The 144,179-nt window shown below is 41.9% G+C and overlaps 2 protein-coding genes across 2 annotated transcripts; both read left to right on the forward strand.

Moving 5' to 3' along the window:
- Positions 1 to 1,176: 1,176 nt before the first annotated feature.
- On the forward strand, positions 1,177 to 48,391 carry EP400 (E1A binding protein p400; the record flags this gene model as incomplete). The annotated part of the gene is made up of 54 exons (XM_082007894.1): positions 1,177 to 2,499; positions 4,693 to 4,803; positions 8,661 to 8,748; positions 9,155 to 9,262; positions 9,969 to 10,348; positions 10,593 to 10,895; positions 11,657 to 11,842; positions 13,263 to 13,403; positions 13,506 to 13,584; positions 13,866 to 13,918; positions 15,028 to 15,085; positions 15,754 to 15,843; positions 17,521 to 17,628; positions 18,381 to 18,574; positions 18,768 to 18,945; positions 19,609 to 19,745; positions 20,129 to 20,298; positions 20,776 to 20,950; positions 21,358 to 21,494; positions 22,128 to 22,314; positions 23,268 to 23,434; positions 24,179 to 24,333; positions 24,855 to 25,091; positions 26,149 to 26,313; positions 27,149 to 27,316; positions 29,343 to 29,434; positions 30,226 to 30,524; positions 31,257 to 31,459; positions 31,559 to 31,728; positions 31,910 to 32,106; positions 32,633 to 32,744; positions 33,456 to 33,599; positions 33,903 to 34,061; positions 34,324 to 34,407; positions 34,999 to 35,130; positions 35,251 to 35,295; positions 35,400 to 35,553; positions 35,980 to 36,221; positions 36,784 to 36,957; positions 37,200 to 37,247; positions 38,258 to 38,394; positions 38,958 to 39,014; positions 39,111 to 39,189; positions 39,779 to 39,979; positions 40,947 to 40,992; positions 41,084 to 41,193; positions 41,822 to 42,026; positions 42,531 to 42,694; positions 43,074 to 43,280; positions 43,587 to 43,782; positions 44,504 to 44,634; positions 45,292 to 45,459; positions 46,195 to 46,272; positions 48,119 to 48,391. 54 exons carry the CDS (start codon positions 1,177 to 1,179, stop codon positions 48,389 to 48,391), a joined length of 9,405 nt encoding a protein of 3,134 aa, XP_081864020.1.
- Positions 48,392 to 50,068: 1,677 nt separating this feature from the next.
- On the forward strand, positions 50,069 to 59,513 carry NOC4L (nucleolar complex associated 4 homolog; the record flags this gene model as incomplete). The annotated part of the gene is made up of 15 exons (XM_082007499.1): positions 50,069 to 50,855; positions 51,051 to 51,174; positions 51,293 to 51,399; positions 51,678 to 51,785; positions 52,328 to 52,477; positions 53,135 to 53,234; positions 53,535 to 53,569; positions 53,673 to 53,723; positions 54,275 to 54,386; positions 54,997 to 55,057; positions 55,596 to 55,706; positions 57,018 to 57,181; positions 57,951 to 58,033; positions 58,970 to 59,083; positions 59,397 to 59,513. Exons 1-15 carry the CDS (start codon positions 50,760 to 50,762, stop codon positions 59,511 to 59,513), a joined length of 1,533 nt encoding a protein of 510 aa, XP_081863625.1. The 5' UTR covers positions 50,069 to 50,759.
- Positions 59,514 to 144,179: the final 84,666 nt, after the last annotated feature.

The raw sequence follows: 144,179 nt of genomic DNA on the forward strand, positions 1-144,179 counted from the left end.
CTTCCGGGGGAGCCGGCGCTTGCCCCGGGGCAAGGAAGGGACTATCTCCGTCCCCAGGGCTTGAGGAGCTTGCTGCAGATGGCCCAGGGCGGCGGGGCGGACAAGCTGTGTTGTGTTTCCCTGCCTGAGCGGCAGACGCCGAGCGGGGCGGTCAGTCAGCCAGCCGCTGCATCGCCTGCCACCGTAGTGCTGCGGTGCTGGTGTGCTGCTGCCTGTTGCCGCTTGTAACCGACTTAAGAGTTGGGAGCAAAACCACCTATTTGTATGTGTGTTGGGCCTGGAATACCAAAACCGAAAGTGTTGTTTTCAAAATATGAGAGTTTGGGGGGGGGGGAAATCGCGTTTCATTTTTCTTCTGCTGCTCTGTGACACCCAGCACTGAATCTACCTGTCAGTGCATGCCAGTGGCATTTTTTTGTGTGTCAATGATTGAAATACCAACCCAGAATGTTTCTGGATTTCTGGAAAGCTTGGCTCAATAAACAGCATTTTAAATGAAATGCAGATTTGAATTAATTTTCATATCTTTAAGGAGTTAGTGTTCTGAAGGAAAGAGAAGGCAGAGTACAGTTTTTCAGAGTAATTTTTTTTCAAACATTGAGGTGATTTGGTAGGGAGATTTTTCATGATGTGCTTTTTCTTCAGTAGCTAGAACAATAAAGTTGAGTAGTCTGGGTCCATTTTTATCGTATCTTAGTTATTGAAGAAACATACTGTACATTTTAAGCAACCGTTGTGTTTTCGAGAAGATTGTATTAAGTGTTGAAAGCACTGGGAATAATGAACACAAGAGTACATACTTTTGATATTGGAGATTGTTGATCCATGAAGTTCCACAGAAAGGGAAAAAGTATTATTTTTTTATTATTTGAAGTCATTCTAACTAGCTAAGAAGAATGTATAATTTGTAAAACTGTTCAATAGCACTTTGGTAGCTAGAGACATGTATGAGGGATTTAAGTGAGCTTTTGTGGTGATGAGGATTTTGGGTAACTTGACTGCTGATGTAAAACATTTTAAGTAATTGCAAAGACAGGATAACCGAGTTCTTACTATAAGGTAGTGTTTCGAATCGTAACTAAGTAGTTTTGGTTACAGAAATATTTTTACCTTCCCTAAATTTCTGTTTTTGTGTATTTCTTTAGTGTGTACTGTAAAAAACCTAGAACAGTGAGAATGCACCACGGTAATGGTCCTCAGAATGCCCAGCGCCAGCTCCAGAGGTCCAGGTCCTTCACGGGCAGTGAGGGGGAAGAGCAACAGGCAAATTTACCCCAGTCCCCTGCAGCTTCTTTTGCACCTTCTGCAAGTCCATCTGCACCCCAGTCCCCCAGTTACCAAATACAACAGTTTATAATGAGTCGAAGTCCAGTAGCTGGGCAGAATGTGAACATCACACTGCAAAACGTTGGACCAGTGGCTTCAGGAAACCAGCAGATAACACTTACCCCATTGCCAATTCCAAACCCAACGTCACCGAGTTTTCAGTTCAGTCCTCAGCAGAGGCGGTTTGAGCATGGATCCCCATCGTATATTCAAGTCACATCACCTCTGCCTCAACAAGTTCAGTCTCAAAGCCCTACACAGCCTAACCCTGTGCCAGTGCAAACGTTACCAAATGTTCGGGCAGGCACTCCAGGCCCTGGCTTGGGTATGTGCAGCCAGAGCCCTACTAGAGGGTTTGTAGATGCTAGTGTGCTTGTGAGACAGATCAGCCTGAGTCCTTCAAACGGTGGACACTTTGTGTACCAAGAAGGACCGGGAATTGCACAAATTGCTCAAGGGGCTGCTGCGCAAGTACAGCTTCCATCTTCCGGGACACCTGCTACGGTAAGGGAACGCAGGCTTTCACAACCTCATTCGCAGTCTGGTGGCACCATTCATCATCTTGGTCCTCAAAGTCCTGTAGCTAGTGGAGCAAATATGCAGTCTTTGACTAGCCCGGGTCATATTACAACAACCAGCTTGCCCCCTCAAATCAGCAATATTATCCAAGGGCAGCTTATGCAACAGCAGCAGCAAGTGCTTCAAGGACAGCAGCTGGGTAGACCCATTGGGTATGACAGGACTTCTGGTGGATTGATAGCAGGAGTTGGAGGACCTAGTGCATTTGGAATGACATCACCACCTCCTCCCACAAGTCCTTCACGGGCCACTGTACCACAGGGGCTGTCGAGTCTTCCTCTTGCTCCTACAGTTAATACTGCAGTGAAAAAACAACCCAAAAAGCTAGAGGAGATTCCTCCTGCCAACCAAGAGACTGCTCAAATGAGAAAACAATGTTTGGATCATCACCACAAGCAGATGGAAATTCTTAAGGAAACTTTTAAGGAGTGTTTGATTGAACTGTTCTTCCTGCAACACCTTCAAGGGAATATGATGGACTTTTTAGCTTTTAAGAAGAAACATTGTGTTCCACTGCAAGCATACCTGAGGCAAAATGACTTGGATCTGGAGGAGGAAGAAGAGGAAGAACAATCTGAGGTCATTAATGATGAGGTAAGGAATCTGTTGATTAATGTTTTGGAATAAAATCAATAGATGAACTTGTGGCACCTGCATTGTGAAGTATTGGAGAATGTGGCAATACTTGAAAAATCTTTTTTGCTTGTTGAAGTATGGCAATTTTTTTTTTTAAATAGTTGGTCTGCGAGAAGGCAGATCTGCTAGATAGTGTGATTCGACAGGTTGAGTTGAGCATGCTGCTAGATGTATGTATTTAAAAGAAAAGAATAGAGGGGTGAAGTCCTAGTTAGTATGTAAGCCAATACACAAATAAAGGTGGCATTGCTGTGGAAGCTGTTTTAAGCTATTGGAATGAGTATGAGTAGAAATCATAGATTAAATTTCACTTACTAGACTTACACAAACAAAAAAAAAAAAGCAAAAAGTCTTATAAGAGATTAACCTTTATTTGACTCATGTGCCTTCTAACCACTCAAGTTCAGTGTTGGTGTAACCAACAAAAAACCCTGAAGTAATCTAATTACTCAGAGAGAGCAGGTGAATCATAATGTGTATGGGTCCATAGTAATGAATCAGGTTACTTAGGCTGTCTCGGAGCTCTGTGGGTGTATTGCTGTCTGATTAAACAAACAGCACTTAGAGACTGGACGTTAACAAGTTAACTTTGTTATTTACACAGAGGTTTAAAATTACTAACTTCAATTCACTGTTTATTAATGGCAAAGGACTTGAAATAAGTTTGCCATAGGCAGATGCTGTGCCACATTTCCTGCATGTTTGTACCCATTCATGTAGCTCTTGACCTGCAGCACCCAGTGGGTGCGGGAGCAGTGCCTGTCTTGCGCAGAGCCTACATGCAAGCCTACGTGGCAAGTGGTTGCAACAGGGTAGATATAACTGATGCCACTGCATCACTTGGCACTCACAAATACCTTTTAAAATTTGTAAAAATATGTGTGGGTATGTAGTTGCCAGCTTGTAAAGAACCAAACCAAACCTGTTACGTAAAGAAACTCATACTGCTTTGAAATGCCTGCTAGAAATTAGTGTCTTCAGTGAAAACTGATGACTGTCCTAGGCATGAATCATTAGTGATCATATCTTCAGTTGGAATTTGTGAGAAATTTTAGCAGTGTAACAGCTGAAGTTTAATTTGTCCATTGTTTTGTGGTTTCCCATTCTTGACTGGGAAAAATGTATTTCTGCTTGTGATAGTTATTGATAATTTTGAAGGAATCATTTCTTTCTATATATATTGCATAAAAGCTAGCCTGTTATTGTAATTTACTGACAATGGGTATTCAGTATTTTTTTTCACCTGGTTTGTATTTTGTCAAATTGTTTAGGTGTTCTTGTTGGGTTGCGTGTTTGTCAGCTGAAATACCAGGTATTTTTAACTACAGTACACACATCCTTAGAGATCTGTAGCGGGTGTAAATTGTATAAGGTCATTGAAGTAAGTGGTGTTACTATAATTCACTTCAGTTGAGGGTCTACCCCTCGGTCTTTCGGGTTTGGAGCTTGCTGTACTTCGCTGTCTTCTTGTGATGGATCGTCTTTTGTTTGTGAAAGCTGCTTGTCTGTTTAACTGCTGGAGAATTTTGCAAAGTGAAACAGCAGAAGTTTTTACGTGTTTTTAAATGGTGAATTCTTTTGAAAGATTAAGACATCTTTTGAGTATTGTCTTGTGTTTTTTTGTCGTCTTCTCTTTTATTTCCCCCTCCCCCCTCTTTATCACTTTCTGCTGAAGCAACGCACTTCATCCCTTGCCTGGAAAGGTTGATCACTTTGGGAATTCAAGGGGAGAATGAATGGTGGCTGTGCTCATTGCTTAAATAAATGTTGGAGCTCTCTTAAGTTCAAACTGTCTGTCATGCTAATTTGTTGTCCATTAGGAGCAGCAATCATTAAATTTAAAACACACTTCTATGTTAACTGGATTTAAGAAAAAGTTTCCAGTGACGAGTCACTATAAATAGTCAAGGCTGTACTCTCTTCTGCTATTAAAAGTGAGACAGAACTCTTCAAAAACAGCCTGTGCTCAAACCAAGCCGAACTGATGGTGGTTTAGTTATAATCCCCTCTTCAGCGAGGTACCATCAGTACAAAGTGAGTGTGTTGAACAGTTTAAAACAACAAAAAAAAAAAAAAAAAAAAAAGAAGAAAAACTTTTAAAAAGAAAATGATTCTCCCTTCTTTTTTTTTTTCCCAAAATATTTCTCTCAGGTAAAGATTGTGACAGGAAAGGATGGGCAGACTGGTACTCCTGTTGCTATAGCAACCCAGCTTCCTCCAAATGTTTCTGCTGCTTTTTCATCCCAGCAGCAACCATTTCAGGTACTTTTCAATGGTTCTAAAATGTAGTTTCATCCCAGATTTTTTTTCTTCATTCAGATTTGATATTTCTTAGATGAATTAGAATTTTCCCAAGAGCCCATCCCTTATCATCTAAACAAAACAAAAAAACCTTTGCAAGCTTCAAATGCATCAGTATTAATGAAGCCTTGAGGAAGTTAATCTTTGTCTCCAGGTTGCTGGCTTATTTCATTAACTTTCAGCTTGAATGTTTTCACTTTGGTTTGTTTGTCTTTTGTTTCCCTAATGCATTTGGTTCATTTGTGCATTCTGCATAGTGATAATATGGATTCTTTTGTCTGTGGCATTGTAATTGTGGATTTCTTCTAAATTTCTTTTCTTTTTTTCCTTATCTGTTAAAGGTTTTGAGTATGGCTACAGAAGGTTTTGGATTTGCCTTCCCTGAAATGTTTTAAACAACAGTAATAACCCTCCGACACAATTTCTTAAAATAACTAACTGCTTTCCATTAGCTCTACCATAAATGTCGGCAAGAAGAAACTGAAGTGCTTATTTTTTATATAAGTCCTTTTTTACATTTTTTTTTTTCTCCCTGAGGAATACTGAAAAAAGTAGAGAAATGCAATAATCAATTAACATTTTCGTGGATCAGTGATGATGAAGCTTTTAAATTTAGGCTAATCTAGGTTTGTGCAGCTACCTTCAAATCTGTGCTATTCAGACATCATTGCTTACACACCCTGAGAAGTCATATACCCTAATTCCTCTGCAACTAAAATATTTACCTTTTAGTTCAATTATATGCACTTAAATAGCAGGTGTTACAGGCTGAATTACTCTGCTCTACCAAGGAAGCTGTAGAGTCTGCATTACCTTCATCTAGGTTTTGGAAAATGGAGAGTTAAGTGAAATATAAGGAGGGTTGTATTCCTGTGTATAACAAATGGGATATTCACTGTGATATTTTACAGATGAGTTACATAGTTAAGGGGCTTGCACTGCGACCTCTTTTTTATGGCTAATACTGGCATGTCTTGGAAGTCTCCTTAGGTAATCAGGCTTCATCTAAGCTGTTCAACATATGTAATATTATATCAGGTTATTTATTATAACAATTAGGGTTAGCATCAAGCTATAGCTATTGCAGTGAAGAAGTAATTTTGAAAGTATTATACCATTTCAGAGCTGTTTCAGAGAAACTGTCAGGTACATGCTAAAAATGTACAAAACTGTGTAATTGTGATAATATCTTTTAGCACAAACTGTTAACAGAAAGTATTATCTCTTTCCATCAGTCTTTCTCTTTGTAACTGTTTATAGAGAAATAACGTGTCCCAATCAGCAGCATAAGTGCAGCACTTGGAATGAGTATTGTGGGCGTGCTGTATAATCATGACCTCTGGAGAGCTACATTATTTTAATTAAAGTTAGGACAGTTTAATCTAATATTAGTGGTATGTGACTGCAATTTATGAAGATATAACTTCTTTGCTTTTTGGAGCATCTGGCCTGAATTAGGTGGTGATAATGCACACAGCTGGGAGGCATACTCAAGAAAATGTCAGTCAAAATCCTAAAGTAGAGCTGCAGCCTGAAACTGTGAGTATGCGATCATCCAGAGTAAGAGTGCAGCTGAAATAAATAACATTTGAAGCACAGTTTGGAGAACATACTTCATTAAACTGATATCCCAGAAAGCATTTGATGCAAACAGGACATAAGCTGGATTTGTTAATTTATTCAGTAGCATTGTACAAAATAAGTTTTTGTGACTTATTTTGAAAATTCTGCAAATGCCTAAGTGTGATGCTCTGCCAGACATTGACTGTTGGGCCTGAAATATGCTGCATATCTGCCTTCTGAGAACACAAACATTTGAAAATCTAAGCCATACTGAGTGTGAGATGGCAGTGAACCATGATCATTAGGGATGAACATGAGTCAGAGATTCTTAAAACCAAAATTCACATCCTAAGGCTATAGTTGTATCACTAGAGTGGCCACAAATGCCTTCACAGCAGCAAAGAGATTAAATGTTATTAATTCATAGCTATTGATGGAATTTGAGTGGCATGAGATATATTCAGCTCAAAAAGGAGTGTTTGAAACCCAGTCATTTTAGGTGACGTTGGCTATGTTTATTAATACTGTTCGATGAAGCATTCATTGAAGATGCAGGGTTGTGACTGCTACAGTTTATTTTGGTATAGACTGGCGTTTACGTCCTTAGGCTTAATTTACACTGGTAGAACTTCTGTGAAAAATCAGAGAAGACCTGTGAATAAACTAGAAGATTCTTTTGGGAAATTGTTGTCTTTGCTACGTTGTCATAATAAATTTTTACATTTGCAAACCCCTACTGTACATTGATATGGCAGAGGCTCTCACCAATAGCAAATTACACTTCGAGAACTTGAATGTTAAATTAGCTCATTTTCTAGGACATAGAGGCATACGTGAAATCCCTTTTTTTATTTTCTGATAGAATCTCTTAAGCCCTTCCTTTGGTCCCTTATTTTTCTCGTAAGTTTCATAGTAGAATATTGGGTGTAGCATGGCTAAATATTGAGGAGAACTTAAAAATGTGACTTGGAAACTCACTGGAAAGAACTGGGCTTGCACAAACACTGGCGGATGTTAGTAAGTACTTGCCAGTAGTGCTGAGGGCCCAAAACCCATGGAAATCATCATATACCCAAACTTGTTTGTTTCAGTAATCCTGTATGTCAGTCTGCCATCTGAGTTTGATGCTGCAAGGATTATCTAGGATATATTCTCTGCCATCATTGCCAATATTAATTGTAGTAATTTTAAAATAAAGTTTTCATGTGCTGTGAAATCCTACTGAAGCTAAACTCCAACTTGCTGAATCAAACCCCTGTGATTTCTTTTCCATCTCAATATGAATAGTACTCTTCCAGGCTTGTTAATTCATAGTTGTGTGATGTTTATCCTGAGACAAAATGTCTAGTAATTTCTGATGAGCTCTGATGTCACGTTAGCCGTATGGTGATATTGTGTTTCTCCTCGTCGATTTTCTTCATGGTACTCGTTTTGCCAGCTGCGCAAACAAATACAAGTCTAGCATCTGGAAAAATGGAATTGGAACTTGTGTCACTTGGCTGAGAGTCTTTTATTCCATCTTCTGAGTCTTAGCAGTTTTTCCTGAAATATTTAAAGGCTAACTCTCATGGAGCTGTGCCTGAGAGTGACAGTGCTGGAGACTCAAGTAAACTTAAACTGTCTTCAGGATGAGAGTTAATTTGTGTGTTACCAGTGTTTCACACAGAATTAAAAGGATTCACTTTCACAAATGTATCGACTGTCATTTCTTACTTTTGTGTTTTGTTAGTTATGATACAGTTTATGCGTAAATTATCTTTTCCTCATCTGATTTCCTTCTAATTAATCCTGTAATGAAGTCACAATGTTTAATTTTTGTCATGTCAGCTTTTTATTGCAGATGTATACTATACGAATATGTCATTTTGACTTCATGGCAGCATTATGCAGATGATGAAGGGTAATATATTAATGGAAATTTCCATTTATTTAAAAAAATATGTATTGGGCAAGTTTATTTTTTACATATCCCATTTTTTTGGGTTTGGTATCGCTTTTTAAAAAATGTAGACAAGTATTATATATATAACAAACTTCAGTTTAGTTACTGTTCTAAAATTTGAACTCAACAAAGTGTATCTGTGCATTATGGACATCTTTATAGCAGATATTTAATGAGTTTTGTTTTCTTCGTTGTACAACTGTTCTGAAGGATTTGTTCTGTGCTGGCCTCTTTAGATCCGTTTGTAAATTACATCTTGGTGTTAGACTACCTACAGATTGAACTTCTGTGATGTGTTTTCTTTTTCCAATAGCAAACGCATACAGGGACTCCAGTAACGGGGACTGTGAACACCATAGAAATTGAAGCTTTTAAGAGACAGCAGGCACTTGCACCAGCAGGTATGTTCTGCAAACAGAATTTTAGGGTTTTTATGTTTTGTTTTTATTTCCAAACAGTTAATGGAGCCCACTGTTCTGTAACTCTTGAAATACAGTTTTGCCTCACCTTGGGAGTTGCCAGATCCTTAGGACTATCTATTGCGAATGGTGCTGTGTGAAGAGTGCACTCCACTCACAATATATAGGACTGGATTTGGCAGGCATGGAGACATTGTTAGGATTGTTCTGGCAAAGAAGATTGGAGATGGCCAATTTGAATTTAAAGGGACTCTGCCCTTGGAGCATGTTCTTCATAAATGCTACACATGTATAGTAGTCGTAGCTTTCTGAGCTGATGTTGGAATCATGTGTAGTAGTTTGCTTTGTAAAATTATACCATGCCATAAATGGAATTTGAATATCACAGATTCGTCTAAGAGACCACGAATTGAAGTGGGCCGTCATGGGATGGTTTTTCAGCACCCGGGTGTGGCTTCAGGAGTTCCTCTTCAACAGCTAATGCCAACGGCACAAGGTACTGTGTCACCACATGCCAGTTGCACATTAATTTAACAAGGAGATGTTAGTGATGGGACTAGAAACTTGGGCTTCCGGCCTTCCAAGATCCTAGTCCCACCACACACTTCTCCATGTAAATTAATACTTGGTATGCAATGCCTGGTTTGTTTAAGGAGCTGAGTGACGGGCTCCAAAGGTGCATGTGGGCATGGAAATACGTCACAGGTGCTGATGCAAAATGGTTAATCTGAGAATTCTGGAACTGAGCCAATGATTTATGAAAAGGAAACCTCCTAATTTGCAACATCATGATAAATTTTTATTCATTAGTCATGCCACGCTTTAGAATATGTGTTAAAGTGAATGCGTTAAGAACTAAGTACTATTTAGGTTTGATGCTGTTATTTTAGGTTAAATTCCATTAGCTCACCAGTCCTTTTTTTTTTTTTTCTTTAAAGTATAAGACATTCGGAGGACATTTAATGACATCTTTTGTAGTTGCTGTGCTCCAAATTTTAGTTGCAGTCCTGTGCATGAAATACTTTGTTGTTTATTGTAATGGTGATTTATTTTGTGATTGTGATGTGGTATTTTCAAGTGATGGTGTCTTGTGGCAAAGTAAGTAACAAATTAGTCTATTTGCAGTTGATTTCCTCTTTATATCAGTAAAGAACATTGGATGTTTTAATTTCATCTGTATTGTGTTTCCTCTTGCTTTGTAGGTGGAATGCCTCCCACTCCTCAAACTGTACAGCTGACTGGACAGAAACAGAGTCAACAACAGTATGACCCGTCTAAAGGCCCTCCTGTGCAGAACGCAGCAAGTCTGCATACACCTCCACCGCAGCTGCCAGGGAGGCTGCAACCTGCGAATGTCCCCATGACGTCTCTCCCAGCTGCACTGCAGCTTTCACAGCAGCAACCACAGATAGTGGAATCTCCAGCTCAGCCTCAGATTCAGGTGAAGATCCAGCCTCAAAGTGTACCCTTGACTTCCACTCCACTTCCAGCACCACTTCAACAGCAGGTGCCACCAGCAATCCATGTGCAAGGACAGACACCAAACCAAGTATCACAGCCACAGGCTACGATACAGCAACAGGTATATAAACTTTATTGGGGTGAAAATATGTTTGTTTCAATGCCCAGTAAAATCTAAGAACATTATCTTCTTGAAAATATATTAAATATGTTAATGGTTTTTAATTCCACTGGACACTTAAATCCTTCTCTTACAAAAATGCAGGTGTCAATTTTTTATTAAAGTCCTTATTTTGTTCTGGTGTAGTGTAGACTAAGACAGTATTGAATCCTAAACTCACCACTAACATGTGTTTCTTGGGCAGACTGTGACTCTAACACGACCATCTGCAGATCCTGCTCAGACTTCTCAGCGTCTTACGGCAAATACAGTACCGCCTACCTCATCTGTTGCGCCAGCAACTATCTCGGGCACAGCGCCGCCTTCTACATATCCAGTACAAACAAACAGGACCTCTCCAGCAACTACTAAGTCCCTGTCTCCTATTGCATCAAAACCCCCAGGCTTAGCAGTAGCAGCAGCACCTAAAACACAAAGTCCAGCTCAGAATGCAGCAGTATTACCACAGGACAGCTCTCAAGACAAGCTTGCTGAGCAAGTAAAGCTGGTAAGGTTTTTTGTTTTTCCCCTAAACTTATAAACAGTTAACACACAAATAACAATTAACACGAGCAATGTGTTTTAGTAATGAAAATAGGCTATTTTTTGGGGAAGTGGGGTGTTCAGTGGTGGGTTGTTTTTTGGTTTTTTTTTTTTTTTCTGCTTTACAGAGTTTTGCTTTTCTGGGCATTCAGAGAAGCTGAAGAAGACTTACTGGTCTTCATGCTGCTGTTGCAGTCTTTCTGTTATATTGATTCTCTCTGCTCCTTCGAGGTGACTGCAACGTTATTTTTGTAGGTAACTGGAGATGTTTTGCTTGTTTAACAGGAACATCATAGAGAACTAATTTTTTTTATAAAATCAAGCAGTATTAATATGGAAGATGTATTTATCTTCTGTGGATAAATACATCTGCAATTTCAGTTTATGAAAAAAGAAAGGAGTATTTGCAGTTTGCATATGTCTTATAACTTGTTTTTTGTGCTGCCCAGTGAACCTTTTTTTTTATCCTGTTATTTAACAAAGTACCTATTGTAATACAGGTTGAAGTACTGTGATTCTCTTTACACTTAAGTTGAATGTAATCCAGTAATTTTTTCATTGATGCAGTGTTCAGACCTGGTTTTTGTAATGCATGTGTCATGCTGTTACACCTTTTTTTGCTGTCAGTTATTTTGATGGAGTGGGAGCAATTATTATGTTTCTATTTGTCAACTGATTTAGGTGCATTCTACAGCTTCATTGTTACTATATGTATTTCTTTTTAAGGAAAATCAAATCCATCAGCGAATAGCAGAACTGAGAAAGGAAGGCTTATGGTCCCTGAGGCGACTGCCTAAACTCCAAGAGGCTCCAAGACCAAGATCTCACTGGGATTATTTGCTGGAAGAAATGCAGTGGATGGCAACTGATTTTGCCCAAGAGAGAAAGTGGAAGATGGCAACTGCTAAGAAGGTACTGGGAAAACATTATTTGACTCAAAACAATTGATCTTGGTATCACTCAGCTTGGTAGCAAAGCTATTTAAATGTTTTTTTTCTATAGATAGAAGTAATGGGAATATAAGGCACCAATTTTTAACTTACATGTTACCAGATTTAGATATTCTTGCATTTGAAACAGGCTACATAGTTGTATTGATTGTGGATACAAATAACAGTTTTGGATTTTATTCTTCTGGAAATCAAATAGCTTGTTTAGGGGACCCAGTCAATATGTTCACTGTGTCATATTTAAAAAGTATGGCTATCATGCCTGTCTCACAAATCAGATACTCCCTCTCAATGAAGAGTAAATATAGAATTTTGTAAATAACGTCCACTGGGTGTGGTTGTCTGTCTAATTCTTCTTTCTTAATCTCAGAAGAAGATGAAGGAGAAACCATGGATTTCTAAGGACAGCAGTGGAAACATGGTAGAGAACTGTTTCCATAAGGGAAGAGAACAGCACAATGGGAGTAATTAAAGAAGTGATGGAATGAAAATTGGGGTGGTGTGAGATGAAATATGCAAAACCTGTTTATTTACAATAAATTTATTTACAATAAGTTTATTTACAATTTCTATGGATTCTAGCAAGGTTGCACCTTCTTTTGATACATTTATGACCAGTTTGGGGTAATGAAGAGAGCAACTGAAAGTCATTAGTTTAAATTGCCATGTTGTTTGCTACTGTATATTCTGAAATGATGGAAACTCAGAACTCTCTTCCTTATAAGCAAAGTATTGAAATAGGTGTATCGTTTTGTAAAATGAAGATCTGCATTTGGAATATGATTTAAATCTGGTTTTGAAGCACTTATTTCATTTGTGGCCAATGGTAGGTTTCTAAGAATAGGAGAAACTTCTTCATCTAAGAAATGATCCTTCCCCTGGCAGTATGCTTCAGACTTCTGGAAATTAATATTTTAGGGACCTCCTGAGCTAAAGGTTGCAATCAAGTCAGTCTTTAACAGCCATTGACTGATCTTTCAAGCATGTATGTACATTCTTTTTGAACTCATTTTACCTTTGGTCTCTGGCATTTTGCTGCGATTTCTATGACTTCATATGTGCTGCCTGAAAAAAAAAAGTTTTCTTTTTTGTGTTTGCTGCTAATTTCAGTAGATTTTTTTCCTAATATTTGTATTGAGAGAGAGTAGTGAATTAGGATTTTCCTACTTGATTGCGTAGTTATATTTCTTATATTACCTTTTTTCCGTCAAGTTTCATGTCTGTTGTTTTACTAGCATGGTAAAAATTAGAAATAGTGGAGGTAAGCGCTACGTGTGGAAAGCTATGGTCAACATCTGGCTGCTGCTAACCTCTATAATCTTAACAAATGCAATGATGTGTATTTTGAGGTAACCTAATCACTATCTTTCATGGTATTTTAGATGGTAAGAACTGTGGCTCGTTATCATGAAGAAAAGAAACTTAATGAAGAACGAGCTAAAAGGGAAGAGCAAAACAAACTAAGGCGAATTGCTGCATCAATTGCTAGAGAAATAGAATACTTCTGGTCTAACATTGAACAGGTAAAATACCAACTTAGTACTTGTGTAAGTAACACTTTTTTTCATCTTCAGTAACTTATATATAAAATTTAAGTGCTTTATTAGAATTGCTTTACATTTCAGGTTGTTGAAATAAAACTGCAAATTGAATTTCAAGAGAAAAGGAAAAAAGCTTTGAATTTAAAGAGAATTTCAAGGAAAGGTAATTGTATTCCATTTCATAAGAAATCCAGTATAAATTCTGATGCTGCTGTTCAAGATAATTTCACTCAGTGGGGTTTAATCTTGTTGGTGATAGAATTGTGAGATGCTAATAATAGGTTGTGAACAGATCTGACCTATGAGTTACGGGTGTTTTTTATGGTTTTGTGTTAGATTTTATTAATATTTCTTGTGTTTTATGTTGAATGCATTTAAAAGGTCACATAAGAAACATAAAATCGCTAAGTGACTAATGCATACATAAGTGTAATAATTTTCCAGGTAAGGATGCAAAACCTGCAGAAGACCTTTTATTGGAAAAAGAATGTGAAAGGGTAAGTCTTTCTGGTTCTTAAAAAAATCCATACGGCTACCTGTGTGAAAAAGTTTTGATAAATGTGAAATGTTTTCCTTAAATACATGGTGATGATAAGCAGATTTCTGTGTAGTTAATGACAATTGAAGATATTGTCATAAGCACAAATACAATTTTGTCTGGTTATGAACCACAACTTTTAATGGGAAAGTGGATAGTAGTTGATAACGTGTTTTAAAGTAAGAATTCATACTTACTCAGTGGCTTTGAATCAATCATTCTAACCTTGCGAGACCAAAAAATGTACAAATTAATTACCGGACTTAGTTTTGGGCAGGAGTTTAATCTGCTGTAACCAAGGGTAAACTCTGAGGCATGAAAGCATGTTTTCAGCTGTTCAGTTGTCATTTATCTGCTAAAAGATGTAGTTATATGTTACAGAGTGGATCAAACTGAATGAGATTTAAATATCTTTTGCCCTAGATGAAATGTATGCTAGGACTCCTTGGCTACATCTGTGCAATTGGAAAAAACTGGGCCAGGGATTGTTCTGAGGCCCTGAGCCATCTGGCATGGCACAGCTGATGCCCACTTGCTGAAATGCTTCCCTTTCACCAAGCAGAACGCCTGCACCTGAATTTCCTGTTAGGAACAAGCTTTAGCATGTGTTTTCAGGCAAACTGTGGCCTCGCACTGTCTGCAAGTGTTAATTTGCACAGGCTAAACCATGCTACAGAGTATGCTGGACAGCTGAGAGTGAACAGTTTTAGGCCTGTGCAATATCCCTTTTATTGACTAGAGAAAATATAGTTCTTGATTTCAGCCTAGGTAAAAGTTTTATGCTTTAATAATGTTTTAAGGGAAAGAGTGTACTATGGCTCTGTGCCACAACCAGACCTGAGTAATTTGAACCACAAATGCTTGAAGTGGCTGATGGCACGCTACCTTCAGTACAGAAGCAGTGTATCTGTTTTTGCATGACCAGGAAAATGCTAATAGGTATTAAGTGTCTATTAGCAAATGCTGATATGATTGCAAGGCACTTGTTCCTTTCTTTAAAAAAACAAACAAAAAGCCTCCCTAACTTTGGTTTCTATGATTTCACATATTTTAATTATTTAATGCTAGGGTGGTTCATCATCTGGAAGGAAAAGAAAAGCAAGCTCATCTTTGACTGATGAGGAAGGTAAGACACTTCTCAAAATTGTGCATTGTCTAGTAGATAAGCTGTATATTAAAACTCTGAAACCATAGGTATTCAGTTTGTTTCTGCATGGATAAAATGGTTTTCACAAACCAAATACCAACCCTCATCCATTTCTTAGAGAGACTAGATAGTCAATTAGATAGTAAATTTTCCTTAGAAGAGCTTCAGTAAAAATTTGAAAATAAAATCTTCCCTGAAAACACACTGCTGTCATTGTTGGTGGATTTTAATTCTTTCTGTCCTCATTCCTTCGTTTCTCAAACCTTACTAGTGGTCTTAAACTTCTTTGAGGATTTCAGACTGAATAACTCATCTGCTTTAGTTCCTTTTTTGTGATGACACCTGTGTCATGTTTCTGACAAAGAAAATCCCCAGTTTAAAGCTACAGAATAACCTATCTGTGGTGACCATTGTCAACCAACACTTCAGAGTTCAAGACTGCCTTTTATCCTGAGGCAGAAGTGCTTCTCTCCTTTTCAATTACCTTCCAAGTTCTATGTATAGTTGCTCTCAGATTTTCGTGTTTTCCATACATGTCTCACTCTTTTTGTATCGAGCTAACTTATAACATTCTATGCTAGTACACTTCAGAGGCATATAATTACAAACTTCCTGAATTATTGTGTTAACATTTGTTTTTGTTTTAGTTGAAGATGAAGAAGAAACAATTGAAGAACAAGAAGCTAAAGAAGGAAACATAAACCATCAAACTGAATTGTCTAATCTAGCCAAAGAAGGTAGGCGTGTAGCTTGATTGCTCTCTGTGGTGGACTCTGAAACAACAGGTGAAAACATGCAGCAGTTATTTTATTTTTAAATAGGATTACAGATGAGAAGTTGAGTGCATTCAGATGTTCAGTCATATGTAATCTGTATTAATTTTTTTCTGTTTGGAAAGTCGTAGTGGTCAGTTTGTGGGATGATGGTGGGCATCTGTGCTTTATAAAGTGGTCCGTATACTTAACTAGTTATCATGCAAGGTAGCTTGACAAAAAGTATTTCTCTGCTGAACTGCATTTTTTTAAAACCTCACACCAAAAGACTTTCAACCTAAGTTCTAGGAATGCATGATAAATACTTAAAACCAGAAGTGTATCAGATTGAACATGACGGTTTTATCAACTGTCTTGCACCAAAAAAAAAAAAAAGGTAGAGCAAGTCGGTTGAGATAAAAACAGTTTAATAGGAGAAAAGGAAGAGAATGATAGTAATGATAAAACATATAAAAACAAGCAATACACAATTGTTCAGCACCTGCTGACCGATACCCAGTTAGTTCCTGAGCCACGGCGCCTCCCCGGCCAACCCCCCCAGTTCATATACTGAGCGTGACATCGTATGGTGTGGAATATCCCTTTGGCCAGTGGGGATCAGCTGTCTTGGCTGTGTCCCCTCCCAGCTTCCCGTGCACCCGCCACCTTCTCACTGGCAGGTCAGCATGAGCAGCTGAACAGTCCTTGACTGCTTAGCAACAACTGAAAACATCAGTAAGTTACCAGTATTTTCTCATCCCACATCCAAACCACAGCACTATACCAGCTATGAGGAAGGAAATTAACTCTATCTCAGCCAAAACAAGGACAGTAACCTCAGAAGTGTTTTGTGACCCACCTGATAAGTCTGAAAGGGCCCTGACATGCTGATCTTGGGGGGTATAAATACTTGAAGATAAGGGGCTTTTAGGGACAATGCTCTAGCTAGCAGGTCTCTCATTAGCAACATAACAATAACTGCTCTGCTGAGCTTGATGTATGCAAAGTATCCCATAGGGATCACTTCACTTACCATGATAAAAACCTTGCTGATTTTTAGAGGCCAAGCTTCCCATTAAACTAAGCTCGCCTGGCCATTAATATGCTGTTTCCAAATCTGTTTGTTTGGTCTGTTTGGCAGCTTAGTGGCTGCAGCCAGCTGGCCAGTTGGAGGGATTATAACTCTTGGCTAGTCAGCCAAGTTCCTAATGAGGATGTTTCCTGATCGATTGGCCACCGCCAGCGTGCACATTCCTGCTTCAACAGATCAGACAAGGGATCATGGAGATACTGTTTAGTGGGTTGAGGTACAGCTCAGTTTTGAAACTTTGAAGTCTTGAATTGTCTTCCAGCCACTCAGCTGGATTTGATGCCCCTACCTCCCCAGCCAGTGGTTTACTGTCAGTTTGTATGGTGGGTTTGTAATATAGTACAAAGCAAGCTGGGTGAGCAAACTGCTTGGTGCAATTCCAAGTGTTCTCCGTAATCGAGGTCATTAAATAAATATTGCCATCATCTACCTAATAATTACCTCTTCAGTTAGCTTCAGAAAAGAGAACTGGCTTTATACAATTGTGAAGAGTGGAAATGAAATTAAAAACAATGGTATTGATTGTTACAAATTTTGATATTTTTAAACTTGCATCCTTTAATGACCCGCAGCTGAATTGCCTCTGGAAGATTTACTAAAGATGTATGAAGGTGCCTTTGCAGAAAATTTTCACTGGCCCCAGCCAAAGCCTGACAGTGAAGAGGATAGCAGTGAGGAAGGTAAATCACTTTTTGTTTAGAAGAAGTTATGCTGACTTACAAGGTGGAATAAATTGATTGGCTCTTCAAGTCTCTGTTAAAAGACATTTTATAGGGGAAAACAAATACTGAGTGAATCACATTTAAAGTGTTTTTTATTTTTAAGTGAAGAAGAATGTTATATACAAGAATGAATGGAAAGTACAGTGGCTTTCTTGCTAAGCATTTGGAATAATCATTAGAAAAAATTAGATTTATTCCTGTTATTACTAAATATTTTTGGATAATGATCTGTGAAGAATTTCTTCCTTTTTTTTCATTTCTCAGTTTATGAAAAGAGGGTAGTGTTTGCCTATCTTAAAGTCGAGATGTGTGAGATTCTCAGGAACAATAGAGGAGCCTCTCTACGCTGAATTAAGCAGCACACTTCATAGCTAGCTATTATTACACAGTTGCCATCTGTTCTGTATTGAAGTGATGATAGAATTACATATTTGAGGATAAGTTTTAGGTCATATGAGAGGACCTTCCTAGAAGTTGTGAAAAGTTAATGGTTATGTTAGCCTAGCTAGCGTGAACATCCAGAATATGTATGTGACCTGGAGCTTCGGCTATTTTCATTTTAGCTTGACTAGCCTGAAAATCATAGAATTGTTTTTAAAAGTTAACCACCTCCTTTTAGACCACTGTCTGAATTCTAGCCATCTCAGTTCCTTTGTGTAACTGATACTTAAGTTTATTTTAAATGCCAAAGTAATTTTTCTCTCTCATAGAAATGGAAGACCATATCTCGGATAGAGAAAGTCCTCAGAAGGAAGTTGTCCTCATAGACTCCCTTCTCAGCATTGACCAGTACAAGGGTATAGACAGGTCAAGTCCTCCAAAGAAGCATATGCGAGACATATCAGAAGTTGCTGCTGCAGCAGAAATGCTGTTACCTAAAGGCAGCTCTAGAATAACAACAGCGGTAAGGCTCCTTATTTTCTGCTACTATGTGTGCTTACTTTTACGTAAAGAATGCTTTTTTCATGGTTTTGCAGATTTAAGCAAGAAATTACAATAAGTACTTTCTAGTTATTGAAGTATAGAATGGTTATGCTTTATGACACGCTCCATGAATTTAACTCAAAAAAAAAAGTATCAAATCATTCACATTACAGGTAAAATACAATACTCCATTGCTACTGTATGGGCCTCTCAGAGAATATCAAAAGATTGGGCTTGATTGGCTAGCAAAGCTGTACAGAAAGAATCTCAATGGCATTCTGGCAGATGAGGCTGGGCTTGGAAAAACAGTGCAAATTATCGCCTTTTTTGCCCACTTGGCTTGTAATGAAGGTAAGTTCATTCGCCTAACAATTTTAGACAGGTACTGGGCCAACATTATCTTTGTGAATTGTAACCTAGGGTCACATTTTTTAATCCTGAACCATATCAGACTTTAGTTAATGTACAGAGTAAGATTATGTCAGAAAAACTCTCTTAGATTGTGTGACATAGGGGTACCTTCTTATCAAGCATACAGTTTGATCAATTGGCTGTTACCTTCTAGGTGATAAAATTCTTCTGAAGCCTAGTTTATTACTATAAAAAAGCCTTAGAAATTGTTTAATGACCAGGTGGCCACAGACAGTTAAATTCAAGGGGTAAATATGAACAGTTTGCAAGCGTGTCTTGTATATCATCTTAGATATTACTAGTGTTGATGTACTGAGGATGGCTGAGGAATATACGTAAGGCAAAACTCATTGTGGAGGTATTATCTCTTATTGAAGCAGTTAATGTAGTTGAGAGAAAAAATAGATATTAGGTACACAAGGGGTACTTGAGGTCTGAAAAATAATAAAGAATAGATTAGTCAGTAAAATACCTCTGTTGTTGGATCTCGCTTTCAATGATGAAGTTAGTGCACTGCACTTAAAAAATCAGGGGACAATATAAGCCACGTGAATTGTCAGGAGTCTCTTTCTCCTGTTAACTGCTGTGTTTCCCCTTCTGTAGGTAATTGGGGCCCTCACCTTGTTGTTGTACGGAGCTGTAACATACTGAAATGGGAGCTGGAATTGAAACGCTGGTGCCCAGGGTTGAAAATACTCCTCTACTTTGGCAGCCAAAGGGAACTTAGGGCAAAAAGACAGGTACTGTATTTTGCAACTCTTGCAGTGTTGTATTTAGTATTTTAGATGGCAAAACTCTTCCTTTAACCTGCATTTATCTATATGTTCATTGCATCCTGATGGGATATGGTAAGTTTGTAAACCAACTTGTAGTGTTAAAAAGAGATTCACACCTAACATTTCTAGATTTTCAAAGGCATTTTTGGAACTCCCTTAGTATTGAGCGATACATGCAATACTTTGTCTGCTTTCTGAACTGACTATAATTCAAAGACCAAGACTGTCTTTTAGAATGCTTTGGATCATACCATCTTTCTGTGCTTAGTGAAGAAATAGCTGGTTGTAGGATACTTGAGAGTTCTGCCTTAACTTTTCTGTTTCATCCTTTCTTTCCTTTTCTGTAGGAATGGACAGAACCCAACAGCTTCAATGTGTGTATCACTTCCTACAAACAGCTGTTCAAAGGCCATCCAGCATTTATGAAAATGCGATGGAAATACTTAATAGTAGATGAGATGCAACAAATAAAGAACATGACTGAGAAACACTGGGAGGCACTTTTCAGTCTCCGCAGGTATGGAGCAGAGAATTGTTTTCCTGCTGGCGGTGGGTTTTTCTCTCTTTATGTGTCACAGTTCTATTCTTAGCAGAAAACTAATAAAACCCCTCTTGATTTGGTCTGCCCAAATTCCTGTGCAACGTGCACCTACAGAAGTGCCTTTAGTTGAAACAATGGGGATTCAGGAGACATGCTCAGGATCTTTTCGTTGCCACTGTCATATCACTATAATTCTTCTTTGCTGATACTCTGCGCTCCCAAACAGATCCCCTTGTATGTTCTGATACTCTGCAATGAGGAAGCTAGTTTGATGGTATATGCAAGATTAAAAAGATAATTTATCCTAGATTTAATTTTACTTGCACTACTTATTTCTTCTGTGTATCTGACAAACCTACAGCTACAGTAAACAGTGTTTGAATATTGGTGTCCTTTTACATAATGATACTAGCTAAATGCTGTATTGGTTAAAAATCTTCTTTTTATTCACAGCCAGCATCGTTTGCTTCTGATAGACACCCCTTTGCATAACACATTGATGGAGTTGTGGACCATGGTGCACTTTCTGATTCCGGGAATTTCCAGACCTTATCTAGATTTTCCAGTAAAAGCAGCTAATGAGGAGAACCAGGATTATTGCCATAAACTGGTCATCAGGTTACACAGAGTATGTTGTCATTTTTTCTCATCTGTCCTATAACAGCAGTTAAGCTGTTGGGGGTGGGAGGGTAGGAAGAAATTAAAAGATGTGGTTCATCTCGAAATTTCTGGCCTTTCTTAACACTTTGTTCAGTTCAGACAGAAAGTCCTGCTGAAAGCAGAGGTTTCTGCTACCAGAATCATATGGAGATTTCTTTTAAAAAATAATACCAGGCTCATATTTTGAAGCATAACATGTAGAAATTAAAGAACAAATGAATACCTGTACAACTGTGGGCATGGTAATATGATTATATATGGCCTATGAGGTTTATCACATCAGATGTATTAGGTGTGAATAGGGTTAGCTTCCTGTTGTAAAACTGCATCTTTGAAGTGAGTAGATTTTTTTCACTCAATTATGAAATGTTTCAGATGATTCAGCCATTTATTTTGCGGAGATCAAAGAGAGATGTTGAAAAGCAGCTAACGAAGAAATACGAACATGTGCTAAAGTGTCGTCTTTCTAATCGACAAAAAGCTATGTATGAAGATGTCATATTGCAACCAGGGTAAGGAGTTAAAACAGTAAATAAAAAATGCTGTCATTTTTGGTGCTTAAGCAAGATGAAGAATGATTGTCACACTTGGAAGTGTTTTAGTGTTTTTCTGAAATTTTCCATTATCACCAGTGAATAGAATGTGATTACATCGTAAACTAAAATTACAGGCAAGTGATGCTATGGGCCTAATGAAAAACATGCATTTACCTTTGGAACCTAAGATTCCGGTTTTAGTGGTCAGGTTTGCTGCTGTTGTGTTTTAAGATTTGCCTCTAATGAGTGGGTTTTTATTTCTTAAAGCCCAAAGTGTCTCTCCTCACACCCACCTATTTACCTGTGGTGTGATATCAAGTGGTTATTGATTGGTGCAGGGATGAAACAGAAATTAAATAGGTAGAGGATAAGAAGCTGGTTAGGTTGTATTTGACTGTAAGGTAGCACTGGTCCTTAAGTTTCATGTTTCCAAATTATATTTGGTACAGTGCTACTTAAAATGCTCTAGAGACACCTGGGTAAAATCTAAGCTTGTTTTAAGACTTTTGCATAACATGCTGCATTGCACATTCTCATGTTGCTGATCTAGGGACACCTGCATAAAAGCTGTTCTTACATAAATGTGTTTCTGTGTAAATTATTTGTCAGAACCCAAGAAGCCCTCAAAAGCGGACACTTCATCAGTGTCCTGCATGTCCTGATGCAGCTGCAACGGATTTGTAATCACCCTGATCTGATAAACCCCCGGCTTTCAAGTACCTCTTACGTATCAGAAACACTGGAATACAGAACCGCGTCTCTGGTACTGAGTGCCCTAGAAAGGGATATTTGGAAGGTAAGTAGAAAAGTAAACTGTTTTTTTCTCTTTTAGTGCCCATGTAGAATTTCAGTACTTAATACTGTTTTCTTACACATCAGAAGTCTACCTGAAGTTATAAATAGAAGGAATTCAGTATTCCATAACTGTGCCTACCAAGTGTGTACTTGCTGCATCTCTTTCTTGTAATACTAGTGTGAGCTTTTGAAGTGGTTTTTAATCAGTGATTTGTCACGAACAACTTGGTCAAAGAGAAATTAGCTTTGCTTTATCCTACTCATGTTTGCAGGAATTTTCCAACACTGAAAACACTCTGGGTAACACAGTGCTTATTACGGCATTCTGTAATTTTCTTTATGCTTTCAGTAGCTAAAGGAGAGCCAGACTTACTCTTTTTCACGTAAGATACCAATTCAATGACTAAATTAGTACACTTCTGTCAATCCATTTGAAGCACCACTATTTGTGTTATCATTAAAGAAGTGATCCCCCTCTTTGAGATAATCAAAGGAAATAATTGCATTAGGGAGAAGTCTGAGTAATGGAACAGATGAGATCTTCTTTTTGGTTGATCTTATTTCTGTCCTTCATATTTTTCTATTCGTACATTATATGCGTGTCATTATAGTTTGGTATTTGCGCTCAATAATTAACAAACACCTTCTAAGAGTCCTGCTTAATTCTTTGGAAATGAACAATTGTTAAATGTGCCTTGCTTTGATTTCCATGACTGGATAATGATTTCAATTATTTTTCTTCCGATGCTGATGCTTAAAATGGTACTGTCAGTTTAAGATATATTTCCAAGGTTTCTAGATAGTTTTGGCTAATAATTAATAATTTAGAAAGTAAACTTAGAGCATTTATTTCAAGTTAAAATGTAAAGTATAGAAAGTGAATTCAGCATAGAACATGGAAAGGACTTAACTGGGTCATCACATAAAATAAACCTTGTTTTACAATATTCCTAGGAATCAGACCTGTCTCTCTTTGATCTCATTGGAATGGAAAACAAAATGACTCATTATGAAGCACAAATGTTGCCAAAACAAAAGGTTACTAGAAAATTGATTGAAGAAATCTACAGCTCCCCTCCACCACCAGCGAGGCCCAACCCAGTGAAGCTCAAACCAAGCAGGTGTGTGCAACTGCCCTCCTTTTAAGCTAGAATTAGAGGAGGAAAGCATACTTCTGTTGCTGTGTTTACTGAGTTCTGTCTGCATCTCTAGTAATGTGATTCACATAAAACCTCAGACTTGACTTTGCATTTTATTATTCTGTTGCTTGCTTGTTTACCATGCAAATACCCTTCAAAATAGGGATTCTATTTTAATAGTTTTTAAGGCATACAATTCAATTTGAAGTTTCTTTATACATTTCCCATAGTTTTTACTTCACCAGCAGATGAATTTTATTCTTGGGGTCCTTCCTTATGGCAAATAAGTGTTTTGCAAAATTAGCATGGAGGCAATTCATCAAGACTAAAGCTGGGCCTACAGTGTTAGTTGTGCTTGCAGTGTTACAAGAGACATATGAAGTTTTATAGCAGTACGAATTTTAAGAGTATTTCTCTTCTAGTGAAGTAGTCATTGCAAAGTAATGTGGAACTGTTTTTCTCGTGCAAAGGAGCTGCTTGATGACCTGCCGGCATGTTGATGTCACTCTGGAAATGATAAGAGAGCCCCATTCTTTTTCCAGATACCAGGCTAGCCTCTTAAGCTGTTTGCTGTAATTCTGATGCATCCTGCATTAAACTGGATGCAGGGCAATGAAAGTTTTCTTCTTTCGTGGACTTCGCAAAATGACTTCATAGAATGTTCACAGTATTTAAAGGACAAACTGTGATAGTCCTACAGAGTTTGACTTTTCATATTCTATTCAGGTTGTTTCAACCCGTTCAGTATGGTCAGAAACCTGAGGGCAGGACTGTGGTTTTCCCAAGCACTCAAGTACAACGCACAGTGACCACAGCGACGGTTACTCAGCAGGGGCAAGTACGAGGAAGATCACCCATAGCTACAGTGTCTTCAAATCAAGGTAAGAAACTTACCGCTAGGTTGGTTACCTGAATCTCTGCCCAGACAGATACAAGTTAGCTTGTTAGTAGAACTCCTTTTCCGTCTAGCTTAATGGTCTAGAATACTAATGGCTTAAAAATACCAACAGACTAATTGGCAGTAAATTTCCCCACTAGTTTCTACAGTATGATCTGCCAGTATAATGCAAACTAAGCTTTGTGTAACCTAACTGTTAGCGTGTGGAGTAAATATGGCACAGTTGGTGTTTAAACCCTGATCACGTGTAATGTTCTGTCAAAGATGGGAGTTTACAGTGCTTTGGTGTATTTATTTAACCTTTAAACAATGCTTTCCAAATACATAATGTTGTAAAAATAGGATGGAGTAGAAGGTGTGGATAGAAATCCCAGTCTGTAAGGACAAGCCATTCCTGTAGCCATTTTAATATCCTGTTGGAAGGTTTCTTTTTAATGCAGGTTGTTTAAAAGAGTGGAGTTAAAACCTCTAACAGCTTGCACAAACAACCCTTATTGATTGCAGCTGCAGCAGCACAGTTTCAGACAACTCAGGCTTCCACCAGTGCTCCAAGACACCAGCCCGCAGCGACCTTCACCACAGCAACTAGCACAGCCAACCCTGTGAAACCGCGGGGCCAGACCTCTGCGCAGGCCTCTCAGCTAGGCCAGGCCCAGCCACAGGCCCCCTCGCACACCGTCCAACAGAGTGTGCTGCCTCAGAGGCTGGTACTGACCTCTCAGGCCCAGGCACGGTTGCCTAGTAAGTGGCCTCCCCTTTCAAGGTTTCTCCCACCTTTGTACTACAATGAGGTTAAGTTACTAGGCACCCTAAAATGTGTACAGAATCGTTGTTTTTTTTTCACTCTTCTGATTAGCCTTGCTCAGTACGTTGTTTATGACCAAGGAAAATCGAAAATTGGATAAGAAACAATAGAATTGCTGTGGACATACATTAGCGGTGTCAACTTAATCTCCTATTTCTGCATGTTTCTTCTGCTGGCAAGACTTCCTTCAGACCAAATGTTTTAGCTCTATCCTAATTATTCCTTTCATATTAAACACTAATCCATCTGCTAAAGGCCTCTCACGGAGAGGAACGTCGCAACTGTTAGGCAGAGAAAAGCAATGAGGCTTTGCTTTAAGGTTGTATGTGCACTGCCTATTAGCATGTGTGTAGAGTACTGAGCACTGATGTATTAATTTTATCTCTGGGGTAATGCACTGCCTTTACAAAAGCTAAATTTTCACGCAAATATTTTCGCAGTATCATAAAACGTAATGCTTAGATGCCTCTAACCTTTCTGCATTTAAATCACAAAAAGCTTGGTCCTTGCCACTTTAAAGCTTTTTGGTTTGTCTTAAGTGCAGATTGCTTAATATAAATCATGTTTCATTGGCAAATTTCAGGCCATTTCAAATGTGTATTTACAGTGCCACATGTGTGAATATTTTTGTCTCTTCCTTAAACCTTCGTGCTCTTGAAAAGGCAGTGAAAATCACTTTAATGTCTATACTCGTTCTGTTACAAAGTGTCACATGAGTTTTCAGGTAGCTCTTACCTTTTTTGCTAATGAAAGTGATAACTTCTAAAACATTGATGTTCTTACCCTTTAAGCAATCAGCTTTTTTGCAGTTTGTCCAACAAATATAGAAAGCAATACCTGCTTAACTTTTATATGACACTTTTGATGCACTAAGTATAATTATGCATGGAAGGCGCTTCAGCACCAGTTTACTAACCAAAACTTAGAACTGTGAATATTGAGCAACCTGAGTCCCACTTTGTTTTTTTTAATGCCTGTTTCCCTCCTTAACAGGTGGTGAAGTAGTAAAAATAGCCCAGCTGGCTTCCATAGCAGGAGCACAAGGCAGAATCACTCAGCCAGAGACCCCTGTAACACTGCAGTTCCAAGGGAACAAGTTCACTTTATCACACAGTCAACTTCGCCAGCTCACTGCAGGGCAACCCTTGCAGTTACAAGGTACTTACTTCAAAACGGGGAGTTTTCTATTATTTAGAATGGTCGTGTTTTGATATGGGCAGCATGTTCCTTGTTGCTATATGTTACGGAGTTTTTTCCATCCCCACTGCTTGTACTGTTCTGCTCTGCCTGTTTTCTGTGTGAGACAGGGATGACAAGGTAGCTGTGTTTTGAAAAATAGACGCCTATGAAATGAGAGACACGGTTACTTTTTTTCTCTGTTGTATTTCAATATTTTATTATTGAATTTGTTTTCACATGTATGCAATACAGCTAAATAAAATGAGGCGTTATTTCAGATAAACTCCCTGATGAACAGAAACAGACAAAACTCGGGACATTCTTGGTTTGTTCTGAAATGGTGTAAATAATACTTTAAGATTGGTGTGTCTCTGAATTTTGACCCAACTATTACGCTGATCTGAATGCTCTACCTACAATATATTTTTCCCTCAAATTTCCCTTGCTGGTGTGTTGTCAAATTCAGGAGAGCCTGGAAATTTTGATTCTCTATGGCAAATGAAATAAATAGAGGGGACGCTAAGTGAGGATTTTTTTGGTTGATTGCATTTCATCCAAATTCCATATAAAATACTTAAGTTTAGAATGATACACCAACGATGTGAAACTCCCCTTTAACTATGAAGACTTAGGTGTTTTCCTCCTATGCGATGTTATGGAACTTGAAATCATATTGGTGTAATGAACTTGTCTGGGAAAATTTAACATAGTTTGAAACAGTAATGGTTAGCTTGTAACAGTAGTATCTTTTGCTAAAGAACACTATTCTTTTCCACTCTATCCAGCCTAATTTTTTTAAAATCCTCCATTGCAGGAAGTGTTCTTCAAATTGTTTCAGCACCTGGTCAGCAGTATTTGAGACCTCAGGGTCCAGTTGTCATGCAGACAGTTTCCCAAGCAGGAACTGTTCAGAATGCTCTGAATGCTTTAGGAAACCAGCATCAAGCAGGTGTCCCCACTTCCACAGCAGTGACACAGCAAGGTAGGTTTCTAGCTTGAAGAAAGGTCTCTATCTGAACATTCAGTTACTAAAATCACATTGATCTGTAACTCCAAATTGTTATAGATCATAATTCTGCAAGCTGAGTTCAGAAGCAGGTAAGCTATGAAGCACGTCCTTCTGATTTGTGTGTACTGGAGTTGTAGATGATTTTTCAGTACAAACTTGGGAGAGCTTGAAACTGTATTAAATATATAGAATTTTTTTACCTGTACTGTCCTATATCAGATTTTTGTGGGAATAAGTGAGTTTGAAATACTTTGTTACTCTTTTCAAAGAAAGGTCAGGGTGATTATTTTTTATACTGACAGAGAATGTCCAGCAGTTCTCTCCTTTTTTCCACATTGATTTTGCTTTTATCTCATTTTCTTTGCTTCTCTATCTAATCAGGCTACTGATTTCCCTTTCTGTCTGCAAATACTGCTTAGGTGTTTGGTGCCTTGCTGCAAATGTGATCAGTTCCTTGCTTAAAAACGCAATCAAGATGTTGATCAAAAAACAATAGAGAAACTGCTGTCTAGGATGCATTTACAGCAAAACAGCAGGTTGTTAAATGATGATAAATGCATTGCTAGGAGTTTGTTCCCTGGAAATGGCCATCTGCTGTAATTTTCTCTGGATATAAACCGTTCCCTCAAAATAGACTGTTTACTGCTCCTTTTTGATGTATTAACATGTCCTTGAAGTTCATATTTTGACTTCCTGAAGAGTAAACATCTCATCATAAAAAGGGGAGAGGAAGCTTCAACAGCCTCCCAGTTGTTGGGAGGCAAAGGATTTCTGTCATAGTTTGGAAGATCTGTGGCTCAAACGCTTCACTCTCCAGCTCTGATTACATTACAGGTACTCCTAATATGGCCACAGTTCAGAATGAGAATTGATACAAGATTTCTACAAAAACTCATATATCTTACTACTATCATGATGGTAAAAAGACAGCTCTGTTAAAAGCAATAACAACTAAAGTATTGTTTCCAATTGATAAAAGAAAACAATATTATTTTTACTGTTCGTCTTTGGAGGAAGATGTAAAGCATATTGACAATGCTTACTTTGGCTTTCTGAATTTTGGATAAAATGCCAAATAAATTCTATTGCTTTGGGTGATTGAAAACTATAATTGCTGGGCTCACGTGTAACTGTGTAGTAAAATTGGATTTATACTGGCTATCTGTATTAGCTTGTTTGTAATAAAAATACGGAAAGGCAAAGCTTAAACCTCTGCATCCTCCCTGGAGTCTGTTATTCTTAATGTAAGGTCTAGTGCCTGCTTGTTAACTTGAATGCAATTCTTCATCAGTGTGTTGACTCACCACTGAATACAGTTTCACATTGACTTGTGGAAGGTCGTGCTGCTTTTCTAGTACAAATAATCAGTGCTGATGAGCAATGCATTCTGGCTGAGATAGAAACCTACATATCCTATCAAGAAAATAATAGCTACAGAGTGTCTGTAGTCTGCAGGTAGATGACGACTATTACTGTAGTTTAGTTTATTTGTGTGTAATGTTCTTGTAGTTTAGTTAGCTATCTGGGAAAACACCTGCTAGCAGTTGAATTCACAAGAATGCTACTGTGAGATTCCATCATAGAGTTTCATCACCTTGTAGATATTCTGAATTCATATGTTTTCTGAAAAATCTTAGATGATTTGTTTAAGATGAATTAGAACAATCTTTTCCTGATTGAGAGTATAACTTCTAAATGTTAGTACATATTGCACTATACATAACATTTTGAATAAACCGCGAATGCAGTGGGTCTTTGTGCAAAGCAAAGTAAAATTCCATTGATCTGTCTTGGATTTTTTTGAAAACAGTTGACGTACATATCTGTCAGATATCTGATGTGTAACAAAGCACAAAATTGCAATACTCAGTGGACAGTTAGACTAAAAATTTGACTGTAATTATGATGTGTTACAGCTATGAAATGTCTACTTACTGAAAATAATAAACGAGACCAATCTTCAGAAGAATAAATATATAAACACAAGGTTTATCCTCAGTTTGTATTCCAGGTAGAACTGCCATTACTAATTTGTCATCTGGTGACATAGGAGCAGTGCTAAAACCAGCACCTACATATGGACAATCGCAGGTACTTAGCTTTTCTTTCCTTATGGAAACACAACTTTTCAGGGATGATACTAAGTCCATGTAATAGTTGTAAGCTATAATTTACAAAGCTGGAATTAATTAGGGACTTTGAGCATTACAGAGTGGGTAAGAAACCCAACTTTTGTCAGTGTATCAGGTTGACAGACATGATACATTTTCATCTATAATCCGTAGTTTAAAATAAATTCTTGTGTATAAAAGCAGCTAACAGCTTTCTTGTGCTGTGATAGCTGACAGGTTCTTATAACTCATGTATCGTAATTGTGTAGTAATGCATGAATAAAGAAATCGTAAGATTTTCTGTGTGTTTTGAACAAAGAGGCAATTGGGCATATTTTTGTAGATTTCTAATCTTAACAAGTTTTTAGAGAAGATGCTCAAGCAACCTATAAAGCCTAGGGAAACATTAAGTATACGTTAAACTGTGAAAGAACCTGTACCTTGTCAATATGAATGTGTTAATTGAAATGTCCCAAATATAAATGATTAATTTTGTTTTATTTCCAAAACTATGAAAATGTACTTTAAAAAAGGGAAGAAGATACTAAACTGAGATAGAATTGATTCTTTAATATGAATTTAATTTAGCTGTAGTCCAATTTTATTCAAAATTTATCCCTTTTGTGATTGGTCTAAGTAGTTGTTATAATCTAGGATGTTGGTGGTATAAAACACACAGTACTCTGTTCCCAATAGCTTCATTCTAAAGAAACAAATTCCTAAGCGATTGTGATGAGCAGTAAATGTTTCCTTCAACTTTTCTTGGCAAAGGAAACATATGAAGAAAAGAACCGGCTTTTGAAGGAGCGCCTGGACAGAATATTTTCTGGCAATGAGCGCCGTTGTTCACGGGCCCCAATGTATGGTAGAGACTTGCTGAGTGTTTGTTCTTTGACTGGTGAAAGCAAGCCCTCTCAGCTGTCTTCCAGTGAAGACAACAGTTGGAGGTGGGCTGGCTTTGTGAATTGTTGCCTTTCTTCAAGTGCCTCTGGAGGCCCAAGTAACCCATTGCAAGAAATGATCCTGACTTTGGTTCAGCAACAAGAATCTCTAAAGGCTGTTGTTAACAGGTAATGTTACTCTACCTTGTAAGCCTTTACCACATTTAGTTATTTCTTAAATACTCTTTTTCAAAAAAGCTTTAAAACCTTGTTTCTGTTCATGGGCTTGTTTGGTTTGGACTGATTTATTTAGCAGTAAATGATGTGCAGTATGAACGTAAAAATGCCAGTCTGTTTCCTTTAGGATCTTTATTTTAAGCATTTTCAGTGCCTCATTCCTAATTTCAAGCCCAAATTTAGCTGAACATACTTCAGCTTACGTCCTTAAACTTGGGATTTACTTCCGAGTAGGTGCCTCTTGGAGCCAACTAACAAGAGTTAAGACTGAGATGTAGGCAGAAGCTAGTTTAGCTAAAGCTGACATTTAGTGGATTATGTGCAGAACAATAGCTGCAGTTTTCTAGAAACATGAAATGCAATTAGAACTCTTCAAACCTTCTTGAATTGCCGTTAGTAAGTTTGGTGTGAGAGATGTTTCGTGTGTTTGAGTGACTGAATACAGTGGTCACAGTGCAAACACCTTAACAGAAGCTATCATCAAAGCAGACAAAACAAAATGAGAAAGGGAGATAGAGAAAATTAAAACTTTGAAGCTATGGAGCACTTACTAAGTCACGTTAACAAAGTGTTAGATAATACTGTAAAATTATATGCTTGACAGGCTGAAAATTATTGCTGTAGATGATAATTTTGTATGTAACTTTTTAAACTGGTATTCCCTTGCTTTGATGCTTTTCACAGGGCTCTCTTCATATTGCCAGCTGCAGTTGCTGCTCCCCCATGTTTGTATGTAGCAAATCCCCCCCCTTCATATAGTCACAGATTGAAACTCCTTAAGCACAGTCTTAAGCAGAAGGCAGCTCCACACTTGCATCAGTTGCAACAGATTACAACTCCTCACTTGCTACAGTTCCCTGACCTCCGGCTGGTGCAGTATGACTCAGGTAACGGAGGACATTTGGTGATAATATTTTGGTAATTTCCTGTTTCATAGGAATGTAATGTCTATATAAAACGTATTGTTTTTCTTGTTTGAAATATAGGAAAATTAGAAGCTCTTGCTGTCTTGCTTCAAAAGTTGAAATCTGAAGGGCGGCGTGTGCTGATTTTGTCACAGATGATTCTCATGTTGGACATACTGGAATTGTTCCTGAATTTCCATTTTCTCACGTTTGTGAGGATTGATGAATATGCTAACCGTGAACAACGGCAGGTAAGTTTGCCCTAAAGGTTGTCCACTGGCACAGCAATATATGATGCTTAGGCTTTTATATGCTACAGCAGAGGAAAGAAATTTGCCTCGTTTCTAATCACTTTGAAACATTTGATTTGTTTTTGGTATTTTATTTTGGTGTATCGTTTATTTATTCCTTGCTTTTATTCCGTTTATGTAGGAGCTGATGAAAATTTTCAACAGAGACAAGCGCATTTTCTGTGCCATCCTTTCCTCACACAGTCGTTCCACTGGAGTCAATCTTGTTGAGGCAGACACTGTTGTGTTCTACGACAATGATCTAAACCCAGTGATGGATGCAAAAGCTCAGGAATGGTGTGACAGAATTGGGAGATGTAAAGATATCCATATATACAGGTGATAGTTACAGATCAACAAACGCTCTTTTACATGCTTTAATGTAAGGTTAATTCAGATAGTGCTGCTCTGTATGATCTGAAATGAAGTGGAAACAGTATCGAAAACTTCATCTCACTGCAGTAAAAAAGATGCCAGGTTATCATATGAAAATGTAGTTGGTCTTAACACCAGATATGATTAATGAATCATATTTGCATGGTTTCTGTCTGTTATTTTACATGGAATTTTTAAAGTGAGGTGTTTTTTGATTATATTTTTAATAAAAAAAATTTAACACTAATTGTTAAAAGAAAGGTTTACAGTGGAGGTGGTAGTATGTGTTTTGTTCTGGGCCTGTACCAGAACTAAAAAAAACAAAAAAAAACCCCAAAAAAACCAAAAAACACCCAACCCACAAAATGCCACAAACCACCACTTTTTAAAAAGTTCAGTGTTATTCTCTAAGGGCAATTTGTCTTTTTGTTTCTGAAAGCTGTTCTGGAAATGGCTTTTCATATTTCTTCTCTTTTTCTGTTTCTTTTAGGCTTGTCAGTGGTAATTCTGTAGAAGAGAAGCTTTTGAAAAATGGCACAAAGGACTTGATCAGAGAAGTAGCTGCTCAGGGAAATGACTATTCAATGGCCTTTTTAACACAGGTAAGTTAGTATCCAAAATACCTTCAAACACCTGTGTTGCAGTGTTTAATAAATTCAAGCATCTGCGTTGGCATGTTTAATAACAGTTTAGTAGAAATCCATTTGGGATAGAATTGATAGGTAAGCATATCAGATTTCATGCTTGCTTGAACTTAGGTGTTAGGGCCCCATTCTCTCAAATACTGTCTGTCTGCTTTTATTCTGTTACTGGCATAGCGATGCACAAGGCATCGCCTGTGTGGCTTAATATATTCTGTTTTCCTGGGCCTTGCTGCAAAATTCTGCAGAGCTTGTAAGGATGAAGGTTTCAACAACTTTGAAAAACATGAAATACAAAGTTTGGGTGTTTAGTGAGATAGGTTCTCAATTGCCGCTCTGGAGATGCGGAAGACAATGACTGCACTGATGAGGCTAGGCCATCCCCTTCTGGCACTCCCAACATGGTGGTGCAGGATGAGGCAGTGTGTATTTCTGACTTTCTTATAAATGAACTGTTAACACTTTATTCTACCCTGTCCTATAGGAGAAGGGTATGGAAGAGAAAATGGAAAATTTTCCAGAAATAATAGAGGTTTATTTTTTCTTTAGTCAGTCCATAGTTTATAAGGTCACTTGAACCTGAGCTAACTCAAAAGTTTTATGAAAAAATAGAATGATCCTGAAAGCTGAATGTACTTATCTTTTTTTTTTTTTTAACTTCTACTTACCAAGCAAACAATTCAGGAATTGTTTGAGGTTCATTCTCCTATGGAGGATTCTGGATTTAGAGTGAAAGCGGAAGAATTTGTAGTACTTTCTCAAGAGCCATCTCCAGCAGAAAATATTTCACCTAAAGTTGCAAGACCATTCATAGAGGTAATTACTAACATATACATTAAAAATGCAGCTGTGCAACATTAGTATTAAACAGGTGCCTTACCTTCTTTGGGTAACTTCTGTCAATCTCTCTTTCTGGTAGTTTTATGTTGTTTTGTCATTTTTCTTCTAACAAAACTTCTAGAAGCCCACAGTTGAGTTGTATGCTTTCTGGGGACTGTTTCTCTTGCCTCAGCAGAGACTTATTCCAGAAATTTGTGTTGGATTTCAGTGAACTTCTTATGGGGTTTCTTTCTATATTTTTGATGTCTTCATTATTTTTAAAATCTGTCTTTCTGAAAGGCCCTCAATAGTATTGAACAAGAGGATGAGGAGCCAAATGATCATATACAAGAAGCAGGACCTAAGTCAAGCATTAAACCTTTAATCTCGGAGCTCTGCGAGACAAAATACAATGAAGAGCCCTCACAGCTGCAGGAATTAGTTGCTGTTGTGGATCAGGTACCATGACTTCCATGAATATTTTGTTAAAAAGTAAAGTTTAGTTCAAATATTTCAATGTCTTTGCATTCTGGCCTTAAATCAACTCTGTTGTGGATTGATATTACCGTTAAATGGATGGGAGATCTGCTACTGACTTAAGGTGTTAAGCCATCAGAGAGGGAGATGAGTTTTAAGGAGAGTTTTGGTACACTCTCCTTCAGTTAACCTTTCTTTAACTATCCTCAATACTAACTTTTTTTTCCTTGATACGTTCTCTCAGCTGACTCCAATTGAGAAGTATGCTTTGAATTATTTAGAGCTCTTCCATGTTTCAGTTGATGAGAACGAGCCACGGTTGAATGAGGTAAAACCACAAATCCTTCTTTTCCATGTTGTTCTGTCACAGTGTGTACAAGCAGGGTTATATTTTCAATGTGAAGTGGAAGTTTCTCCAATGATGTGGAATATATTGCAGGCACTTCTGTGGTGTTGCTATACTTTATGAACACCGGAATGCCTTACAGAGCACTTATTATTTTAGTATTCTCTTGGTTTAAGCAGGTGTCAGTTCTTAATTTCTTTTTTATAAAATGGGAATGACATTCTTCAGCAGAGCTCAGCAAATATTTGTTGTACTCCATTGATAGTAGGGGGAAAAAATTTCATGGATTTCAGTGAGCCTTCTTATTTGTGTAGAGGAGCTGTGTTCTGGTTGTCTTGGCTGTTTAACTAAAATTCTGAGTTTGCTTTATTTTGAGGGTTTAAAGACCCTCAACAGAGACCAAAAAATCTTTTCTAAATGATTGTGAAAGTATCTGTTAAGAAATTGCTATAATATTTTTGTGCTTGAAAATGTCAAAGTTCAGGGGGTTTGTCCATAAAAATACAAATTGATACCTTTTAATCCAGTGTCTGTTACTGCATAAAATTTATAAGGAGTCTGACTTTCATCTAGATGGAATTGAAAACTGCAAAGAAAGTGTGGGAAGTCCAGCATATGAAGAAGTTAAAGGAAAAGGAGCAAAAAATGCTTTGGGAGGATGAAGAGGAACTTCTAACCTACACTCGGGAGGATGCATACAACAAAGTAATTCCTCATTAGTCTTGCTTTTCGTAATAGTGTATTTCTTAACAGTTATTCTGAGAATACCTTTTCCTTCAGGGTTCAGTTGGGTCATTTGAATTGTATTTTCTTTTTGCTGTGTAGGAATATGTCTATGAAGGTCCAGATGGACAAACTGAAATAATGCCAGTAAGTAAAAGTAACAGCAGGCCTAAATAGGCTTTTTATTTTTTGAAACGTAAAGGTCCATGGAGAGTTAATATTGCAGTAACTACAAATTTTGTTCTGTGCAGCTTTGGACTCCTCCCACACCACCTCAGGATGACAATGATATCTACATTGATTCTGTTATGTGCCTGATGTATGATACCACCCCTATTCCAGAGTCAAAGTTGCCTCCAGTGTATGTCAGGAAGGAGCGTAAACGACACAAAACAGATCCGTCTGGTAAGTGTTTGTTCAAAACTGTTCTAAGATATATTGCTGAAATTTTAAAAAACCAGGGGATTTTTCATACCTCCTACATGTCTGGTTCAGTAAAGGTCAAATTTGCAGGTTTGAAGAGGTGAAAATTCTTGTCTCACCATGGTCTTGAAGCAGTATAATCCCTCGAAACCCCAATTCTTGCAGTGTGTCTCTCTATTTAGACATATAGTTGTTTTTTAAAAGGACAGTTTTAGAAAACCTGAATTCTGCTATGTGACTTAGGACAAGGCTGATCTTTATACCAGGCTCTGTTTAGTTACTGACAGTATGCTTTTAAGAGGCAATACGGAATACTCTGTACACATGTAGGAGTATTTTGTGATTATAAGTAGCAGAGGAATCAAAGAACGGTAGTAACTATTTACCAAGAAATTTTTTTTGTCTTAGCTGCAGGTAGGAAGAAAAAGCAACGTCATGGAGAGACAGTTATTCCACCTCGTTCACTTTTTGATCGAGCAACTCCAGGAATGTTGAAGATGCGCCGAGAGGGCAAAGAGCAAAAGAAAAACATCTTGTTGAAACAACAAACGCAGTTTGCAAAGCCTTTGCCGACTCTTGTCAAACCAGCTGCTGAGGCTGGCCAGGATAATCCAGAGTGGTTGATCAGTGAAGACTGGGCACTTCTGCAGGTCAGATGATACATGTGCTTTCTGCTGTTATTATTTATTATATTTTTGCTTCTCATTTCAGAAATGGCTCTTTCTGTCCTTTATCTCTTCAAGGCTATTTCTAGTTCTTAATGGTTAGTTTGGCATTTTGCTGATGTAACTCAGAACAGATTGCCTATAATTTGTGTTTCTCTAAGGATAAATTAAAGGATAAACTACAGAATGCATGATTAAGTCCTATTTTTGTTGTGGAGACCACTCACTATTATGTTCCAGATAAGTTGTGCTGGCTGGACATTTGATAAAGTAGCTAAGGTTCTCCCCACGTTGGAGAAGAGAGCGGTATTTGAACGGCAGCTCTCTGTTCCTTTTATACCAACCTCCAAGTGTTTTCTTGCCCATCAGTCTGCATAATAGCATTTTATGATTATTTATTCTCTGCGAATGTAGGTGAACCCATAGCCTGAGCCGTAAGCTATCTGTATCATTGTAGTAATGGTGTGTGGACACATGTAGATAAGGGTAGGTTTGGAAGATTGGAATGATTTGTCATCTGAAGCTTTTGTACCTTTATCTGTTGTAGGCAGTGAAACAGCTGCTGGAGCTTCCTTTAAATCTTGCCGTTGTATCGCCAGCACACACTCCCAATTGGGACCTTGTTAGTGATGTTGTTAACTCATGCAGCAGAGTCTATCGCTCACCAAAACAATGCCGAAACAGATATGAAAATGTCATTATTCCAAGGGAAGAAGGAAAGGTGAGTTTACATAGAATGATGCGTCTTTTTTTACTTTAAGTTTGTAGAGTTTTTTTTCCTTATCTCCATAAAGACTTGTTTTTTGTTAAATGTTTCAACAGTGTAAATAAATAACTTTTAAAAGATTATAAAATTATCCTCATCAGGATTTCCACTTATTTTATGTGATTTCTTTGAAAAGAAAAAGCACCTGAACAAAATCTTCCACAAAAGATCATCTAACTTTCCTTCTTATTTTACAGCTAATGTACGAAGCTAATCCTAAAAAGAAGACAAAAAGTATTTATAAGGTGTGCATTGGTATTCTTTCAAAATCAAATCTAGACACTGTGGTATTTAGCAGCAATGGAGGTGGGCAGATAATTCATATGAGATCCATGTTGAGTGTTACTTGAGTTCTGAAACATTAAAATTCCAAATTTATTTTTCCTTTCTTTGTTGATACAGTGGATTGACACGAGACTTCAGCTTTTGGATTTGATAGATAAATTTTAAATCATGCAAGAAGTTTGTTATTTCACTTAAACTGTAGTGGGTATTTTTCCACCTAACCACTATGTAACCTATCCTGATTATTATGATGGTACTCAAGAGCTGTAAGAATGTACTTCGTGCTAGGGTCTAAGTGGATTACAAATATGTAGTGAATTTAATGCTTGAAGCACCTTTTAGTAAATGAGGATGATAGTACGCTACAGAAACAAAAATAAATTCCATGATTATAAACAACTTCTTCCAAACCATACAGCAAGTTAGTGACAGAACTGGGTGGAGAATCTAGGACTTCTGACTGTAGACCCATCCTCTGACTAATAAGCAGGTTTGTCCCTGACTGGCAGTTTCTACTTAGGAGAAGCCAAATGTTAGAATGGCATGGTGTGTTGGATGTTAACATAGCTTTGTTGGGAGAGCAGTGCAGTGATGGTTTTATTATATTATGTGTGCGCTATGCGTAACTATAAACTAATGGGCTCTTGGTTTGGGTACTGAATTAAACTTGCAAAATCTAAACTAAAGCAAAGATTCTTTTTCAAATTAGAGTTTGCCATTTTGTATGTCCCCAAGTGCTGATGCCAGTGTGACCGTGAGAACTGCTCCTTATTTTGCTCTTTCTTTATATATTTCCCATAGAGTTTTGTGTAACAGTAAGTTATCAGTGACCCGAGGCAGAAACCAGTCTGTGATAGATATGTTGGAGTACGTTTTAAAATAATCTACAAGCGCACCATGTGTTTATACATAGACGAAACGCCATGTGTGTGTGTTCACAACTAAAAGCTGGTTTGTTTTCATTTTTTAGACTAAAAACAGTCGCCCACTTCGTACCAATCAGATCTATGCTCAAGATGAGGGTGCCACCCACACGCAACTTTATACTAATCATTTTGAGATGATGAAAATGATTGCAGGGAAACGAAGTCCACCTATCAAACCTCTGTAAGTTTAACTGGGATCATTTGATGTCCTGTCACCATAGATGTCCTGGAAACTGTGTTCAGAATTGCTCTTGCAACCCAGAGTTATTTCACACTCTGTTTCAAACTGATATTTTGTTTCTCTGTTCTTGATCTCTTTCCTTGTGTCCTGGCCTTGTGTTACTGGAACACCTTCATATTTCATGAGTCTGGGTTAGCTTTTACTGACTGCATGAATTTACTTTGCATGATGAAGAGCAGAAGAGCACTCAGTTGTTTTGTTTTATTTTAATGTACTTTATAAACTACACTTTCCATTTGCCTGAACTGTAAACATTTTGATGTCTGTGCTGTTTAGTAGTACATTGTTTTCTATGTATATTCCTGCAGTAACTTTCTCTGTATTCACCTAATATTTACTCTAAGTCTTTCTTAAAATGTCTTATCTGTATGCAGGTTCCAGTACTGGTGGGAATATCATGAAAACTTCAGCAAAACTGCAGTGTTATCCACTAAAACATGTGAAATTAAATATTGTTTTAAAGTTTTTTCTGTCTCCAGTAATACAGTTTTGCTCAATTTCAGACTTGGCATGAATCCTTTCCAGAAGAATCCAAAGCATGCATCAGTGCTTGCAGAAAGGTGGGCACTCTTTGTCTTAAAGGAGTTATGGATTGCATAAAAGTCCTTTTTTTCTTTTCCTTTTTAATGATTGTGTGCTCTGTCTTATGTTTCTAGTGGAATCAGCTATGATAAGCCACTTCCTCCCATTCAAGTTGCATCCCTCCGAGCAGAACGTATTGCAAAAGAGAAAAAGGTACAGTCTCCATCTCAGCTATACATTTAATTACTGCAGGAATTAAAAAATTAGACAACAGAGGAAGTATGAGAAAATCTGCCTCCTGGGAGAAGTTTGGCGGTACAGTAGATGTTATGGGCAGCTGCAAATTGTTCATGTACTAGGGTTTAGATATCCAAGGTCTGAAGTGGGACCTTTCCTTGGGCCTGTATGTCACACTCATACTTGTTTAGAAGCATCTTTTGGAAAACATACTAAAAACATGTAAAAAATCTTCTTCTTGACCGTTCTGTAGCCTTCTTTCTTACATTATTCAGAAAGAGATACTTGTCCTTGCTTGTTGATGGTAAATCACTACTTGTGCTATGCTCTAAGTCATACAACTGTGAATATAGCTTGTAGTTTGAAACTGGTTAGGTCATGTAACTTGGAGTTTGAGAGTTACAGTGAAAACAGATTTGTATGCTGTTTCTGCACACGCATATATATTACATGCTTAGAATTAAAAGGGTTTTGTTTGTTATTTTGTTTCGTTTCTAAAAAAATACATCCTGATTGTTACATGCACTGTTTTGAAGACTATGAAGCTCATACTTTGGTTTCCTAGGCTTTGGCTGAACAGCAGAGGGCACAGCAACAGGCAGGTCCGCAGCCTCAGCAGCAGCAAGCTGGCCAGCAGCAAGCTCAGCAACCAGCTGTACAGCAAGCACAAGCCCAACCCCAGCCGCAGGCTCAGGCACAGGTAGTTCAGCAGCCGCAGGCAGTAGTGCAGACTGCAGTAACTACTGTGGCCAACACAGCAGTATTGGTAAGAAAGGGAAGGCTTGGTGCCTCTGATGTAGTAACTTCAGTTCTCCTGTGTGTACCTTATTTGTGTGTTTTATTTTCTCTGGAAAGTGAGAATTTTAGGTCAGTGTAGTGAAATGAAAACTTCTTTTTTCTTTTTTTCCCCTGAGTATGCTGGATATCTTCTTTTTTGCTCATTTATTAACACTGTGTTCATACCATTATAGCAATAGGTCTTGGCATTCTGAGGTGGAAAAACACCATATCCTTTGCAAAGACTTTCTTCCTTTTTCAGCTTAGACTTTAATTTAATCAAAGTCTGTGCAAATACATTTACACAGTCAGTGAACAGTGATATACAGAGAACTTGGACAATAAAGGGAATGTAGCTGTAAGAGCTAGCTCTGTTAAAGTAGCTTAAAAAACAAAGCTTTATTAACCTTTGCAAGGCAACTGGAATGTTGCATCCTACAGGCCTATCATGGTTGTTTTATTGCAAATCTGGGCAAAGTTTTCATGGCTTCCTTAAATCTAGAGTCAGTTTTAATGAGTCTGACAGATCTGGGGCTTTTGTTTTTAGAGCCAATGCAGTTGGCACACTGTGTGCAGACAGTGATGATTTTATTTTGCTTGTTGAAGGGCAAGAATACCACAGCTTTTACAGAGAGAGAGAGGAGGGCTTCTGCCCCATAAGTGTTGCTCAGTGATGTTCACGTGTAAGTGGTTGCCTGTGGCGCTCCCTTCTACTAACAAGCATGTCAAATGACCGCTATTTACCAAACATTTGACAGCTCTCCAATTTCTTAAGTGTTGCAGAATCCTAATATATACATCAGTTGTTGATACATAAAATGAATGAACAACTGCAGAAGTATCTGTGCATTTATTGCATTTTTCTTATTTTGTGACTTCTGGAATACAGCATTGTGCTATATTCAGTTTTCTTTTATTGTTTTTCTGAACTGTTACCTCAATTGTCTTCTGAATAGGCGGGCACAATCAAAACAGCAGTTACGGGGACAAGTATACAGACTGGTAAGAAGACTTTATAATTAGGCATTGGAGATGATAGGACATTTGGATTTTCATTTTTAGGATCTCACATTTAATATTGGCTTGCTTTCAGCTACAGTGAGTGGAAATGTCATAGTGAATACCGTTGCTGGAGTCCCTGCTGCTACCTTTCAGCCCATCAATAAACGTCTGGCTTCACCTGTTATACCTGGAACGTTGACTGTGAGTAGATAGCACCACTAGTTGTGTCCCTGCTCTGATCTGAGTTGCGTGTTTTATCAGCGTATCTGTTTTCCTCTTTAGCTTTCAGTGTTTTCAGAAAATCTGCTTCTGGCAAATTTCATGTGCATCATGTGATTCTGTATCAAACCCCTCTCCCTTACCAAAATATCAGAACGCACTGGAACAGTTAATCAGAAAAAAGTGCCTAATAGATACTACTCTTAAAAATAGTTCATAGATGAGTGCTGTCATAGGCAACTTATTATGTCATTATTATTTCCAGCCTGTAACTGTTTTGTGCTTTGTTAATTACAATCTTTATTATTATTTTGATGTTTAAGACTATAGAAGATAAAGCAAAAAATTGATAGGTAGTAAAATCAGATTTATGTAATGTGATTAAGGGTTTGGTGATCAGCCTGTTTGAAAAAAGAGTTAACCAGATGCTCATTATGAGACATATCTGAACAGACAGATGTGTCAGAAAGATTTGGACCTTCTTTGCTTTTGCAATGCTTTTGTATTTTTGATGTTTGCTTCTAAAATTGTAATGGTCCATTTCCATAAGGTTCCATAGCTTCATATGAGGTATTGGAAACTGAGAAATAATGACTGTGCTCCTTTTCAGACTTCGGGAGGCACTGCAACTGCACAAGTGGTACATACCCAGCAGCGAACTGCAGCAGCACCTGCAGCTTCCACAGAACTGGTGACCATAGCATCTACCCAGGGAGTTCGTGCGGTAACATCAGTGACTGCATCAGCAGTAGTAACTACAAACTTGACACCTGTGCAGACCCAGACAAGATCTTTGGTGACTCAAGTTACACCAGGTAATAATGGTTTGTTAAGGGATTTTTTTCCAAGTGTACCTAAAGGGCCCCAGAATTTCTGTAGGTTGCTTGACCACCGTAGCCCCACAATATTGAAGGTCTGGATTTGTTGGCAGCATAATTAAACAGTGCTATGATTTTTAACTTGCTTTATTGTTGGTGCTCAGATTACATTTTTCTCAGTATTTCTGGATAGTGTTGCAGTAAAGAGCTGCTTGGCCCCTAGGCATTACAATTAAAAAACATTATTAATAGTGTAGCAGTAAAACATTAGAATTAACTCTCAACTAAAAAACATTTTGAAGAAGGGATCATATATTTTATTATTTACTCTGCTTTTACATCATTTTTATGCTAATGTGCTGTTGTTTGCAGTTAATCCACAAACTGTGCTGGAGCAGAAAAATATGCATTTAACAGCTTGGCTTTTCAGGTGAAATCAATTCATTAAACTGAATGTTGAAAATCTTTCTTCAGAGCATTTTGTTTTTTCTTTATTCACAGCTACGCCAACAGTCCAGCTGTCTGGCAAAACAATCACCCCTGCTCACTTCCAGCTTCTGAGGCAACAGCAGCAGCAGGCTGCTCAGGTGCAGGTCCCGCAAATTCAGGCTCAGGCACAAGCCCAGTCTCCAGCCCAAATAAAAACTGTAGGGAAATTGTCACAGGTGAGGAAATGTTTCTGAAGTAATGTGGCATGTTACTCACTGTTATTGTAAGCATCATTAGTGGTCTGTGCTGTATCCTGTTTTCTTGGGCTAAAGTGGAAAGCTCTTTCTTAAATTTGATCCTACTAAAATTTCATGAAGGCAGTCAGTCTGGTAGCCATTTCAAATAGTACCGCTATCACAGTAGGTCAGGATGTAAAGCAGTTACTGTTACTTACTCACTGGCAACCCGTTGGGTAAAGGAGTTGCATTCTTAACTCTTTGATCTTAGCTGAAGTCTGGCATAGAATATTTCTCCTTAAAAGCTCCAGATTGATCTCCATTTTTTCCTGTAGTGATGTAAAAGATTGGGAATGATGGAAGTGTTTGATTTTTGCAGGAGCAGCTGATCAAGTTGCAGAAGCAGAAACTGCAGCTGCCCCAGCAGCAGGCAGCGCAGCAGACACAGCAAGGGGCACAACAGCAAACAGCACAAGTACAAGTGCAACAGCAACAGCAAACTCAGCAACTCACTGCTGTTACAGCACCTCGTCCTGGCGCAGTTCTCACAGGCACTACTGTGACAAACCTGCAAGTTGCTCGTCTTGTAAGTTGTCGTTGACTTTGCAAAACTAGTCTTAAATGCCTTATTCTCTTGGCTGGCTGAAATGAACCGGGTACTGGTCATTCACGCACACAAGTGCCCTTTGCATTACTTAGGCATTACAAAAGATACAGCTGTAACATAAATAGCTTTATATTGCACTTACCTATTGATACCATCTCTGAATTGTGTTACTGTAAAGGAGCAATTATATTTAGAAACATTTACAACTATTACTTTATAATGACCTGTTATATGCAGCAAATATTTTTTGTGCCAGTACAATAATCTTCATTCCTTACTGCTTAGACACGTGTTCCTGCTTCTCAGCTTCAAGCACAAGGACAGATCCAGGCCCAAACTCCGCAAGCAGCACAGGTTGCTTTGGCAAAGCCACCGGTGGTGTCTGTTCCAGCTGCTGTTGTGTCATCTGCAGGAGTCACTACACTCCCTGTTACTGTTGCAGGCATTAGTGTTGCCATTGGGCAGCCACAGAAAGCAGCAGGTATGTCAACAGACTTGCTAAAGCATAATAAAATTTTAAACAACAGTTTTTTAAAGGTAGGATGTTTCAAGTAATATTTTCCGTGGGATACTCAGGCTTTTTAAAAACTGAAGTGGTAGAGGTTGTATCCCGTTTCTTTCAAAAATGAGATAAGAGAATTACGCTTATTCCATTTAATCTGCAGGTTAGTAGGATTCTTTAGCCAGATGTGGTTGTGTGGTGGTTTGTTTGTTTGTTTTTTTTAAATCTGTGCATGGGAGTAGGTGAGTGGATAAGAGTTTTAAAGACATAGTTTTTTCATAAAATTTCATAATTTCAAAATATTTGAAAATTTTCTTTTTTTCCAATTCAAAGATCAAAATTTTAAAATATTTGAAGTAATTTCAAAAAAATCATATTTTTTTTTAAATGCAAAATGGAAATAGGAGGACTTGTATTTCATAACAGCCTCCTATAGTATGGACAGAATTTTTCCTGTAGGAAAATTATTGTTAGAATACAAAGTTAGCTTACTCATGCCCTTAGATAAGAGAATGTTTTTTTCTCCACTGTCAAAATCATGTGTCTTATTCCCATTAAAGTCAGTGGGTTATTAGTGCTCAAAGCTATGCAGATGTATAAGTCCATAAAAAACACAGTCTGTTTTTGCAAAGCTGTGATTACTGGGACAAAGCAATAAAATTAAGACTCTTAGAGTTCTAATTATTTTTGTAATTTTCAGGAGGGCAGACGGTAGTTGCACAGCCACTGCATGTCCAGCAGCTTCTAAAACTCAAGCATCATCAAGCAGCACAGCAACAGAAAGCTATCCAGCCTCAGGTTGCACAGGGTCAAGCTACTGTGCAGCAAAAGGTACTTGGTGTTTCCTCTCCCACTGAGTCATGTAATACTTCTGTGTTTGTAAAGCTTCGGCTCTGAATTGCAAGGACACTCCTAGAGAAAGGCAATCGGTATTTCTAGGGGCGGATCTTACGTATATCTAGAGAGAACAGTTTCTCATGTGCCTTGTTAGGTGCGTAGTAATTTTTTCAACAGCACGGCTGCTTGGTCTGGTTTCTTATGCCCCAAATGGGGTTTTCTTTTTTAAGTAACAAAGATTAAGATTCTCTTTAGTCACTTCTAATACAACCAAATGTGGAAAATTCCCAAAGATTTTCACTATTTACAATATAATTTGAGCAAAATATACTTTTTCCTTAAATATCATGTTCTCATGGGCTTTGCTGTCAATCAGCCACCAATACTTTTTTTGGGAAGTGCATTATTGTATGAAGTTTGCGTATATTTGCATGTGTGTAAGAGAGAACCTTTTCAGTAAGTACTTTAAGTGATTCAGAATATTTGTGTAAGTGCATGAAAGCTTTCACCTAGTGCTCATTTTGCTATTACTAATCCTGAGAGGATTTTGTTTCAATAATTAAATGTAATTAATCTTCTTGGCTACCTACCTATTCTTTAAAAAAACACATATATTTTGTGGTCATCGATGCCTTTTTTTCTCTCCTGCAGATAAATGCTCAACAGGTTACGGTCCAAACCCAACAGCAGACTTCACAGCAACAAAAAGTAACTTACACTACACAGCCTGCCATTAAAACACAGTTTTTAACAACTCCAATTTCGCAAACGCAGAAACCAGGTGGAACCCAGCAAGTGCAGGCCCAGATACAGGTACAGGTAACACATGTTTACACCTTTAAACTCTACTGTGACTGCAGTATTGAAAAGATGACAGGTGATGTAGCATTTTAGCACCCACTCATATTCTAGTCACACATTTGTAAAATTCATTGGCCCTGAATATGTGGCCTTATAGCAGGTCAGAGGAACTATCTGAGCTGTAAATTCTCCTTTCCTCTTTAAAATAAATAAATTGAATCACTCCTTTTTATTAAGCAAGGCATTTCATACTGTGTTTGCTAAGGAAAATTGAGACAGAGTTCTTCCTGTTTTCTGGTGCTGCCTCCCAGCCTAATCTCTGGCAGCCCAGAGTAGGTGACAGTTAGGTTCAGTTACCTTCTGTTCTGCATAACTGGATCAGTCTAATCAAAGAAAAAGAAAGATATTAGGAATTGGAAGCCTTTATCTTTCAAAAGTGTATTTAAGATAATGTAGCCTATTAGAACTTCTGTGCTTCCTTCAATTTTATATATAGTTAGGAGAAAACGAGTATGTTGCAGATAAAATTGAAAATATGACACTTCCTTTTCCTCTTCCTCTCCTAGCTAAGTTCTTTCTGATCTAAAGTTTTACAAAAGTTCAGTATCGCTGAGAGTGCCAGGCTGCAACTTACTGTGAACAGGACTTTGGAAGGGTTTTCACTTGGTAACAGTTTTGATAGGTGTGGTGTTTCGCTGCTATTCGCAATTTTTTATTTTGACCAAATGTTTGTTTTTTTTCTTGTCACTATAGGTTGCAAAACTTCCACAAGTGGTCCAGCAACAGGCTGCTGTTGCCAACATTCAACAGATGGTTTCAGTTTCCCAACAGGTAGGTTTTGCGCTTGTCAAATATAGCACTAGAAACGTGATCCTACTGAAAGCTCATTTATTTGGAATATGTGTATTTTGCACTTTATGTGTGGCATAGGCAGTATTTTTGAAGGATACAGCAAGTACCCTTCTATAAAAATAAATCATGTGAATACCGAGTCAGATGCTGTATATTCTCTAGTCTAAAACTTTGGTACATGGAGCAATGTTTGTTCATCACTGTAGATAAGCTGAAAAAAGATTTTAAAATTATTTTCTAGAGCTGAAAGAATTTTTAAGAATTGGTTTCTTGTGATATATAGTCAAGATAGTAAACAATTGAACTAATAAGTGCCATCTGAGTTTGTTCTACAAAAATTGGGACAAATCGAGGGTTACAGGTTGTTTTGTTCCAGTTCATAAAGCTGTGACAAGTGCTTTGTAAAAGTCAGAATGGTGTGGTATCTGTTCTAAATGTGGTATAACAGACAGGACTGGGGCGAGAGAAGGTCAGACAGTTTGGTTTCCCCTCCGCTAACTACTAGGCAGTTTATTTAGCACTGTTCAGAACAAAGTCATTCAGACCATTAGCAACAGGCCTTAACTTATGCAGTTGATTGGCAGGAATGATTTAACTTTGGATGGTGGGTGAAGTTATTGCCTTTGGTGCACAAACATGTGATCCAATTGGCTCTTAATCTGCCACAGTTTATAGTGTCGTGTTTTAAGGCAGAATAAAATCTGTGACTGTTTATCTTAAAACGATGATAAAGTGGTGTAAGCTGACTCATAACCACCTCAGATGTGCATGCTTCAAGGGCAAGGTAGACAGCAGTGAGTAGAAACCTCATCAGTCAACACAAGTTGAGTTGTCCTCTGTAGTCAGTAAAAGCTCCTAGATAATTTTTCAAGGGACGTTAACAGCGAGATTGTCAGAAGTCATTGATGTTGGCATAACTCTGGGACTGTTGAAGTCCATGGTAAAAAGACAAATAAACAGCTCCCCTCCCACACACACCAGTGATGTCAATGGCAGTAGGATTGGGACATTTTATGTATTTTAAAACTGTGATCTTGATGTATATGTGGCATTCTTTTTACCTGCATTTTTAGTGCTTCCCAGTGGATTCCTCTTGAATTGGTCAAGAGTTAACTTTCCCCTAGAGAAGCCCTTGTGGCTTCATGTGGCTTCTGCATCTGACAAAGGCAACTAAAGCCGCTTGGTTTTCATTACCTTGTCCTCTGAACAAGGAGGTGTGGAATTTTTTCTCCCTTGCTCTGGGTAGAGCTATGAAATTAGATTTCTGGATGGAGTTCAAACTATTCTACCTTAAATTGGCAATAGAGACCTTCAGACTGACTAATCTCAAAGTGTAATGTCAGAGACTGGTAGGAAGTCTCAGTGGCTGTATTGTCATAATATGGGTGCAGAGTCAGTGTTTTAACCTCTTTGATCCTCCATCTATCCCTCTGCTCTTTTCCCTGTTCTTTCACTTCTGCTTCTGTGGTACAGGAATTTTCCTGTTTATCCAGTGGGGTTTCTGTACCTTCCGTCTATCTTCTTTAAAGGATCTGGGGAAATGTCCTTTGATTTGTGCTGCAGAGATCTGAGTTACAGGCATCTTGGCTCCTAGTTCTGATTTATAAGGCTCTAGAATTGTGACAGAACGTTGTTTCTCACTGAAACCACAGAGCCTATGTTCCCAGAATCCCTCCCAGCCTTTCTACTTTGCCCAAGATGCTTGTCAGTCAAGGGAGCAAACACCTGTATAAGTAAGATGCCGTCTGTAGAGCGGAAATGTAATGAATGCTCAGTTTAATGCCAAACTATTCTCTTGTAATTGCCTTGTCATCCTAATGTCTAGGTACAAGCTCAACCCCAAACTGTTACACTTTCTCAGACAACAGCAGGTCAACAGCAGGTTCAAGTGATTCCTGCAACAACTGCTACTGCTCAGGTTGTCCAGCAGAAACTGATACAACAGCAAGTCGTGACAACAGCATCTCCCCAGATTCAGGCTCCAGGTGTACAGAACCCAGCCCAGACACCAGCAACATCTGAAGCCCAGAATCAACAAGCAAAAGTACAAATGAGGACGCCTACTGTCAGATTAAAGGCACCTACTAAACCAAGTTGAACTAATGATTAAAATGCAATAACAGGGAAACACAGCATTTCTTGTTTGCAAAGCCAAGTGGGAAGCTACTCCAAATGTCTAAATGAAGACAAACCACCTCTATTTTTTTTTTTAGCAGAAGGGTTTTTGCTGGTGAACATTTAAACATGGAAACTCACATAACTTCAGCATATTAGCAACTGTTCAGCACTCAAAATCTGTATAAGATGCATTCTACCAGTGTTCTCTGTGCTCATTCAAACCAGATGGTGCAGACATTACTTACATTTAAATTCTGCCCAGCTTCACAAAAGTAAAATGGTAATATGCCATAAATGTCAGTAAAATTCATCTGTATTAGCACACCATAAACTACCGATGGGAATACGCAGTTCTTTGCTATAGTTTGGATGTGTGCTCAATATCCATGGTGAAGCCATTCAAAGAACCAAGTGTGGCTAATATAGCAAAGTATTTTCCATCTATATGAAAGCTGCATGTTGTTCTCGCTTGAGGTAAATACCTCTGGAAGATCTAACTTACATTTGAAGCGCTCCCTGCAAAGTTTAGCCAATAAATGTGAAAACCTGTAAGTATATGTAATTTAAAAGGTAAAAAAGTGTCATTCTCCATTTTTGTAAGTCTTTTAAAATGTTTGTTAGTAGTTTTGTGTACAGTTTACTGAATCACCCAACCTGTGCGCTCATTCTCATATTTCACTTTAAGATAATGGATATTTTAGGCATGAACTGAGTAAGTACTGTGTTGATAGTAAATGTGTATTAGTGTAGCCCATTTTTTTGTAAAAGAATTGTTTGGTGGATACAGCTAAACAAATGATCCATAGCTGTTCCTCACGGGACTTCCGTCAGGGAAACTCTCCAACTGATAAAATTTAATCTCTCAGTTTCATTCTGCTCTTGCAACATGTTTAAATGTTCAGTACTTTCTACTCAGCTTTCAGCTCGGGGGGGGGGGGTGCGGGCTGGGGAAGGGGAGAGTAGTGAAATTAAATCTAAGACTAATTCTTCAACTGTGTAAAGAATAAGATCTAACTTTTGTACTATTCTTTTACTAAAGCTAATGATGAATGTATCTTCAGGTGGGTATTTTGGATGTGAATAGAGCGTGGCCTCTTCCTCCAAATCAGTTTGCCTTATAAAAAAAAAACAAGCAAAAAGCTGCATAGAACTGTGGGGGGTTTCTTTACTTGCATAAAATGGAAAACAGACTCTGTTTGCAAACAGCACTGAGTGAGGAATCAGAAAGCTCTTGGTGGCTTGAATGGAGTTATTTTACTTTGGCCATAAAACTGCACGACATGTAAAATTTAGACAGAATTACAACATTCCTTTTCTGAGATGGTTTTAAAATTATTTTTCCATCCTGTGATCTTGTTACTTTTTTAGGAAGGGAGCCTACTTAAAGGCAAGGAAAGCGCATCTTTTGTTCTTACCTCTGTATGTACACACCTATTGTACACACCTAGCAGTCCAAATGGCTTAAACAAGAATACCAGGTCAGCTCCTCTGTTTTAAGTAGAATAGGTACAGCCCATTCACTTTAAGATCACGAATGTAAACGCTGGGTCAGGCAGCGTTCCTGAATATTTTTTCTTTTTTAATTTTGTACCTCTTTTCTCCTGCATCCTCCTCAGACCCTCAGGTCTGCAAACACAGGGGCATTGTTGGGGTTTTTTAAGCTGTTTGTGCATGCAGTAGTATTCCCCTGGCCCTGCTGAACCCCTGGTTTGTGCCATTACCTAAACCTCGTTACTAGCCACGATGCTGGTAGTGTTGGTAGCGGAATAGTTTAAAATGCAATGCAAATGCAATTGGTAACAGATAACTGATACAGTGTACAGTATAGTGTTGCACATCCAAAATATTGCTTAGTTAGCCCCAGTTTTACTTTTAAATGTTTAGCTCTTATGTGCATGAAAGTCGTGTGTATGGGAACACTTCCAACAGTGGGAAAGCTGTTGACTCCGTCATTGTGCTGGTCTGATTTGGTGTCTAAAGAGGCAATTGTTTCTTGTTTAGGTCAGTCAATGAAGATAAAAATCATCTTTTTTTTTTTTCCTTCTTTTTTTCCTTTTGATGTGTCTTTCTCCCAGGAGTGTGTTAGGAAGTCAACCTGTAAATAGCCGATGAACATAAGCGTTTGTATTTGATCCAGTAGGGTTATAAGGAATAGTGATGTATCCTACCTGAAGGTGTAATAAAGTGTACATTTTTATAACGCCGCTTTGCCCTGGCTTCTCTAACGCGCGGGGGTGGGGGGGTTGCCGCCGCAGCGGCCGGCGGGAGCGGGCTGCGCCCCCGCGCCCCGGCCCCGCCTGCGGGCGGGGCGGCCGCCGGCTCCTCCTCGTCCTCCTTCCGCCGGCAGCATGGCGCGGGCCGCTGCGCTCGCCTCCTGCCTGGAAGCCGTGCTGGGCAGCCGCGGCAATGCCAACCGCGTCTTCGAGATCCTGGAGCTGCTGGCGGTGCGGGCCGGGGCGGGGCCGGGGGCCGGGGCCGGGGCCGGGGCGGGCCGGGGGCCGGGGCGGGCCGAGGCCCGGGGCCGGGGCCGGGGCCGGGCGGCGCTGGGGGCTGAGGGCCGCGGCTCGCAGCGGGCGCGGGGAGCGGGGCCGCGCTGGGCCGCCCTGCCTCCCTCTCCTCAGAGACGCGCTCTTCCCCAGGGCCCGGAGGAGCAGGAGGACGTCCTCTGCGCCGCCAGGACCTGCAGCCGGCTCTTCGGGACGCTGCTGGAGCGGAGGGAGCTGTTCGTGGGCCGGCTGCCCGCGGAGGAGGCCTCTCTCGCCGGTGAGTCGAGAGCTGGGGAGCTCCCGCGGCGGTGTCCCGGGAGAGGCAGCGCCCGGAGCCTGGGCCGTCACCCCGGCCGGGCCGAACACTCAAGACTTGTCTGTGTTTCACCCTTCAGATAACTGCAGCGCTGGGGACAAATACAAGATATGGATGAGGCACCGCTACAACGACTGCGTGGGTTGCTTGGCGGAGCTGATGGGACACGATGCCTTCCAGGTCAAGGTAGGTCCTGAGCCTGCTGCTGAGACATGCGTCCACGTGGGGGTCCCTGGCGATGCAGAAGCAATTACTGCTTAGTAATTAATATTTAAGTGTGGGAGGGCAGGCAGTGCTGTAAGACTGGTAGTGCTCACCTCTGCTCACCAGCCTGCCACTAGCAGGCACGCAGCTTTCTCGGTGAACATTCTTCCTCCTTTAGAAGTTGCCTCCTTTGGGTCTGACACCTGGCGTCCTTGTTGAGGTGGGTGTTTTTGTGGTGGTGTTTGTTTGTTTTTTTAAAGGAATTGTCACTCTGCACCCTCATGAAGTTTGTTGAGTTGGAGGCACAATATCCGTTGATCAAAGTAGAGTGGAAGGGGAGTTTGACGTTTCCATGTGAACTTCTTAAGGTAAGCTGCAGAACTGAAAAGTTCCTCTTGTAAGTTACCTAGTGGCACACATATGTTCACCTTCTTCTGGACTAAAAACTTCAAGCTAGAAGGTTTTCAGTGCAAAGGGAGAGTGGTGTGCCAGAGAGAGCACCAAGACCTAGAGCTTCTGTTCCTGGTGAGGTGACAACTACAGGTATGGGAGCAGCTGCCTTGCTTCCCCCTTCATTTGAGCTGGATTCCTGCATGTTTATGAGGTACCAGTTCTGGGGTGGATTTTTGGAGTCCCTGGCCTCACTTGCAAGGACTGGGAGGTGAGAGGGAAGGTACTGTCCCTGGTTCATCCACCATGTCATTTCTAATGTCATTGCCTTTCATAAAAGGGGCCCATCTTGGAGGCCTTGTCAAAATGGTTTGTGACCATTGCTCTGGGGCAAGCAGCATAAAGCCATGCTGGCTGCCTTTCAGAAAGACAAGGGGGTGCCCTCAGCCATCACAGCTCGCTGTCTGCTCCTGTGCTTAAGAGACTGACTTGTTGCTTTCCTTTACAAACCTTGTGTTAGGTAGTTGTAGATGGCTTACTTCCCTTAAATGAGGACGCTTCACTCCTGATCTCTCGCTTTCAAGAATATATGGAGTATGATGACATTCGGTACTTTGTCATAAAGGCGGTCACTGAGAGTATTGGACAAGTCATGCAGAAGACAAAAGAGGTAACAAATTGTCACTGTTGAGGTTGGATAAACCTCATTGAGGTTGGATAAACCTTATCCAAACTGTTGGATAAACTGCTCTGAAACGTGTATCTTGTGTGTGAAGCGGGATGGGAATAGTGGTATATGGGAAGACTTTGGAAGCAAAAGAAACAACTGTGCTCACTTGAAGGTATTGATTCTAAATTTTTTTTTTATTTTTTCCTTGCTACAATGTAGGCCAATTATGCTAAGACTGTCTTCAGTCTGAAATTGGAAGTAGTTCAAGACACACATACTGTTGTTCTTGCAAAACCTCGTCTAGGCTCTAGCTTCTGTTTTACCCAAATCTCTGGAGCTGGGGTGGCACACACAGAGCTTTTAATTCTGTTCTCTCGCTGGTGAAGAAGAAGAGTCTGTTTTCTTTGATTGGATGTACCAGTTTTGTTAAACCAGAATTAGTTCAGAGATAAGTTTTACATTAGGCAAACAGGTGATAGTCCAAGACAAGGCAGCAGTAGAAATATACCAGTATGTAGTTCAGCCATCAGCATTTTTTCTTTCCTTTTTCTTTCCTAAATATATTCAGTGCTTGGGAAATAGGGCAATATTCAAGTCCAGCATTGTACCATCTATTGTGGAACTTGCTTCATATTTGATTATATGCTTTTTTCTCAGAGGCCGCTGCCATTTTACCAGCAGAACATATTTTCCCTTATTTCGCCCATTAACATGCCGAACAAAGAGAGTGACATGGTCAAATTTATGGTGAAGCAAGGTTAGTAAGCTCCACATGATGAACTGTATATGAAAAGGAAAATCAGATTCAAGATTTTTATTGTGTAAAGACTATTATTGTTTATTGATGAAAAATGTCTGGTTCCGTGATCACAGTGGTTTTAAACACTATTACAAAATCCACATTCCTCAGTCTACAGTGGGGTCTGTTATGGCCGTGTGTCAAGACAAGGACTTCAGCCCAAATTTTTAGAGTATCAAAGGACTAAGTAAAAAAGGCTAATCGTATTTTTTTATACATCCATTTCAAGTTCAACATCTGTTTTCCCTTTCTTCTTAGATAACCGGGAGGAATTGAAAGTGTCAAAGCTGCAGGTAACTGTTCATTTGGTGCTTCAGAGTTGAAATTTTATCTACTTAAAATACAGCTTTATCTACACCAGTGTGTTTAACCTGTTGCTTGCAATTCTGTTTTAAGGCACACAAGCAGGCATTTGAAAAAATGTGGCTCAGTTTTTTGAAGCACAAGGTGAGCGTTAACTTCTGCCGCTGATCTACATTGCTTTCCAGTTGCTGATCGTTAGAGACTGTGGCTGTCCTTGCATGGAGCTTCTGGTAGGACCCCGCTATGCTTTCAGTGTCAGATGAGAACAGCCCAGTCACCATTTCTGCTGGATTGTTCTCCTGCCAAGAAACATGACATCACACATGGTCTGCTGCCTCTCCTTACTTTCTGCCTTTTTTTCCCAACTTAAACAAGTCTGCTTGTAAGGAATGATCTGCAGTGTAACAACCTCTGTTCACAGGTTGAAGGTTCTGAAGCTCTTTTGCTGATGACTTTGCCCTCTTAGCTGTGATGACGCTTTTAGTTCTGAGTCCTTGCTTCTACTTATGAACTTAATTGTCAGGTGTCATTTGTAAACTCTCCCAGTTGGGAACTGTTGCTGCTAGCTGTTATGGTATATTGTCCTGGCATATTCCCTTTTGCTTGTGTGTTGCCTTTTTGAGCCATGGGTTGCTGTTGCTTTCTTGAGTTCTCCCTGCAATGATTGTTTCACTGTATTGCTTTATCCTTCACAGCTACCCACTGGCCTTTACAAAAAAGTTCTTGTCATTCTGCATGACTCCATCCTGCCTTACATGAATGAGCCCACTCTCATGATAGACTTCTTGACAGTGGCCTACGGCATAGGTGAGTGAAAACAGGCTTTCTATCCTTTGTGAGGCTCTGCAGCATGGTGCATATGGACTTGGAAGGGCTGCTGGATCCAACACCACGACCTGGGTGATGAAGTAGATGTACTTTTGGCTGGGATCAAGCTAAGGAACTAGTGTGAGCTTTCTTGTCCCTGAAAGTGAGATGTTTTCACTTGTGTTTGTCGGTGTTGTTGCTCCTTGTATGTAAGGAAGATCATATTTAAGGCTTTAGGAAGAGTTGAATACTGGAGTTCAGCCAGCAATGCTGATACCTGCCCTGCATCCGGGCACAGGATGCACAGATTCCTGCAGAAATGTCCTTTCTGAGGAGACCTTTGCCTCCCCAGTGCAGCTTTCTTGGGGGATTAGAGCAGCATGTTTGTGTCTCTCGGTCCTTCCAAGCCTGTTCTTCTAAACTACCCCTTAATCTTTGTGAATAATTTATGAGCCTCTGGATGATTTTAGATGAAGTTGTGTTACCTTACAGCCATTGTGCTGGCTCTAATTTCAGATACTCTGAGTTTTGAGTTCCTTGTGGGAAGGTTTTGTAATAGAAAGAAGTTGAAGCTGATACTTATTTTCTTACCTGCCTGCTTTCTTAACAGGTGGAGCAATCAGTCTTCTAGCCTTAAATGGATTATTTATTCTGATTCATCAGCATAATCTGTAAGTGAAAAGAGCGTCTTTTTTAAAGGAACATGAGCTTTTGCATTTATATCTTTAGAGAAAGGAGCTGAAGTGGATTCTACGCATCCTCAGTCTTTGGCTTTCTCATAGGAGAATTTTAAACTCTGCACAAGAGGCTCAGCTGTTTGGATGCTGAGCTCTTTTGATAGTGTGACCTTTTTTTCAGCTGAGCCTAAATATCCTGTTCTCTAGAGTGTGGTTGCTGAGCACTTGAAAATCGATTTCCATTGATCTGATTACATAGTAAAGCCGTAGTCTTTGGTGTGCCTTTCGTTGGATCCTGTACCATTTGCAGTCAATCCATTTCACATTCTGAAAATGGCTGAGCACTGCAAGAGCCATAAATTCGCCTTACAGCTTGTTTTCAAGTGGTGGCTGTGGAGAGAAGCCTAAGAAACCTAAACAGAGCACAGCAGTGGTCTGGGGTAGCGTATAATGAAAGCACAGAAACACTTAGATGCAGTGTAGTCCTGTTGTACATCACTAATGGATGTTGTCTTTTTCCTTTTTTTGGCAGGGAGTATCCTGACTTCTACAAAAAGCTGTACAGTCTTTTAGACCCTTCTATATATCATGTGAAGTACCGAGCCCGCTTTTTCCATTTGGTTGATCTGTTTTTGTCTTCATCGTAAGTAGCATCGTTATTACGTATGTTCATGTGTTTTCCTCCTGCTTTTCTGTTGGCCAGAGACTGTTCTTGAACAGTCCCCCACATGTCTAGATATAATGTATTCAGTGTTCCTACTGGAGCAGATTTGTTTTTACCGAGAAAACTGAACCTGAGAGTGTTGTTGTAGTGTGTAATTTTTTGTGTGCTATTTTTGGAGATTTGCCACACAACCATCTAGTTTCAGAAAGTAAAAATGCAGATAGTGATCTGAGTTTGATCTGCAAGTGATTATGAATGTATTTTGATCTGTATTCCACTTTGGCTGAAAGTGATGATTTTTCTTGTTGGTCTTTATGGATATGGAAAAGGAACATTTACAGGCTTTTTATAGATCATAAAGCTGTTGATAAATTGATGACCTTTTGCAGACATAGAACATTGAAATATAAAGTATTTGATAGCCTGTCCTGATGCTGTCAATTCACTGTACACAGGGAGGAAACTAGATAAGCAGCTGGTCACATAGTTGCCATCATGTTATAAACAAGAGTCACGCTTTACACTTCAGCACTAAGCACTTAATATCAAACCTCTTGTATTCATAGTGTGCTTTGGAGAGAGTAACAAGAACTGACAGATGGTGTCTTGTGGGGTGGCTTTGCTGAGCCTCGCAGGTGTAGCAAACCCTAGCTGAAGACTGAGTGGATGAAAATTGTCATCTTTCATCCCAGCTCTTCTGACCTGAAGAAGGTGTCTGGATGAGCTGATTGCTGTTAGAAATTTGCATTCTTACCATAAAAAAAAGGAACTGTTCTGCACATTTACATTACAGGAGCTTTATGTTCCCATTAACAGCTGTACTGCTTAGTTTAGTCCTGGAAGTATTATGTAAATTTAACACCATGGCCCTTGTATTAGTTAAACCCACAAAACGACATTAGGAGAATATAATTAAGGTTGCCTGGCCAAGCACTCAGAAGTTTATAAAATGACCGAATAAAGACTGCCATGTGAATGACCACGTACAAGAGCTGTGCTTGGCGACAGCAAGTGCCTGGAGTGGTGCCATGCACCTGGATTGAATCACAGAGTGATTTGAGATTATTCATGCATTGAATGGAAATGCCCCCAGATTTGTTCCAAAGAGCGCACAAGACCCTATATTACTGCTTGAAACCAGGATTCTTATAGCTTCTCCTCACTCCATAGCCCAAAAAATCTGAAGAGCCCCACTGATCTTTATCTTGACATGCTGTTCGGATTGGTGAGAGTGCTGGCTCATTTGCTAGGAATTTTACATGCTGGTTTCTTCTGTCTCCATTCCAACAGTCACTTGCCGGCGTATCTGGTGGCAGCATTTATAAAGCGCCTCTCCCGGCTGGCCCTCACTGCTCCTCCCGAGGCTCTGCTCATGGTCATTCCCTTCATCTGTAATCTCTTTCGGAGGCACCCCGCCTGCAAAGTGCTAGTACACAGACCTAACAGGCCAGAAGGTAAGAGGAGAGGTGGGCACGGGAGTTGTGTTACACCTTTAGAGATCATAGAGAGCAGCATTCCTGCGGAGGAGGAGGGGAGATCCCAGCCCCAGTTCTGAGGTTTAGAAGGATCCCTCTGCCCCTTGAGTTTGTAGAAAGGCTGCTCCTGCAAGTTCTCTGCCTGGGAAGACCCATCTGCGTTGCTCCTTTCTGACCTTAGGCCTCACAGTTGCCTCCTCTGCCTCTGTGATTCACTGGGAGAAAGCTGCTTTGAGCCTGGCACGCAGATCCAGGCTGCTTGTAAATGCTAAAGGGCTGGGGGAGACCTGTACCAGACATGGAACTTGTCTTGTTCACCTCAATAAATGAGAAGAAAATGAATGCAGAAATCAGAGACCTCTTTGATTTCAGTCTGCAGTGGTTTTGTGTAGGTGGCCCCACTGGGGCCTCAGTCCTGAGTTTTTACTTCATCTCTCTGTGATTTAACGTGTCAGTGTTGAACATCAGTAGTGACTGTTCAAAGTTGCCCAAGATGCCTTTTGCATCATACTATTCCAACTCTTTGTGCCCTTTGCATCAGACTATTCCAATTCCCATGCTCTTTCAAAGTAATATGATTCTGTAGAGCTGCAAACAGTGACTCTTGGGTCGTGCCGGGATGTGTGAGCTTGTTTCCGGACCATTCCAAGACCCGTCTTGGGAAGGAGCAACTCTGGGTTTCCATGTTCCCTTTTGGGGTTATGTACATCACGCAGAAGCTATTAGCTCTGTATCTCTATTTCCTTAGATATGTCAGAAGATCCATATATTATGGAGGAGGAGGAGCCATCTGAAAGCAGGGCTTTGGAGAGCTCTCTCTGGGAGATCCAGGTATGTCAGCTAAAAAGGCACATCTGTTTCTGGTATGGGCTTCTTCCCCCCTTGCTGCTTCGTTGACACATGTTGGCAGTGGGCAGTCCCATGTACAAGAACCTGCTGGCCTACATCTTGCAAACGAGATGAGTTTCTGGCTGATTGTTTATTCTGCATCCTTTTCCATCCTAGCATTAGAGGCGGAGGATTCCACAGACTGGAGAAATTGTACATGCTAATTAGTAGGTGACTTGTGAGCACACATCTGACTGTGCAGCTGAAAAGTGTGCAGATAACAGCTGAAACAGACTAAATAGCAGCAAATGTATGAGGCTTTTTATTTGCTTTGGAGGGGAGCGAGGAACTTGCTGAACGGTGATGGAAATTAATTGGGTACAGCTAGGTCATCCTGTAGAAATGGGTTTTAAAAAGCTAGAGAAGATTGTAATGTTCACCTTTCACCTGGATCATTTGTAGGATGGTGTATGAAGGTTGAAATTGGTTAAAATACTCCTGATGGTTCTCAAACATTAATGCCGGGATTATCACTTTCCATTTAAATGCTACAAGGGTTTTGTGTAAGGGGCTGAAGCAGAAACAAGAATGTTGTGCAGAAGCAGGAAGCACGGAGAGCAGAAGCTCGGATGCAGCATCAGAGCCACGAGAGGTAGCAGAATTGGGTTATGCATTGTAGGCATGGCTTGTGGAGGAGTCTGTCTGTCTTGAGCTGGATGTGAACCAAGTGAGAAAGGCCTTTGACATGTTTGAAAGATGGCTGAAATCAGGATTTCTTGAAGCTCTGTAGCAGCACAGTGCAGCAAACTTGCCTCTGCCAGAATTTGATGTTCACTGAAGATCTGACCAACAAAGGGACAGATACTTGTGGGGGAATCCAGATGGATGTGTGTTACCCTGTACTTACTAGACCATCTCTTATTTGTCTTGCTTTTGCAGTCTCTACAAAACCATTATCACCCAGATGTGGCCAAGGCAGCTGCTATCCTGAACCAGACGCTGTCTGAAATAGAGGATGACATATCAGGGCTCCTGGAGCTCTCAGCTTATGAGGTAGCATTGCTGTGCCTTTGGATGATTGGAACCAGAGGAAAGGAGACTGGTTCCTGGATGCAATAGCTGTGTCCTGCTCATCAGCTTTGCTGCTGGGGTGGGAGCTAGACTGACTTTTGGTTACCCAGAGCCAGGGAAAACAGGAAGATGTCTGTTAAATAATGGAGCATGAGGCAGCAGTGGTGACAGGGATGGCTTTTATTTAAAAGGTTTATTGCTGGATCTTTTAAGGGGTTAGAGTGAGCGCTGGTATTGGCCAGAGTGAAGAGCTTGTACTGAGTTTTGCCAATATCTTCTATTTTTTTCTTCGTAGCTTTTTGATAAAGAAGTAAAGAAAAAGGCTGTTGATGTGCCCCTGGAGTTTGAGCAAGTACGAGGTTTGTTCGGGAAGAAAAATGATATTTTTGCAGAGCACTTCACTTTAGATTGACGTGATCTCTTGTAAACTCATCTGCACAACTGACTGATCTTAGGGACATGCACAAAGCTCACGTGTTGTGCTCGGCAACTCTGCCTTTAGAGTATCTCCATGTGATAAGAGCTGGACTGCTTGACAAGGGTGCAGCCTTCTTCAGTGACCTTTGCCACTACCCAAATGAACTTTTCTTTGTTGCTCCTTGTTTCTCACACTTGCATGTTGCTGCCTGATGTTTGGGAGAGATTTTCCATGAGAGCAAATTTTTCAGGACTTACTCGTTGCCTGGATTCTAGCCCTTTTCTCCAAAGCCACTGGTGCTGGCTGTGATCAGTGACTGCATTGACAATCCATCTTGCCATTCTATGGGACTGAGGGGAAATGCAGTCTCTGACTACTGCTCTTATTTTTCACGTGTTACTTTCACAGAGTAACATCAGTTAGAGCTGATAACCTGGTTGTAGCAAGTGACTTCAATACATAGCTGTAAACACCTGATGATATTCTAATTATATTTTTTATATACACTTTTGAACTCATGTCTTCAGGGGGATGTTTAGCTTCTATGAACTTGTCTTAACTCTCATGTTCATGGCATTGAAAGCTCAGGTTTATCAAAAACAACTCGTAGGTGATGCTCAGTAATTCCATCTCTGAGGTGTTGCTGATGTTCCTTCATGTACATACACCTCATGCTTTAAGGTTGCTTAACTCAAAATGCTCACGAGTGTCGGAACTGAGCATAATCCTGGTGACTGCTGTAGCTAGGGAGGCTGACCGATGTGTAGTGGGAGGTATGTCTAATCCTTGGGTTTTGCAGCTTAATGATAAGCAGCTTAATGTAGCTTTGCTTGCAGCCTGCAAGCATTTTAGGAGCTCTAGCCAGTGTATCCAAGTGCTAATCAAGTTTTAACTAGTCCACTGATACTAGATGGTTTTGTTAACTTGTTTTTTCTCATACAGTTCCAGAAGTCATGCAGAAATTCCTTCTGGTAGTTTGTTGGGTTTTTTTCCACCAAGGTTTTAAGTTTGAGATCAACTTCTTACGAAGAACAGATATAAGCTCACTCAGGACTTTTTTTTCCTGTAGTAATTTTCAACAACTTATTTTCTCATTAGACTTTAACTCTGCTTGCGTATTTTGAAATTGTATTTTGTGGAGGAGAAAAACACAGTCAAGAAAGTGGAGGCCAAGAAATCTAATTTCTGGCAGACAAGTTTGTTTAAGTCAAGGAAAACCTGCAGCTGTCTTGGAGACACGAAGTGTAATGTTTTCTTCATCCAGTTTTCTTCATGCTTTCCAAACAATGGGCATATCCTCAGAGTATAGAGCTCTACCTCTTGGTTTTTTTCTCTGATGCTTTTGAATTCAGGTGGGGTGTTTTTCAGGATTCAATCTTTTTTCCTAAAAAAAAAAAAAAAAAAAAAAAAAAAAAGTAGTCTCACTCTTTGTTGTTCTGTTGTTCTCTGGTGAAAAAGCAGTCCTGTCTCCTCCCTGGCCAGCCTGCCTTTCTTTTTTCTTTGACTTGTGGTATCTGTGGTAGGAAGGCAGAATGGCTGATGGTAACTTGAGAGACCTCAGTTCAGGTTCACCCAAGCCTTGTATTTCAGCTCTAAAATGTATTTCCCTATGTCTTATGTATGTTGAATGTATGTGTTTGGTGAACATTTTGAAGTGCTCTGATGCTAATGAGAACCACATAGCTGCCTTTGAAAGAACTATTTAAGTGTATCACCTGCCAGATGAAATGAATGAATATATATATTGAATACCTTTCTCTGCATCTTTCTGGTTTATTCCAGTTGGCCCATTTTTTTCTGTCTGAAATTACTGAAGGGCAGTGTCATTCATATCTTTCATAGTATTGACGCTCCAGGAGTGTTAGGATTCTTTTTATAATGCACAAGTATTAAACCATTTGGGCATGGGGCGAGTCCAGGTCTCATGGTGTTGAAAATGAGGGAGTTTGGTTGGGTTTTTCTGTCTGGACAGAGCGTAAGCAGAGTCTTTCTGTCAGCAAGGGCTGCGTAAGCTGTGTGCCGCTCTGTCGTCCTGGGGTCTCCCGGCACCAAGCAAGGGCAGCCCACCCACGGGGCAGCTTGCATCGGGGGGCAGTTCTGGAAAGTCGCAGCTTCTGCCTTCTGGCACGGCCTACTGCTGCCTTGTGGGCAGAGCCTTGTATCTCCGGGACCACATGACCACAGACTAAAATATCAATACGCTTGGAAAAGGGATGCTACTGGAAATGGGGGTTTTGCTTTTTCCCAGGAGGACGACTGCAAAGGCTTCACCAGCATCTCCAGTGTTTCGCCAGCCGTGGATCTGAAGTACTGTATTGCAATTAATGGTGGCTTCTTTGGAGCAAGATGCGATTTATTTTTCCAAGTGCATTCCCAGTGCCCTGAGTGCTGACTGTTGCAGCTCCTACTGACGTTGAGACGGAGGGTTAGGCTGACGCAGTGTGTTTTCAGGTCTCCCAGCGTATTTCAGTGCTGAGCTGGAAATACTGTTAGCACTTTACTTAAAGTATGTGCAGCTGACCTGGTGTGACTTAATTATTTTGTGGTGACGCCTAGCAGTACCAGGCACAGCCCCACCGTGCTTGATGCAGACAAGACACACCGCAGACAGCTCAGGGGAGCTTACAGCTTAAAGCCTGGGTGCGCTTTAGACAAGCCTTGAAGGTCTTCCAGAGACTTCATCCCCCGTCTCTGATGCTGCACTTGCCTAAGCAGCATTCTTAAACCAGCTCTTAGGTGGTGATAGCTTTAAAGCCCCTGCCTGTCCTTGGAAAAACATACCACCTGGTCTTTCATCAAGCTTTTATCTTTAAACTTTCACCCCCCTCCTCTCAATAGGAGCCATCAGGGAAAAAAATCAGCAGTTATAAATATTAAAAGTTTCATCTGCGCTAAGTGAACAACCCTTATCAGGCTGCACACCCGCTGCTGCCACTGCTCTACAGGTCTCCCCAGACTGCAGATTATAGATGCTTTAATCATAGTGTGTATTAACTGGAAGGCCGGATTGAAGTACCAGGCAGAGAGTGCGTAAGTCACTTCTGTTATTATTTGATTTTTATCAGATGTGGGGAGGGGGAGAGGACTGTTCTGGGGCCTGTTGTTGTCGGGTCATTTCAGTGAGCATAAAAGATAGTTTTATGAAAACATTGACACAGTCCCCCAGCCTCCCCCCCCGTCACTGCCTCATTCCCCACCAGAGGACAGCGATAAGGTCTCTGTGTGTTGCAATGGACTGCCCTTGGTTTATTGTCCTGAGCTTTTATTCATTCAGAGCCATCCCAGCCTGAAAGTAAGCCATCCCACCCTGACTTGTGAGTCAAAGGTCCGGGTGACCATGGTGTCTGTGTTAATCATCTTAGATTCTTACTTTTAAGGTATTCATTGGGGGACAGAGGGAAGTGTAGATTTACATCTGTAAGTAGATGGAAAAGTGCACATGCCAGCTGGAGGCCTGGGGCGGGCTTGTGCTCTGGGGCGGTCGGTGCCTGTCCTCTTCCAGCACAGTGGGACATCAGAACACTTGGTTGCAGGCTGGCAGTGGTTCTCCAAGAAATTCGGCTTGTGCGTGTAAAATAACTCACGTTCACACCATACGTTCGGGTATCTCGAGGGGGTATTGGGAGCTGCCTAACTGGCTTCCCCTGCCTGTCGTGGTAACCACCTGGGAGTCCACCCCTGCTCCTCCGGATTGCGTGTAAGCTCCTCACAGCGTGCAGGAGCTGGGCACTGACTGAGTTGCTAAATCCTGTCAAAGGGGACAGATCCACAGGCTCCCAAGCGCTTAAGAAAACCAGTAAAAAATGCTTCACCCCCCTGACCAGCTGCTATTAGCATTAAAGTGGTTTCCCAGCCCTGAGATAGCAAAAGCTGCCGTGCAGCCATAACCCCTGTGTTTTCTACTACCTAGTTTTGAAAAACAAATGAGCTTTTGGGTAATTTACAGCCCTGCTCAGGCAGAGAGGGCTACAGGATCTCGGTTCAACTGACACCAGCCTTCTCCAGCACTATCATAATCAATATGCATTAACTGAAGTCTATTGGACTTGGAGATTTACTGCTATTAATAAGCCAAGAGTTTATCTTAGTGTAGTTTATGAAGGAAATTTTAGGTCTGTCAATAAAGAGAATTGTCTTTCTGCAGTTTCTTAGCCCTGTCCCTGGGCTGTGCTTGCATCACTAGAAAGAGGAAAGTGGAGTGTGTGGATAGAGTGAAAACAGAGGAAAACAGAGGGGAAACTTCTCTTCAGGGCTGGTGAAAGGCACCTGCAGCTGGGTTAGTGTACGGCCAGCTTCAGAGAGAACTGTGTCGGTCTCCCATAATTTTCTAAGCCGCCATCCTGCGTGCACATCAGCGGAGCAAAACTTGAGCTCGTTGGGAACGTCATGTGCTCGGCAGCAAGCGTGAGCTCTCTGTGCCACTTTGCTTGGGTGCCTGGAGCACTGTCAGCTGGGCATAGGCACTGGCTATGGTTCCCTGGGGCACGCTGGCACCCAGGGAACTCGCCTGGTGTTTGATAGCTGGAGGGTGTCTGCCAGCACCGGCCCCTAGTGCCTCCCGGGCTGCAGTGCCCACCTTCCTCTTCCCGAGGAACAAGCCCCAGGATGCTCTGGTTGATGGTGCACGCGTGGAGGATGTGAATGTCAACTCCATCCTAACGGAGCTGAAACCTGCAGACCACGTGGCCTGCTGGTATCCCCGTTTTGTCGACAAATGAACAGAGCGAACCTTATCAAAACAAGCAGACTGCAGTCCTGCTAATGGAGCTCTGCCTGCGCTAAAGATAACTGACGCTTTAATAACGCTGTGCATTATCCAGATTGTGGCTGGAGTGCTTATGTGTGGAGATGCCTCAGCCACAGGTGGTTGTATTTAACTTTTATCAAATGTTTAGATGGGTGGCAAGGTGCATTCTTGTGATGCTCCTGGGGAGAGAGTCCTGGGCTTCGAGATACGAAGCGATTGAATCCTCACATCCCTTTTGCCTACATCAGTTTCCTGCAGATTGGGAGACTGAGATTTACATTTTATTTATCTCAGCTGGAGACGGGACATACCACGTGCTATGGTTTTGGAAACAGAGGCTTGATGACCAAGAGCTGCAGTTGCCAAGTGGAAGGCCTTTGGTCTCATCTGCTGGTGAAGAGACGGGTCTCTCTGCTTAGTGTGCTGCCCTGCCCAGATAAGGTCCTTCTGCAACCTGGGCGATGGCTCCTGGAGTTGAGTGAGCCTTGAGAGAAGCTGTAGGTGAAATCTCCTGCTGTGTCACGCGAGTGGACACGGGGGGTGCAGGGTGAGGGATGCGGGCAGTAAGTGAAGTCCTACCACCGGCTGTGGGCAGGCAGCAGGGATGTCTGCAGTGATCGTCGCTGCTGCCGCTGCTCACCCAGCGTGTGCCATGGGGCTCTGCTGGGGAGCCCAGCAGAGCAGCTCCCATGACTGTGTGCTTGGCTGGATCTGTGGGCCAGCATGCGGTGATCTTTTTTGATGCGTGCCTGAAGGGTCTCTGACCGCTCACCAGCCTCAGGTGCTCCCCAGGGTGGCTCCAAGCCTTGGTGGAGCCCAAGAGAGCTGGAATGGATCCACGTTTGCAGCCTGTCCCAGGGCTTGGCTTCCCACGCTCAGTGCGTCATGTCTAAAGCTATAGTGTGTGTCTCCTTCCGGAGATGCAGTCCTCTCCTGTGAAGCTTTTCCTTGTCAAGATGACTCCTGAAAGCATCCTACCTGGCTGAAATGTCTCTTCTGGACCCTGTCTGCCCGAAGGCTTAGTTTTTCAAAGGTATTTAGTAAATGAACTCCTGTTATCTTTGAGGAGCTAAGTATAAATACTGATGGGAGCTTTTATTCTCTTTCAGCTTATCAAAAGATTTATGGCCTGATTTACTTCAAACTTTCTCTTTATTTCACACTTGGCAGCAGAGATTGTTTTCCCAGCAAAAATCCTCCGTGTTCTCTGTGCCAAAGAGTGGAAGGCTGGAGCCCCTCGTCTTCCTCCTGGGGGCTGTTGCTGTCACTGGCAACTTTCGCCTGGGGACTTCGGTCCTGGTAGTCTGAGCTGCTGCTGTGGGGCCTGCCAGGCTGTGTCCTGCAGGCCAGCGAAGCTGGAAGCCATCCTGTGTGGTCGTCTGCAGTGCCCGGGGAGCAGCAGCTGGGGGGGTTCTCCAGGCTGCCCCTCCCGCCTGCTCATCGCCTGGCTGGAAGGGAAATGGTGCCCGGGGGGTTCTGTACAGAGGTGGGCAGCAGGCAATTGCTGTTCGGGAGTTTCATCACTGCTGGTCTCTTATCTCTTTGTTGCAAGACTGTGGAAAAGCTGCTACTTTTAGAAACTGGCAGCGTGCGCTATCATGGAGGAAAAGAGATTAAAAAACTCCGGTTTGAAACCAAAAGACCAGCATCAGAAAGAAAATTGGGTTCAGGGTTCCACCATTTTGGTGCAGAGACTGGTGAGGTCATTGGGTCTCAGAGGACGTCTGATGTGTGAAGAGGGCCAGCGGAACTGGCTCGTGGAAACGTGCTAGTGTAGGATGACCCTGATGGGTTATTTGTCCTAGAGCCGCGCTGAAGCCAGCAAGGGGCGAGGAGGAGTGAGAGAGCAGCCATGGGAAGGAACTTCCGATGTTGTCAGGTTGGGAGGTCGCAAAGACCAGAGCAGCACGCTCGGGACTGGCCCAGGGCCTGCGTTGCCCTCATACTGGCCTTTCCCATCCAGGTCCCCCCGAGATCTGAGCACCCTATTCCCGCTCTGCGAAGCTGGATGGAAAAAACAGCGGCAGTTGCTCTCCCCGTCTCCGCCCTTGGGGCGAGGGTTAAAACCAGAGCCTGGCCGCTGGTTAGCGCGGTCGCCGCAGCGGTGGGAGTCGCGGCGATGACAGTCTCAGGCTCAGCTCCCGGGGGGGAAGGAGGAAACGAGGGGACCCCGGTGCGGTGAGGGCTGCGTGGAGCGGGGCTGCGGTCCGGCCGCTGCGGGCAGCTCTGACCCAGAGCTGCCCGGGGGCTTTGCCTGCTGCCCCTGCCCTGAGGGGCCAGAGCCGGGCCAGTGAATCGGCGCCAGTGGCCACTAGAGGACGGTGCAGACCGGGCCGGGCGGCTCTGCCCAGCGTGCTGCCAAGGCACAGCCGCTGCACGCCACGCGTGTCTGTGCAGGAAGGGTGTCACGCAGACCGCTTGCTGCGAGATTAAACCGAAGCCTCCGATTCCTGCAGCTCCCCGGGGAACACACGTGCCCACCCGGGCGGGAGCATCAGCGCCGGGGCGGGAGAGTGAATCCCCGGCAAACCGTGGGTTAACGGGACCCGTGCGTTAGCCCGGCCCGCGGCGGTCCCGCTGCGCCGGGGGTGGCTTTGCAGGAGCGCGGGTGCTGAAAAGGGAGGAGGGAGAAATAAAAGCCCGAGCGCCCGGCTGCGTGGGGTGCGAGGCGATGGCAGGGAGGTGCGTCTGGGGGCCCCGGGGCTCCCCTTCCCTTGCTCAGGGTGTCTCGCGGGGGTCGAGCCCATCGCGCTTTGAACGAAGGGTGCCGGGTTCCTCTGCACGTACAGGCTGCGCTGAGGTGGACTCCAGCGCTCCTTTGGTCCGGGGGACACGTGCGTCGCCCGTTGCAAAGCCTGAGCCTGTGTCGGTGAACGCTTTGCTTGCTGGTGCTGTGTGAACGGCCTTCTCCTGGTTCTCCCCAAAGTAGCCACGTGTGGCGTTTCATCCTTATGTTTTTAAAGCATGTCCTAAAAATTTTTAGTCCTAATGTGGGAAATTATTCTGATTTGGGATAGCACTTAAATATATGCTTTAAACGTCTTGGCAGGTGAGATGTAAATTTGTGCTTTAGAGCACTTGACTGTCTTTGACGCTCCCCTGAATTCCTTACTGAGGAACTGGGGTGGCGAAGCACCCAGCAGAGGACATCTGAGCAAAATACCAACAGGGCAAAGACTGCAGCCCCACGTGCCAGCCTTGCTCTCAGAGGTCCCCTCAGCCTAAGCAGCAGCTCCATCTTCCAAAAACCGTACGGTCGGACCAAGCGCTCGGTGGAACGAGGTCGCCGGGCAGGAGGGCTCCGCGTGCTGGCAGGGTGGGTGTGCTTGACCGCGCGCCTGGCCCCAGGGCTGCTCCTGGGACAGGGCTGCTTTGGCGTGCTGGGGCCCTGCCTCGCCGGCCGGCTCAGCCCAGGGTATGGCTACTCCGCTGTCAGTGTTGTATCTGCTGTGAAAGCCACGTTCTCGGGACGGTTGGCAGGAGTCACGGGCTGCAGCTGAGGAGTCCCAGCCCTACTTCAGTGTTAGGGAGAAAACGAAAGGAGAAGGATCTTCTGGTGTGGGTTTGTCCTTCTGCTGAGCAATACTTTACCTCAGCAAAACGTGTGTAAGAGTAAGTAAAAATCAGGCTAGTGCCTGACACTCAGCCATGGGCTCGGAGAAGATGGTCTCATGGTCTCTTCTGGCTTTCAATCTGATGGTGGGTGAGAGATGCTCATACAGATAAATAATGAGGAGAGGGGAAACATCCAATTAACACATCCCAGGCACCCAGTCAGCACTAGCCCTTTCTCACTCTGTAATGCATCACAAAGGCTCTCCCGATGGTTTTCTATTATGTATAGCAAAACAGAGCTGGATTCTGTTTCTGTTTTAGCTGTTTCTAACTCTATTCATCATTGCTCTATCTAAACATGATCTTACTTTGATAATGGGACTCCAAGCAGTGATAAAATAAAGTGAGATTAAAATAACTACATAATAAAATTCCAGATTAAGATGAAACTACAGTAAATCTTTCAGAGCTGTAGAAAACTAATAGCTAAGCTACATGGACTCAGTATTTTGTTAAATGACTGTGATAAAATGTGTTGATCCACATTATAGTTTTATGTCTGTTTCTGTATAATAACCATAGCTACAGTTCAGCTGCAGTTTGGCACTTAAAAAGATCTCCTTACAGTGTATAACCTGTTGCATGTCTTTTGTTTGGCTTTTATAATCTCCAAATATTAAAAAAAAGAAAATTTCTTGTGCAGTAATAGGTGGTGGGTATTGACTCTTCCCTGGGCACAGGGGCTGTTAAGAAAATCGGAAGGACGGGTCCCTTCTCCCCGGCTAGGAGCGTTTGGGTTTTCCTGATTCAGCACGGTACCCCTGCAAGCCCTGGTTTGAGATCGCAGCTGTAAAGGAGAGGGAAGGGGGGTCACGGTGCCCCGGCACTTTGTGGGTGCCCGGGACTCCCCTTTGCCTCGTCTGCGACACACGGAGCTGCCGGTCGCAGGTTTTACAGCCAGGCAGCTGGTCACTCCTCCCTTACTGGCAAGCTGCCTAATGGCCCAATCAGCCTGCTGGCCACCGGTTCTCATCTGCCAGCCAGCGACGGTGCGACCCTTGGCTTTTGGCGCTCGAGAGCTGTGAATCGTCCCTGCCCCGATCGCTAATTGCCGGAGAGGTCTGCTGCGTGCCTGACGGCAGACGCCGCTGCCCGAGGGAGGAAGCTACGGAGCTGCCTTTGGAGCGATGCGCCGGCCAGCCGCGGGCCCTCGGCTTGCTGCGTGCGTCCAGCGCTTCTCCCGTAGCACCAGGTGGTTTTGGTTCGTGCAGAAGAGCGGAGTCGGGCCGGGGAGGGCGAGCACCGCGCTGGGAGCTGGGCCGGGACGCGCTGCCCCGCGCCCGGCTCGGGCTGCCCGTGCTCGGCCTCGTGCCAAGCAGCTTCCGAGGGGCTGCGGCTGCGAAAACCCGCGGCAGCAATCGGGGCTGCGGCTCCTCCTCGGGCAGAGCAGCTGGGGCGGGAAGAGAAATGCCTCCTGCTTTCGTCATGCTGAGCTCACGCGATGGGCTCGCAAATCTGGGAACCGAGCTGCTTGCAGAGCAAGTTACAGATTTCTTCCTTTACAGAACTGATGGTACTTTTGTGTTCTTTTGATCTACTATTTATTCTTTCAGTTCAGACCAGTGATCCGGCTCTTGGCCCTGCTTAGTGTATTGATTAGTCCAGAATCCGGTCTGACACTTTGCTGCAAGATGCTGTAAAACTGTTGTAAAGCCCTGAAACATTTCCGAAATCCTATCAGAGCCTCGTGCTCTCCTTGCCAGCGAGCGTCTTGTGGAGCAGCTTTGAAGGGAGGCAGGGGAGGCAGACTACTGGAGCAGGCTTTTAAAAGGAAAATTGGGAATTATTTAGTGGCGTGATGTGGCCAGCGACCCCCTCAGCCTGTGTCCGTGGCAGCCGGCCCGTTGCTGGAGTTGAGCCCTACGAGGGGAGTCCGGACGAAGGCCCTGCAGTGGCAGAGTGCCGCAGCGCGTTGCGGGGCTCTCCCGCCTCGGAGCAGGGCTGGCAGCGTGTCCGTGGCCCCGAGCCTGACCCCCTCCCCTCCCATGGCCGCGCCATGTAGCAGCTCTACAGTGAGGGGACAGCCGGGACCATCCCCCGTGCGTTCCTTGACCCCATGGGGGGAAACCTGAGCGTTGCCAAAAGGCGGGACGCTTGCCGGCTCCAGGCGGGGATGGGTGGGAAGGACGGTCGGGCTGCAGTGCCGGCTCACAGCCGGGTTCTCCACCACGCAGGGGTGGGAAGTGCCACGAGAAAGGGCTCTGCAGGCATGTCACATGCAGAGCTTTGAATTCCTCAAGTGACATTAACAGAGCGGAGTATTTTTCCCCTTGCTCTGCCCTGCTGCAGAGCGCTGGCCCTGATCCTCCGGGATGGTCCTGCTGAGCGCCGGGGCTGCTCCTAAAAGCCCCTGCGTCGGTGGCGGACAGACGGACAGAGCTGTCTGTCCGCCAGTCTCGCGGGTCGGGTACGCGGGGGCCAGGCACAGCAGTCAAATGCTTCCTCCTGGCTCCGTCTGCCAGCACCGCCCTTTGTCTGGCCTCGGAGCCGGGTTTCAGCCCCTCCGAACCGGCTGATGTCGGAGAAGGAGACTTTGAATCTTGAACATGCAAGAAGTTGCTGCTGTAGGCTTGAATTAACTTACGGAGTATAAATGACACCTGAAGGTTAATGTACATTTCAGTATGGACATTTCGGAGTGGATGAGAACTTCACCGAGATGAAGTCAGCCCGGGGTGTTTGCTGGCAAGCGCACCACCATCAATCCCTGCTTATTCCCCCGAAACGCTCCAGTTTTCATGACTGGTGAGCCAGGAGGACCCCAGAAGAGAGGCAGGGAGCAGGAAATAACAAAGATATGTCTGTACATCGGAAAGGTAAATTGATCCCTCAGAAAAAAATGCTCCCAAGGGTTAGCAAGTCACCAGTAAACACAACAGCAGGCTCGAGCTGAAGAGAGTCCCCGGTAGATGAGAAGATCAAGCCTGGGAGGCTGCTGTCAGTGGAACCAGCAGGACTGACGTCTCCAGTGGCCCGGGACTAATTCTGACCCTGCTGGTAACAGGGAAGAGCAGTCGTGGGTGCAGCGTGGCTGGGAAGGGAAGGCTGATTCGCCTGGCAGAATGTGCATTTTAATTGCTCATTTTCTTTCCTTTTTTTGTGTGATTTGATTGTGAATTATGTTTTCTGCATTTGTAATTAGAGGGTAGAGCAGATGGTGGGGCTTTGTCTGAAGTGATGTAGCCATTGAAATAACTCGTGCTGCTGGCTGACAGCCTGCTAGGAGAGGGTGTGTTACACCCTGAAGAGACCCTGGGAATCACTCTAACAGACAGACAGACCCACTTTTTAAATAGTCCAAGACGGATCTTCATGTGGTAGAAATCAGCATTGCCCCGCTGAAATCCGCACCCAGGCTGCTTTACGCTACCTAGAGAGCTGTTCTCCAGGGAGAAACCGCTTTGTCCTTGCGCCCAGAAGCGCTGGCACAGAGTTTGCTGGGCTGTTACGCGGCAGGTGCCGCGGCCGGCCCGCGGTGTGCCAGCTGGGGCTCTTTGCTTCTGAGCTGCAAAGGGGCAGCTCTCCACTCCCCTGGGAGACGCCCAGCTCTGCTCCGTCCCCGATTCCTGCGCCGAGAGGCTGGATTTTGTAATTCAAAACTTCCAGCAGAAGTTACAGAGCTGGAGTTCGAGGCAGAAGCCTTGGAAAGCTGCAAGAGTTCCGTGAAGGGTGAAATCACTTTGTCTCTCTCTGTGTCATCCAGACACTTCCATTCATCAGCTTCCCACTTGGTTAGTGATTTGCAGTGAAAACGTTGGACTAGAGACTCAAAACAGTAGTGGATCATAATCATATTTTTGAAAAAGAGAGAAAACCCTTCCTAGAAAGTTGCTTAAATATGTTTTAGACTTTCATTCATGTCTCCTTTTACCACGTACAAGCTTTTGGTGATATGCCAGCATGCAGAGCAGGGAGCTGAGCTAATAAATCTTTTTCTTGGACCTGTCATTGAACGGGCCTTTTCCATTTCTAATTTTCTATACCTCTCCAATAGAGCTTGGACAGCTCTGTGATACTTTTGATATCGTATTTTTGTGAAAATAATTGTAGTGAAAACCTGCCTAGTTCATGTGCATCATTTTCCACAGTTTAGTTTTATTATTGGGAAAGCAAGCATCTGCTGCAAGCTGGGCAAAGTGCTGCGCGTTGGGTTGGGACCACTGGAGGAGGGGGAGCGTGACCCAGCCTGCACTTGCCGAAAGCAGAGGAGCGAGGCTTTGAGTGGGCATTGAGGAAAACTCGATTCTCAGCTCTGCTGTGGATTTGTGCCTTGGGGACCCAACCTTGCAGGGCTGAGGGCACATCACCCAGAGGGCACATGCGTTGTTGAGGGAAGTGGGTTGTGCACTGGTGATTTTGAGAGTGTCCTTAATCTCATGCCTGTGTAGACAGACCTAGAGCAGATTAAAGGGAAAAAAGAAACCAAGTGTAATGTTACCTTCCCTACATGACTGAATTCTTTCTGAAGTACGTACGTTGTGATTTTTTTGGGCAAGGCGCAGACTGCACTGTGTTACGCTGGGGATGAATAGGTGTGTGGGCTCCTTCCCACCCTTCTTGCTCACCGAAACGTAACTTTCGCTTACAGGTATTTACCCTTTGGTACTTTTAGCTTAAATTGGGTCTGGCCTGCGATTTGTCCTGATCTGAGCCAAGCGGAAGGTGGGAGGTAAGCATCTCCAAGAAGATGTCTCACAGTGCAGAGCTGTCCATTGGTGAGCGGGAAAGCACGTTCTTCTCATGTTCTTCCCTGTTGGGACCTGAAGCAATGGGGGTCCCACGAGCCAGCTGCGGGGGAGACAGCAGCGAGCAGCCCGGGGCCGCTCGGTCCCAGGGGACAACTTGCACGTGCAGGGGTGCGTGCAGGGACGTCTGGTCTCACAGCAAGGCTGTAGCACCGATAAAAGCTCTCCTGCCCTTGCGGGAGGCCCAGCTCTGCCCTTGGTTGTTAGGCTTGTTTAGAAAATGAGGGAAAAGATGGAAAATACTCAAGTCAGTGTTTTGGGTAAAGCTGCCACCAGGTTTTTAGGTCCTTCTTCAGCCTGTGGGAGCTTTTCTGTTACCTCCTGGCGAGCCTTGAGCCGAAGCTGGAAAGCAGTGCAGAAAAAGCTGCCCTGGGCGCTCCCTGGCAAGGGTTAATTAACGGCTCCTCAGAAGTGCTAAGATCTGTGAAAAATGCTGTGCTATCGTGACGTTACTGGCACAGAACCTCCCGGGACGCGGGCAGTCCCACAGTGGCCTTTTTCCACCTGTATTCGGTTCCCGTGCAGTCAGACTTTCCGCTTTCCTGCAGAAGTCCTCGAAGCCGCCGGAGTGCCTGGCTAACGAGGCTCAGGGAACACTGACGTTTTAGTTCCTTTCCCAGGCTGGCTGGAGGACACTTGTTGGTGACATTCAGTTATGACAAATGGAAGACATATGGGGTAGAACCCAGGTCAGCTCTGGGGAGCGTGTGGGTGCCTCCGTGCTGAAATGCACGTGGCTGAACGTTTCAGCTCCCTGGTTATGGCCACCAGCCTCTTCCCCTTTCTAGGAAACCTGACCTGAGAAGGAGACTCGGGCAGTGCTGTGTCAGAGCAAAGGCTCGTCCCCGTGTGGGACGACACGGAGCAGTGCAATTTAGGGAAAACTTCAGGCTGTGCCTGCACACACCCCTGAGGACTTCGGTTGCCCCACAGAGGCAGCAGAAGGCCACCACGCTGGTGCATCCTCCTGACCTCCCTCAGTCATACGCAGGCACCCGCACCTCACCCCTCAGGCAGCACTGATGCAGCTTTTGTATGTTTTGATGCATAAAGGACCACTGAGAAGGTCTCAAAGCAAATCAAACCTACTTACGGGGGTGTGTGCCTGCCCTGGCAGGGCTCTGGTGGCTTCTGAAACACAAGGGAGGAGGAGTGGGAGGTTTTCAGGGGGAGTTTTGCTGGCCCTGGTGGCTGCAGTCAGATGGATGGGCTGCTGTGTGATAGCACTCTTCATCTTCTGTAGCGACGCGGTTACTTACCTGCACTCTGCGGCTGGTGCTTGTAAACACAGATATTTTTTTTCCACTCTTTAATACAGCAACACTGTGAGCTCTTCCATTTGTAAAGTCTATCTAAAAAGAATTAAAGAAATAGATTTACAGATGCACACACAGGCGCACACATATCATTTAAGACAACAAATAACTGGGAAAGGCGAGACAGCAGTAATTCACTCTCGTTTTTACTCCAATGTTTTTAAATGCCTGAAGTTTTCCTCTTATGGTTTATGATGTTATCATGCTCCTGTCTAAACTACTACCTTAAAATACATTCTACAGGGTTATTTTCTCCATAAAAGCCTGACAATAATAATTTCTCCCGTAAAACTTTCAGTTCCTACTTGCACTGTAATTTGGGATCTGCCAAGCCATCCACGTCTATCTGACGGCCAGCAAATTGCAGGCTTGCAGGTACCTGCTGTCCCACCGCCGCCTCGTAGGTCACATTATGCCACTCTCATGACTAATTCCCTGAGCTGGCAGGGGTGGGCTCAGATCACCAGCAGGGATGAGAGGACATCAAGAGGCACATTTAATGGATTGTTTCCTTTTAATATCGAGAGTGCTGTCCCGGGGCCAGCTTGTGCTGTGTCTGAACACGATGCTCTTGACCTTGAAGACGGACTCACCGAAGGCGACGTGTTTGTACATGTGCCGGCTGTCCCGTCCGCTCCCATTTGTCCCTTTGGGTGCTCTCTGCAGCCTGCACCGCTGTGAGCTGTGCTGCGCGGAGCCGCAGCAGCCGGTTGTGCCGGCCAGGCTGGTCCTCGCCCTGCTCCCCCTCCCAGACGCTGCAGCACCACTGCGCAGGCGGGGGCTTCGGCCGAGAACTGCCCGGCCTGGGGCTGTGCTGGGGCTGCTGCGGTGGGCTGACCCCGGCGGGGCACCAGGCGCCCACCCAAGCCGCTCTGTCCCTCCCCTCCTCAGCTGGACGAGGGGAAAAATTATAACAGAAGGCTCGTGGGCCGAGATAAGGACAGGGAGAGATCACTCACCAGTTACTGTAATGGGCAAAACAGACTCGACTTGGGGAAAAATTAGTTTAATTTATTACCAATCAAATCAGAGTAGGGTAATGGGAAATAAACCCAAATCTTAAAACACCTTCCCCACACCCCTCCCTTCTTCCTGGACTCAACTTTACTTCTGAACGCTGTATGAGTGGCGCAGGGGGACGGGGAATGGGGGTTGTGGTCAGTTCATCACACATTGTCTCTGCCGCTCCTTCCTCCTCAGGGGGAGGACTCCTCACACTCCGCCCTGCTCCAGCGTGGGGTCCCTCCCATGGGAGACAGTCCTCCACCAGCTTCTCCAACGTGAGTCATTTTTATTATCTGTTGTAACCTGGTGAGCTTTTCTTCCCTCACTATTGGAAAGCATTCCCACATTAACCCTGTCCTGGCTAGGTTTTTTTTTAGGGTGCCACCTCATTTGTAGCAAGGAAGGAAAAACGTGGGTATTGCCAAACCTTGATCGCAATGCCTGACACTGTGCTTCTGTGTGGTATTATTTTTCCTCTAGGTTGTTTCAGATCATCTGAGAAAAGGGCGAGATTTTATTTGTTTGTGTATTTGTTTGTTTGTTTAAGTCACGGTTAATTTTTATTTTGAACCTTCAGCTTACTTTAGGGTACATTTTTGGATCATCTGAGGTACTATCTATCTGCTCTTATCTTCAAATACACTGCCGAAGAGCCGCCAGGGAGTGGGTCTGGCTTAAGCAGGAATCCAGTGGCTCTCTGGATTTCAAGACAGAAAAAGCATGGTGTCCTGTTGCTTGCATGTACCTTTTGTTTTGTCCAAAAGTTGGTTCAGTCTAGTCCAGTGCATCTGCTGGGAGGAGTTCAAAAGTTTTCCATGTGCCTGAGTCGGTAACCGGCACATTTGCCTGTGTGCGGTGACACGACGCTGGAACCCGTCGGTCCAATTCGAGCGCTGGTGCCTGTCCCAGCAGTTCGTTACGGTTACGCCGTTACAGAAGCAGATGCGGGTAAACGGGTGACGTGCGGAGATGCTGCTCACGCGGTCACCCAGCTCTAGGACCCTCGCTGCTTCTTGCACCTTGGTGGAAATCAGGAATAGCTAACATCACTCCTCCCTTGCTTCCCTGTGGCTGAGGCATTTATTCGGGTGCAAAGAGAGGAGGAGGCCAGAGGCCAGAGCCCTGCTTGCCCCATTTTTAAGGACCATAACAGCAAGTCAGACCCTACTTGCACAAAGGAGCCCAGGAAACAAAGGCTGTGGGGTTTCTAACCCCCACCCCTTGACTGCTCTGGCTTAGAAAAGACGACATCAGCTGCGTGTGCAGGGCTGCGGGTGGGCTGCTCTGCGCCGCGCAAGCAGAGAGGGATGAGTTAATGAACCAGGACCCCGGTTCCCTGGCGTGATGCTAACGCTGCTGGTGCTGGGGGTGATGCAAGTAACGCAAACAACCAGAGAGCAGCCCTCGGCCTTCGGAAAAGCATGGGGGGAATGAGGGGAAATGGCTGTGAAATGACAAAAGGGGTGGGGAAGAGATTTGATGGAGGAGAAGGGAGCATAAAAAAATTGAGCGTTAAAAATAATTAAAACTATTAGGAGAAGAAATGATTTGGCATTAGCCTTTGAAGAAAAGATAAGATGCTTGTATATAAGTGCCTGAGATAGACAAGCAGGTTAACAGGGGCCTGTTCGTTCCTCTCCGCGAGACGCTCAGTAGCCACCATATGCTGACTGCACACAGGGAGGCATCGCCTCTATGCCCTGTTTGGCCTCATCGAATGACAATTCGTGAGGACCTACCTCAGTGGCAATAGTCCCACTGCTGGAGTACCAAGGGCAACGTCAAAAGGAAGACCTTTTTTCTTCCAGATGACTCAGTATGGTGAAAATCAGGCGGCAAGTCTCTCTTCTCCAAGGCGATGCAGCAGTGCCTCTCGTAACCGGGCGGGCAGACGGCCGGACCCGGGCTGCGACCTGCGCTGCAATGCGGCGTCGGGGCTTTGCCCGCGCGGTGCGAACCCGCGCTTCTGCCGCCCCGGCGTCCCAGCCCCGACTGGACTCCCATCTCTGCGCCCGAGTAAGTGCGAAATCAGCGGGGAAAGTGTTTCCGAGAGCTGCTGAGGAGCCGAAGCTGCCTGGCCCGCGCCTCAGAGCGAGACGGGGCTGGACCCTTCTGCTGGAGCTTGTGACTGCGCCCCGGCTGCGTACGACGGGTTGAGCCGCCCCCGAGCCCCGGTGATGGGCACACAGAGGTTTTTCCAGTGGAGCGATGCCTGGCGATGACGGGGTGATTCGTCTGCGGCCCGACGTCAGCCTGAAACGCTGTCACACATGCCCACGCATACGTGTAAATAAAACAGCACTTGCGTCGCGCTTCACCACGCGAACGGCCCGCGCTTCATCCCGGCTCCACGGTACGACCTCTCTGCTTCAAGCGTCCTGCGGCCTCTGCCGTGACGCGGCGGCCGGAAGCACGGGCGTCCGTAGGGGCGCGAGGTCGCCGCGGGCGCGGGTGCTCGAAGGCGAGCGCGCCCTTTCCTGAGCGCTGGGTCTGCGCGCGAGAGCGGGCGGCTGCGCGAAGGCGGCCTCCGGGCTGAGGGTCGCACAGCGGCCGACAAACGCGGGGCAAGGGGCGAGGCGTCTGCCGCGGGGGGCGGCGGACTCTTTTCAGCCCGGTCTGGGGCTCTGTACGTTAAAGCCACGGCCTTGCCCCAGATCAGCTGGAACTTGCAGAGCTGAACCCAGCGAGGCTGCCGGCCACCTCTTGCCCTGGAAAGGCCGAGCCCAGGCGATAACCTGCCTGTTGCACCCCCCGGGCCAACCCCGCCCTCGCCGGTGCCTCCTTCCTGTTCTGCGTCCTGGGGCGAGCGGGAAGCTCCCGGTCAGCCCCGGGGCCCGGCCCTTCCCTTCCTCCTGCTGCGCGGCTGCGTCTTTCCTCTCTTGCCCTCCATTTGTCTTCACAGATAAATACACCAGTAACAGCTAAATAACACACCAGTAACCTGTATCAGTATTTTGGAACGCACATTGGTAACATGTGCTAAGGAAGAAGTCAATGAGGGGAAGTAATTAGCAGGGCATCTCATGGATGAAAGGGTGTATTTTTTTTTCCCCTTGTTGCCCAGTTAGCTCTTAAATTTCTCTGAAAGATAAAGCTGACACTGAACAGCAGAGGCACCCTGTTTCTTTCTTCTCCCCGCTTCCCTTTATTATATATATAAAAAAATAAAATATATAGAAAATAGTATATAATACGTACTTTTTTAATATGTCTAACAGAAGTTTTAAGAATAAGGCCCAAAAAATTGTATTACGCTAATCACAGTTCATATTCCAAGGAATATGCTGCATTTTCATCCTAGAAGTGGAGTTCTGAAGACCAGCACAGAAGTAGTGGTAACAGAAAAAAATTATACAGCAGGTTATTTTTTAATTTCTTTTTTTTTTTTTTAGCATGGCAATAGCATTTGCATTTCATTTTTCTGCTATGAACATTTGTACTTGTCGCTATTTAACAAGCATATTAGCAATGAAAAATGTGAGTAAAAAAGAACTACAATGTGACCACGTTGCAATTAGCCCATTATAGGTATAACGATATAGCTTGAGGAGTTCCCAATGCAGTGCTAGTTTCAAAAACTAATTATAGCAACTGCATTATAAACTGCACCGTTGGTATCTGCTGCCTTCGCATCCAGCAGCTGAGTGTAATGGTTCAGGTCTGGATCTGAGCTGAAAGAGCTGCATTAATGGGGGGAAGATGAGCAGAAACGTGCGCTCTTCAGTCACGCGGAGGCAGTGAGGGTTTATCCTATGGCAGAGATTTTTCAAGAGCATTGTCATGACAACTGAGTCAAGGAATTCCATTTCCTGCCCTTGTTACAGCCGTTGTTAGGTGAGAATTGAATCATGACATTCAATTTGCTGTTTAATTTTTGTCTGTGCTACGGATGTGCTCGATTGCATGCCCTACACATGATACAATTGCGATAAACATGAATTCTTGGCATCTTACTGTATCTTTTCATTTTTTCCAAAAAACTTGGAGGGAGTCTGTTTTGTTTTGCCTTTTGTTTGTTTGGTTGGTTGGTTTTGTTGTTTGTTTTTTTCCCCCCCTCCCACTGGATTTAGTGGCATTACTGTCACGGCAAAGTGAACAACGGGAGAATTCAGGTACTTTATGAGCTTTTAATGCACTGCCTTACACCACCAGCTGCAAAGCAGCAGCACGCCTGACTTGTGTAGGGTCTCACACGGCAACCTGAGACAACTCTGTCCGTCTGTCCGGGGCTGAAGGGTGCAACTGGAGCTGGCAGCACTGGGAAGGGTCGGGGTACAGCACCCGCTGCGTGACCTGCCCCAAAGGCGTGTGTGTGTGTTGTACAGCTGCCGGCAGCCTCAGCACACCGCTGATTTATGGTTCATTCAGCTTGCAGGCGGAGCAGGAAGCCTGCAAAGGGTTTTTACAAACTGCTCAGGCATTGACATGTTTATTGGCAGCTTGTATTAATTGGGCTTAAAAACTCCAGCATGGCTTTATTTTATGTTTATCAATCACATGCAAGAGGCAGAGAGAAGATTTGAGGCCATCACTCCTGTTGCTGTAGCATCAGTAGCCCCCATCAGTCCCCTACTGATGTATCAGCTCAGCACCCTCCCATCCTCTCCCACAGCGCAAGACCCACAGGTGGCTTTGGCTACCGAAAGGCAAGTAAATTAACATGGGAGTCTTAGCATCATCTCTAGCATTCGCTGAGCCTGGAGGCCTGTCCCGGCGCAGCTCTGGGCCAAAGCTGGGGGTTGTGATGAAGGTGGATGCTGCAGGAGCGGGTCACACCACGAAAGGGTGCAGGCAGAGGTGTCAGTGTCTGTCCAGGAGCCAGAAAGAAGCACAGGCTGTGCCTGCCACTTTAGAGGGGCTAAAGGGGTGCCACGGTGCCGGTGACATAACCCTGATCCACCCCCCAGCACAAACTCAGCCTGGGTAAAACGTGCAGCCGTTGCTGGAGCGGGAACATGACTGCAGCCCAAAGCCAAAATGACCTGATGGTGCTCCCCGACGGGACCCTCTTGTAGGTCATGATGTCAGAACTGGGCTACCTAACCCTGTAGCTGGAAAGCACGATGTCCGAGCTGACTTGGAAGGTGAGAAGGAATGGGCAAAGACCTTCGGTTTGTGCCAACGCGCCCGTGAGTCAGCACTGACACGCCGTAGCATCATCGTTACCCCCAGGCAGCCTGGCTACTTGCCTCCTTTTAAAGTGTTCATTTATTTATTTATTTAAATTGTGTCTGAGGCTTCATTCTGAATAGCTGGCAGGGCAGAAGCAGCCTCTTCTTCCCTGCGGGCTTGCTGATGAGTACTGGGGCTATTCTTGGCTCACAAGCATCCAAGCGACCATGACAAATGCCGGAGCATCTGGCGTACCGGCTGCACTGCCAGCTCTGCACGACACCTAGACTGCTGCCTGGCAAGTCTGGGCTTCGCTGTACAATAACAAAGGGTCATTTACAGAAACTGTGTTTGTTTCTGAAAAAAAAAATAAGGTGGGGGCAGTAACTTGTAACTTGGAATTCAGGAGCAGGTCATGCATTTGCAACTCAGCTTGCTTTGGTCGTTGAGGACACACTTTACAGCTCTGCTCCTTGCTGCTGCATCCCCAGCTTTGCCACCAGGATGAGGCTTTTGCTCATTTCCTCAAGCACCCCTGCCTAGTATGGCATGGGCTACAGTGTTGGTTAGAAAGCGTTGTTTCTTCCCTGGGCTAGCCTGAGATTCTTTGCCATTACCGTGGTAGCTACAGCAACCGACTCGCATCCTATTATCTTTGGGAACAGCAGGACCTGCATATTAAAGTGGCGTATTTATTTTTATTGGATTTGTACATTTAATTAGCTGCCTTTGTACCGGGGCCACATCCTTGACCTGTTTGCGGCACCTCAATAAACAAGCTCTGTGCAGCGGTTCCCCAGGGAACCTGCCTTTCGCAGGCGCTCAGCATTTTTCGTTAGGAAAGATTTCTGGCCAATAACTCAGTCATTTGCCAGCCCCTGAGAGCACCCAGCTGAACGTGGGCTGTGGAGCGGGCTCAGGCTGTGCACTTGGAGCCCAAGAGGCACCAGCTCATTCAGAAGAGCTGGCACACAAAAACACACCTCCTCCTGGCTGCATGCTGCCGAATTCGGAATTCGAGAGATGTGTGAGCAGAACTGGGGGAAAGCCATCAGCCTGACGCAGGCAGTAGCTGCTCTGATCACAGACCACGCGTAGCCCTGGTGGGACAGTACGACTGGTGACAATGGGGTGGCCACTGAGCACTGCTGGGCAATATGGTGCATCCTTTGGGGACTGCTGGAGAGGGCTGCAGTGCCCAGTGTGGCTTGCAGCTCGTATCAGACACAGTGGGATCCTCTGCACTGTGATGAACTTTAACGTGGGCTCATTGGTGGCTTTAAATATCAAATCTGTGTATTCTTATAGGCTCTTCTCTACTGCTTCATGCTATGTTATGTGGATGAACAATGAGTTAAATTCCGGTGTGAACCATAACCTTGATGTCCTGTACATCAGGAATAATAAATTTCAGTTCTCGTGCCCCGTTTAAAGATATTCCTCAACTTAATTAAAATGAATTATTTTTCCTAAAGATGAGCTATCTGCTAGAGGGAGGAGGAGGGAAGAGAGGCTTGTGTGGTGCCAGCCATTGGGTTTATGATAAAGGCTTTTGCCTGTCATGTGGCAGCTGAGGCTTATTTATGGAAAACAATAAAGTTTTGAATCAAAATCTTGAGATCATGCATAAAATGTCTAATGAAATCTCTTTCAACTCCCTGCAGATAAAGGCAATGCTTGTTCATGACAAAGCAACCTTTTCTGCTCCTCAGAGCTGGAGAAGTTTGAATCTAAAGGTCAGGCAGGTGAGAGAGAAGCAACGTGGGTTTGTGACAGTGGGTGGAGGGTGCTGTGAGACACTGTGAAGAAACTGGGCAGCAATTTAATCTTCCTTTTTGGTGGTGGAGAGGTATGGAAGTGACTGGTCAGAAGTGAGGTTAGCAGCTGGAAGAACTTCCTGGTCTGTTATCATTCAGTCCAACATTCTCAACACCTGCAGCCAGGACCTAAGTGCAGGAGGAGACCAGAAGACAGGGAAGGAAAAAATGTGCAAGTTCCTAGGAAGAGCTCCATTAGCATCGCTTCCCGTCAAAGCGGGGAACTGTCAGTGTCCTGTGGCACCTCGATGGCCAGTGCTCTAATAACCTTCTTAATTGCTGCCTCAGCAGCAGCCACCACTGACTCGTGTGATGGATGCTTCAGAGCCGATGTGGACGGCCTTGATCACAAGCCGTTCCAGCGATGTGCACGGGTGCTTTCAAGGGTGAGACCTGCTGGATTTGCCCCTTCCACCCCATGGGTTTGCTGTCGGGGCACAACCAATGTGCGGGCAACGCCGGTGGGGCAAACCACGAGGGAAATTGGCTCCAGCATCACATGAAAGGTAGGGAGCTCTGCCCGCTGCTCCACACTCACACACCGACGCACTAAGGCTTACGCTTTTGGCAGGAGGCAGCGTCCGAGCTGTTCACCAGGCGGGTTGAAGCTCTCAAGGATTTGGTTGCACTGAACACTATATTGCTCCAACCTGCAGAGGGATCAGGAGCTTCGTATGTCTGCAGGTACTGACAGCGCTCAGCACTTTATCGCACAAGGCCTTGGAAAAGCAAAGGAGAAATGAGGCAGAAAAGGGGTTTCATAGCCTGGGAAAAATGATTGGATTACTTAAGGGGTACAGCATAAGCCCTAGACACAAAGCAGAGGTGCGACAGACACAGAAACAGCAGCCTGTGCATGTGGGTTTGTTGACAGAAGTGACTGGAGATGCTGCCCTGGGTGCACATTTGATCCAGCAGCCTTAAGCCAAAGAGCCCCATAGGCACCACGGCATCCTTAATTTTGGAGGAGATTTGTTGAAACTAATGTGTATAGCCAGAGTAAGGGTAAATCCAGAGAAACAGGTGACAGAAGCACAGTGCATTAGCTCTTGCACTTGGCAGCAGGTACTACGAGGTGTGCTTCTTTCATCCCACTGTAGCTGGTGTAAATAACCTCGAGCCTCTTTCCAGGCTGTAGCTCACCTTTGGCAACATGCCCACAGGAACACCGGAATTACTGCAGCTCCTCTCTCCATGAAACGTATCCAAGCTCCCAGTTTGAGACGATGGTCCGTTTTTCTTCTTTTAAGACTTATCTTTCATCCTCATTCTTAAAATAAAAATTAACTTGCTGTACATCTTTTATTTCCTTTTCATGCTCTGAACAGTGAGTAATTAGAGCTGCATCACACTGGAGAAATTACAACAATATAATATTTCTCCGGTTAAATCTGCATAAGTATAATATCTTTGAAAAATAACAAGCTGCACTAAGGGAAATTAATTATCCCATTGGGACAGTCATTATTCTGAAATAAAAGACCTCCATTTTCTTTGCCTGCTTTCATTTTGAGCATTTCTTTCATTTTAAGTACTGGCCACATATTCCAGCCCTTTTCTCTGTGTCTGGAACATAATGATATGTTTAAGCAGTGTAAAGCCCGTCTTGGAATCTTTTACTGATATCATGAGAATATTAAGCAACTTTTAAATTAAGTCAAAGCGCATTTTGCAAATCTGTTTTGGTGGCTATATATCATTACTGTTCATCAAGCCAGTTCAGCCCGTCAAGTCTCATTTTCCTTGGCTATTTTTTCAGAGTTGCTGCTGCTGCTTCTTTGAGGAACATGACTCCGTTTATCATAATAAGCATTTATTATATCTGAGCTATCATCATATCCTCTGCCCAGGCTCAAGCCATTGTATTTAAGATGAGATTTCTTTTCTTGAAAGGGGACAGCACTGCTGTATGTGGTGTATTCCAGTATTTAACACCTGCACACAAGCCTTGGAAGTCAAGACTCTGGAGCAGATAGCAAGAGGCATTGAATACAGCAAAGTGTAACTTCTATGGCTTGAATCACAAGCTAACTTCTACAGTTGTATGAAGGTACAAAGGAACAAGCAGTGACATTGCGGGGCTGGCTTGGTAAAAGGAAAATCAGTGTGTTGTGAGCACCACACGTTGTATGCAGTGGTCTCCCGCACGGCTGGGAGAGGGGCATTCAGAGCCCTGAATCCAGCTTGCACTCCTATAAGCCAAATATTTTGCAGGATGCAGACTGACTGGCATCAACTGCTTGAGGCTTCTGCTATCTTAGTATCCAGTGGGAAGCCAGCCTCAAGCCGAGCAAACTCTGGCAGCTGGCCTCAATAATCCCAGTTTTTAATGGAGTTGAAAAGCTGCAGTGTCATATTTGTACTTGCTTGGGCGAGTCAGGAGACATTTTCTGCTTCAGCAGCAGCAGCACCTCCAAACTTAGCACCATTCTGCACCCCTGGCCAGGACCACATTACCATATTTTAAAGCAGAGCAAGGTCTTCTGTGCCATCTGCTGTCTATCAGCCAGCTCTTTTTTAAATTTTTTTGGTCATTACTTGACAGCAGCATGAGGTGGCCTGCTGAGTTCGTACCATGAGAGCAAACACCCAGTCCTTGAGCTCAGCAGTCAGCTGTGCTGCTGTACAGCAGGGAGAGCCTCACAGTCCTCCAACAGCCTTTCCCTGGAGGGTAACAGCTCTCTAGGTGACCCTGTGAATTATGGGCATCACTTACACTGCTTTTGCTTTAATGCACTGATATTGGGTTGCCATTATTTTTAGAAAGACACTTTCATTTTACAAATCACAAACTTTGGGTGGGGTATTAATATTTCTGTATTTTCTACAACGTACTAGGGAAAATCAAAAAAGGCTTTGTCACTATTCAGGTGAGTTTCCAGCAGTACAAATGTGGAGACTCAGACACCTCCTCTCACCAACATCCAAAAGCTATTATCACGTCTCACATGCATTTGTAAGAGCTTTTGTAGTCAAGGTGAATTACAAGGATTATTGCTGAGTCCCCAACAGATACAAATACTTAGTTATCCTTGGCTTTTCTGCTGAACCTAATCAAAGATATTGTTTATTAAAATCCTATTGTCTCTGCAGTGAAGAACAAGGACAACCTTCTCTGTAGTGATTTAATACTTCCGACAGATCAGTGTAAAGATTTATTATAGCCAGCTGAAAGTGCAAACACGCAACGCCTGAGTCATTACTTTTAATTTGCCACTTCTTTAAAATAACTTATATACAAGGCTAAAACTCGAGTCCTTCTTTACAGTTCAGTGTGATCTCTTCTCAGCCAGGGAAACAAAACAAAGCATAAACCCTCTTCCCTTCAAACAGTGAAAGGACATTAAGATTTAAAGGCAAACTGCCATGCTCCTGCAACAAAGTGTTTTTAGACTAGAACTGGCCTAAAAAAAAAAAAAATTGATCAGTCTTAATGGCTTAAATTACCAGTATAAATATCCAGTTATACCTGTGATCCTCTCGGAGGGGATCTCTCAGAGTGGAAAAGATGGGTCTGCTTCATAGAGAGGGGCTCAGCCCCGCAGCCTTCAGTGCTCACAGAGCCCTGAACCTTTGTGCGACACCTGGGTTATAGCAAGAGGTCACATAAATTGAACTAAGAGAGTGATGCACTTTTTTTAAAATAATGAGCATTTCTTTGTGAATCAATTTTACTAAGGTTTTAGGGACTGTATCATAATAAATAAAGCACAAAGATAAATGAGTGAGCACAATTAATAAATGCAATGACTCAGCCCTCTGAGCTTTTAAACTGCTTACCTAATCATATGTAATCTTTATTCACAGTGTTAAAACTCGTACATTGTAACAGTTGTAAGTCAATTAGGAAAATGGCTTTAACGGTTTAAAGAAGGTAAAGGTAATATGTGCTTTTTCCAGACTATACGTGCTCAGGTGACCAGCGCTCTGTCTTAGCAGGTCTGCTGAGCACTAACGTCCAAATCTCAAAGATGACCTACAAAGGAAAGCTCTTGCCTTCCCTCCCCTGTGGTAGGTGATCCCAAATCTGGGAGACTGATGGGAGCTGACAGCACCATCACCATCTTCCATGGCTATTTCGTCTCCAGCCTGTTAAATCACACCAGTCAGACACTCAAACCAAAATTTTCTTACTCTTTAATTATCTCAGAAGTCCTAGTTATAACAGCTTCTTACTACGTGAAAGGAGTTTTCTCTCTCTTTGGCATATTTCTAAAGAGTGTTTCTTGCTACTTTTTTTCTCGCAGCTAAAACCATTTTATTTACCATTTTGAAAAGAAAAGCCAACCACATAATCAAACACGTCTTGGCAGGTTTGGTCATACGCTTCGCTAGGTGCAAAGGCACGACAGTGTTTATCTGAACTAAGAGCCAAGCCCACCCTCGCAGCAGTAGCACAGCGATCCCAGCTCCAGCTGCGCGGCAGGAAGGGGACCATTCCTGACGACGTCTCTTGACTTTGAGTACCAAGTTCCCTTTCTTTGCTATCATTTAATTTGCACATAACTCTGAGAGTGAAATACTTCTAGCTTACATTTCTTGTGTATGCTGATTGGTTTTAACACGTTTCCCCAACTAATTTTCACTAGCAAGCTGCATAGGGCTGGCTTCTGCTTTATTTATTTCCAGTTGCTAAGCCCCCGCTCCAGGCCTCCTGCATTAAGTAGTAAAAACGAAAGCCATAACCCCAAAGCCTGTGTTTTCTCTGCCTTTCTGCTGCTTCTTTTTTCATTTAACAACGCGCAGGTTTCTCTCAGGACGTACATTAATTTGCCCCAGACTTTCTGCTCCAAAAGAAGCTATATGTTGTTTTGTATTGTAACATGGAAAAACAAAACCACAGGACTAAATTTTTGTGGTGGCCCCTAACACCTATGCAGGATGGGCTCCCCGAGGGATTTCGGGGGGGGGGGGGTTGCGGAAAGCCAGAAAGTAGCAAATAATACACTCACTCTTCCGAGGTGCATTGCTTGGACCATGCAGGTGAGGAGTCTGGAGCCACGTGGCGTGTGAGCTGCTGCAGACAGCTGATGAGCAATGCTTTGCCTGGTCTAAGAGGTTGTGTCTCCCCTCCAACCTTCTCAAGGCTGAAATTTTACATGGCTTTTCAGGTAAAGACAAAAAAGTTGTTGTTTTTGATTGTGTTTTATCTTTTTGTCTAGAAAAGTTGCTTTGAAAGCAGCTTGCACGGTTGACTATGAACAACCTTTCTCCTGTAATTCTGCTGTGACCATCCTTCCAGAAGTAAATGAAAAAAACCAAAGCAGCCCACCCAAGCCAAACCAAAAAGTTATTATTTTCTTTCTTCTACCTTCAGAGAGTGTTTTTCCCCCCGCAGAAGCACATGCCCTTCTTTACAGGCTTAAATCCGACTGCAGAATCAGAACAAAATGGTCAAAGCCATTGGCAGCAGACAGCTTTGGGCAGAGCGTCAGGGAGGTACAGTCTCAAAGCAGTTTGCACTAGTGAGCAGTAAGTTTTTTACCCGTGGAAAAGGTCACACTTGAATTTCTATTCGGAGTTAATACTTCCCTGGAGAAGGGACAGATATCTGATGGGACAGGAATTGAAGGGAGAATATGAATATGAAGAGGAAAAATAAAAAAACCCCAACAACCAACCCTAAAAATTAAGTGGAAGGTTTGCCTAAATATGAATGCATTGAAATCTTCAGTACTGATGAAATTTTGAACGCAAGCTTACAGGAGATTTAAGGACATTTCCCAGGTGTTATTGTACTATATACTATCTTTTTGGCCAGATCTGGAAACTTTGAAATATCTTGGAAAAGGAAAACCTTTTGAATGGTATTTAATTCTTCTGAAAAAATTAAAAAGCTATATAATAAAAGCTTCATAAGTTCACCTGTTTTTACAACACTACTCTTTTTCTCACAGGCTGTATTTTCATATGCAATGTAAAAGCATCCTAGCACTGAGATTTTCTCAGAACCCTTGGCGCTTTTTTTATCACTGTCTCAGGGCCACAGTTCAGAGGACCCCACCATGCGCCAGCAGCTGGGAAGGAGCATCCCACCCGAACCAGCCCATTACACGTGTCCCAACAGAGAAGCACACACAGGTCCGTTCAGCCACCATCCCTGCCGTTAACAAAGACATTGTCACAAAACCCACTGAGCCAGGAAATACAGTGAAATCACCACCTCCTTGCAAGAGACCTTGTGTTTGGTATTTAATGTGCTTTCAGTCTTCTAACACACTTCTTCAGCTAAGCTGCACGCCATCAAGTTTAAAATAGTGCCGTGGCTGCAGCTCGGTGAGTAATACTGAAGCCACCGACAGCGCTGCTGCTGCATAACCACAAATTTCAGATTGGGCTGGTGATTTCTTTTTCCCCTCCTCTCTCCAGATTTTAAGCCCATTCTGGAGGTCATTGCAAAGACGATGAAGTTGGCAGAAACACAAACCCGACCCCTATTCCACTTTTCCTGAAATTTCACTGACCCAAATCTGTTATGTGCCTCTAAGCCAGACTTCAAGCTCTGGTGGTGACACAGTCACTGGCAAAGATAATTTGGCTCCTAAATGTTTTCTTTGTGCTTTGAAAAAACATCTTTGAGCAGTTTCTTAAATGTCATTCCTTGCAGTATACAGAGCAGGCAATAAACAATAAAATTATTCACCTTGAAGAAACCATCTGCTGTCTTTAAGGACATCACCAGTATTTTGTTGCTTTGAGTGGTCCTCTGGGATGCTGTAAATGTCATTAAAACACTGTGTTTCCCATCCTTTGCGTGCCAGACTCATTTTGCTTTAGAAACAAAAATGATGATGGGTAAAATAAGCAGAAATTTCATTCTCTGTTAGTTTCTATATTTCATTTATTTTGTAAACGTCTTATATATTGCTTGGTATTTGGAGTTACTCTTTGAAGGCTGCATCAGAACGATTTAGCCCTTGGGTGTGTGATGCTCCGGGTGCAGCAGTCTGACCTGCTTGCAGGCTCTGCTGCGCCTTGACGATCACTCTCTGCCGTCTCAGCTCCTCGCTCCGCTTGCGGTTGCTCGGCGCCGAGAGAGCTGACCCACGCGACGTGCTTTGCAGAGAAGCCTGTGATGCTGAACTGCAGCAAAGCAAGGTTACAATTAACCCAGGGACATCTGTCTCCATTTTTCTTCCATTTTTCTCATCTACTCAATCATGGATGGAGAGGACGTTGCCATTTTCAATGAAAGTTCAACTCCCTTCCTCCTCCCCCTCCTCCTGTGCCTGCAATATATAAGCTGCCTACTTTTCTTTGATCTGTTTCTTTATAACGATGACACGCCTGACAATGGCAGTATGTCCCTGTGCACAGGGAGATCCATCATGGCCTAAAGAGGACTCGTCTCTTGCTCCCTAGGACAGCAGTGCTGTGATCCTTAGGAAAAGGCAGGCAGAACTGTTTCCACTCCCCTCTGCTACACCCGGGTAATTACTGGCCTCTTTCCTGCCTGCCCTTGCACTCCTCATACCCTTTCTTGGTTCTTTATTAAGTTTAAAACAAAAAGCCCAGCAACGCCCCTAAAACCCCGTCCCCACTTCATAGGAAGAACCTGGGGCTCAAGACAGAAATTACAGAAAATACTGCAGGAATGTCCATCCCAAAACTAGCTCTCGCGGTCCAGGACATCAGCTTACCGGTGATGAAAGCCATGTGCCTCTACCTCCGAAACTCGGCTGCAGCAGAAACCCCTCCTGGCACAGTCCTTGGCACGGGCAGGCTCCGAACATGGAGGTGCTGCTGGGCTGGGGGATGGAGCCGAATAAAAGGTCAAATAAGTGGCTGTTTTATCAAAAGAACAAAGGTTGAGAGTTGCATTCAGAACGGGCTGGGGAAACTAACGGGTCTTAAAAATAAAGCGCCATTGTTTTAAATGCTGCGTTGTTTGGGATGTGTTAGCTTTCTCCTAATGAAAGCCTGCAAGAGCCGATCATTGATGCAATAGCCTGTGCCTTGCAGGGCTCAACCTTAGTTTCAACGGTGTGAGATTTATTTCTGGAGGCTGAATTTACTATAAAAAACTTTCCAAAACCTAGCTACTGTAATGAAAAAGCAATCAAACGTTAAGAAAGAGTCATCACATCAGAGACAACCAACCATTATTAATCTAGCTAAAACCAAAGGCTAAGGTCTGTCAGCTTTAAAAAATAAAATTAATTCTTTTTTAGCTCTACAGCCTTTAATTGTTTTCACCAATCAATGAGTTACAAAAATATAAAGAAAAATCTCAAACTAAACCAAAGCTCCTTTTAAAATGAAATGAAATAAAAGCACAATAAGAGCAGCTCAAGGTTCTAGTGACATCAGTTTTGCTGTTGTGGTTTCTGATGTCATAGCATCCTTTGATGGGATTATTTCTCCATGACTCATGATCCATTCATTATTGCACCCTTATTGTAGATTTCATGTTACAGTCAACAATAAAAAATACCCTTGGCAATCTCCATTACATCCTGCAGTTAATTTGCGTTCTCGCAAAGTGCTTATATTTACTATGAGTGATAATCATACATATGCATGAGACCTTAAGTGAGGGAGAATGCGCTTAGGAGCTAATACAGTGGGAGGTTTGCCTAGAAGAAATGTCAAAATCAGTTCACTTTTGCTATATATGAGTAATTTAATTTCCTCTACAGTGTTATTAGGGCAAGAATGAAGTAACATTCTTTGGCATAATTGAAGCAAATCCTGGCAAGACAAGAGGATAACAAAGCTTTCCCATCTTGTCATGTCAAATTCTTACCTACTATTCAGTGCATACAGATGCATTCTTTGTGCTGAATTAAATTATCTAGTTGGGTTTATTAACTTGTTATGTCCCATGACCTTCAGCATATTTACTGTTGGATCTTTAAACTTCCATCTTTCTTTAATTTACTCCTTCACAACCAACCTAATTTTTGTGTCAGACCTGAAATACCAGTGGCATTCAATCCTTTTTCAGCTCTTAATTTTCATCAGTGGCTGCTCTCGTTAAACCCTGAAGCGTGCCCTCCATTTCCAACACTCCCTAAGAGATTATAAACCAAACAGCCAAGAAGTCCTGGGACTGGGAAGGAGATGTGGGAGGCCAGCTATTTCCTTCCCCCACGATCCCTGACGTAGCAGAAAATGATGCTCAAAGGCATCACGGGTTGCAGCCCCATAGGATACGAGCCCGGCAGCCAGGGAGACCAAAGCCACCGAGAGCAGTTTCTGCAAGCTGTGGAATGAACCTGCTGCTGGTGCCTCTCAGGTGTAGGTTACTTAAGTCAAATTTAATTGATTTAAAGCTGTGGTGTCCTCTAAAGGAGAAACTGGAGCCTTTTCAATGTAACACGTGAGTCACAGGAAAATCAGTTATTTTTAGGTTAGCCAAGCCACAATGGCTAAACCACTCAGTACTTTTTTGTAATTTCCAACCCTGCAGCCTTTGCAATGAAACTCGGAGCAAAACGTTTGTTGACTCAAAAGGTTTGTTGTCTTGTAAAAGAGCCTGAGTTTCACAGCTCTGTACCGCAGGTACTGACAGACATCCACCTAGTGGAGTTTCTCAGTGCGCAAGCCCTTGTAAACCTCACCGGTCCGAGTTCACTTGGCTGCAACTCACAATCATTTACAGCTCTGAATTCACCATATTTGGCCCAAATAGGAAATAGAGTTGACCAAAGACCAGCTGATATCCAAATCCAAAAAAGGCAAATTTGTATATGAACAGTGATCCATTCTGGGTACAAGGGACAGATGAGAGCTCATCTTTATCCCTCCTGCTTGCTCTCTAAGAAAGTCCCTTGGCAGGAGAGAGAGTTGGTTCCCATGCTGAGTGACTGTGTGTTCCCCAGATTTCAAGCCAGGAAGAAATGAGGGGAAAAACAGGGAACACGGCACTGAGGAAAATGATAAATTCTTCATCTCCCATGCCTTTCTGAAAGATACTTTAGCCCTTTTATAGTGGGAGGTGAGAGAGCAGCAGAGGTAGGGAACAACATTTCTTTTTCGGTCTCTAGCTCAGGGAATACAGCTGTTCTCTGCTTGCCTCTGGGTCAGTCCAAAGGGACGGACGTGCATGTCCAGACATACAATCTAGTGCAAGAACGGCCTTTGATATTTATTTGATACTTACCAAACTCTAAGAAAGTACTGCTTGGTATAATCCAGCATGGCAAAGGCACATCTAACTCTTGCTACTCCTACTTAAGACTCAGCTGTGCTCTTCTGTTACTGCCATCTTTCTTACCTCATCTGTAAAACAGGAATAAATACTGTTTATGCACTTGTGTAAAGCATTTGAAAGCATCATAGGAAAGCTACTGTGCATGTGGATATATTATTAAGTCTACTTATACAAAGGAAAGTGAAATGACAGCACATAAGCAATTTGCAACAACTGATTTTAGCACTGTTTAGCCTGGGAAGGTAAGTTACTCCAAAGAGAGAAAGCTTCAATGCTCTGAGCAGAGCGTGCCCAAAGGAAGAATACTCCGTACACCAGGCTCAGGGAAGTCTCAGCTTACAAATCAGCTTATCTTGGCCATGCACAAGTTAGCCTTCTTTTCACATGGTATTTAAACATTCTTCAACTTGTGAATTCCTGAATATGTGAGATAAAAACAAGTCATTGTAGGATGAACCTCAGCTACCTAATGCTGCTGAACAGGAATGGAACAGATAGAAGCAAAAAGAAAGGGATATTTCCTAGGTGTAAGAGGTGGAGCCACAGACCTTCTGCAGATGCTGTATGTCTCATATATCATATTCTTCCATTCCTGACTTGTTTTTAATTGTTCTCTTGAAATGTTACTCCTACATATTTGAATTGTGTGGCTATTTAATTAAGGTGGTAATTAACAGTCATTTCTAGAAGAAAGTAGTAAATAAAATTGAGTATCAGCAAGTGAAGTGAGTTTTGTTGAAATTTCTTGTAGTGATAAATCAATGATGAAAAAGTCCTCCATATCCAAAGAAGGGTAAGTCATGAAAATTAGTAATAGCCTGTTACCCTTTCTTGGACTTAACGGATGCTTCACCTTTAGGAATTAGACATTATCCAGGTGGCCCCTCTCTGCCAAGCACAGTACCATTTACCTATAGGATATAGGACTGAGCCAGAGAGCTCATTCCACATTTACTAACGTACAGTCTTAAGATGCTTGGAGCCACCCAGGTCCATCAATAACATCTCAGTCTGAAACATACTACTTGGCAAGTTAAAAAAAAAAAAAAAGACAAATTCTACCCACTCCACTGTGCCTTCCATCAGTGCCAGCATTGCTGTGTTCTCACTGTGCGCCACACATAAACACTCAAACACAGCTCCATCAAAACGAAGCACAGCCAGATCTTCTTGGTGGACTTAATCAAGATGGGAAAAACACTGCATTATGCTTTTATTACTTGCATGTAAGTTGATGCAGTGATTCTGGGATTTTTAAGGCTAGAATAGGATATAATAATCTAATGTGACCTCCTGAATCACATGAGAACACCCACAGGTAACGGGTGCTGTCTGATGTTGGAGGAATGCAGCAAAGGCATAATCTGTGATTTTACCCTGTTGTAGACCACTGAAGGTGAAACTGAAATGGGAACTCTTGAACTCTCTCCCTGCCTGATAGGGGATAGAAATTGCCTTCTGGCTGGCCTAGGCAAAGCTGCATTAAGCTAAGCTGTAGATGAAATTGTTGTTATATTCGTTGCAAGGGCTGCTATGACAACAGATGAATGCTGCAGGTAATTTAATTACATTTCTGTCAGCCCCTGTGCCTTTCAGGAGACAATGCAGAAGCCAACAGCATTTTCTTTTAATCTTGCAGGTGGCACAGAAAATGTCAAACTCTCCTCCATAGGGCCTAAAGAGAGAGTTTCACTTGAGTCATGAAATATTATTTAAGTATCTTGAAGGATCACTCATAGTTTTTTCCCAGCATTCCCATGCATGTTCCCTCCGCTGTTTCAGGAATTGTGCTGCACAGCGGCACTTTCCGTCCCTCTTGGTGCTCGCAGGCTGTACAACACACCTATAGGCTGAATCCTGACACAAGTTGTCTGCACCCCCTGCCCACCCCACCAGGAGAGGAGGAGATAACAAACATGTGAAAGTCAAGAGTTGTTCGTCTAGCAGGCGAGGGCGCCGAGAAAGCTGTGGTCTTGTCTCAGGTGTGGTTTGGAAATCAGCGCTCACTTGACTGTATTAATGGGAAAAAGTGCTGGGGGAAGGAGGTGAGAAAAATTCCTTTTTTCCTGTGATCATGAACTGTGTGGCAGGGAGAGGAAAACAACTGTTTTAAGGACAAAGTATTGACTGACATAACAGAGAGAAGTTAATAGATATTGACTTGCTTTAAGTAGGTCACACGGCACAAGAACACGTGCACATCCTTCTCTGAGGCATGGGGATAGGATAGGCAATTCTTGCAGCAATGAGCAAGATTTTAAATATTGTTACGTAAGTATCATTCCCTAATACTGAGGGACAGTATTTTCATATGCGAAAGTCCCAATTTCTGTACAGCTGGAAGACAGAGAATACTGACTTCAGTGGGCACTGTGGGAGCTCAGCATGAATTGAGAAGTGATTTGCGCCTCACCAAGGTTGGATCCAAGATCATTCAAATAATCTTATCATTTACAGTAATTAAAGCAGGAACATGGCAATTATCTATTGTTTATCTGAGGAAACTGTCTGAGGAGCAAGACTTCCATACCAGGGTATAAGCTCAGTTGCCATGTAATTTAGTCATAGTTACATAAGCACTGAACAAATGTGCAACAAGATTCAGATAATACATTAAGACGATAAGAAACACCCAGGCGTTTAGCTAGCATTGAGGAAATTAGCCACACCAAATTAGATATCAATGAACACATTTACTACCGTGTCAGTTACTATTCTGATTATAAATTGAAATGTAATCAATTATTTCTACAGAACTCTAACATCAAGTCATATTAAGAATTAAAAAAATACTGTTATTTTATAATGCTAAGTCTGATATGTGTTTTGTGACACTGATGAAGAAGATATGACATCACTGCCCTCTCCTCAATATGTCCCTAGACTGAAGAGAGAAAGGTGGAATAACAGCAAGACACAGGTTAAGGTCAACAGTGAAGATAGTTGACAAAGCACTGAAGTCTTGGGAGACCTGGATTCTTTTTCTGAACTCCTGAATAGCTTTGTGCCTTGATTTCTCCTTCGCTATATAGAGATAATGATAATTCCATTGTATGGGGCTTTGAAACGTCTCTGATGAAAAGCTCTACAAAATTACAAGTTATTACTCACGTTCATCCATCAGGTTTGGTGGAGTCCTGTGCAGCCAACAAGGGGGCTTTGTACCACGGATTCAGACTAGCTGCATAATAGTTCATAAATTCAAATTCATGCTGGATTCTTCTCAAAGGAGTAATAAAATAGAAGGTGATCTGATGAACAGACAAATAAAGGCTGAATGTAATTTATGAATTCAATAAAGGAGACACATCTGGGCTGGTATCTGACAAAATTCATAAGGTGAGAAGAAAAGCATGAAGAACAAAGAGTTATTGCACCTTTTACATATACCATCCTCAGAGCTCCAAGAAGGAATAAAAACTAGGATGGCAGAGTCCTCAGTTTAGGAGACAAAGGAACTATGCTATTTTCTAAAAGGCAGCATTAACCAAGGATAAATTAATGCGTATACAAACATAGACAAATGTATATGTATACCTAGAAGTAGAAAGAGAAGATAGGTATGCAATAAAGCTGTGAGAGTAACACAAATTTTATATGGAGGCCTTGCAAGTTACGCAGGTTGTTCCAAGTGAATTCCAATAAAAACTTTCACATCCACCACATTGTCCCTCTATTCTCAATACTTTAGAAGTAAATTGGGGTTCAATGGCACTATTTTTAATATCTCTCCACCAATACATACAAGTTCCCTTGGCAAGACAAGTAAAACCGCACAGACTTAGTAAAAGAAAAAACATAATTAATGCATTTTAGGAACCACTAAAATTGACCTAATATAGATTTATTTTATGTTTTCAATTTAAGACTTTAACAACCTTGGACTTTTAGAAGCTGCAGACAGTTTTCTACATCTCACTGAATGGCTTGGCTTTGTTTTCAGTGGTATTCAATTCTAGGTCCAACCCTCTGATGAAATAAAATAGTTTCACTCTATTGTCAGCAGATCTATGACTGGCATTAGCTCTTCCCATTGTTATAGATAACGAGGCTGGTTGTACTTCTGACTCCAACTATGTCTTTAAATCTCCATTCTCCACTAGCTACTTTGCCTGCCTAGCTCAGGCCTTGAACTATCAGCTATCTCCATGTGGAACCACAAAATTCTGCCACTTGCAGCCTGCACAAGCTGAAAGTCCTTGTAGATCGGCCATGACAGCACCAGGGTCTGACCAACCTCTTGTGATTGCCTCCCAACCTCAAGAAACAGCAGCAGTAGTTACAAAAAAGCCCTGTATCGGGTATTACAGCAAAAGCAACTCAGGGATTGCTTTTCCAGGCTGTGGGAAGTCGCAGCTGTGTTGGATGCACATGCTAAATGTCTTTCTGTATGACTGCATCTTGCTAAAAACGCTTCTGATCCCTGACCCCCACCTCCCTCTCCCAGAGCTATTTTCCCCTCTTCAGAATTAAGATCCCCGCAGTAGTGGATGTGGCAAAATGGGACATGTAAATATTGCCAGAATGGTACAAGAGCCTTCAAACTAACAGGTCATCCCATTATCTTTCAAGGATGCACCAAAGCTGCCCAGAGGCTTTCCTTGTTACCTTCGTCTCCGTGTAGTTAAGGAAGAATTTCCTGGAAATTCTGGTAGTGGCACTTATTGTCCAGCGTCTCCCTCCCTCCCGAGACAATGAGAGGACTCTCGTAAGGGATGTACTTCAGTATCAGTAAATTTGTTTCTATGTGTGTTACAGTCCTTTACCATTACACACAAACATCTAAAAAGCTGTGGTTTTCCATATGCATTTTTCCCCAAACACGGTATGTTCCATTGCCCTGTGAATTTCTCCTAGCATTTCTACAAGATCAGGACTCGTTTTCAGAAAAGTTTCTCAAAAAAGCAAAAAATTGCCTTTTAACATCCTCCCACCACCCACCTCTCTGTGAGCTCTGCAGGGGAAGGCACAGCCTCTCCCTCTGCCATCCCTCCCGACTGTCAGTTCTTACATGATTATTCAGAGTGCTTTTGTTCATCCTTCAGAGCTAGCTGTCTGGCATCCTCCAACCACCGTTTTCTTTTAGGGTCTGTCTTTTTCTCTGACGAAAAGGAAACATCTTGGTATGTGCATCCAGCCTCGCTGCTTGGACAGTTTAATGAAAACATCAATAAGGCATCGACTGGAGAAGGAGAGGAAGGTGCACAGTCATTAGTATCTGTTATTAGCATTTTACACAATACCATAAGCTTTTGTACATGAGCAATTAATACAGCAATAAATACCACAATGAGCTGGAGAAACCTCATTGAGGCTGGGAAGTGTAAACACTGCCTTCCACTTAAAATAATTGTCAGAAGCATTTAAGCACCTTCATGGGAATAGCTGAAACCCTTGCCGCAGACACAAAAGTCCATTCCCAGCCATGATAGAGAAACTTTCCACAATCTTGAAAAGAAGTCATCCAAGGGAGTCAGAACAAACGCTAGCCTAATCCATATGGATCCTTCCAGATCCATATGCTACCAGCCCACCTAGATGTAAATACTAAGTTTAGAGAAGTGTAAGCATGGAGTTTACTCCTGTTGATTTAGCCAGCATGCATGACATAGAGCGTCGATTGGCTTTATTCTGGCTGCATAGAGGAGGACAGGTGATACCTGATCTACTGGTACACTGTTAAGTCATCAAGAATTCTTGAGGATGCTTGAATGATAGGTTGACTTTATACAAGAAAAATTTTCTCTTTGTATCTTTGACTTAGCATTACAAACCCTAGTGTTGCATTTATTGTACTGTAAGACCACAGCTGGACATAAGTGTTGATAGAAACATGGGAATGCCCTGTACAGCCAGAGACAGAGTCTGGTTATGCAGGATCTATTCGACATGCGGTCAGATTCCTTGCACTTATCTTAAACCTTTGCCCTCAAATACAATTCTTTCCCCATGCATTTAAAACATCTCACAAAGTTGAGTTTCCCCAAGGAAAGCACAGACAGCAAGAATCTTCTCCCACAATTTGCTTGTACATGCTAGTTACCAGCAACTTTGCTAATAACCCATTGCTCATGCAAATTAATTCAGCTTAGAGAAACAAGCCTTGATGATTATAAAATGCTGCAATCACAGTATTGCTTCCGGCCAGCTGAGAGTAAATTCATCAAGCATTTGCTATTTAAAGCTGCTGTGGTGATAAATGCTTGCCTTCAATTATGACTGTACAACAAGACAGAGAAAATGGAATACAGAAAAATGACTGCATGATAGGAATCCCAACAGAAACCACTAGAGACAAAGGCAGAGATATGAAATCTCTTTCACAATCAGCTGAATGTAGCTGATATGCAGCAAGTAGTCCTCTCTTATTTAACAAGGAGCTATTAGAACAAAAGCAACAACAAACACTAGTTTTATTCAAACAGAAGCACTGGGTCGTGTTCTTTTTGACTGTATCTGATAAAGGTCTTCTTATGCCAAGGTCAAGGACAGCCATACAGTAGTAGGTGTCTCTTCTGCCCGGCAGTGCACATGCAGCCAATTGTTATGATTATGGATGCTTGCTGTGTGTGTGCAGAGCATATGAAAGGGAGGATAAAGTCCTCTGAGGTTTTGATAACAACCCTGCTGCTGCTGTGTACCTTTGCTCTGTATGTGACGTTACAGCAAAAACAAAAGAAAAATGAATTCAACAATAAATAGCACAATTATGCTGCACTAATTGTTTTCATGGTATTATGTGGAGTCAATGTTTCAGGGAATGCTGTCCAATACAGAGGAAATAATTAATTCCATTGGTATTCACAGTAATGGCATTAATCACAATGAACTCTTCTACTAATGAACATGCCAAACGTAGTGCGAGTCAGGGAGAGTTAGTTGCAACCTTTCATTCAGCTGGGGCTCTGCCCAGCTGCCTCATGGCAAACAGCTGGCAGGTCCCGAGACCATGGTAAGTCCCTGGCTTGCCCCAAGAGCATCTGCTTGTAAGTATATACAATATACTCCAAGAAGATGATCAGAGTGAGGATACTGGACAGACTGGAGTGGCTCAGGACTCGCTTCGTCCTTGTGGAAGTGACAAGATGTCTTACTGGCACGATGCTGACAGCAGCAGCACTGACCTGTGGTTGATTTATTCTATGAGAGTCTTTCTAATGGATGAGACAGTAAACATGTCCTTCTGCAATGTGTGGATGTACAGCACCCTGTAACAGATACTCTGTGTAATGCTTTATAAATACCATCTGCACCATCTGTGGACAGAGAAGAAATGCTAGTCTGGACTTGGCTGGCATATCAGAAAGACCTGGTCCCAGATGGAAGAAAAAGAAAGATCTGGGGACAAAAAGAAGCAGAAAATCCTTGGGCATAAACCTCTTAGCAACCTGTGTTCGGCAGACCTCTATTGTCATTTATCCTAGGATAACATCTTAGAAAAAGGAGCTGAATTCCCATCTACTGCTCTATAAGGAAATTATAAAGCAGCTATCTATTTTTTCATTAAAATTAAATAATTGAATCTGTCCGGATTCATGTACTTTTTCCCCATGAGATATCCAGGAGAATTAAGTTTCAATTGACTTTCCAGACCTTGGTTATCATAGGAAGCTTTTCAAAAATTGGGACATTTGGCAATTTGAAATTCAAATAGGTTTCAGTCAATATGTTTACTATTGCCAGACAGGCATCTTTGTCCCCTGGGTGTTTAATGCCTCAATAAGTAATTGGTCCTTTCATCTTTTATAGGCACAGAGTGAAGAGTTTATGGTTCATACAGTGAATTGTCAATACAAAGGATCTTTGCAGCAGTCTTAAATAACCCAGCTCCCAGCTCCACTAAATCCCTTTAAAAAACCTCCCTCCCTCCACACACCCACACCTAATCTCTGAAGATTTTTTTCCCCTCACCTGATTTTCAGTGGCATCCTTAAAAGGTAGCTCTGCTTTACTCACCAAGTCTAGATACAGACAGAGAGGGGAACACGAGGAACGAGAATATGCCTCCAATGAACTGAAAACTCCAAGGAATTCCAGGAAAACCCTTATTATGCATTTATCCACTAGGTTTGAAATTTGAAGTAGTCAATGCACGTATATCCAGAAATTCAGATCTTTAGAGATAGGAATGCAACAACATCAGTTTTGCATGAGTATTTTTCATATGAAGAGATCTTCTGAAGCTACAGATAGATGAGCAGGGCTGTCTGTAAAGCTGAAGTCAAATCAGATTTTCTATTTTACATGAAACTGCCACTTTTTCATCTTCTGCTCTAGAATTTTAAAGAAATATATTTGCCACAATTTAAAATACTTAAGCTTATTTTCAGACAACTGAAGCATTGTGTTTCGATCAAGAAAAAATCTGTCATTGAAATTGGACAACCCTTTTGTACATTGTGCACTATACATACACAGACATACTGCATAAATAAAAATATTAAAACCAAAGAAAATGTTTTTTTTCAAAGAAAAAAATTGTAGTGCTACTTTCCAAGAATTGTAAGTTATTGCCCTGCTTCTTGAAAACTGAGACATTTTTCATAATGTCTCTCGCTTTGCTTTTGATGTCAGAATTTTACCAGAGGAACTGTTTCTCTTAGCCAGTTTCCAATCAGCTCTGGTAATGTGCTCGAGCACACAGAACACCAAAAGCAGCTGGTTTGGTTTATTGAAATGAGACTCCATATCATCACACTGGCAGTACACATCTGAAGCAGTTAGGGTTTGAAGCAAGTTTATATCGCCTTATGCAAGTTGGAGGATGGATGCTCCCTGCGGTGCTAGCAGAGCTGCACTCATCCCTTTGCAAGAAACACTGAGTTCACAAAACTCTTTGTCCAAGACAAGACTCTAAGAAGCACAGCTAACCTTCTGTATTTTCCTTTTTGAATATGTCACTGCATGCCAGCTCAGGATGTGGAGGAAGCCCCGTATCAAAACTTGTATCTCTGTTTTGGGCCATGAAGAGTTATGGGACCTGCAGAGTTTGATTTAACTTTCTGTAATGATGGGAATAATTTCTTCTTTGTTTTCTTTGGTTTCTTTCTTTTAATTCAACCATCACAAAATACTTATTTTGGGCTAAGTTTCTGATTCAGTTAGATCTAGAAAGGTTTGGAAAATCTATTTTCTTGAGGATTCCATCGCAAAGGTTGCAATGTGATTCTGACCAGCCAATGCAGCTTCTGAACCACAGAGACTTTTTCCTAGACTGAATGCCTAAGGAAATACTGAGCCTTTTCACAATGGATCTACACTGTTACTCACATCCTAGCATCACCAGAGATCATGATACAGCACAGAGAATCCGGAATGTTGAATAGGCACCTCTTTCCTCAGCTCAGCTCTCCACCCCTCCATTATCCATCACTCACCCTGTGGCCAGCAGGGTAGAGCATGCTGCAATACTGGCTAACCATTAACGACTCTGTACAGATTAGCAAATCTCCTGTAAGCATTCATTAGAATTGCATTGCAAGTCTTTTTTATTTAGTAGGTGTGCTCTCTGTGTGACAAAGCATTTTGTCAGTATCTGGAGGTGACTAGACATTTATGCTGAAGTGTGCAGGCAGAGGAGAAAGTGTGTAACCAAGGACAAACACAGAGGAACTGAATTTACCTACTTGTAATATGGGCAATGTAGAGCTTTCTCTTTCTGTATGTGTCAGACTTGAGATTATGCAGTCTATTTGTTTCTCACTGTGCTACAGGGATGAAGAAAATCTTCACAGATTCAGATCAGAATCCTCCACTGCTGCTAATTGTCAATTTTTATTGCATATGTCTTTATTGAATTTAATTAAACTTGGCTCACAAGCCTTGCGTACGTAATAATGAATAATAGTTAATCGTCCATTTCCCATTAGTTTTCAGTCAAAGGATGCCTCAATGCTCTACAAAACATATTGCCTATTTTTAGGATTTTTTTTTTACCCAGTAGTGAAACAGCCATCTTTCATGATGCCTTGTAGTAAATCTTCAGCAGTGCAAAGAAACTCCCCACTCACCTCGGACTAGACTAGACAGACACCAAGTGCAAATGAAATGGCCCTCTACTAGGGATTAGTAAAGAGGTTATACTGATTTCTATCACAATCTGGCAAACGGCTTGCAAAACCAGATTTGTGTTCTGTGAATGGAGAAGTATCTTGCCATTACTTTTCCTTATCAGAACGGCAGCATGTCCTCTTGGCAGTAAGAGATCAGATGTGTCTACAAGTAGCAACTATCTTATCCCTTAGTCTGTAAAGTCAGTCAAAACCACAGACCAAGCTGATTAGGATAAAAAAGCCCTCCCTCCAGTCAGTCATGTTTTCAGTCCATATTTGCTCGGCCCTAAGAAGAATAACTAGAATACAAAACAACTTCCAAAGAAACAGCCATTGTATCAGCTAAAAAATTAAGACAAGGTGTTTAGAAACTTTGCTAAATATTGTTTTTTATCCATGGGAAAATCCATATTTACACTGTGGCATGTGGCTTCCCCTGGGATCTCTCTACCAAGCTTCACATTTCTGGGAGAGGGTGACTTAGTCCCCAAAAATACACAGTTAATTTTTGACTCAGGTGATGATGGGACAGGCACAGTCATCTCCATCCTCTCTGGGTTAAGCAAACATCTGCTGCGTTACTTCTTTTTTCACCACAACCTATACTGTAAAGGTTCAGAGGGAAACGGTGCCCTGATTCTCCTGTACCACTGGAGGTGAAGGAGAATTTGCTGAGGGATAATTCACATCACCTCTTACAACTTGGTCATTCAGCAGGGGAGACGCAATATTACAGGTCAGTGGCATGTCCTAGTCTGGGAAAGAGCTATAGAGCAATCCCTGATTGGGATGGCCGAGCCCCCCACTTTATAGTGTTGTGCCTGTGTTAAATACTGAGCCCGCTCTTGGGCTGCGAGAGCTGTTACACTCTGCTTATCGCCGTGGTGTCCAGGTGCTCATGGCCAACAGCTCACAGCAGGGGATGAGTTGAAAGATTTTCGTACAACAGAGACTCCTAACAGCAAGTTAACACTAACCTGTCCAAAGGGCTTCGTGTGCAAATATAAGCCACAAACAAGAGGCAAAGCAAGAATCTTATACCTCCCTCCTTGCAGGTACTGAGGATGAATCACACACAGAAAGAAAGAAGAAAAACTAACATGATATTGGTCTGAGAGCCAGGACCACATGACATAGAGCGAGTCCTAGGTTTTGACAACCTTTGAGGATCCTGGACAATTCACCGCTGTCAGAACTGAACTAAGCGACTCACACAAAGAGCAGTGGTGAATTCAAGCCCTTGCAGAGTAGATTAGAGGCGTATGTTAAGCATGCGTTGTCTGCTGCGATCTCATGCATTGCAAAGGTCAAACATTTCTGCTCTGCACAAGTCTGTTGCAGGGCAGAGATACAGGCACTCCTCTCAAGATTAAACAGAAGGAGGAGAAAGGGTAAACTCAGCCGAGGATGAGCTGCTGCCTCAAGACATACAAACACATGCAGAAGATGCTGGGGTTCTACCCAGAGCTGGTCACATAGAGCCCATTTGCCTCAGACTTTTCATAGTGCCCTAGTTACATCTGCTGCTATTGCAATTCAGCATCAACTTCCTGTGGCTCCACATGAGAAATATCTTCTCCCAGGATAAGAGGAAGAAAAAGTAATTAATAGATAAGGGTCTTCCCTTCCCTTCTAAGCTGATTTGCTTTCTGATCCACAAAGCGCTGCAGATTAAAACTGGAACTAAACAATTCATAGAAAACTGAACCTGCTGGAGAAGTGGGTGCTTTCTTCCTTCACATGTTAGGGAGACCGTTACCCTCATCTGCAATCAGGACTGCAAAATTCCCCAGTCCAGCATGCCTACTAATTGCTCCCTTTGCTTCATTAAAAGGAGGGAGAAATGAAATTTCCTGCACTGATTAGAAATGTGAAGGCAATCACTGTCATTTGCATTCAATCAGATGTTTGTTCCTCTGATAGAAGAGCATCAAGATTATTTGAAAAGCACCAAACAAGTGCTATGCCATTTCACTAATTAAACCCACCCTTCTGCTCTAAAATTGATGAATAACGACTCAACTTGACTCATAATCCCTTTGTCTTTTATTATTTACTCTTTTTTAACAGTGATTTATGGCAAGGTAGTGCTTTCATTATTCTTGTTAATTACCTCTGTTCTCTACTTCAGCTTGTAAAATGTAATTGCCTGAAACATAAATCTAGTCTTGCCACCTATGTTCACACATCATTAATATTATTCAGGCCATTCTTATAAAAACTTCATAAAACATAATTATACACGTGCCATTAAGTGCTATGTTGTGTTGAAGATGCACTAAGCCTTTTCTGAGGACTAAGCTAATCTGTCTATTAAACCTTCCTGTTTGTGTCGATGCGTTTGTGTTCCAGTAAGGAAAAGACCTCCCATTAACTGGTCAGTGAATACTGTAGCTCTGACTAACACCCCCTCCTTGAGCACGCAAGCCCTGCTAAGTGGCTACTAACCCTTTTGCAACAGGGGGGCAGAGGCACTTTAATGAACTCTCCTTCACTCCCCAGCCCTGGAAACAATAATTTCACTGAACTGAACAACGATCAGTAGGCAAGAGGGTAGCAAACAAACGCAGCAGCTCCTCACTCGAGTGATTATCAAGTTTCTTTCTGTGTATAGATAATCCCCAAACAAATTATGTTCATCCTCTCTGCCCCTGATACACAGTTCTTTTGATTTGAAGTATCACAGAGAACAGACATCTTCCAGAGGCCATTTTTTTCCCATTGTAATTTTTTAGTATTGCTTATGATTACATGTAAGGAAAAATCTATTAGGAGGAGAGGAAATGCATTATCCCCAGCTGATCGTTGACATGATATTAGCTCAGTATTTGTCAAGTTTCTGGTAATGAACAAGTTTATACGCAGCACTTCATCTCTCCAACAAAACACTTGTCTATATGAACAGCAGTAATATCCCAGCTGAGCCTAGTGAGAGAGAAACATGTTTATTATTTCTCAAAAAAAAAAATCTCATTCCTCCCTGATTCATCTACTACATTATTACCTAAGTGTGCATTTGGAGGTACTAGATCAGCTAATGTAAGCCCTTCAGCCAACAAGTATTATCAAGTGTATTTCCATTAACTTCCATTCTCCACAATCGTAAGAAGGACAGCATATAAAATATTGCAATTGCATTTACAATTGTTAATTACTGTAAATTCAGTGTTTGAGATAAGAGCATTTGCTCTCTCCAGGTCTCCTACCTGATATATCGTGGCTATTATGGCTTTTAGTTGGATTCACAGTGGCAAGGTCCTGTCTGTGGGGATTCTCCTGCCTTACACCAGTGTGCGAGATCTGAATCAGACCTTCCTGGCACTACAGCCCTGGCAGACCAGGACTAATGGCTCAAACCGCAGGTCTGAGAGGCACGGGCCAGAAGGGGAGCGAGCAGGGTGTAGTCTGGCAGATGAAATCAGGACTCTTTCTCCATCTTTTCCTATTCTTTAGATGACTGCAAGGAAAAATATTTCTTGCCTGACCCCTGTGGGTTTATTGAGTAAAGGCATTTTTGATAATGCATTTTGCCTGAGGAAAGCGTTCTAACTTGGTTACTTTGGGGGAGAGCATGGAAACGGGATGAGAAAGGTGAGTCTTGAAGTGAATTCTGTAAATCTATGCCAGATTGGGATAGGCAGCATGAAAGAGGCAGGTCAGAGGGCAAATTTGCCACCAAGTACAGTTCCCAGAATTAGACAGATTCATTCTTTTTTTTTTTTTTTTTTTTTTCTCCAATGGAAGGTTTATTTCTTAAAATCAAATCTATCTGATATAAGCCATAGAGCTAAACCAAGTTCTGGGACTTGGCTTCCTTTCTTCTGAATGCAGATCTGCTACAGAAGTATATATGCCTTCTGGAGATTTCTTTCTCAAGAAAAGTAGATAAATCCTACTCCAGTCCTAAACTAAACTTCTAAAAGTGATTCCCTAGCCTGAACTAGTCATTCAATAGGGTCAACCATGAGGCAGTCCATCCCATTTTAAGCTAGTTGTGTAGGAAAAGTTGACCGACTTGCTCCTTGGCAACCTGTTTTTCTCCATTTAGTTTAAATGACTTCTAGACCACCCTCCCTCATTTCAGGGAAGCTGCATGCTACCTCACCTCCCGTATGCTGCTGTGGGATGGTGCTAGCAGTACACGTGCAAATCTTCACCGTGGTCCAGTTCCATTTCTGGATGGGTGTTTACATCTGAGATGTCTGCTAACAGGGTTACAGAAAGCTGAAAGACTGGCTTGGTGGTTGCAGCCCTGCATTTGGGGAGTGCTGCTCTGTGCACGCTGTCCTGGTGTCTCCTGCGTCCCGACCTCCTCACCAACGCCAATTTGAAATACAGGTGTCCAACATGAATGGTCAGCAAGGAAGGCTGTATCACCAGGGACTCCTTACCGTCAGACACAGAATATATTTTCATGCCAAGTGAGTCCCCCCAAAAGTGATTTAATTAAACCTTCTGAATTAATAAGCCTATCCTTCATTAGTAGCCACAGTAATAAAAGCAGCATGGAACTTCTCTTCAATGAAACAAAGCATACCTAAAAAGCGAAGAACAATGTGAAAAAACAGCTGTACTCCGAGAGCTGTTTTTATAATGACTATCAGGCAACTGCTGGGTGTGTTCTAGTGGAGGAAGAAAGACTGAGCAAAGGATTGCATATTAGAAATAATGGAATCAACTTTGGAAATTAAAAACACAGTTATAACAGGAAAAAACTGAGCTCTGATATTGCTCAGGTATGCTTATGGACCAGAACACCTCATGTATTCAGAGGTGATTACTGTGAGATGTCCAACCAGATGTTTATCAGAAAAGCAGTGGAATAGATTATCTAAAAAAATCTTCCGTGTCTATCCTTGTGATTCTAGGAAAAAAAGTCCTAGACATGGAGATCCCCGAGCATGGCAGATACTGAGACCCGGATCACAAGGTCGCGCATCAGGCTCATCTTTAATTCTGGATACATCACACACCACTAAGCACCTTTTTTCTTTTCTTAAAGTTTTCTGTTGTTTTGTAGTTTTTCCTAAGTTTTACAGTCTACTGTTACAAACCTAACACAATTGTATCTCCTGCACAGCTGGGGGTTCCCAAAGCTAGTTTTCCAAAGAAAATGTATTTTCCATCCACTGCCTCCATGAGCCTCCCTACTGAGAAGAGTTTATGCTTAGCTACACTCAGGACGTAATAAATGCAAAAGAAAAGGAGGTAAAGTGGGGATTTAAAGAGCTGTATCAAATTTTATCACTGGAAGGTCTGGCGATGAACACGATCCTATTTTCTTCTGTTTAGCGCATTTTGGTGTTCATTTTTCACAGAAACCTCCGCATCCACCTAAGGGATATATATATATTTTAAATGCCTAAACGGGTGAACTGGTCAGACTCTAATTGTGTCTGAAAGGCTACAGTTGACACACACTGGAGACTTAATTATGTAGCGTGCAGCTCCATCTGTCAGCTGCAATATTTTTGTTACCAAGAATTAGACTTCCATAGAAGATGACGTGACAGATTCAATTTGCTTTCACAAGGATAAATGTTATGTGGGCATTTGAATGATGCTGGAAATTAGAACAACATTTACATTTCTTGTGTAGACATTGAAACACTATTTACAGCAAGGTTTGTCCAAAATATAAAACTAAGATTGAATGGATGGCAGCCAATACAAAGCTGAAAACCAGGAAACAATTAATTAAAATATCATTAAACTCAGGATAGTCTTACACAACACTGTCTGAGTAAAGATGCACCCATACACATGTAGAAGAATTCTGAAAAGTTTGTTTTTGTGTGAAGTTAATGGAAACAGCATTTGTAGTAAAATTCAAGTGCTTTTATGGAAAATCTGATAGCAAAATGTAAAGACCATAAAATTGCAGTTTGGGAGGGAGAGGGGATAAAGTTTTCCCCTAAACTAGAGGTTTTCAACCTTTTTCAGCTTGTTTACTATAAAGTTTTTTTCAAGGCTGATGCAGATTGCTGTAAAACTATTTAAGTATAATGGCTGTAAGCTTACCTTTCTTTTTTGCCTTTGTAGAGAGCTCACAGATCACATTTCTAGATTCTTTCTGAATTCAATTATCCTGTGTGGCTGGGTAAATCCAGCTCATGGTTACTTTGGCCTTGCTGTTACCCAGGCACTCATTTCGCTGAGATATTCTGATCACTTACGATTGTGGGTCCAGAGCCTCCAAGGGACACCAGTACCTGTATATCAGATGTTAACATGAAAGAAGGAACAAATGTTATTTTCAGAAATTACATGCGACCCCTAAGTTTTCCTCCAAGTTTTTGCAATCAGATTTTCTTAATTTTTCTTAATACACGTCTCTGTCCCGTTTCAGTTTGTGAAGCCTACACAGACTACATGGGAAGCAAAGCAACCGATAACACCATGCTGGCGTATTTACAAAGAGAAAAAACAGAAGAGGGAAAAATAAACTATGAGGGATTTTGCTATTTGCTCTAGAATAAAAAGACTTGTTAATTAGAAAATGCATTTCACAACTGATTTAATTTGAAATGGGGGGGACCCCTTTCATTTGCTTACAGACTGCGACATATTTCAACCGATGAAGAACAACGTTATTTTTAGCAAGCTATACATTCATCATATAGCGATGCATCTGGAAGTCTAACCTGCGATTATGTCAGCATGCAATATATAGTTTTGAAAAACTCCCTATATTTATCAATTTTTGAATTCAACGGTTGTCCAATTATCTCTCAAATTGTTATAATCTTAGTTTTAGCTCAAAAGCTTTTATTGAAAATCTACTAGTAATTTTCTGTAAATGTTAGTCATAAACAACACTGCTAAATCATAAAAATATAACTGCTTGTGATTAATCTGGAGAGAGACTCACATTAACATATTCAGTTCTAAATGGTCTCTCATCCCAGCATCCGATAAATACTGATAAATTGAATTAGCTTACTTAGTGTGAGGTTTGCTGGGAGCTGTCTCGTAAACCTCCCCTGAAGTTCTATTTTAGCATTCTGCCAAAAGTGTGAAAAATCCAACATCAGACCAGATTTTCTGAAAATGGCACCAGTCTGTGAGGATCTAACAAAATCCTCTATTCACGCTCTTCTGAATGTACCTCTAACACTCATTTTACATTCAGTGCCCATGCAGGTTTTACTTCCCAAAGCACAAAGCAACCTGAGGCAAAGCAATCCATGATTTCTCCATAATTGCATCCTATCGCAAGCCTACAGGCTCTGCTCAAACTGAGCCTCTTCCTGCCTGCTTGCTGCATTTACCCTACTCTGCGCACTCTGTGCATTTAGATTTGCAATGTGATCTACAGCCATGAAACCAACAGGAGACACAAGCAGGGGACACTGATGTGCCAAGACCACCAGAGCCTACGGGGGCCATCAACAGGGGCATGTACAAGCATGCCCTGGTTGGGAGCAGGGAGACATAGCTATGTGGGGTTGCTCAGGAATGTTAAGTGCTTATAAAGGCTGTGTTCCCATCCATATTTTGGTGTATAAGAGCTATCAGAGAAAACCTACATGCTTGTTAACGTGACGGGGGCTGCACAGTGTTTGGCTCCTCCGTAGCAGAACCGTAGCTGAAAGGCAGACATATGCAAAGGACGGGAACGATGTTGATATTACGGGCTGGCGACAGCCGCAGCTCTGAGCCGAGCCGAGTGAAACCATGACCCTACAGGCTCTACTAACCATGTGTGGACGCATTTTCCATACTAATTTGTATACTTTGCAAATACATAAAATACACCTCTTCCTATGCTACAATTAATTCATCTCTAATTCCAGTTTGACAAACTATAACTGGAGCTGAAGCTGAACAAGAACTAATACCGGTCAATGGTAATTCAGTAAACACTGATTTGAATATTGCTCTCATTTGCAGCCCAGCTAGAGCTTGAGAGCTGCCGAAGGAATGAAGCAAATCTAATGAACATAAAACCAAGGCATCAGCGCTGCTCGCTTAGAATGGAACGACTGAATTATGCTGCTGGAGCAGCTTGAGTGGCTGCAAGAATCTGTTCTCCAGAGGTCCTGCCAGGGAGGTGCCCCAAAGCCAGGGCTCAGGGGCTGCCCGTGGCTCCGGGCTGCTCCGAGCTCCCTCCCGGCAGCCTCCGAGCTGTGCCATGCCTGAGCGCTATTCCCCGCAGAGATCTGCCAGCTGACAGAACTCTTCTGCAAAAATTCATACCTGCCAACTGACTGCAACACTGGGATGAAGGTGTTTTTATCCCAATTTTTATCTTCTCAAACAGCTCCCCTTTGCCTTGCTAGCAGAACCACCCAAAGACAACCTCGGGGCATTTCTCCCTGTGTGGGGCTGGCGGGGACAGAGGGGTGGGAGACGCCTGGGGATCACTATGGGAGCTCAGTGCTGCCTTAATACCTTTCACGTATAGATAATGTTCCTCGCTTCCCACATGCACAAATCAAGCAGAAAAAGCCTCCAAACAGCTCAATTAAATCCCATCAAACTGACACCACGTGAAGCTTTTGACCAATGCAGAAAGCTCTGTTGTACTTCAGTAAAATGAGTAAATAGCTTCTCCAGCACACCAGAAATATGTAGAAAACATGCAAACTTCAAATGACCATTTGGTGTTAAATACTTGTAAAAGCCTTTTTTCCTTAGATTAATATCGCACATTTATCTGCTCTATACGTGTTGGAGACATAGTGAAAATTGCTTATTTCTAATAAAATGTAGTAACTGTACCCTGAGGAAAAAATACTCTTATGAAATATTTTTCCCCTCTACCACAGCCAATTTAGTTTTCATTTAAAATTCAATAACTGCATCATACTCAGAATCTTCCATGACTGTCATAATGACTTTGAACAAAAAGTATGCTGTAAACAAGGAAGATTAGAAAGACATTATCGAGGTAATTTCTGCCCAAGTTTCTTTCACACAGAGATGCAGAAAATGGATGCAACAGTTAACGTGAATATGATTTGGAAATAAATAGGAAAAAGGAAGCACTTTGTTCCACAGATACTTTGGTAATAAAAGCATTACTTCCCCTGTTTTATTTGACGTATCTTTCACCACTTGGTAGAAGCAAACACTTTGTTGTTGCCTCACTGAAATATTGAGGTAAGTGAAGATGACAAACAACATAATTTTGCTAGGAAAATACTGCCTACTTGCTGTAACATTTTCTTTTCTTGCATCTCAGAGAAGGAGCTCTGACAGCGGTGTGGGCAGATCTGCTGTGCAGGAACCGCTGGTCCATGCTCCCCCAGTCCTGCATCTTGTTGCTTTGTCAGCAGCAGTCACTTCAGAAGAAATTCTGCTTCTGTCATGTAGAAGGGGAAGAAATTTCAAAAAGTGCCTCTCACCCGCCCGTGGCTCCACTCCTTCCTGAGTGCACGACCAGGCATCTCCCCCAAGCAAAGCCCAGAGCTTCCATTTTGCAGAAAGCAGCTGAATTCCTGCAAATGTATCCAATAAGCAAAACTATGCACATCCCCCTCCATCACTGTAAAGCATCCTCACACTTGCAAGAACTGTTCCTATCATTTTTATTTTAACTCTAAACAATCCCGAGAGCTGGAAGGAAGCCAGTGCTTTGTGGTGCACTGAGGAAGGATGGGTGCTGTGATGCCAACTTGCCTGGCACGGGAACTGTGACTGATGGAAAGCAGTAAGGAATTACACAATTCTGAGGCTCCTTTTAGAGAAAGCAACAAATGAGGATGTTTTTCTTCTGAGACCAATTCAAGAACATTCCCTTTACAAAGGTTTCTGGTATTTTTTCCATCTGACTGTACTGCAAGGTCGATCTTTGCCCGGGTACAAATTCCCACCTTCCCTGAGCTCATGGACTCCAGCCGAAAGGAAATCCTCTCTTTTTCCATGGAAACCAGACACAAAATGCACTAGAAACTTCTGCAAACCTTAAAAATCCTCTGAACATTTTTAGTCTGAATAAATTCCATTAATCCATAATTGAAACACAGCTGAAGCCCTGACCCTGCAGTTGCTCCAGGTGCTCTACCTCATGGCTCGCATCTCCCTAGGACCTTCTGTCATTTCTAGTTGCTGATAGCTGACCTTGTAGATCTAGTAGCACTTGTTTGAGTTTACCAGAAAGATGATAGCATGTACAATTGTGCAAAAACGGGGGAAAAACACATTTCCAGTGAAGTTGAAAATCATATTCTCATCATAAAACAGAAAAGTTTGTTGTATAATTCTCTATTTTTCCACTCCAACAAACATCTAGGTTTTCCCATGGAAATGCAATGTAACTCAGAGAAAGTTTCTGTGCTACTTCCTCTTTAACATCTGGAGTTAAAATAGTTCATTATCAGTCTTCTGTCAAGTCCCATTCCCCATGTCAGCATTCCTTATTCCTGGTGAGGGATGCAGCCTAGGCCACCTTGATCCAATTATTTCCTCGGGACTTTTCTTAGCACACCTTAGACGCTTGCAGCTGCCAGCACGTGCTCTTATGCAGCAATGACGTTACTGGTGTTTCATACCCCTGTATTACAACTTGATGTGAAAAGCATAGAACAATTTCTGGGAAGAAGGTGACAATTCATAATGTTGCTATACCCAGCACCCACAGTAAGTCCCAGCCATTGCTTCTGTACCTGCTGAAATGGCACCCATAAAACCTCTGGGTGCTCTGCCCCCCCCTTCTCCCCTTCTGCTTTCAGCTGCTCTTGAGATCACCTACACCGTAACACGCCTGCACAACAGAAATGCCCATGGATGCTGCTGTGTTGCAGTGACAGAAGGAGAGGAGAGAAGCACCCTGAGCAGTTGGCTGTTCTCAGGATACAGCGTGCTGGTCAGTCAAAAAACCTGTGTTTCCCCCACTCATACTATCCTCTCCCTGTGGGATCTGTTCAAAATGAAATGTTAGAATGGCCATTACCATCAACTTAAATTTTAACAACATGACCTGCTCTCCTCTCTCCAGGGCCACACAACAAAACAGACCTGAGCAACTCCCTTCTCCCTGAAGAAGAATTGGATGCTCTTATTTAACAGAAACACGCAAACTTAATTTTAAAAAAGTTCTGGTTTGATTCTTCTCCTCTTGTCTACTCTAATCAATGCACTTTAAAATGTTGGTAGTAATTTTCCTAGGGTTTTGCCAGGTGATTAAGCCAGAGGAGGTCTCTGTATGCCAAACCCTGATCATATTTATGCCAGACAGTCTTACTAATGCTCTATAGACACAAGGTCATGTTAACACCATTGACTTTCTGCCCCTCTTCATTTATCTGAAATGTCATCATTTATATCCGAGGAATTGATAGGCCATCTGCAGGCAGAAGTAGCAGGGCATGCCCTTTTTACAAAGCTATGGCACAGGTGTCACCAAGGAGTATGGGAATGGAAAAATGGACTATGAATTGCAAAGAGAGCTTTCAAGAAATAAATTAAGCTCCTGTAAGTAAGCAAGAAAGTACTGGTCTTTCTCTTGACACATACAGGGTAAGAACCAGTCTCTCGCTGCACAGGACCTCTCACTGCTTAGTACAGGGGGTTGGACTAGGTGACCTTTAAAGGTCCCTTCCAACCCAAACTATTCTATGAGGACTGTCCTCAAGAAACAAATCCACTACATAAATTTTCCAAATCTGGGGGAAGGGATGATCTCTACCATTCACAGAGAATTAGGTGTTCAGGTTTAGTACCTGCTCAGTGCTGTGTCTGAATCATTGTTCAATTTGGGCTTCACATGAGTTTTTAACATCTCACTATAGAAAATCAAGAACAAAAATTCCTTGCATCCAGGTACATTTAGATTTGATAATACCCATCTGATGGAATGGTAACTCCCACAGCTTACTCTTATTTTTTTATTGTATGTCACGGAGCTGATTTCTAACTGCAGATTTCAAGAGATACCACACTAGTGGAGTGAACAATTCAGAAGATTTACTAGGTTTCATTCTCACAAAATACTGTTTCATATGAAATAATAATAAAAAAAGGCTTATTAAATTTTCTGAATACCTGAACTTCAACGTGCAATGGGGACATAAGGACAATGAAAGTCTTGGTGATTCCATCCCATATGTATAAAGATTTGGCACCTGCTAGATTCATGCACTTGACCCCACCACCTTTCAGCATTTGTCACTAGTCAGTTGTCGATCTCTGAAAAAAATCCCAAGAAAAAAACCCCTGCTATCTCCTGGACAACAGCAATGTATCAACTACCAGTAAATACCAGCTTTAAATTTGCTATAAATCCTTGTACCTAGCCTTCCATTTTGAGAAAGGTAAGAAACAAAAGGATGGATTCTGCTTGGCCTTAATGCTATGCTTTTGTACAAGAGGAAAATAATTATGCAAGTACTTCCTTAAAACCTGGCCACACCACGCTGAATCAACAGGCAGTTGGTATTATGAGATAAAAGGATGCTGTTCAGTCTGATTAATCAAGCCCCCTTATGCTTGCCAAAGCCTAATTATTCTTTGATCTACATTAATGACTTCAGAAAGCATAGCACACCTGATGGGAGTTCTCAAGGGGGAGCATTTTAGACTAAAAGGAAAACTCCTCCCTGTGTCACAAAAACCTAATTTGCTTATATCAGTAGAATCAATTGTTTTATACAGAACTGTGGTCTCCCACAGGTACTGTTGGTTGTATTGGAAGATAATGTATGCAGTTTTTACCAGTATCAAAAAGCTATTGTTTGACAGATAGCAAACTCCATCTCAGGGTCACTTTAAAAAACACATCACTATCGCATACTATTGCTCTGAGTAGCTTTTTATTGAGCAGTCTGGCTGTAACTCACATGAGCAGAGACATGCATGTCTCATAGTTTTCTGCATTCTGAGTAAGATGAATAAGTTGCTCATACCCCAATTAAAAATTTAGCAAGAGATTAATTTACAGTCCAGATTCAGAAACATGCACATGGATAAGGATGACACAGCATCACAAAAGAAAAAAAAAAATCTATTAATAAAGCAATTCACCCCAGCTTTCCTTGATTTAAAAAATCCTATCATTAAATCAAAGTAAACTGTTGAAAGCATAAGGTCTGTGCTTGTGCAATTGGAACTCAGTTCAGGAATTTACTACATCAGATGGTACTTTATGGTCATCTAATGGTGGAGACATCCAGGGCCAACAGACACACAGAGAAATGTAACAGAATTATTTCTAGCAAATATTCCTGGAACTGCATCAATTTATAACAGAAATTTTAAGATTGGTGTGAGTAACATATGAACAGAGATGTGTGAGCACCAGACAAAACAGCAGCACAAAAGTTTAAAGAATGGCCTGCATTTGTAACAAGATCAAGTTCTGGTAAACTAATAATGTCCACAGGGATCTTTTTTGGTCTCCTTCATGCTGTTGAGGATAATCTTAGGAAGAAGATATCCTTTGCTTTACAAGGAATATTTGCTCAAATCCCAAAGCCAGGAACATAATTTCCTGTGCATTCGTTGATAAGACCACATTGACAACCCTCTAAATTTTGAGATGCTGATACTGTTTACTCAAGAGAAGAAAAATGATTTTATAAATGAACTCATCAAAACAGCTGTTATCCATGGAGACCTCAGAAGAAGCAAAGAAAACAACATTCTGATGTTTCCCTTGGGTGCATGAATATTTGAGAGCCCTAGAATAAATTAGTGCTGGAGTTTTGCAACAAAATGACAGACGTGAGTTGTGTTTGCCAGAGAATCTTGGAATGCATTGGTTTCACAGCCGTACATGGAGAAGAGGAGCAAATCTGTATGGTACCAATTGTCATTCAAACCGGAACACATCCTCCAAGGTTCCTGGTGCACAACTTCAAGGTATTGGCTTCCCTCAGTGGTTATGAAGCTTAATATCTATAGGATCCAGTGAGAGAAGACATAACTTCTTTTTAAATTTTTTTTTTCTAAACAAACTTTTCTGATTTAAGAATAACTGAAAACAATTAGTAGTATGTATCTAGACAAAATAATATAAATTTATCCCGACCACCAGTCCAGATCCAAGGAGCCCAGATGAGCTTCTGGGAATTAATTCTCCCGATGGATTCATTGATATTATTACATACTGTCACACATAGCTTTGCTTAAACTACAAGTTCAAGCTAGAAGTGCAGAACAAATCTTTATAGATTAAGTCCCAGAAGCAGTATGAAGGCTGTTTAGGCAACCATATATCATACACAAGATAAAGTTCTCAAAGAGAACTTGGGCCATTACAAGGATTTAGTCAGAGCTGTTTCTTCCTTCTCTCCATTAGGCCTTTGAATACTTCAAACCCGTTGCAAATTTCAGTCTTTCACAGTCCTTACTGATGGGCTGGATGTTGATACCAGGAACTTCCACAGCAAGGATGGAAGAGTAGCACAGAGCGCTTCACATCAGGATTGAAAAAAGACCACATTTTCACATCCATTTACATGATTGCATTGTTTTCTTCTGGGCTGTCAGCTCTTTTACCTCTGCATGCAGCACCAAGCAGTGTGTACTTGCTGTGGGAGTTTAGGTGACAGTAGGTCACAGTAGGTTTCCCTGTGACAGTAGGTGCTGTCACAAGAAGCAGTAGTAGAAGACTTAGCAGAATGCAACTGGAGAGAGTCTGCTACTATTGACTACTTCCAGAACTCCGCGCATTGACCAAGGCAGGAAAGGACAAGTCTTAATGAAGCACAAGACAGAAATGATTAAAGAGTTTGATGGAAAGATCAATGATGACACCACTTTGCTTCTTTCTTCAGCATATTATGAGCACATGGCATTTTCTCTTGCAGCAAAATTCATTAGATTAATGTGAAATGCTGTGGGAAGGGACAGTGATCATAAAGTTGTAAGAAGGATTACATGTTTGTCTCAGATAATGTTGCCCAGAGCTCTTCTTTCTTGGTGGTGTTGTTATTCCTTTCTCCATTTGAATATGATTCCTGCCTACATTTCATTCTTTTTTCCCCAGATTACTTTATTTTAGGCTTTTTGAATTTTAATGCCCCGGGTATAACCTGTTCAACATATCTATGGCTCAAACTCCGTGGCTGTATGGGAGTATGTGGCCATGAGAAAGCACAGCATCTGGAAGGGAGGTACAATCTTGCTGGTGTTCCATTCATAGCAGTGAGGCATCAAAGTACCTACATATGCCGATAGTGCATATAACAGCTGCAAAGCTTGTCCTGCCAGGCCACTGATAAGCTCGTCTAATTCAAGGGACCAAAGCTTTAGCTGGTATCAGTCTATCAATGGGACTTCACTCATTTATAATGGCAGAGGTTCTTGCATTGCTATGTTTTCTTTGTACTATCATTTCCTTCTCATCAAGAAACAAACTCGATTATACTTTTCCCTGCTCCAGGCATAACTAATCAGCAGGCAACTGCCTCAGTTTAGACCAGCCATTTCAAATACGTTCTCTCATAGAGATATCTCAAAAAAGGAGTGTTACTTCTATATCCCTCAAGGGGTGCATGCACAGTCATTAATCTTTCTTTCATCTCACAGAATGCTAATAAAACAATCACCTCCCTATCCCTGAATTGGGTAGGTCCCAATTAACATGCTAATTGGGCAGATCTTCCCTAATGAATCCCAAACCTCGGAAGTAGTATGTTATTCAGATAGAAAAGAGTTATCTGAAAGATAGGTAGAATTAAAAAACTAGCAATCCAGAGCACAGTTTGGATAGGTAAAATACTGAAATGCACCCTTCTACTGCAAGAATTAAAATTCTCCACCTGCCTATGCTACAGATCATATCTTACAGATTCAGCACCTTGCAAGGTTCAGAGGAAGAGGCATTTCGAAGGTAATATACAGCTGTAATAAACAATACCATCCAAGCAGAATGAAACAACATATGAGTAACAATGAAGTTTTTAAATATATTATTAAACCTGTTTATTTTAATATCTCTCTAAATAAAGCTAGCTTTTATTATCTGACACAAAAATGTACAAGTTGTTTTGCAAACCCAGCAATGCCAGAAGCCCTGGCAGTTTGTATTCATGAGCAACTTCAAGATGGATAGTTCAAGTCTTAATGGAATTAGTCCACTGGGGCTAGTATTGTGTTTATGCAGTTAGAGGCTTAATATAATCAAATTTTTGTGCATTTGCTCTCTTCAGAAAATAGGACTCAATTATAATTTAAATCCCCCATTAAGCTAAAATGAAAATATTGGCAGATGCCATAAAAATCATTGTTCTAAAGTTTTCTTTCATGCACACCTCATAGACAAAAGCAGAGTTTTGTTAGTAAGAATTCAGAAGTTGGAATGTTATAAAACAAAACCTTTGATGTGTCTCTCTTGAAACTCCTACTGCAGAAGTCTCTGCAAACATGGCCTTGCCCTACTACAGCTGCACATGTAGCACATGAATGCACCAGAGCACGTTAGCTCTGAAAAGCAGCATTTCTGTAAATACCACACATACCAGCCAGTCAGGATGGCCTCACCCCTCAAGGCTGTGCTAGGGAGCACAAATTCAGTGTGAAAGGACTACATGGCAGCAGCTCATTCCAGTCCAGGCAACAGATTAAGTTCTAGTTGGGCTTTGGCTCTTCTAATTTTCTCCCTGCATAACCTCACAACATCCTTGTGGTCCTCCTGAGTTGCCTCTCCTTTCTTCCAAAGTGTCGTAAACTTTTTTCCTGAGTTTCAGCCAAAGCACTCTGTTCAGCCAGGCTGGTCGTCTTCACTACTGGCTCATCTTTCAGCACATGCGGACAGCCTTCTCCTGCACCTTTAAGGTGTTCTTCTTGAAGAACGTCCAGCTTTTCTGGACTCCTTTGCCCTTCAGGACTGCCTCCAAAGGGACTCTGTCAACCAGTGTTGACAAAGTTTGCCCTCCAGAAGTCCAAGGCAGCAGTTCTACTGACCCCCCTCATTCTCCAAGAATTGAAAACTCTACTATTTTGTGATTGCTATACCCAAGACAGCCTCCAACCATAACATCACCCACAAGTCCTTCTCTGTTCACGAACAACAGGTCCAGCAGGGCACCTTCACTCGTTGGCTCACCCACCAGCTGTGTCAGAAAGTTACCTTCCACACCCTCCAGCAACCTCCTAGACTGTTTCCTCTCTGTTGCACTGTATTTCCACCAGACATCTGGTAAGTTGAAGTCCCCCATGAGAACAAGGGCTAGTGATTGTGAGACTTCTCCCAGCTTATATTGTAGAAAGATTATAGAATATTTCATCTGCCTCTTCCTTGTGGTTGGGTGGTCTGTAATGGACCCCCATCATGGTATCTGCCGTATTGGCCTTTCCCTTGTTTCTTACCCATAAACACTCAACCCTATCATCACCATCATTAAGCTCTAGACAATTAAAACACTCCCTAACATACAGGGCTACCCCACTGCCTCTCATTCCCTGCCTATCCCTTCTGAAAGCATGTGCTTTGGTCCCAAACTGGAAAACCTCAGGAAAAACTATATGATTTTTGTTTCCTGTGCTTTTGGAGCATGCAGAAGGAGATATATTGGCATGGGGACACCATGGCATTATTTTGTACAACTTTCTGGACGTTACTTAATTCCATTCAAAAAAGCCATTAAAAGGAGTCAAAACATTTCACTGCAATATTTTGTTTTCTGATGCAGAATGATTTTTCATTAAAACTTTTTTTTACAGGATGCCAAAAGCTAAGATAAAATGTTTTTGTCCTGATTTCTGCTATTTTTACCAGTTTTAGTCTTTATGGTCCTTGTTCACAAAACCAATATTCTTTTCTCTTCTTCCCAACCCCTCATTTTACAATGTCTGGAAAAAAAAATCTCCACCTATTCACATGCCTTTCCCTGCACATGAAAGAGGGACAATCAATGCAATAGTTGTTACTTAAAACTATAGACCAAGAAAAAATGAGTACAACTGACCTCTGGACAGTTTGGCCCCTTTGCATCTTTGTATATCCAGGCAAACCTCTTCTCATTTCTGAAGGCCTGATAAAGGACCTGCTGGTTTCATTTACTGGCAACTGCAATAAAAACACTGCCTTTAGAGGTACTATCAAAAGTCCTGTTAGAGGGTCATACCCTACTCCACTAAAGTCAATGAGGCATTGATTTAGCAAAGACCCTTAGCTCCTTTGGTACTATACTGCTGCTCTTGCCTTCATATAAGGCACAGCTTATAACGTACATTTAGATAGATAAAACTACAGAACAAGAGGCATCAGTCTTAACTGACAAGGTAGAGTCTAACTAATATAAAATATAGTCTAAAACAAAGCTAGCCTTTTTAATGTATGTGGTACTGAAGTGCACGGGATCACAAAGACACAACTCTTCCCATATACTTTGTTTTGAACAATATCATTTTTTCTTAGGTGTTACTGACAGAAAATATTACAATGAAATAAGTGTAGCATGTATTGGGCTGACCTGTGTTTCTTGGTATTCTGTTATGTAGCATAACAGTGCTAGAAAGCCCTTGGGTTGAAGTTGCTGCATTACAGCCCAGGCTTTTATTTTGTAACAAGTTCTTATGGAACGCTGCCTGATGAATGGGTAATTACTTTTGAGCACACAGAACTTCTTTATAACACCATTAAAAAGCACCTGTTTATGGTGTCTTCATCCACCAACAGATAAAGGGTCTGCTGATGACAGGAATCCTGGCTAGTATTTACAAAAAAATAAGTTTCCTCCCTGACTGAATTTCAGCTGGACCTTGTAAAGCTAAGTCATGCTCCACCCATTCATCAGACATCGCATATTTTGGCATTTGATTGGACAGGAATAAAGGACAGCAAACCCACCTTTGTGCTGCAGGGCAACTGCTCAGTACAGCTGACACTTGGCACTGGTCTGCCGATCATCTCAGTGTCACAACTTTCCAGCCCAGGCACCGTGTTTTCTCCCTACTGAAAGTAGAGTGTGCAGGAGAACTGTGTGCAGCAGGGCTCCACCTCGCCCCAGAGACGCTGCTGAAAACCACTTTCTAATCCCCCAGTAGAGATGCAGCTTCTGGGCCAGCATGCATTTTGCATTACTCCTACTCAGGGTGGGTAAGGATAAAACCCTCACGCAGTTAAATGGTTCATGATAATGTTCTGTATGTGAGAGTCCACACTGATGGAACAGTACCATTTGAGATGCCTAACAGGGCTTCCTGGGATCTTCAGCTCTCCAAATTATTCCTGATAGAGTCAGTAACCTGATTTCTGCTAAGGTGATCCTGGTAACTCTGGGCTACTATTTGGCCATCTAACTTTGCAAATATGATTTAATCATGAAGAACAGCTTTAAAATTGAGTTTTGCTAGTAAAATTGCATTTGAAATGAAAGAGCATATGCTATCACTTTTGTGAATGACCCAACTCTGGTTAATAGGTAAGGCTGCAGGCAAAGTTGTGTGTAAATGCTAAAGAAAGCAAATAACCTTACAATTTCCTCCATGCCTCCAATTTCCAGGAACCTTCAACTAGAAAAGCACTTACGTGAACATAACTGGGCAGTTCCTGAAGTTGTGATTTCTCAGAGGGACCCAACTCTAGCACGGAGCTGAGGAAAGCCCACAAACACCTCCTTCTTCCAAACCTTCTGTGTACAGGGGTTGGAGGGCCAAAAGAAGCAATGATAAAAGATTTGAAGCTGCCAGCTTGAGACAAGGCCCAGATCAGTATTTTAGACACCAGTGTGATAAACCACATTTTGGGGGAGTGGAGACACCACTTAGAATCAGGGTATATGTGCAAGCATTTTGTATTTATTCACGAGCAGCATAGAAATTTAATGTGGTAAAGGCAGCAGCAGGATACCTTCAGCAGGGCAATGGTTACTGGTCATTAAACTCTGGAGAAAGATGGAGGATCACCTGGTTTTAATTACTGTAATTCTAAAGATAAAGAATGAAGAATAACAAAAAAAAAAAAGAAAACGCATTTCCAATTTTCATCTGGAAAACAAAAAACCAGCATGCTAACCCATTTAACCTGTTACACCCTAATCCATAACAAACACCGTCCCTTCTAGGGACTCCAGGAGCTGGGAAGGACATTACTGCTTTATGGGTTTAACCTGTAGATTTGTTAAAAAAGTAGTTAAAAAGGGAACCAAAGGCAAAAATTACAAAAATAAACCTCAAAGCATAAACCCTCCAGAATGTGTGTAACCAACTCCTATTCATGCCACACAGATAGAAGAAACTCTCAGATGTGATCTTAGCAATGAGACATCTGGACCATTACCAAGCACTGCCAGTTATTACAGGCTTCCTCCAAATCTCCCAAAGTCAAGCAGTGCAGTCATTCAACTGGTTTCAGATCAAGTCCGGCTGACACAAACAACTGGCACACAACTGGGCTGTCAAAACCAAAAGCACAATAAAAAAAGTGCTCTATGATACTGGTCCATCAATCTCACTGGTGTATTAAATCAAAGAGATACAGTAGGAGTCTTGAATGAATGTAACTGTGCTCCTGCTCCAGACTGAGTTTGATAGAAAATCAATTTGAGGTCTTAGCAATGATCCATCATGCAGATCCTAACAGGCTTGGATGGGTCTTTGAGCTTTTCCTCAATATCTACCTGATTTAGGCTTACGAAACCTACAGTCGGCAACCAGCAAACTCTGTAGCCCTTTCCACTTAAATATACTGCGGAGAAACAAACTGGACCTGATCAAATGAACTTCAACACCAGCTGGATGTTGCTGGCACCATGTAGGCTATTGTGAAAGAATCCAGCAGAACTCTTCTACACAGCTTTATGCCTGTATTTATCTATAAATACATATATCTACATAGATACACTGTTCTTTCTTGCTATATAGCCTCTTTATAGACAACTCTAATATTTCTGTGTACCACAGCATGGCACTGTGCTGTGGAACCTGGAAGGAAAGGCAGTCATGGAAAAAGTATCTCAGACATAGGCTTAAAAGCAATAAGGCAAAAAGACAAACATCTTCAGGGCAAGGTATCTTAAGGGGTGTGTTTTCCTGACAGAAATACAGTTCCCTGAGCTGTATTCACATCTTCTGCACACTCACATCATGGTTCAATGATATAATAAATCCAACTTAGATCAAAACTACTGCAGCTGTGAGACAGAAAGCACTGATCCAGTATAATTTTTCTCTGTTGATTCAGGTTTGTTAAAAAAAAAAAAATTGACAAGTTAACTTGTCGCTGGCAGGCTTTATGCTGGATCACACCCCATCTGTCTGCAGCTCTTCAACATTTTCAAAGTTCCCATAGCATCTTCAGCTACCAGAAAATAAACATACAGTCCTTCTCTTATATGTTGGCTAATTCATTAGAGATGCAATTGTGTGTCCATGCCCGATTTGGTTCAAATCTGTATTGCTGGACAGTCCTGTAAGCGCATGGATCTGGTATAAAGACCAGAGAACATAATCTTCAGCCTTTGCAGGAACAGTCCCAGAACGTATTGAACCAGGGCAAAAATTCTGGGCTAGGCAGGGGGACAGGTTAGTGCTCAAGGTGAGCATGAAAAGTCATTCTATGTTATCTGGAGCCAAAATAATGATGCCCCCCTTCAGAATGGATCTGGCCTGAAACCCAAAGCTGCTGCGGGCTTTGCTAAGGTTGGACCAGTTACGTACATATACTTTAGTTAATACAGACTGTGAAGTATTTAAAATGATTACAAACAATTGCCTTGCTCTTCTCAAAAACATACCCTTTTGCTCATTGTTGCAGAATTGCTTTTCTCCTTTTTGTCTTTTTTTAGCATTTTTCAGAAATCAGTTTTAACAGAGAGAACTTTTAGCTGCCTGAAAAGAACAAAATAAAGAGAGAAAACTTTTGATTTGTAACCTTTTCTAAACAACAAAAAAGCATGTAGAACATCCCCTGATGAGACCTGGGTCATGATTTCCTACAAGCCACCCCTGCTCAACTGAAGGTGAAATGGTTCCAGGCGAGCTCAAAAGAGAAAAGACTGTTAAGGCCAGCTGAGGGTCTAACCTTGGTCTTTTTGAGATGTTTATTGAAGTTGCTATGGGGAGTGTAATAGATCAGCAGCTGTTGAAAATTCGCTGAAGGATGTGTGGGCTGAAAGCACTAAGGCTATGTAAATGGAAATGTTCTTTCTAAAGAGTGAAATATGCAGATTTTGTTCATCGCTTCCACATAAACGAGTGACCAAATGAAGAGAAAACTGATCAAGAAAAATGTATGCATAATAAAAATGTGTACATGCTTCATCTAAAATTCATTGCCTCCAAAGGTTCATCAAATAATTACTTAATCTTGAACAGCTGCATGCACAATAAAATTTGCTTGCACTAGATCTGAATAGAATTAATTTTTCTTGAGAATTGTAACATAACCAATACCCTCCAAATGTTCAGCAAGTGGCAACTCCAACTGAAAACAGCACTAAAGTAACTTGTATTTAAAAGGACCTACACAAACCAGATTGATTCTGAGCTGACATGTGCTGGTTTTAATCATGTACTTATTGTATAGTGGCAAGAGCCTGAAGAAATAACAGAGCTAAAATTTTATTAACGAGTCAAATCCAATCCATGCATTGCTTTGCTCAACAAACATGAGAAGCTTTATGTCACAGCTGAAGTATTTCATTCTTGCTGTGAACTGAGGAGGGGATATTTAGGCCCTGAGCAGGAGATTTTAGACACTGTGCCCATTGCAAGTCAGAGTTCCCTTTGCTTCCTAAAACCTCTACGGGTAGGTCAACAGGCTGGGCTCTCAGGCAGGGCTTGGGGGTATTGCTCCTCAGTGTGGAAGGAAAAGAAGAGCCTCACTAACCTTTTTGGACTAGAACTTAGATTCACTCCACCCCGTTCTTTTGGTAATATCACTTCTGTGCTGACAGCAGGATTTGTACCAAAACACTTAATTTTTAAAAATGTCTGTTTCTGTCAAATTTCCTTGAATTTTTATTACTGGGTCACCTGTCTTGAAATGGGAGCTGCAAGCAGAATTGCCTAGATGACTAATGTCCCATAACCTCTGTCCTCACTAGTCTTCCCTGCAATACCATCACTGTAAGAAATTCCCTAACTGCCAACAAATTACACTTCCCCCGCCCGCCTTCCTGCTTGTACAAACCCTACAGCAGGAGACTTTCTTTGTTGCACTGAAGTTAGTAGAAAGACTCCCACTGACTTTGCTTCAGTGACAATTGGATCAGACACTGGGTAGCTATATCGAAAATCCACAAAGCGCCTGTTTGGAACCACTTAACAAATGTCACCATTTACTTTAGTAAGAGGAGCTGCTTGCCAAAGATTCAGCTCCCATGGCGAACAAAGGGATGAGGGATGTTCTCAATTTACCATGGATAGCTATCTCTCGTAGCACCAGACTGCCTGTTTCCATGCTCAGCTATGAAATAAAAGAAGTTTTACAACAATCACAGGACCAAAGACTGCCTTTCCTGTCCCCAAAGCTGAATGAGTTCAAAATGCTTGGGATGACAGACGACCACATCCATAGTCAGACAAGATGGGTAGCAGCCCATGTAGTTTTGTAATTAAGCTAGGTCTGCAAGGTTTTTATTTTGCAGACAAAAACAACAGGATCTCTTATAACTGGAAATGGAACTAAATGAATGCCACTGCCCTTATTCTGGCAGCTGAATTCCAGTAACAGTTAGCAAGTGCCATGTTTGTAATGTAAATATACTACTGTTGCTGCACTGAAATAGTTCTCTTCTTTTTCCCTACTCACCAGAGTAAAACAACTTGCTCCAGCTGCTGCTGATGAAGAATTTTGAGCACATTACCCAAACTATTAGTATTCTGCACACACTGCCAGGTGCACAAATAACTCACTAGCATCTCTCCCTCTCAAACCAGTTAATTGAATCATGGCTTGATTAAGTTAATAATAAATAATGATAATAAAAAAATATTTTCACTGTTTCAGAAGTTTTGACCTATCTCAGTGATTAAAAAAGTGATAAGGGACATCTCCACAAGAAAAATCAGGTTTGCTAGTCTCATCTGAATTGGTGTTCAATTCTGAGAGCTCTCAGCTTTTCTTTTGCTTCCTTACTCATATTTCTGTTAGCGCTGCAAGACAAATGAGCTAGCAGATACCAAAAAAGGTCAGAAGGCAGGTAGCAAGAGAAATTTTAGCATAACTAGGTTTTCTTACACATTGCATGGTCCCGCAGTGTACAGATGGGATTTCTGTTCTGGTTATGTTCTCAAACAGGACCGCTACAGCCGCACTTAACAGACGAGGCATTGCTGGAGAAGAGCTGACCTGCGCTGCACCACGGGTCCGTCCAGCTGGGTGTCCTGCTTCCCCCAGCAGAAACAGGGCATCCTCATGCTTCCTAATTGTCCAAATGGTTTCTGCATTTGCCAGAGGAACCATGGAAATCAGCTACAACAGCATGCCTGGAGGCCCATGTGAAGGTTGGCTTTGGGCCAACGTGTGCATGTGCTGCCTGGCTTTGTGATCAGATTTGAACCTTCAGCCCTACCATCACTGCATACTTTTCCACCTACCAAGACACTCCTTTTCTGGATTGCAACAGGACAAGATTCACAGCTGATGCAAATTACACTTCCAGTAAAACTAGCAGTTTTACTGGCTCTGCACAACCGATCTCTCACCTAGAAGGATCCAGAGATCTTACTATTTTGTAAAATATTAGGCATTACACTGCAGGGATGACTTTGACTAATTCTGACAGAGTTGAAGTCCCATTCACTACCATCTGTATAATATTTCCAATTTCCTTGTTTATTGAAAACTTGTGTTTCCTAAATACTCACTGAGGGTACTTTTTTAATAGACACCAGCCTCAAATAATTGTCAATCCACTCAAATTCTATTTAACAAGCTCTTAAGTAGAGCCTGCTCTTCCAAATTGGTTTTCTTTTTTCAGCAAACTTCAGTGGAGGACAGGCCAGCTCTTAGCATCTAGCTTTGCTGTGTTAACTGCCATGTGTTAAAAGAAAAAGCCCAACCCCCCAAAAAAACAAAATACAAATCAAGAATTAAGAGCTTTCAGCTGCATTCAGTTGTCAAACAGGCTCTGGAGTAGTAACAGATGCAAACAGTATGTACTTTGGTGTGATTAATATAGAGAAGGAAGATTGATGATGCAGAGTTAAGCATCAGATTCTGAACTAAATCCTGTTTTTATGTGCTTGACTGAGGTGTGCTTTATTATAGCATGACACCCACCAGCACAGATAAAGTTCAGGGTCTGTCAGCATTTTCCAGTCTAAGTCAGGTCTGTTTTCCAGAGCAAGGAGGAGTCTGGGCTGTAACTCAGCTGTAACCATTCTCTTAAGTCAGTAGTTCGGCAGACAAGGTCTTCTCTGAGGACAGTAGTGTTTGTTCTGCTAATTATTGCTCCAACTCCTTTGACTTTTTTAAAATTAAAGAAGCATTTGCATGGAAAAGTATATGCAGGTCAAGTTTTCCACAGTTTCAGATAATTTTTTATAGCTTGAGATACTATGTTTTATACCTGTGAGTGCAGAATGTGGATGAGATAGCTAAGAACATACTGAAAATTAAGAATATGCCCCTTCAGGCATTTGATACTAACCCTTCTCAGAAATGACCTTTATGTTGCAGGCTACAAAGTGAGAACTAGTTTAGATTCCTTCAAATCACAAAAATGTCAATGTGTAACAATTTGGTTTCGATCACCGTTGACTCAAAGTGATACATCTTTGTAAATGGCACACTTGTTTTCACTGTTTTTTCAGGTAGGCTAGAAGCAATGCAGTAAATATAATGCTTCTATGAGCCACATTACTTATGCAAATTTTAGAAATTAATGTGGTAATTGGAAATTGTTAAAAATTGATAAACACCTGTGAATGAAAAGGAACTGCTACAAGTCAATTTAAATGGAGAAACGATGGAACAAAGAAAAAGCAGCAATAGTGTTTTTTTGGCACATAAGCAAGTTTTTCCTTTAAAAGTATACCCCTGTAGAAAAATGCAAAAATATGTACAGGAAAGAAAGTCAATAAATGTTTGCACCAAGGGACATGTAAGATGCATCCATCCATCTCTTTGGAGTCAGAAGAGAAGGGTATTAATTTAGTGCTAGTGGGGAACTCTTTCTGACTGCATCAGTTATGCTTATACTGAACTCGGAAGGAGTTCTGATGGAAGACTTCATCTGGAATTATCAACATCCTCAGAAGTTGAGGCCTGATCCTGCCACATCTGGGAGTTTGCCTGAGTGAAAGCTGTACAAAACCATCCAGAATAAGGAGCTGCTCTGCAGAAAGTCTTTACGAATGAGAACTTGTCCTCACAATCAGATATTGCAGCAAAAAAGCTGGCATATCAAACTCTAGAGTGTCTAAAGATAATAATAAAATAATAAGATAATTAATACTTAAGATAATGGATAAAATCTTTTCAACTCATGAGGTTAAACAAGATATAAGGATTTAAAGAAAACTCTGCTGACTGCAGCACATAGAGATCTTAAAAAGAAAAGTCTGTCCTAACTGTGGATTCAGAATACCAGTGAGAAACTGGCACTAAACTTATGTCACAAATCTGATATGTACAAACAAAAGAAAGAAACAGAGAATATAACTGAAGGGAAAACTGAACCATCGCTGTCACCTGCAGTTATAAAATTCAGGCCAGAGTCTGATTTTCCCTCAGAAGCAAATACTTATGGCACAGTGCTTACGACACCTGGGAAATAGCTTGGATGAGTCTGAACAATCAACAAATAATGTTGTACATAATGAAACACTGTAGGGTCCTTCTCTAAACACTGAGAAGGACGTGTTATGTGCATAGTCTTATTTCACTCTGACTCACCTTAGAGGACTGTGGTCTAAGGACCCCAAAACTGTAGGCAGATAGATATTCATTCCTTCTTGAAAGATGGAGGCTTACGAACACTTTGCATCCCTTCTCTGTAGATTTGTTTTTACTCTCCTTTGGCTGTCATGAGGTCCTACAATATTTACAGCAACTATGCAATGTCTCAGTAATTTATTCAAGATTCAGCAAGTTTCTCCACCTGCCATACTTGATGCATCCTTAAGGAGCCTCCCAAAGAAAAGATACTCTTGAATTTCTGTGCTCAGAAACACAGTGCTAGCCCTGACTTAAATACCAGACATACCCTTCTGATAAGGCACCAATTGATGTCATGCTTCCACTGAATAAACCATGTAGCTTAAAAGTAAAATTTTATATTTTCCAACAGGATTTTTTGTGTGCAGTATTTTAAATATTCTCTTCAGGCAGGATGCTATTTGAAGAGGCACTTCACCCAGGGATTTTGGTGTCATTTCTAGCCTCATTCTAGTCTCAAAGGAGACTAAGACTTTACGCTTGTGAAAGGTTTTTCATTTAGGGAATCACAGTGTGTTTCACAAATAAATATTAATGTATCATAGTAAGGAAGCTGAGAGGTTCATATGGTCAACCCAATGCACAGACATGCTTAGAAAATCTCTGCTTTGTGTACTTCAGGCATGTGAGTGGAACTTACTGGCAACTTTCTGGCTTAATTTTATTTAAAAAATAGCTGTTCAGGGACCAAATTTGTAATGAGGAAAGACCTGGTATTGCCATTTTACTGATTAAAAGTTGTGAAAAAAACTTCTGGTTTTATATTTGAAAAGTCAGTCTAAATTTCTTCTTTTAGTAAGAATTAAATTCATACTAAGAAAGAGATGAAAAATAGAAATCTTTTAGTTGACCCAAACTTCCTCTTTCTTACCCTTTTAATTTTGCATTTTTGAAAACATAAGAAAATTCTGATTTTTTTCTTTACAACTTTAAGATCTGGAAAATTCCGGGAGAATGAGAAACACTTCCTACATAAGCTCATGTATGAGTAATCAAAATCAAACATGTGACTTCTAACATCAGAAATGTGTGCACTAAATTAGACTATGTAAAACACAAGAGAAACAAAACTGCTTGTTTACTCTTGTGAGGTGATATTTATGCCAGAAGTTACTTTGGACACAGATTCCATAACGTGATTGTGTTCATCCTTTAACAACATTTTCAATTTTTTTAATTGAATTTGCTTAATCTGTTTAGAAGACAGATTTATCCAGAGAAGTCATTCCTCTTCCAAAATAAAAGCAACCACCCACAGAGCCAATTAGGACCACTTAAATGGCTTGACATTCAAACTTTGCATCTTATTCTACACTTCTTGAGTATGAATGTAAATCTTGGTTCACCTCTTTCTCCTTCCCTTACTGCTCTTCCTTATCCAAGGCCATTCGAGACAGATGATTCAATGAGCGGTGAGATAACCTGAACAAAGAAGCTGCTTGAGCCTGCTGCAGATGCACACCGAGAGCTTTCATCCCACCCCCTCTCCTACAAGCGTCCTACGCTGTCACAGCTCCTCCATGAGATGCTGTCACATTGTTAAGGCACAAGAAGTTGGAGCCATCTGCTTGCTTCAATTAATTACAGCTTGCTCCCAACATTTCTGCTGGGACTCTACCTTTTCAGGCATGCTGAAATGAGACCTGCAAGCATTAGGGGAATTGATCACATCGTCTCACCTTTTAAACAAGAATAAAAAGAGATGCCCTTCCTAAATAAGAAAAATGGTATTATTTCAGCTCTCTCAGAAGTGACCAGTGATTCTTTCTCTGTAAATGACTGTTTACCACATACACAAATACGGCTAGAATTTGAAGTGTCAGGAGTGGTTGAATTTTCAGCTACTTGCTCTTTAATAAATAATGACAGGCTGCACTTAGAGTTCAGCAAAGAAACTCTATTGCCTTTCTCCTGCCAGGACATCTTTATGCATTACAGGATTGGACACAAATTTTCCTGACACAGCAAGGTTAGTGCAGTCATGCACTTGAAAAGATGACCCAGTGATATTCAGGGTTGACAACTGGTAAGTATTAAACCATTCAGGTGTTATGCTCTTGCTTTGTGAGCTCCTCCATTTGCTTGTTTACTGGAGACATGCCTTGTTGGGAAACAAGACATTGACTTTGGGGTCTCATTTCAAAAGAGAACTGTTCATAACTCTGATAGTGAGATTCTTCTAAGTACCTAAAGTGAATATATAGTAATATAACTTGCCAATTAGAAACAGAGCTGCTGTCTCACAGTCTAAGAAATACCATATTATATGAGATTTATCCTCTCCTTCCAAACGTACACGACTAACTCAGGAAGGTCATGAAGCAGAAAGCCCCCTCACCTTTACAGGAATGTTCATGTAAGCATATGATGTTACAGCTTCTGTCAGAAAAATATCGAGTCATCTGCTTAATTATTTCCAAATCATTGAAGTAAAATTTCCATTGTCTTCTAGTTCCTCCACAGTTCATATCTGAGCTAGGTCTGTGATTAGATCCTGGAGTACCATTAACTTTCCAATAGCCTTATGACCTACTCCAAGCACAGCTTGATGTTGCAGCATAAAGAACCAACCTAAATTTTGATGGATTATTCCCAAATTCACTAAAACCTCCTTCTCACCAGCTGCAATGTGATGCTAAACAGTAAAGAGTGGGATAAATCTAACTGTTTCAGTGTTGCTTAGGGGATAAATCTAACTGTTTTAGTGTTGTCTAGAGTCATCCAGCCAACTGCTTCTCGGCGTTCACGAGAAATAGATACACCCTTCCCGCCCAAGATAATTCAATCCACTTGCTTATCTTAAGCTAGCATCTGCTAGCTTGTCCCAACTACAAAGAGAAATATAAAAGGAAAGTTAAGTTTGTAAAGTGTTTCAGATTTGTGTCTCACCCTGGTTTCTAGTCCCCACCACAGATGCAATGAATTACTATGCCCTGCGCTCACAGTGAGCACAAGGGTTGCAAGGTGAAATCGGAGCAAGCTAGTAGTGCTCTCATTAGTAGCACTACTGCTGGCAGGAAAAGCACCAGTGTTTCTCTCAGTTTAGCCTGCATGCAATAAGAAACCAGAAGGGAAATCAGCGTAACCTGTTCCTTTCGCACTGCCTTCAGAAGCGCCACAGCATCCTCCAAGAAAACCTTGGAGCTATTGGTCTGAAAAGCAAACAAAGGTAGAGTTAGAAAGCTTGGAAACTTCCAAGGAGGACTGACACAGTTTAATTCCACCTTTTGTTCAAAATATGCATGGACCTCTCAAGCCTTAGGTTCATAGAAGTCCCTGAACAAGTGCCACTTTAAGAGATCAACTGCAAGTAAAGGAACATCTATCCAGCTGTTAAAATGCTGCAGCCCATAAATGCCAAGAAACAGGACAGTTGTGTAAGAGCTATATATCTGTTACTTCTCTCTTTCCTTCCTAACTTTCTGGGTAAGGATGCCCTTCATTAGATGGTTCCTTCTTATGAAAAAAAGAAAGGGGCAGGGCAGGAGGAAAGATGTGAATGGAGAGCTTTAAATCAGAAATACAGGTTCTGAACTCCTTTTTGGTAGAGAACTTTGAGTCTGTCAGTTCACAAGCTTGAAACCTGACTTCTCTCTCCCACTTCCAGCAGAAAATGAAGATGGTAGGTTGTAGCATTAGCACATTAAAGTCTCTTCTTAATCCATTCTTGACAAGAATCTGATTTTGGGTGAACTTGCTGACAACTCTGTAAACCTTTTTAGATCACTCTCAGCTAGTGAAGGACATTTGCAAGGGTTAGATGGCTCAGATTACAGCCTTGGGCTGGAACTCCTTTAAAGATTCTCAAATTCAATAACCTAGTACAAACAATTCAATTAGAGAATTATCACCAGTCAGTTTAACTAGAAATTCTTCACACAAAGTTCTTGAATTCCCTTTTCTGCAATAAATCAAGGCATTTATTCTCCTTGCCATTCATCATCTACTTGTTATTTGCCTGCCTTAAATATTTTAGCAAGTGCTTTAAAAATGTTTGCTGTTTAAAAATTTAGGTAGTGAATAAATATGGCTATTTCTTAAGCTCGACTGATGCCAGGAGGGACCAGATATTAACAGGAACACTTTTCTGCTGAGCTCTTACCACAAGAATTATACATTCACGTTGTTGTCAGAGGGCTTAGCACTGTATTGAATCAGTTCGGTGCTCTTAGCACATAGTTCCTTTAAACATCTGTAAATGAATAAAGCATGTTTGATGAAAATCTGTCACACACTAGTCATCTGCATTAGCAGATTTTTAAATTTTCATGAGAATTATGTTAGACTTTAATAACAACAAAAAAACCAAACTTGCTTGAATGGAACATATGCAGGGATTAAGGGGACATTTTTTCCACACAGATTAAGGAGTTTTAAAAGTACAAACTACATAGCACAGCATACATCAGTGGTGGCAAAGAAAAACATACATGGTCTACAAACTATTCACAGGATACAAAGAACATAAGGATCAAGAAAGAAGAATTAATAAAAAGTATGAACAGGGAAATACAGTGGATTTATTCAGACTGGAAAGAGGGAAAGAAATAATTGTTCTTCAAATGAGGTGTGGGCTGGTCTCCCTGAAGACCCATGAAAATCCCATATGCCTAAGGCTGGGTACACCTGGACGTTTGGTTAGTGCTGGGCTCAGCTGAAACAGAAATTTAAGAACTACTTTTTAGGAAAAAGCAACTCCATTATGGCCATGGAATTATCCTGGCCTTAGAATTGGGCCTGTTGTATTCTTTCCCCAATCTCTCTGTATTTATTTCCTGATAATTGTGGGTCCCTGAAAAATATCCCTCATTAGTCAGTAACAGCTGAATGATCCTGGTTCTGTGAAAAAAAACCCCACAAAACTTCTAATCAATTTAATCAAAAACATAAGGTGAATATTAGTGATTCCTCCCCTCTTCATCTAATCACAAAATTATCCATGGACCCAAGCAATGGGTCAAAACAGAACCTCAAGTTCTGTCTCAAGTCTTTGAATTCTATTAAACAGTGGGATGTTTTTCATGTTCTGCTCTTCACTGAGATCGGCCAGAAAGACAAACAGCAGCCCACTATTACTAGACAACAATCTTTTGATAGAGCTACCTGCAAGAGCTTTGCACAGCACGTGCCTTTGCAAAGTACGTGCTGGCCACCTTCTGAATTCATGCTTCCACATATGAGAAATCATACTAAAAGGTTTACTTCACTACAGAGCAGACAATGAGCAGTAATTTAAGAACCTGTCTGATTAAACAAGATCTACTAGAAATGAAATATGACATTACTACAAGAAGGATGCTGAGGTGCTGGAGCGTGTCCAGAGAAGGGCAACGAAGCTGGTGAGGGGTCTGGAGCACAAGTCTTATGAGGAGCGGCTGAGGGAACTGGGGTTGTTTAGTCTGGAGAAGAGGAAGCTGAGGGGAGACCTTATCGCTCTCTACAACTACTTGAAAGGGGGTTGTGGCGATGAGGGTGTTGGCCTTTTCTCCCAAGTAACTAGTGATAGGACGAGAGGAAATGGCCTCAAGTTGCACCAGGGGAGGTTTAGATTGGATATTAGGAAAAATTTCTTCACTGAGAGGGTGGTCAGGCATTGGAACAGGCTGCCCAGGGAGGTGGTGGAGTCGCCATCTCTGGAAGTATTCAAAAAACGTGTGGATGTGGCACTTCAGGACATGGTTTAGGGAACATGGTGGTGCTGGATTAATGGTTGGACTTGATAATCTTGAAGGTCATTTCCAACCTAGTGATTCTGTGATTCCCAATACAAGGAAATTACTGTAGTTCCAGTCATCCAGTCAGGAGCAAGGTATAAGGGAATGCTTCCTGCATTTAATTTCCTAAAAATCACAGGTATTAATTAACTTGACTTTTCAAAAAGGTGCTTTGACATTTGAACAAACGCAGATTTTACAGAGGTTGCAGCCATCTGGTTGCTGAAAACTTATTCTAGTCTCTGTGACCTGACTGAATAGCCATGCAGTGCAGCATTTAAGTGCTGAGAGATAGAATAATTTTTTTCTTCCTTCATCCAAGATATTTAACCGCTGTAAGTAAGGGAACAAACCCTGGTTCAGGTAAGTCTTCTGACTTTTCAAGAGCAGTAACAATTTCTGTGGACATTAGCCAGGGGAAGTAAATAAGGAGCAGATTAAGAGCTTGCGACCATGCTGATTTTCTGATTAGAAAGTGGGAGGTGGGTTAGATGATTAGATTTAGGTGGATCTTTGTTTGAATAATGAAGCACCATGAAAATTGTGATGCACTGCAAGACTGGGAAGCACTATGGACATTTTTCTTCCCCCTCAAAGCAACACTTTCTCCAAAGCAGAAGCCCTTTCTAGAACAACAGTGAGGCTAGTTGTCCTGGCTGAAGGTTCTGCTCTTTCGAGTATTTGGAAGAAAAAGTCTTTCTACAAGCCTCAAGTTTCTTCTAGTGAAAAAATAAAGTCCGCTGTTTCTGTTCATTTCACATCCCAAGTCAAGTTTTCATCTAGTTATCATTACATAAAAGCAGCTTGATCCTCCTCCTAAGGTCAGAATATTAAGTCGATCACATCTCCATGGGCAACATATTCTCTCCTGCAACCCATCTCTGAATGTGAGCACAACCCTACACACATACTAGCACATATAACTGTCACCAGCTGCTGCATGTCTGCTTAAATCTTTTTCTTTTCTGTCAGTAGGAAAATGTCTTCATCAGTCCTGCCCTGAGCATCCTTCGATGAGAAGGCAAATTTGAAGTCTGTGCTGTGGTAGCCTCCTTGATATATCACTGGCATGAGGCCTCCACAGATGCACTGTGAGCCGATACAGTGCTATGGCTGCTGCCAGATGTTAGCATCAGCAGCCAGGCACCCGGACACCGAAAGTCCTCACTGCACATAACTGAATATCCCCTGTGTCTCATTAGCGCTCCTCACAATTCTCATTTATGACCTTTCCACCATACTTACAAATGCCTAGCTGTTAATAAGCACTGTCACTCCAGTTATTACACATCAAATAAATATGCTGCAGTAATTAATAGAGAGTAACAATTTGATTTAAAAGATACTGGCTTGACCCGGTATGAAAAAAGACTTGACTGTCACTGCAAGCTCAGCTAGTCCTCCATTAGATTATACGTGCAGTTCACATGAGGAATCATACAGAAATCCCTCATCAGTAAAATTATATTCATTAGCCCTCAGTTTAGAAACAAAGCTGGTAAACCAACTTTATCTGCTGTCTGTTAGGTGAAGAGACTTTTGATAACAGCTTTTTAATTAGATGAGGCTCCTTAGCATCAGCATGCAGATAAGTGAAACTGCATGAATTACCTATACTTTGCAGAAGTAGATCCTTTGATTTGTAATACAACAAACACAAAAAGATTTTAACATCAAAAGTATTTGGGACAGGACTGCTTATGAATATTACCACTTGTAAAAAATTATAGCAGAAACAGCTGCAGCAGAGATGAGTGCCTGTAAAAATGAGCCTACTAGAAATCTGTTGACACCAAAACCCAGAGAAATCCAGTGCCAGGTGACTATTAAAACTTCCAGCCAGTTCCTACTCAGATGGATAAGAGCTGCCTCACACTCACTTTTGCATATGGGACCTTGATTGTAAAACATTTATCACATTTTCATCCCTTGTTAAATGATTTCATCCAGAGGAGTTCTTTATTGGCAAGCATATCTAGTGCTTCCATATGCCAAGCAAGCAGGAAAAACTGCAGGGGAATGGAAAGATTAAATATTTCATACAGTCCCTGGTTGCACAGTTGTATGCTTCTGGGGCACTCTGCAAAAGATACAAGGTTTAAATATAAAGCTATTTCCAATATAATGGCTTCTAAGTGTCCCCTTTTGAACCTAATAGTCACATAACTTCTCAGGTGAGAAGTAACCAAGAACCTGAACTCAGCTCTTCCCACAGAAGCACTTGAAACTGGACTCCCGAGAAAACCAAGCTTCCTCACATTAAATCTTATACATGCACTAGACTCGATGCTTTCACAGGCTTACCAGATGCATGACATTCATTCTTTACTGCTCTTTCATTAGAGAGAGGAAAAAAAGCAAGTTATGGACCAGCAAGATGGCTGCAAAAGCACCTATGAGACTAGGACAGGATCTTACTCTTTGCCTCTGAGTTTTGACAGAAAACTGCTTTTAATGCCATCTTTGAACCTTCTGTTTGCTAACACATGGAGCATGGCAGGGTCTGGGCAGCCACTAAGAGAACCAGGAAATTGCTGCTTTTGTCTGTGCCTTTGAAGATTTTGATAGGCACCCATCTTTTCCACAGCATAAGTATACTCACACTGAATCATGAATCCAATGTGTATTTTCCTTCAGCAGTTACTGTGTGCACCCCAAGCTTTCCTCTAAACCTTCTCTCATCACCTCCTCACTGTATGTGCAGAGATACCGTGCTTCTGGTACTCAAGGTCAGAGCTCTCATTTCCATATTGAATGATCAAGGGCAGCATTTCCAGGTCACTCATTTGTCACTCCTGTTCCCTCTGTCAGACTCTCCTGGCTGGAGGTAACCTTAACTATGTATTACCTACCAGCACTGGTATTCCAAAACCAAAATGTAATGCTCCCCTTGCAAAACCTGGCAGAAACCCTGTGCCAACAGAGATTGAAATCTTCCTGGGTAAAGAGTCAGCCACAAGGTCCGAAGGCCAAACTCTGAGGTCTTTTAGAGGGACAGAGCTTGCACAGTGGAAACATAACAGCAAAAGCTAAGCCATAGGCACTATTCTCTTCCTATCCACATACCAAATGGCTTGCACCAACCTAGCTTGGAAAACCATCCCCAGGGTCCTACACCTGACAGTTGTACCAGTTTCTCATCAGTTCTGTATAAGAGAAAGATTAATGTGGTCTGAGGAAAATGCAGAGCCAGGTAGTTCCTAGAGGCTCCAGGAACTGCAGGATTTCTAAGGTCCAGGTGAGGATGTGATTGGTTTTCAACCCTAAATGCCCTTAACATGAGTTAGGAAGAAAAGGCATCCTCCTGAGCTGGCATGAGGCTGCCCTTGTGGAGGCTGTACTGTCCTGTGACCGAGTGACTCATTTTTAACACTAGGATGCTGGATAGTAAAATACCAGAGCTGCCTACAAGCTGTCTCTGCCCCCATGAAGGGAGCTGGTAAATGAGATACCTTGGGTCTGATCCTCCACTTGCTGTTCCAGAGTTACACCATGGAGACCTGCTGCAGGAAAAATGAAGTGTGTCGAATTCCCAGGAGCTCTTTGCCATCTCCCAGCGAGCACACAGGGACTGGGACGTAGTGCCTGCCAGCGCCCCAGTATGATACCGCCTGCCTTTGGCGGCACTCTCCTCCTGCTGAGGTTCAGTTAACAGACTTCATTAAGATGCCTCTTCCATATGATACCTCTCACAGAGCACAGCTTTAGGCTTCCTCTTGAGACAGTTAAAGCAGGCTGCCACGTAGCTCTTTCACAGATGCCATTTGTGTTGTTACCAAGTTCCTTTGAAAATTCTGTAATACTCCCCTGCCTGCTCAACACAGAATTTTATGGGAAAAGATCTTGCCTGGGTTTGAAATAATTGCAGGGAGAGAGGAGGCAACCAGAGGAGCACACACCTTTCTGAACAAAGACAGTTATTTTACATACCACACAGCATCACTGTAATTTAAATGATGTCAAGTGTAGCTCTTAGGATCTCTCTGCTCCAAGCAATAAACTTCCAGACAGTTTTAATACCATTCAGATGTCAAACAAAGTAGTAATTTACATAATAGTGTACTACTATGTCTGTGAAAGTCCCAACTCTTTCATAAGGCTCCTTGGCATAATGTAAATATTGCTAGAGGCAGAAGCATTATTTTATTCAGTACAATGCAGCTCTGTGGGTCCCAGCGGATTGAGCTGTCCCAAATGCATTATCCTTGAAACTATGGAAGCCTTTTGTGCTTCTTTGACAGGAGAAATTCCACCATCTGGTCTCAGAAGACTTGCAGAAGCTCTCTACTGGCTTCAGCACATGACACAGTTCTTGCCCGCCGGCTTAATCATGTTTGCATGTATTCTGCTTCGCAGCAAGAGAGAGGTAATGAGCAGAAAAGGGAATAATTCAATCCTGAATTTGATTCCTATTCTGCAAACTAATGCTACTTTGTAATCCACATCCCCTTGCGCCTCCAAATGCTCTGGGGTTAAAGGGGTTTTTATTCAAGCAGTCAATAGGGAGGTTTGACAGCACTGACCACATCTGATCCCAGCTGGTAGAGGGCACAGCAGGGCAACCACACCCCAGACAGCTGGCTTTCATTACAATATCAAGTAATCCGATTAACAGCTGCATTCCAAATATCCATAAGCTCTGCTTAGGGTTTTTTCTCCCTCAGAACAATCTGAAGACAAATTAAGGAAAAAAAAAAAAAAAGAGTGCCTGAGAAAGTGCTGAATTCTCTCCAGTGTCAGGAACCAGGGTTTGCACTCACTCTGTTACTGTTATTTCAAGGTTCGAGGGCAGCGTGGGCCCAGGTGCCATGTACACATACTGCGTGAGAACCTCTGCTGCACTGAACAACTATGACTGGGAAAGGTTTCTAACAGGTGATGTAAAACCTGAGGAACTTAGGGGCAAGAGGAGATTATATGGTCTGTTGTGACTTTCTGAAGGTCACAAATGGTGTTTGCACAAATCTCAAGAGCCTCGTCACCCCATCCCATTTTAAACCCCCCAGAATTCTGTTCTTGACTCAGAAGGGTAGTATCTCACTTTGAGTGAAAATGTGCACTGTGATACTGTGCGTCAGAACTCGCTTATCCCACACAGAAGCAACTAAGTCCCTATGAGCAAAACCTGCCTTGTGAGATGCCTAACTTGGTTGCCCCAAGTTTTACAAAACCATCTTCTATTTTGGTAGGTATATGACCTACAAACTGCTCTGGACAGTGCAATTTCCAGGAATCCAGCAACCTCTACTAAATCAGTTTGAAGGACAAGCTGCTGTGTTTGCCACATTTGAACTGCATTGTATCAGGAAGGATACAGTGACCCTAAACACAGTTCTGCTTCACATAAAGCAGAACAGGAGGATAGAAAACAAGATGCTTTTCCATGCAGAACTGCTTTTGAATGTATACATTGAATAGCATAACTATGCCAGTAACATCAGTGACTGATCGTCAGGCTAAAAAACTAAAACATCCTTCTCACTTGTATAGGACACCAGTCTTATATGGTAGAGTATCTTTACAGAACACATTCAAGTTCTTTTCGGTGTCAGAGGATCTCAAGAAATACCATTTCACTCCGGTTCCTCTTACCTCTTACTGAGTACTTCCACACCTTTTAGTTAAGCTGCATCTACCTCAAACATAATCTAAGAATAAAGAAAGGGAATCACCCAACCTGGAGGAAGGAAAATCTGAGACAAAGCCTGAAAACTGGAATACACAGCAAAAAACTCAAGTATATGCCTGGAAGTCTTTGTGTTTCAACCAGTTGTTTTTATCTTGGCTGCAAGGTCTAAATTGTGTGAACATCCAGCTGTTCATGGTGCTTCTCGTTCCACTTGAGCATTACCACTAGGACAACCCCCTCCCCATCTGCCCCAAAAAGCTACATTTCAGCTTGTGAAAAATCACCTACAACACTTTAAAACAGCATGTGCACATGATCAGCCACAAAGCTCTGTTGTAGAATTACAGCTTAGCTATCTCTGCGTTTACTTTGATGAAAATCTAATCCTTGCTCTTCTCTCAGTAGGGATGTCTTGGCTCAGTCTCTATGCTCTGATAACCTTGCTCTGAATCCAAGTAGCTGCAGCTCACCACTTTCCAGTATGTATGTTGCTTTGTTAGGTGTATGCTGAACATTTTAAGAAGTACTGCAGTCACTAATGAATAGAATTTCAATCTACTATCATCTCGTCATGTAAATGAGGGGGGAGCTTTTTAATTCTCTGCCATTAAAGCCACCACCTCACGTTTCATATTGGCTTCCAGGAATTATAATTACTGGTCTTATGTGGAGAATGTTATTTTATGATATACCACATCTTGCTCAAGTCAGTCTCCAGTTAAGAAGCTGAAGCTAAAGTCCTCAGTCTAAAGTTAAATAAAGCCGTATTTTCATTTACTTCATTGCATAGCATCACTCAATCACACAGGCATATAACCAACTTTAGATGAAAGACGTCCTAAAATGCCCGAAGATTTTCAAGACCAGGATAAGTAAAGGCAGGAAGACAAAAGAAAAGACATCTTTTACAAGACCCAAACAACCCTAAACACTAGGAATACTAAAATGGCTCAGCCCCTGCCCCTTTAATTCAGCCCTTATCACCAGAATAGTGCTTTAAGTAGTACAAATATTTTCTTTCTCATTTTGATATTTCTGACAGGTTCCTTTACATTTAACACTGAGCAGACAGACTAAGAGAGATGATCCTTGAAAGTGAACTGAATTTGTGTCTTCAGGTTATAAATCTCTCCTATATCCCAGTGTGGATGACCCATACAAGCAAGTGGCAAGAATCCTCATCTAAGCAAAATAATCTACTTTGAACAAAATCCTCTCTTTGCCAGGGAAACAGAGTATTTATTTCAGTGTGACACAACTCCTTTCCTTTCCATCCCTTCTGTACTATTTTCCTTGGAAAGGTGGCAGATCACAATGGTACTCTTAGACTCGAGTTTCCTGGATACTCTTATGCATATGAAAAAAAGTGATTCAAAGTTCACAGTCTTAGTACATCAGAATGTCAGAATATACTGTAGAAAACAACCCCTAACTTGAAATAAGGATTTTTAGCCCTTCCTTACATATCCACAATATATACTGCAGTAATATTCTTATTCTTTTCTTTTTATCTTTTACTGTTTGTAGAGATGGCAAAGGTGAAACTGATGCAATTATGAAATAAAGATTGTGTTTTAGATATTTTGCAAGGTCACCTAAACCTTGGAATAGCTGATGATTTGGTACAGACAGAAATGGATGAATCAACATGCAGTAATTTTTCAGAATGTTCAACTATGAATTGGTGATTAACCTTTGAAACATACTATGAAGAAAAGAGGCTGATTCTCTATCTCATTGCCTTCACATCAAACCTGCTCATCCTTCTATAACACATGCAATAGCCAAGACCAGGCTATTGTGTTCAGCACAGGACTATCTGTCTGAAATTCTTCATCCTATTCTTTGTAACAGAAGAGGCCACATAAGCATATAATCTCTTTCAGATGAAACTCTGTCAACCGGTGTATAACATTTCCAATACCTACAAGCCAATATTTTAGTGTCCAACTTGCAACCTTCTGGTGCATTTAAGAAAATCAAACATAATTCTTTAATACTGTGTGGAAAAATTATGGTTCGTTGCTACTGCCACGTTGTAGGCCTCTAGAAACAGTACACTTGTCTCTCATTCTGAAATTTTCTAATGCTTCTTGTCAAATTAGATATCAACTTCACCTAGGTGGGAATCATTCCAGTTGGCAGCCAAAGAGAAGCTGCACTGACAGAATCCCAGAAGCTGATGATTAAGCATTGAACAGAATAGTGGGAGCAACATCCAATATTGGCAAAAAGCACTATCCATCCTTTGTAAGTGGAGAAAACATTATTCCATTAATAGTAAACTGATGATATTGCTCATTGACATGTGTTGGTTTTTACTCCACTTGGTCTTCATGGACGTAAAACAAAAATTTCAGATTTGTAATGAAGTATTAGAACTTGTCCTTTATAGAGTGAATTTTCTAAGAGAGAAACATAACCTCAGTGTCAAAACAATTCTCCAAAGTTGATGAAAATGACAGATTGTCACCACCATCTCAATCATGTTTGTTCACTGCTTCCAACTGCTGTCAGAAAACCCATGAAAAGCACTTTTCAGGTCCTATAAAACCTGGGTTTCCACTCTGTCAAGTGGCTTTAGATCTAAATCTCTAGTTTGCAAAACTCAGTTGGCTGAAAAGAAAGATTTATACAGCTGTGTAATTTGAAAATGAGAAGGGGATCAAATTTCTGGAAAATATGTATTTTTTTCCAAACCAGGAACGTGTAGTACATCCAGAAATTACTTGTAATTACTCAGAATTAAGAGGAGGATGTGAACTGGTTGAATGAAGGCAGAATTAGGAATGGAGAAATCCCTGAAAGCGTATCCTATCATGACAGAGAAAACAGATCCATGAAAACTCAAAACAACAAAATCAGGTTTGAAACGAAACTTACTCAAAATTAAAAATACCTGGATGCTCAAGTCCCACTCTAGGACCTTCTCTGACGAATAACAACTAGCTAGCTCCAAAGACTCAATCAATACTCTTCTCCAGCTATGTGTGGCTATCAGTTTGACTTCTGTAATTACTGATGAGTACAGGCAGATACTTTTTATTGTGCATCAGACACCAAAGAAAATTTGTAGACTTTTTTTTAATCCATGCCTCCTCCCGAAACGATTTATATAAGGGCTTTAAAAACGTAGCAAAGGCAACAAAGGATAAAACTGCAGAATTCTTTATTAGATGACTAACCCTAGTGTGTTGTCATGAAGAGTAGTAGTGAGTCTGTCCATGGGTGTACTGATACGGTGCTCTAGGATTTGCTATTGCTTATTTTGGAATAAAACAGATCTGGCAAATACCCTTGACATTCCTGTGATGTCAAACTCAGCCTTCTGGGCCAGAGGTCAGAGTGAAGGATTTGCATTCCACTTGACCTTGAAGAAGTCACTTGACCTTTGAGTAACCATACTAGAAAGCCAGGTTAATAGAAGAACTTTAATGAGAACCAGATGCTGTAGCTGAACTGAATTTTCATGAGTTCATGAATTATAGAAACCTTAGCTGCAGAGGTGGTATCAAACTTATAATTCAATTTCAGTTGGTATTTCAGAGTCCTGTTCCAGTGGGAATCTGAACAACTTTTGTGAGTTCTTCATTTTGTTACATTTGAATATCAAATAATTCACTGATTTGCTTCACACCTCAGATAAGAAATCGCTAGGTCAGATTCTTCTTCGCCTAGCCCAGTGGGTAGTGGGTAGTCTCATATGCAAATATCCCTATTATGGCTAGGTACCATGTTTCACCAGTGCGTGCACGGTAAAGAAAATACAGAACAGTTGAACACCTGTCTGCCTCTGAAATCATGCTTAGCCTTACTTGAAGCTTCCCCCGACTTTGCTGGATGTTTTAAAAAATACAGCCAACCCACAAAATACTAAAGGCAGCCACTAAACAGCCTTTTCATGCATTTGGTGGAGTATTTTAAAAGGCATCACACCCCCATTATATTTTAGCAGTTGTTAGTGACTACAGAAGGT

This window comes from Phaethon aethereus (assembly GCF_964289735.1).
Source record: "Phaethon aethereus genome assembly, chromosome: 17".
Classification (NCBI taxonomy): domain Eukaryota; kingdom Metazoa; phylum Chordata; class Aves; order Phaethontiformes; family Phaethontidae; genus Phaethon; species Phaethon aethereus.